Source organism: Stegodyphus dumicola, chromosome 1 (assembly GCF_044657685.1).
Source record: "Stegodyphus dumicola isolate Sdum_Otavi_A_Nest chromosome 1, ASM4465768v1".
Classification (NCBI taxonomy): Eukaryota; Metazoa; Arthropoda; class Arachnida; order Araneae; family Eresidae; genus Stegodyphus; species Stegodyphus dumicola.
In genome coordinates, this window is record NC_140768.1 from 221,877,386 (window position 1) to 222,021,564 (window position 144,179).

Consider the following 144,179-nt stretch of genomic DNA (forward strand, 5'->3'; position numbering starts at 1 on the left):
AAAGCAAAACAATTCAAGAGCTACTGGCGCTTGACACAAAATGTAAACAAACTAAGTTCTTGCAATCACCAATTGAAGTGACAATACCAACTCAAAAGTACGCTTAAGGAAAAGTGTACCGTATAAATCATAATTTTCCCTAACACACAGAATTTCACTTCCCTAAGAACTGACACCCACCAATACGAGAGGGTATACGAGTAAACACCGCGACTGTACAGCGCAAACTAAACTACTAATAAATCCTTGGCATAAGAAAATTAAAACGAGTTGCACTAATATGAACAGAAGACAATCACCACGAAGTGTTGGCTAAAGAACTATCCAGTCAAAATTCTAACCGAAACAAATCCCGACTACCATGGCTAAGGGATTTCAAGAGAGAGAAAAAAAATTTTGAACTTAAGAAGAGGAGAAAAGCGGGGACCAGCCCAGCAAAACCTCCCCCCAAAAAACCGGGCTATTGAGACTAGAAAGTTCCAAGCCAAGACAACTTGATCACAACCTCACATGCCAAAACATGTAAAATCCAAATGCAACACTCGACCAAGGATAAGCCAAGAAGATTACACAACTATACTAATTGATTACAAAATTTAGCTACAAGAATACAATTACCAGAAACAAATAATAATTTAACCAAAATTGTATACAAAACACACTATATTCTCAAAATATTTCATTTCACTTTTTCGACACAAAACCATGTGTATCTCTAGGCCTTAGATGGTAAGGTGAATCGTGTGACGAGTTCTTTACATTATCTATCAAAATTGAGTCATCCTTTGGAAGTGTGGGAAAAATAATTCTCTCTGGTACCTTCGTGAGTCTGTCCACGTGTATCGTCTGAATCCGATCAGGATTTGTAATTGAAGAGATTTTATAGTTGACTTTAGTCACTTTCTCAATAACCCTGAAAGGTCCCTGATTCTATTTAGAGAGTTTTCTAGCCATACCTGGCTGAACTACTGGAGTGTATAAATACACCAAATCTCCCACTTTTATGTCCTTATCATGAGAATTCTTTCCACGTAAATTTTCTTGCTTATCAGCAGCCTCTGTTAAATTCTGATTGACTAATTTAAAAGCCTTTTGTAATCTCAAAACCAAATCTTTAGAATAGTTGTTTGTGTCATCATAAGTTCTAAAATTGGTTTGCAATAATAAATCAATTGGTAAGCACAAATCCCTGCCATATAAAATAAAAGCTGGACATTCCTGAAGTGCACTATGACGACCAGTTCTGTGTGCCAATAAGGCAAAAGGCAGATGTCCATCCCAATCCCCCTGAGTTTGAGAAACTAAGTGGCTAAGTGAATTAATTAAAGTGTCATTTAATCTTTATACTACACCATCAGACTGTGGATGATAACTCGTAGGAGTATGTTTAGTAATCCCCAATTTCTTATAAACTTCCATTATAGCTTGAGAAATAAAATTAGTACCTTTATCTGTAACAATGTGTTGAGGTATACCATGAGTTGAAATAAATTGTTATAATTTCTCAATTATGGATATGGATGTGGTGTCCTGCAAAGGATAAGCTTCAGGCCATCGTGAAAAATAGTCAGTTACGACCAAAATATATCTGTTGCCTGCCATAGTAACTGGAAGGGGACCCACTATATCCATCGCAATTCGCTCAATGGGACGGGAAGCCATAGGCATTCTCATAAGGGGAGCCTTATGAGCAGGTCTATGACCCCTCCTCTGGATACAGGAGTGACAGGACTTAATGTAATTGTGCACCTGTTTATGCAAACCCTTCCAGAAAAAAGACTTTTGAACCCCATGAAGTGTTCTGTGATAGCCTGAGTGTGCAGCAGTAGGAGAATCATGATGCTCCTGCAAAATTCTTAATACTAGTGGTTTAGGAACAACTAGTCTATCTTGTTTCTGCCAACGTGACTTGGGGTTCTTGTATTTGCAATATAAAACATCTTCCTTTACAAAAAATATCTGAGAATTAGGTGTAGGAGACTTATTATTCTTAAGATCATTTACAATCTGTTGGTGTTGGTTGTGCATTAGCACTGAAGGCGTAATGAGTACGTTTCCTCAAGCACAGAATTAAAGAATCATAAGTCAAAAATTTTAGCTACGAAATGTTTATTTAATAAAATAGGATAATTCTGCTTAACTTAAGCATAACAATAAAGTAATAATGTTCACGGACATTAAAACACTGAAGTATTGAAAAGAATAACTCACAGAGAATCATCATCAGTCCTAAATCACCAGGCTTACCTATTTTAGGCAATAAGAAAAATAAACAGGAATATACTTTGCCATCGTACCTGAAAGAGAAGAAAGTACTACTGGATTAGACCTTTGGCCAGGTACAAGTAGCTAGGGTGAAAATCAAATATACTGCATTGCACACGAGCTTTACTTTCTCTCGCCAATATATACCTTGGCGCACGTTCGTTTCGTATGCCTTTCGAGTTTCATTATGCAAAATACCTAAATTTATGCTAACAGCTGGCAAGAAGGATCAGAAGCTTGTTCTTTTTTGAATAATTCCTACAATTCAGGAGTAATGGAAGTTTGAATTAACTGTGTAACATTTACTGCTCTAGATAAATAGTCTGCTGTTAAATTTAATCTACCTGGTTTGTGAACAATCTTCTAGAATTGTCTTGAGTGAGTTTGTGAACAATCTTCTAGAACAACACCACATTGGCGCCCGAACACTTTTTCGAACTGAAATGGCCGAAAACTGGATGGAAGCTCCTGGACAGGTCCAACAACAAGAAAAGGCGAGCCGATTGGAAGGATTTGGATACTGGTCCAGACGATGAGAGCATTAATCAAGCCAAACGTCAATTTTGACGGAAAAAATTCGGTGGCGATATTCTTAGAAGGTCTCGAAAATCATTTCCAGCTATACCCTGTGCCTGAAAGACAGAAAGTTGCCATTGCCACGTCTGCACTAAGAGGACAGGCCTCACTATGGTGGAAGAATATAGGTAAATTTTTATTAGGAGAATTCGGAGGCCAGATATATACATTTGAAAATTTCAAAAAATCGTTATTAAAGGCCTTTCCCATAGTGAAAGATCGAGCAAGGCTAGAAGCCGAACTATATAGTTTTTATCAACGGAATATAGAAGAGTTGACGGACTTTATTCTGCGAAAAATTAAGCTGACGGATATGCTGTATGGGAAGAAACCCGACGCGGAGATTATTGAAATAATCTTATTATTAATCTATCAATTATAAATCTATTAATTTGAAAGTCTTAGGAACTTATGCTCACTGAGCAAATTAAGCGGCGAGTCGCTCTAGAAATAAGAGAGCACTACTTAGACAATCGGGAAGAATTTAAAACAGCTTCCATTTTAGCAGAGAAATGCGACAAGTATGAGGCTTTGCGAAGAGATACGAGAAAGTTAGAACAGATAGTGGAGTTAAAGAAACCATTTGAGAAAGATAGAAAGCGGTATGTAAATTCCAATGGTAGTTATAATCAGAAAAGTAGTGGTCATCAAGGAATTAAATCAGAGGAGCATAGAAAAGTGGAGGCTCCTAAAAAAAGCAAGTTTTCAATGAAGCAGGTTTCGAGAAACAGCGGAAAATAAGGTATTACCAATGTGGAAAGGACGAACATATCCGACCTAACTGTCCATCGCTAGAAAAGAATAATGATAATCTGGTGAATAATCTAGGAACGGAGAGTTTAGGAAAATGTTTTGAGCCGCATTTCAAGAAAGCAGTAATTAATGGGATAGAGAGAGAATATTTAAGAAATACTGGAGCTGGAATAGATCTGTGTAATAGTACTTGGATTAATACTAGTGACTTATTAGGGGAAACTGTATGGGTGAAACAGCCTTTGGACACAGAATGTAAATGTTTACCTTGGCGAAAGTCACCATTAAAGGTGATTTTGGTGTGGTCACCACAAAGGCAGCGGTTACTCCGGTGGAGTTAAATAAAGAGTGCTATTTGTTAGGAAATAAAACTGCACAGTTGATAGAGGAAATTAGGGAACGGTCGGTTCTCTTGAATGTTGTGGAGACTCGTAGTCAGACGCATGCGCCCAGGAGTTTAGAGAGAGCGAGTGCAGAAGACATAGATTCCAGATCGGAAGAAGAGAAACAGATAGAAAGGGTCGTGAATAATGAACTTTCGGAAGAAAGGAAGTTAACCAGTAATACAGAGGAGGCCATTAAAATTCCAGTCATCAGTTTAGAAGAAAGGTCTATCCTTGCGGATGTTTTGCCAGCAGAATTCTCGGAAGTACAAGCAACTGAAACTCATGATAATGTTCAACACCAAACAAAATTTATTATATCGCATACTGAAGGAACACAAGATCTGCAGAATTCGATATTCGAAAAACCCACTTCTATCAAGACGTTTTCTTCTGAGAAATCGCTTCCAAATAGCCTTGCTGTAAAAGTGATGCTCAATTATAATGCTGAATCAAATGTATATGCTATATAGCGTGCAATGTATAAGAAGACATTACCAGCCATTGGTGAGTTTTCTTTGGGTGAACTGACAAAACATACAGTCAGGAAAAAGAAATTGGGACCTCATCTAAATGTAGTTGAAATGTATTTTGCTTTTGCTGATCAAACACCTCTGCTTCCTGGTTTCCTAACTATCCACAAGCCCTTCCTGTTCGTCTTCTGAGTGATAGATGGGGTAGAAATATGACTCTATTTCTTGTTATGAAGAGATACAGTTGCAATGTAAAAGAATATTTGAAAAGAATAGATGTTTCTAGTAACACAGCATTGCTAATGTTTACTCAGCTTTTGGAAGCTTTAGTACACTTGCTTCAAAATGATATTACGCATCGGGATTTACAGACTGACAGTATTTTATTAGATTTCCAGTATGGACCCTCCTCTCCTAGACTTGCAATAACTGACTTTGAGTGCTGTCATAAAGGTCTCTATTTGGTTTACAATTCATATGATTTTGAGAAAGGTGGAAATATAGCATTAATGGCACCAGAAGTTGTAAATGCTGAAGCGTGTCCTATCTCAGTGATTGATTATTCGAGATCAGATCTATAGACAGCAGGAACTTTAGCATATGAAATATATGGAGAAGCCAATTCTTTTTGTTCTGTAAACTCTTGTTTGAAAAATGATTTTTGTAGCGTTTTGGAATTATATTTTTGTAGATTCAAAATTGTTTGCCTCTTGTGTTTCATTTTCAAAAGGGTTAGAATTAAATGTTTTATCTTAAGTATTAGCATTTTGTAAAATTTGAGGAATGTACTTTGTATGTACACTGCTCAAAGAAAAAAAAAAAAGGGGGACAGTGCTATATCTCCCGTTCTAATGGGCCGATTGACAAAATTCAAACTGCGTTTTTCATGTCTCGAAAGCGTGACTTTAGATATATATTAGATTTATATATAGCACTATTCTAACATAGGTATTTTGACACAAAATCGGACTTTTTCTGAAATAACATACCAATTTTTTTTTTTTTTCATATTTCGATTCTACGACTCAAATTATGCTAGAATACCAAGTTTTGTAAAAATCGTAGGAGTAGTTTTTAAAATATTAGCTCTCAAAATTTAGCTCCTCAATGTTAATTGAATTTGTTAAATATTTATTAATATCTCTTTTTTTATTAAACTTTTTTGATTTTTTCTCTCACATTTCGAAATTTAGGTTCATTCCAAATAAAATTTACCTATTTTTTGTGTTTTATTTTTTAAATTTCTATGTTTAAATAATTTTTAGAAATTTTTCAGAAAATATTTTGAATTATAACCTATAAAATTTTTACCATCATCTTAAAGTAGGTGTAGTTTTAAGCATATCTGCAAAAAATTAGACTTTTTTATTCAAAATTTTCTAAGATATACACGAATTTACATATTTTAGAGTTTTGAAATTTGGCATCTTTTTTTTGAGCGATAATAACGCCAAATGTGGTCTATGGATTTTTGTTACAGTGAATTGCCACAGCTATTTTTAACCTTAAATTTCAAGTAAAATTTTACGGAGAATTAATTATATGACTTTTTCCTCTCAATAAGGCGTAATAAATATTTATTAATACTATATGAAAATCTATTTTTTAAATTATAGATGATATTATTCAAATTTTTAACAATTTTTTAAAATTTCTCTCTTTCTTCCTTTTTTTAAAAAAATAAGAGTACATTTTTCTAAGAGTAAATTTTTACCTTCGGCGTTTTATCGTCTGCTACTTTACTTCGTTTAAATCCAATTGTCTAAAACTGAGAATTTTCGTTTAATTTTTATTTGAATTTTATGACATTAACTGCATAATTTATTTCTAAACAAACTGTTGCTTTTGAAGTGGCTGAAAGAGCGGCAGATACTACCATCCATATTTTTAAAGCACAGTATATTTTATAGAAACATAAGATTTAGAATAATCATTTTTATAAAAGTCAAATTATGATATAAACATACAACCCTCTAGAGACTGAATTAATGGAAGTTCAATGGTTATGTAGAAATGATTTGGAGCTACTTAATGGCTGGATAAGTCAGCAAGTTCTGTGGACAAGTAAGAATAATTATATAAAAGGCACCCAACATTCTGGATTCAATTAACAACGAGGATACGATGTTTATTAAATGAATTTAAGAAGTTTTAAAACATAAAAAATCAACTCATTTTTTATCCTAAAATGTATTTTTGTGCGTAGCGTATTTTCATTATATCCTTAAAATTCTAATTTAGAATGTAATTGTCAAGAACTGAATCCTAATCATCAGTAATATAATAACTAATTATTACGGTTATTAATAAATCCTTCTTATAAAGTAATTGCAAATATTTCAACTTTCTGTCTAAATGCAAATGTTTTTCTATCCAAATATTTTAAATTTTATATTAATCAAGATTGCACACGATATTATTTATTTGCACTTCAATTCTTACCGTCAGTTCTAGTAGAAGTTACAAATCACTTATATTTAATTAAGGATTGGATTGGATTGGATTGGATTATTTAATTATGGCAAAGCACACGAGGGCTATCTGCCTAAAGGGAGGGATGCCTTCGTGGAGGACTTTCTAAGGTTAATTGGCTCGTATACACGTTATACATGAGGTAAACCACGAAAACGCCCATGCTGCCAGCCCGTTCGTGGGATTCGAACCTCGGACCGAACTACCAGTGTTCGCTCGGCCGCTGGTGGGCTATTAAGGAACGACCATCAAAGTTTAGAAAGAGCGTACCGTAACAGCAATTCAATTATTGGCGCCGCATCTCTCATGTTACTCCCGATTGGCAAGCTACATGATTTTTAATGAGTATTCGGGTTTTGCTAGTAACGTCACTTGGAAATAGAGCTTAACTAGTTTAAGTTTAGTTGGTTATTTGAACATAGAAATGTTCATAGAAATGTTCCCATGTTCATGGGAGCTATCTGATAAGATGCTTTCATGGAGAACCTTTCTAAAGAGAACCTAGTAAACTACGAAAACCAACCATGCAAAAGCCTGGGTTGGACTTCGCAACAAACAATTAGTATTTAACAATCTTCAAATGCTAGGCAACTGGTGAGGCTCCAATTAAATGTCCAATTTAATATTTTATTTGTAAATATTTAAAATATTGTTGTATTCTTAGACACAAAAAGCAGAATTTAAGTTTTGTTAACTCGTTAGTAAACTTCCAAGCCATAGTGCAAATGGTTACAGCCGAAAACATCGCAGACGAAAATGTCGCTGAGAAAACAACGCAAGGCGAAAACGTCGTGCTACAAAACATCGTGGGAGAAAACATCGCAAAGAGAAAACATCGCAGTTCTAAAACATCGTGGTACAAAACAACGTCGTCGAAAATAAAGCGGTTCAGAAACATCGCAGTTTAAAAACATCGTCGTTGAAAATATCGTGGTAAAAAATAAAGTATCTACAAATCATTAACATCGCAGACATGCTTTTTTCAGGCATGCTTTAATAAGTGTAAATGGATATTCCCATAATGATTTGTGAGCGCAAGATGGAAAGAAGGATAATTTTTACTTTCATATTTTTTATTAAGTAATAAATTTTTGCTGAGAAAATAAAAAGAAAATTTAAGCATAAAAAATTAATGCAACTTATAGCACTTAATAGAATTTTAAACCGACATAGTTAACTAACAAAGGCCATTAATAAATCATTTTTATAAAGTTTTTACTGGTAATATTTCATGAAAAGTATAATCTATAAGTTACATTTAATTTTCTATGCTTAAATTTCCTTCTTACGTTTTCAGCAAAAATTTCTTAGTTAATAAAATATGTGAAAGTAAAATTTATCCTTCTTTACACCTTGCGCTCACTAATCATTATGGAAATATCCATTTACAATTATTAAAACCTGAAAAAAGCATGTCTGTGATGTTATCGTCATGCGATGATTTGTAGATACTTTATTTTTTACCGCGATATTTTCGACGACGATGTTTTTAAACTGCGATGTTTTTGAACCGCTTTATTTTCTACGACGATGTTTTGTGCCACGATGTTTTAGAATTGCGATGTTTTCTCTTTGCGATGTTTTCTCCCACGATGTTTTGTAGTACGACGTTTTCACCTTGCGTTTTTTCTCCGCGACGTTTTCGTCCACGATGTTTTTGCCGCGATGTTATCGGCGGACACCAGTGCAAATGAATATTCAATTTCTTTTGCAATAATTCTATTCCCTTAATATTCTTGGAATATGAGCTAAAGAAGGAACGTTCTCGGAAGATTAAAGAAGTGTTTAAATCCAGTGATATTAGGTTTGTCTTACAAGCTCAGGATCAAAACGATTCTGCAATTGCCCGAGTAGTTGACTTGTAAATGGCTGTGAATTAAGCAGATGACTTTTAATCTTACGTTTTCAGTCAGAAAACGTATTCCAAATGTTTTGTATTGCATGACATGCATCTTTTCATTATTCAATAACCAGTCGGAGAACCACTTGTGTTCCGAAAATAAGTATGTGTCCAATCGTCAAATTTGTGTTCTTGTGATATTTTTTCTTTCCCCCAAACTAAAGTTGTATCTCAAAGGAAAGTTTTTTGACATTAAAGAGACAAAAGGATTATGACATCTACTTTTAGAGGCATGTCAAAAACAGATCTCTACAAGCCTTCTCTTCCATCACATGTTGTGCAGTCAGATAAAAGTTGAATCAGCGTAAATTCTATGATCTATTTTTGTTACACTCTGATTACTTTATAAACATACAGTGAATATATACTAAATCTTTTACTTCAGCTTAAGTAATTCGGAATTTTTGACGGAATTGTTGTCGGAACTAGGACTTAGAAGATAAGTCAAATTAAATATTTCTATAACCCAATAAATTCAAGGTCGAAGTTTTCGGAGGGAGGGGAAGTTTTTTCAGTTTTGGTCCATTATCCTAAGTATATTTTCTTCAATTCTTTATTTTGCCATAAAAGCGAAAATTTTAAGCAGGGTATTCACATAACGCATAGCTTCAAATTAAAATTTAATAATCTACAGAGAGGTTATAATTAAAGTTCCACATTGAAACGGTCATAAAACGAAAACTACTGGATCAAATGTTATCAAACTTGGTAATCGTGTAAAGGAGGTCATGGAAAGTTATTTTCCGCGGAAAAAAGGAAGTTCGAAACCTCACCACCAGAGGGAACGCTATATGCAATATTGTTAAACGGAATATGGGTCGGAATCTAACTTAACCTTTGGTTACACGGGTTTAATATGTTGTATACCCTTAAGAAACTTTGAAGTAGGCAAATTACCATTTAAAGGCGTTAAATTCGATAAAAGTCGAGTGCGCCATTCGTGTAAGTGAGAAATTGGTCCGTGAAAACCACGAATTAGCGATTAGAAAATGTGAGATCGCAAATCACTCGCACAAGTACGTACAATCTGGAAATCGTTTTCTTACAGATCGCTAATTTGTAATTTTTTAAGCCTGAATTCGGCGCTAAAACATGAAGATACTGATTCAAACGCTTTTAATCGATTTGGGCCAAAGAAATCCCTCATGTTATCTATCTAGTTCCATTGCATTCTCCTACTGCATTCGATTGCATAGCAGTCATTCCACACCGTTTAGTGTTGAATGACAGCTAGTTTTATAACTGAACCATTTTTCTCTGAAGAGCAGTCGACAGCTGGACCACTGTGATTGCAGATCACTTAGAGTCAATGTTAAAATGTTTCATGATACATGAACTGCAGTAACGTGGTATTTTAGATAATACGATTTTTATGCAGGGCTGGGCCCCACCTCACGTGTGTTGCACTGTTACTTAGGCAACATTTAACGAATGAACGTCTTATAAGCCAACACTTTCCCTCTTCCCACCAGACCTCAACATCTGTGACTTTTGGCTATGGGGTTATCTCAAAAGCACTGTTTATGGTGATAATCTAAACAATTTGCCAGAAATGAAAAATATGATACGCTGTCATGTCCGTAACATTCCTCCTGATCTGCTAAGAGCTGCTGTTGAGAATGCAGTAACAGGATTTAACTTACTTTCGGAAAATGCTGGACGCGACGTTGAACATGCTTTGTAACACGTTTCGGAAAATATTAAACACATTTGAAACAGATGCTTTCGTGTTCAGTTGAACAGTTGTCTTCATGTTTCTTCATGTTTATTGTCTTATTTCATTTAACTATATTGTATACAGCGCCATTTTTCCCCTGGTGGTGAGTTTTCTAATTCTTTTTTTTTTTCCCGCGGAAGATAAATTCCTACAACCTCCTTTACACGATCCCCAAGTGGTGATAACATTTGGTCCGGTAGTTTTCCTTTTATGACCATTTCAAATTGGAACTTTAATTATAACCACCATGTAAATTAAACTTTAAAAGTTTGACAGTTTGGTTCAAGTCCCAGCTTTAAAAATATATATATATAAATATAATCTTTTATATTAATCCTCTTAGAAAGAATGTTTTAAGAAGCTAATTTTTCTCTTGCGTTATAGATTGTATAAAAAAACATGATCTTTAATATGATTTAGATTGTTTCAGCCGATATAAGAATCGGGTCACTCGGTGGTACAGAATAAACCCTGCTGGACTGTTTTATTTCTTTGTCATTTAGCAAAAATCTTTTAGTTAAAATATTTATCCTTTGGACTTCGCTTTAAACTTTATTTATAGTAAAAATGACTAGAAAACGAAAAGCTGTCTTCAGCTGAAACGCAATTCATGTAATTGATATTTAAAAAAAAATGACAAGAATGCAAAATTTATGGAAGTCTAGCAATCGAAAAATCTTAATTTTCTTGGGTGAGCACTGTAAATAACTGTAGAAGGAAAAAAGAAAATTAGGGAGAAAAGTAAGCAAAAATTTGCAGGGAAATTTGGCTGCCAGGCATACCAAGATGTTTCAAAAAGTTAGACACTTTTGAATATACTTTCAGGATACTTCAAAGAATTTAGGTGTTCAAAGAGAAAACACTTGGACGTGTACCCCAGCAAATACCATCAACTGAGCTTGTGTTAACAGAAAAGACAAAAACGATATCATTGCAGGTTATCAGTTACCATTGTTTTAACCTGGTTTTACCTCTTCACTTTAGTGAAGAGCGACTGGTTTTAGACTGTATGGTTGTATAAATTTAAATTACGTTATAGAACATCATATCGCATCATAAAGGGAGAATCCCATGATTTTCTCAGTCGAATTATTTGAAGATCCAGGAGTTTATCCAGTGATGTATGTGGATGTCACCTAAAAATGTTTTTGTTTTCCTCCTGATGAAACAGCGGCCGAGCTGTAAATAAGTCGCTGAACACTGGTAGTTTGGTTAGAGGTTCGAATCCCGCGAACGGGCTGGCTGCATGGGCGTTTTGGTGGTTTTCCCCATGTGTAACGTGTATGCGAGCCAGTTTCCATCAGAAAGTCCTCCACGAAGGCATCCCTCCCCTTAGGGAGATAGCCCTAGTGTGCTTTGTCATAATTAAATAAACCAAAATCTCTTGATGAAACCAGTCTTTCCTTTCATCTCATACCTTCAAAATGTTTAGCCTCTAAAGACTGATAAAGGCTCTGACGAAATACTTCGTGAAGAACTTCCTAAGGGAAACCAGCTGTCATACACGGTACACATGAGAAAATCCACGAAAACGCCCATGCAACCAACCCGTTTACCGGGATTCGAACCCCGAAGTGAACTACCAGTGTTCAGCGAGTTTACCGCTCGGCCGTTTGTGTGCCGTTATGAATGGAAGGCGATAACTTTATTCAAAATGATTGTCAGAAATATCAAGATATTTCGAAAAGTTGGATGCTTTTTAATATACTTTCAGAACGCCTAAAGAAAAAGACCAAGACTAAAGTAGAATGCCTGGAGAAAAAGAGAAGAAAAAATAAATTTTTGCGTAAAATTTAGTATTGGTATTTTTTTTTTAAATTTAAAACCTTTTAATCTTAAAATATTTGATTCTTGCGATTTCAAAAATAAAATATTTGACTAAAATATGAATAACATTTTAAGAAACCAAATGTAGATAAAATTGTGTAAAGCAATGGGCACAATGATAAAACTGTTTAAAGCAGTGTATGCAAGTCATCCTAAGTTAAAATGTCGGTTATACATCTCTCTTATTTATATATATCTTTTCTGAAAGGAACATTGAAAGGCTTTACTGTATTTTTTCTTTTACTATATGCAGTTTTCAAACGCATCGTAGTCTGGGTTGCAAAGTATTCTTCCAAAAGAAACGCAATTCAAATAAATAAATTCGAATTCTGGAAAATTTATATTAATAAATATATTTAAAATACTCAGTTCGAAGGAATAAATAGAAAATTTTAAAACAATTATCTGAAGAGACAATGCAACACAAACAATTAAAATAAAAGTCTAAAAATTTAAAAATTACCTAAAATAATAACTATGACAAAAATATATATAAAGAAAACTATTCGATAAAAAATAAACGCTCCACCTTTATTTACGCAGTTCGAATAGGTAAATAGAAATTTTTAAAACAGTTATTCGAAAAAAAAAAAAAAAAAAAAAAAACATGCAACTTAAACAATTAAAATGAAATTCGAAAAAGAAAAATTACTTAAAATAATAAGTTATAATTAAAAATATAATATAAAGAATATTATTTGGAAAAAGGGAACGATGGTAACTTTTTTTTCCTCTCACGGGAAAGGAAACTAGGTTGCCATATATTAAGAAGTTCGCCAAGTGAACTATTCTTGGCGCAAACTGAAAAAAAAAGTTCGCTCCAATTTTTACAAAATTTCATATTTAGGCGTAATTTGAGTTGTAGAATCGAAATATGTAAAAAATGTGGTATGTTATTCCAGAAAAAGTCCGATTTTGTGTCAAAATACCTATGTTAGAATAGTGCTATATATAAATCTAATATATATCCCAAGTCGCGCTTTCGAGACATGAACAACGCAGTTTGAATTTTGTCAATCGGCCCATTAGAACGGAAGATATAGCACTGTCTTTTTTTTTTTTTTTTTTTTTTTTTTTTTTTTTGAGCAGTGTACATTAGGAGTAGTTTAAATCTTTTTGTAGTATTTTTGCGTTTATGTTATCTAGAAATAAGTGCAGGGTAATGTAACTGGTTCTCTATTATCACTTAAATGGTTACCACTTGTGTTGTGAAAGCAGTGAAAAGTATTTAGAATTTTTCCTTCCATAATCAAGAAAAATTCCTTTATGAGGGAAGGAGTTGTGATAAAGTCACATAAAGGAAGAAGAAACTGAAGATTAATATTGACAAGGATGTCTCGTGAGCACAAGATGAAAATTATTATTATTTAACTTCCGAAAACGTTTTCAATAGTTGTTAAAATAGTTGTTATTAAAATAATTCAATTGTTGGCAATGAAAAACACGCAGGCTCGAGAGCCACGTATTGCTCTCGCACATAAAATGTATAGAATTTGAGTTGTTAAAAGGATAAGTGTTTTCTCTTGTGGATTGTATGTAGCCATTTTTTGGAGCATTCAATAAAATTTTCATGCGGTGTTCCATCATTAGAGTTTTCATTGGAGTTCGACACCACACCGCTAAAGCATTAACACTACACCACAATCCTATAAAATTTTGAAGAAGTTCTGTTTTGTGTTAGACAAGACAGATTTTGAAATCGTTGTGAATCCATTTCCTTTATGTGTCGTGCATTGCCGATTGCTGTGTCAGAAATCAATTGTTTACACATTTTTCCTCGGTGCAATTACAGAAAAATGCAAGCGCATAAAATAATTCCATCTTCCCGTTTTAAGGCATAAACCTTTTGATTTTTAAGATATTAACCTAATTGCTTATGTTACATTATGTATACGTTATAGTTTAACAGACAATTATTATACTACTTTAATTTCATTACACAGGTGTCTTGCATTCCATAAATATGTGACTTAATTTGTTAAATGAATTTGTACAGCTGAATCTTTCCTGAATTTTTGTCTAAAGCTATAGGCTGAATGTATTTAAGCTGAACATTTTCGCATTAACTTGTTATTATTATATCTCCTCATTTGAATATGGATCATTTCAAAAAATACAAATCATATAAATAAATTGAAGTTTAAATTGTAAGAACTGATTTTGATATTCGTGACAGAAAAGAATATAGACTGTATATGAAGTAACAAAAACAGCACTTTATTCAATTACCATTGTTTTATTTACCTGAGAAATAAAATACACACATGCATTATGTATACATCATGCCATGAGTTTTATTAGCATGAAAAGCAGTATTATCACAGACTGTATGGCTTTCATCATAGTAGTTTAATAAAGAATTATGTTCAGTGCTTCGAGTATTAGCGTATGATTATAGATGCCTTACTCAGTCATCTATTCAAGAAACAGAAAAACTCTTTAAATTCTTTATTTCATACGAAATTAATATATATATGTGATGTACCAGCTTTTGTCAGAAATAAATAGATTGTTGAAGAATCATAAATGTAGTCGTAGCTTAAATTATCAGACAATAAGTTTAAAAAAAAACAGGATCCATTTATTATTGGTCAGGAGAAATAGCAGTTACAAAATATATATCTCCGGAGTAAATAAAAAAGAATTACTAATAACTTTTTGTATGAAGTTTACTGCATTGTTACATTAAAGAAAAAGCCCCGATATTCTTTTGTGAGTCCTTTTATAACCTCTGGAAAGGCGGAGCTTCCAAGAAATGACGTCATCCTCGTCAGCCAATCCAGTTCGCTTTAAAATATTTCCAGAACATTCTATAACTGTACGTGTAGAAAAGGCGGGAAAAACAACTTGACTACGGGGCTGTGAATTTAATTCCACGTACTTTCAAATAAGAGACCGTCGCCATTAAAAACGAAAAGAACATACAGTAGAAATTTAAGTGTATTCTTGACTATAGAATTTTATTATATATATATATATATATATATAATTTATTTACTTGTGTAAGAAATAAACGCTATTTCTTTATTTTTAATAAATCATATCCATATAATGAAAACTTTAATTTTATGATGTTTTGCTTAAATTTTATCGATGAAAAATGCTATTTATTAAAAATTTAATCAAAGATCCCTTGAATAGTAAATTTCTAGTTAAATGTTTTCTGCCTTGGAAACAGAAAACTTTTTTCTGTCCAATAACTGTTGAAACTATAACACGAGATAGAGTTTTTAATTCACTTTATATTTTCCTATGTGTTATATTAAGTTTATTTATTTTGTATTATTTGTAGAAATCAGGTATTTTATTAATTTTACAAATTATTTAATTTATTACGTAATTTTTTGCATTAATAGTGATGATAAATTTCTTTGACCTGCAATTTTACTACTGCATTATTTTTTTTTTCTAATCACTAAAAATATTATTTTCTTCAAGTTTATGTAATTTTTTTATAAAATATTGAGAAAAATACAAAATTATTTAGGCTTTAACAATATTTATTTCATTAATCTGCTTTGCTTGAATTTCAAATAAATGATTTCGATTTTTCTTTTAAAGCGGACTTGATCAAGAAATAAAATATTTAGGAATTAAACGGAAGAAAATAATTTTTTTAAAGATTATGAAAAAATAAATATTCTTATATATTTTATGACACATGTTTTAAGTTCAGCATCTGCCAATATCTCTGTATTTTATATCTGGAAATTGAAATTTTATGATATCATCACTGGTAGTAAAGAACTATGGTCATTAATAGTCACCGATTAAAATATGTGTCATAAAATATATAAGAAAATAAATATTCTTATATATTTTATGACACATGTTTTAAGTTCAGCATCTGCCAATATCTCTGTATGTTATATCTGTAAATTGAAATTTTATGATATCATCACTGGTAGTAAAGAACTATGGTCATTAATAGTCACCGAATCGCAATTTCTCATGAAGTCTGCCTCTTCTTAGTCTGAGATTCAGCTGAAATGAAAGCAATAAAGAAATCGAGCTACATTTTTTTCCAAGCACGGCACTGTGTTTATTAGTTGAAGAATAAAATAATGGATCTTCATTCTTATAGTGTTATATTACATCTATTTCTATTTGCATTCGAAGAAAATTCTCAGTTTTCCCCTCTTGTAAAGATCTCCAGATTTTTTTAATTTGTCTTAGAAAACACTTGTTGATTTCCGTTCATTTAAAGAACTCCTAGTACAATGCTTCTTATAGAAGAGTTAAAAAATTGGATATAATTAAAATGGATATAACTATATTTAAACTCGGAGTAATATTTTGATATGTAGAACTATCGATTGTTTTTTGCAATGGTATTAGAAATTCTTCCATTCGATGATATTCAAATATATTATTTCACAGTATTTTTGCTATTTTGTTTTAGACAGACAAAATAATACTCAATTAAAATGCCTGAAAAATTCATGCATTTGTCCTTTTCTACCATATAACCAGTAATTTACTAGTGTTTCAGTAAGGGATTCTGTACTGTTCTCCAAAAAGTCTTCTGAGATATTCTGGAAAGCTCCAATCCTTTGAACGATGCTCACCACACTGTATAGTTCTTTTAATCATGTCAGACGCTTTCTCGGCTATCATTAAAATTGGAACGTTGGTATTGCCAGATATTATTTGGGGCATAACTGAACCGTCAACGACTCGTAGTCCTTTCATGTACTTGACTCTGAAAATAGAATTGATATTACTATACATGAAACTTATTACAAGCACATACATTAATGTTTCACTAACTTTATAAATACAGGTATAAAGTGAATATTGTTTCTTTTTTTTACGGCGGAAACTAGCCAGTTTAGCCTTTCGCCACTACTAAGGCCGGAAATGGTAGTTATTTTATTAGAGGAGCTTAATAAGCGGCCACCATTACCCTCTATGAAGGGGCAGATAATTTACATCTATGACTTCTCCGAGATTCGAACGTTGGCCCTCTGTACTGCGGTAGGCTCCCATAACCACTATACCGTCTGGGCGACATAAATTGAATGTAATATATAGTTTACAGCATTATATATACACCGTGCCCGTAAACGACGCTACGTGCCCTTTATCTTCGCAACCGTTGGTCATAGACAGTAACTTCTAGTTACAAAAATACGTTAAATGCTGCAGATATTTATATTATGGTGTTTATAAATGTCTGTTATCGATTATGTACATCAACAAGGCTCAGCGTGTGTCATCCATAAACTCTACTCTCATAATGTGCCATCAGTTCTTCCATGAGAAACTTCTTATATAACTTGGTAACTTCTTTTAACCTTTGTAAACTGAGGATGATGGTTCGATAAAACCATCGAAAGTAGTCCTGAAAATATAACGCTGAGTTTTGTTGTTGGACTTTTAAATTAATATTTGTTCGGCGTGTTATTGTATCTTAATTGTAACTTCTTTTAACCTTTGTTTTGTTAACTTAACATGTTTAAAATTAATTACTGGGTGCGACTATATCCAGGCTCATTTACCCCCTTTGGTCTAGCGGATAGTCTCAGAGGCCCACTATGTCAGGATGGAGGAATGGACGGACAGCATATGCGAGGCTGCAATGAGCTTGCCATCACACCGACCTCGTAGCAAACTGGACATGAGTTCAGCCTATGCTGGGAAGCTTGTCGACAAATGGCAGAATTGCCAAGAGCTGGCAATGGCTAAAGAAAGAAAGAAGAAACTTTCTTATAAGCTTATCGTAAACTTCTTGTAACCTTTCTAAAATTATAAATAAATTGCCAGTTGGGGACTTTTGAAGGGGTTAGATAGTTAGTGTACCCCTTCAAGAGTCCTAAACTGTGGCTGTACCAGTTTTGTCTCTGACGCTGTTTTGGCACCCCATACACTTGTACCTGATCTGACCTGTTTATAAATGTCAAATATCAAGTTTGTAAAAAATACGTTATCCAACAATTTTTACTGTTCACTGGTTCCTGTAGTTATTAAAAGTTAAGGTTAAGTTATTAAAAGTTATAGTTATTAAAAGTTAAATTGGGATAAATCGCGGTAAATATTTTTCATTTAAATTTGTGTCCTTTACAGTGATTTATTAATTTCTTATATCTGGCATGGCGGAAACATTTTTATAGAAGTACGTTTTAAATTTTCAAATACTAAAAATACGTTTTTATAGCTTTAGGATTATAATCTTCATCAGATTTGAAATGCTTTTTATTTTTAATTTATAAAAATTATGTTAAGAGTTACTAGCATTTGAAGCCTGCCACTGCTAGGGCACGAATGCTCTAAGATTCTGGGCATAAGATGTTTGCTTTTTAAAAACATTTGTATTGATCAAAACGTTTCATGAGTATTTTCATATCAGTGCATATCTATTTGCATCAGAAATATTTTTCTAAACCGATATTTCTGTTTTAGTGGCATGCAGATATAAATATTTTCCTGTTCAGTTTTTGTACGATCTTAAATTTTCAAAAAACACGATCTCAGGATACAAACTTTCTGGTCAGTTTTTTTCCTAAGGGAATCAAACTTTTTGCATTTTATTTTTTAGAACTGTAAAAAATTTTTTAGAACTATAAACATTTTTAGAACTAAAACATTTTAGAACTATAAGCATAACTATTAAGACAAAAGAAAATAAAAATATAAAAATTTGATTTCGTCATTTTCATAAAAACGATTTTTTAAAAAAATTTTCAAAATGCAAAACGTGAGAATTTTTTTAAAGCAATTTGTGTCTGCAAATATATATTTTCAAACAAAAGTTTAGAAATAAACTCAGCTAAGAACTCCTATCATTACGAACACAGCAATATATTAGCATGCGCTTATCTTTGAATCAGTAGAGTAATTTACAAAAACGCACGTCATCATTAAAATTATAATCCCGTTAACCGCCTAATTTTTTAAACGGAATTTTGTCTTAACTACGATTTAAAAATAGTTTCTTTTTATGTTATAAAGGCATGACAGGGATATATTTAACTCAGAATCAATTGTTGTTAGTTTTATTATTTTCTTCATTTATTGATTTGCAGAAAATACATGAGCATCAAGAAAATGTGTACAGATCCTCCAGCGGCCCAGCAGTAAAATTATTGAACACTGCTTGTTTGACATGGGTTCAATTTCGAACGGGCTGGTTGCATGAGCGTTTTCACAGTTTTCTCTATGCGTAACGTGAATACGAGCCAGTTTCGCTGAATCCTTCACGAAGACATCCTTCCTCTTAAGCAGACAGACCTAGCGAGCTTTGACATAATCAGATGAACTAAACCAACCGGGACATGGCAGTTGCGAAGTACTTTTTATCCTATTGTACGCAACATTCTGTTGGGTGTTATGTTAAAGCAGAACCAAGGCACTACCTTCAATCGCCCTCAACTTGTAGTCCTGCCTTCATGGCATGCGCCTTGCGACTCTGCTTACTCAGACTCGGGAAGCCGATTTATGAAGGAAATTTTTGTACAATCGATTGCCGTGCCGCCTCCATTTCCTTTCGACGTTAGATCCTGCCTTATTTTAATAATTTTCATTGAAAATGGTTTTGATATAGCATTTTTCATGCCACTTCTTCTTTTCTTAGATTCGTAGCCGCCTTAACAGAACACTCTGTATAAAGAATCTAGCACTCCATTTATCTCTCTGATTCTTAGTTTCTTCTACAAACTGCGTGCATTTTCTTTGCTTCTCTTTAAAATATGGGAAAATTACAGGCATTAAAATGAATTATCAATTACACATATTCAGCGTAACACAAATACACTAAAACTACCAGAGTGAAACGAAATTCAAATAAATATTTTGCATTGCTATACATGAACTGCAAACAAATATGACCTCTCTGTTACGACGCATGCTAAAAAATACCCAAATGGCAAAATATTTAATACCCACTGCAGACAATGAGTATTAAAGTATTTTGCTTCATTTTTCATAAGCTTTGAAAATCTTGCAAGGATATGATGCTCTCAGTTGATTTAATTCACTATCAGCTAATATTTAAGTACTCTGGATTTAATTTTTTAGAATATTTTAGAAGTACAAAATATTTTATGATATAAAATTTCTGCATATCGCAGTAAAATAAAACACAAATGGCAGCAATTATTACTTGGAAATGTATCAGATAAAATTATTTCAGTACTTTTCACATAACGGAAAGATATATTTTCAACCTTATAAATTTTTACTAAAAAGGGAAGATAAATTGCTTTTTTACGGACTTTTGTTAATTAAAAATGTTGTTCTAAAACTGAAAATAATTTTACTTTCTTAAAGCAGCAATTAATTTCTGCTTGTTGAAACAACGCGCTTTTATATATAGTGGCTGACAGTAAACAAAAAGAAGCTTTATTATTTAAAATAAAGGAAGTTTCTTCCACAGATTTTAACAGCCTAAAGGGGAAGCTTTATAGGATGTTTATTCCACAGGATTCTTTATTCTATAGGATGTTTGCTACTCGAGAAACAAAACAAAACAAAAAAATCAATTAATTAATGTCAAAAATACATTTATAATAATGAAGAGTTTAGATAAATGATTTAAGTAGGAATATAAAATATGTATAACACAGGGGAAATTTATTATTTAATTAAAGAAGATTACAGATAAAATAGGGGATCGTGCTTTATTAACTTACTAACTTAAATACCTGATGCCAATTAAGTTAGATTGAGAGTAATGTACTATTTTACTCAAGACATCGTTTGAAAATTCGTATAATAGCGTATTACATGTCATAAGGAATATGGTGCTTCATCGCAATGCATAAAAAATGCCACAGAAGCAAAGTAGTATTCAATATATATACCACAACTACCTAATCATAGAATCATATGGTATCTATATACCCATATGACATATGGAATTGCCATCTGGGTCAGCAAAAATAAAAACAAATGCATCATTATTTTGGGCGATATGAAAATCACATAAAAATTTCGATAGAAAAATAAACTAATTCCCTCTCATTATATCAGCAACGATGGTACGCAGCCACTGATGCTGAATATATTACTGTTTCCATTGTTGCTGATATCAGCACTGTTGCCACTCGGAAAAGTGAGCGCGAAAATTAGCGTTTTAAGCGTTTTCAATTAATATCTCTGATTTTAGCTATTTGTTTTTGAAACAAGTGGACGTCGACCTTTTCCAGGACCCAGAAAAGAATTGTAGAAAGTTTGGTGACGATAGTTATAGTAGTGATTGAGTTATTAGCGAACAAACACACAGACTTTCTTCTTTATATGTATAGATTAAGACATAACTCTCTGATAAACAACTGAATAAAATATTTTATCTAAGAGATTTTCTAAATATTGTATTTAACATTTTCTAAAAAAAAACATTTATAAAGAGTAATCTGCATGTAAAATTAGAGTAAATCACTTCGTATAAATTTGTTTAATCTCAAACCGATCTTCTATAGTCTTATTCATTCTCTGCTTCGCTTTAAAGATGCATTAATAATAATAGAAAATATTCTTTTTTGTTGAGAAGCTTTCAGCTGAAATTTACAGGAGAACTACAACTTAACATTGTCTCTCGTTTTAATTCGTTTGAAGTTATTTTAAAGCGAAAATAAAATAAAGTACTTTGAATGAATTAAAAAAGATGTTGATATACTGATAATAACTTACCGCAGCTGAGCGTCCACGACAGTTGTGGGATCATTTGGATCTCCCATTTTTGCAGTACCCACTGGGTGGTGAAGTGAAAAAACTGTCGATCTGAGTTGACAGAAGAAATAACGATCTTCATCTCCGGCATATTGTTCACAGCCAGGATATAATGTAGAGAATGGAATGGAGCCAACTTTTCTTAATGGTTCACTCCTACATATTCGATTGCAAATTTTCATGCCTGTAGGATACATAAAAAGATGAAGCAAGAAGGGAACGGATTCATCCATTTTACATAAATGTAAAAAGTTTCACTCAAATGCTTTCAAAATTACCACTAATTTTACTATGGCAACTGAGAATTTGTTAATTCAGAATTACTAATTATTTGAAAGTTCTGATTTAATGCCATTGCAAATTTGTGCCACCATTAGATATTTATGTACCAATGAGATACATTCCACAAGAGAAGAAGAGGAAGAATGACCTTGCTTGTTTGCATTAGCTGTACATAAGTCACGTGATCTCTGAGGTCATCTGCATCGCTTTTTTACAAAAGGTATACATAAGTCACCACTCAGAATGAGGTCATCGGAATTTATCTCATTACAATTATATTTAATTTTTAATTTCCATCTTATTTTTTCGTTTAATAAATAATATAAGAATAAGATATTAAAACGATAAACAATAAAAAATAATAATAGGGCAATAAATAATAAAAGCATTACATTGCAGAGCTGAAAACAGCTTCCAAAAACAGCCTGCTACCTTGAGAAAGTTAAAAATTTCAAAAAGATTTTAAAAACATTAAAAAAATTAAAGAATATAAAATTTAGGAAGCTAAAAATGAATTACCGTCTAATTTTTGTATGCAGATTTCAATAAAGACCTGAAATAATTTTAAGCAGTTATAAAGTTTTTTCTTATTTATCATTAATTGGAACGCAAACTCTAGGTAGAATGTCAGCGAATTATCTTATATATAAGTATAAATTAACAAGCCTTGAGAAGGGTGTAAAGAACTCTTTTATTGTAGTTAAAGTGCAACAAATTCACAACTAGTGCTTACACTCTCAATCAGTACTTATAGCGAAATAACTAAAAAATAACAGTCAATTGCAGCTTTCCTCCGACCGGCAAGGCCATATATATATATATATATATATATATAAAGAGAGAGGTTAAAAACTAGGTCTCACGTTTTTATGACTTTTTATACTTTACTATATATATATATATATACTATGTGTGGGTCTGGGTAATCCCGACAGCCGAAATCCCGACTGTCCAAAACCCCGACAGGGCGGAAATCCCGACAACCCAAAGTCCCGACACGGTCGAAATCCCGACAGGGTCAAAATCCCGACAAGCCAGAATCCCGACAGGGTCAGAATCCCGAGTGTCCAGAATCCCGACAGGGTCGAAATACCAACTGTCCAAAATCCCGACAAATTAATATCTAAATACAAACACTCAATTTAGCTTAATAAAATACAAATTTTAACTATTACATATTACTAAATAAAAGTTTAAATCAAAAACTCATCAAAATTATGTCATTACTTAAAATAATTTTTAACAAATTGAAATGACCGTTAAAATTTGAAATGAAGATTTATAAAATTCTTTTTATTAAGAAAAAGAAAACATCACTTACACATGCAAACGACATACTTACAGTGACACATTGTGAGCGATAGCACGAAGATATTCCATCACAGGTCGATTATCACGATCGTCCACAACAGTCATAATTCTCCTTTCTCTGTCATCATCTACCTTCCTACGTTTTGGTTGTTGTTCTCCGCGAAGAATGCATTCAACTTGGTATTCCACATGCTCCTGTTCTTTTTGAAATCCTTCTATGATGTTATAAACGCCAACATGGACTCGTCCAATTAAGGTCTCCCATCTTCTGTGCCAATCCTCGACAGCATTTTGAGTGTGCGGAGCATTTATAGCTGCCTTTTCTAGATCACTAATGATTCTAGATGGCATCAGTTCAATATTATTTTCTTCAGCGAAATAAATTAAATCTTGGAATAATCAATTTTCTTCAGATTTGCTAGTCATCAAAGCATATACTAGTTGCAGCTGTGGAAGTAAGGGGTCATTAGGCCTTATTGGGATTTCGCCCGTGTCGGTATTTTGACCCTGTCGGGATATTGGACAATCGGGATTTCGACCCTGTCGGGATTTTGGCTTGTCGGGATTTCGACCCTGTCGGGATTTTGGCTTGTCGGGATTCCGTCTGTCGGGATTCTGGCTTGTCGGGATTTCAGCTGTCGGGATTATGTCCGGATACCACTATGTGTGTAAGAAAAATAAAGAATACTTAAAAGGTTAAATTAGCAACGTAAAACGTAAATTTCGCTTCTCAATTCTAAAAATAGTAACCTCTCTCTGCACTGCGTCATTTCGAGAAAAATCTATGTCATATGACTCTTACATAGTTCTGATTATGTAACTGGAACTAAAACTATAATAGAAAATAGTAATTTTATAACAGTATTAACTATCCAATCAAAATGCATTGAAAAGCAAAATTAACTCAGTCTGAATTAAGATTTTACCCTGAACAAAACGCACTTGCTTTCTACGCTTTGGCCTTGTACCATAGTCGTATCTCCGTCAAATAAACAAGACCTGTTCTAGGCTAAATATTTATCTTTATATACAACTATGTACTGATTACAATGTAGAAAAACTTTAAAATACATTTTCACTGCAGTAGAGCGCTCAAACTAGCGTCCGCTCTTTTCTCTTCCACATCTCAATCTCTTTCACTCCCACCTGCGACCAGGGGGAAAGTCCACTCTCGAGGCGAGAAGAGGGTTCTCTGTCCCTTATTTTAGGGCGGGTGACCAAGTATTCTCAGAGAAGGGGAACGTTACAGCCTAGCTGGACTGCAGTCTGTCTGCTCCCTCTTTCTTACTTCAAATTTATCTGAAATGTAAATTTTTTTAAATAGGCACAAATAATGTGCCAACTTGATTGTGGCCACAACATGTTTGGTGAGATAAAAAATGAAGATTTAATCTGCCTTAGCCTCCACTTTCCTATTCATTATGGATAAATACTTCTACGCCATCAAAAATTCAGCTAGTCATTATTTCTAATTTTGTTTTTATTATATATATATATATATATATGTATATATATATATACAAGTTACTTTAAAACACAATTTTAGCAATTAAACTTCCTACGGATGGGTTCCCTCTTTTTTGATACTTATACTAAATTTATTAGGAGATAATATAATCAATACTTAGTATATATATATATGCGCTGAATATTTTTGGGATGTCTGTAAGAACCTATATATACATGCGTCTCAGAATATGTCAAAGAAATTAAGATACTATATTAAAAGTACAAAAATCCAGGTTCAAAGTACCAGGACCATTTTGATATTAAAATCAAGAAATAGTTCTTTTTTACGGTAGTTTTGGAGAATTTGTGATTTCTTAGCAAAATCCCAGGCCGGTCAGAGGAGTAAATAAACTAGCAGTCAAGAATTACACAAATACTTGACTATTACTTGCGAATTTGGCTCACGAACATAACCGGAGTATATATTCAAATACAGCGGCGGATTTACGTATAGCTGCCCAAGCTATAATTTAGAGCCCCGATTTTCTTAGGACCAGCCCCAAAACGTGTACCATATCCTATATATAAAGATTGACTCATATTCCTCATACAAGGCCCATATCTTAAATAGCTTAGGATCTCGTCAAATTTAAATACGGTTCTGTTTAAATATGGGCAGCAAATAATGCAAAGCCGAGAAATTAAAATTATTAGAACTGGGAGAAAAGTAACGTGTGCGCTGAAAGGTAGAAACGCGCTCTGTCTTAGATTCTAAATTCCTCAGTTTAAGTACTCCAGCCTAATTTACCTTCTGGAGAGGAAAAGGAAGGGAGAAATAACAGTAAAGATCTAAAATATAAAATAACTGGTTAATGAAAAATAACGGCAAAACTTACACCGTTAATATAGTTACTCTAATTTAAGAATTAATTCTCTAATGATTAAGTAATGTACAATTTTATATTTAAAATAAGCTATTCAAAACTGCAGAGCCAAATGTCAAAAAAATATTTAAAGGTATATTTATGCCAATAGGAAATTTTTGCACTAATTTAATAAAAAAAACCCTAATTATTTAATACTTAGATCTGATCTCGCGCACAAGGGTTGTAACAAATATTTCCTTTAAGTGCTTTTTAAGTTTGCAAGGTAATTAAAGCCGCTTACTGAAACCAATAAACAAAAAGAAAGTTGATTCGAGCGATTTAATAACCGTTTTTATTTTAGTTGCTAGTTTTTATGATTTATTAGTAAACTTATGTCTTAGATTACTAAGTACTTAATTACCTAATACATTATATATTATTGCAGCTGTTTTGCAATTAACATTTGATCATTTCTCACTAAAATTATCTGTAATGTTTCACTTTAAATGAATCTGTTTAGTAAAGTAATATGAAATTGTTCTTTTCTACATCATTTACTAATGTTATATGAATTGATCAATAGAGGCTCTTTTGATGAACTTTCGTCGATATGAACAAAATGATTCTCAAAAATTTAAATTTGTGTAGAGTCGAAAAGAATTTCGAGCGTTCCGACAGCAAGTCAGACGTTGACACGCCCTCACCCATGTGAAGGTCTACTAGCCTTTATTATACCATGCACCCTTTTCACCACTGCTGGACTACCATTCGTCTAAAACTCGAAAAATGCATAGATATTTATTTAAATTTGGGTTACTTTTAATGTGTTTTATAAATTAAAAAAGAAAAGCAGAAAAGATGTTAATAGCTACCAAAATGTGAACTAATGTAGTTTCTTATAGTCATATAAAAAACTAAATAAATAAAAGGCTGACCTCATCCCCCCCCTGGAACTATAAAATTCCTCAGTGGTTGAGAGCCCCTGTACTAGACTGATTCTCACCCCTCAACACATACCTGGAAGACAATTCAAGGAATGTGCTATATACTAGAGTAATTATTTATTTATTTATTGTTTTTATTTGTAATTACTGTATTTAAAACTTAAAATGTATTACTTATTTGCTTTATTTTTAATTATTTATTTGATAATATGTAGAGATCTTATCTCATCATGAACATCGTTAGGAGATACACGTAGCGAACTTTGTAATAGTTTACGAACAAATTCATGGTACGTAAAGATCGTTCGTAAGATGGGAAACGTCTATATAAAGAAACAATAATCATCGAATGCAACTCAATATATATGAATCTTTGTACAATAAACAAAAGAAATTATAAGTATATGACAACGGATTTTGATTGGAAGGCTTTTTTTAATACTTAATTTGGTAAAATTAAATGAATACCTAATTATTAATATTAAATTAAATATTTTTTATATTTAATTTTGTGAACCTTACCTTCTACTACGTCTTGCATGTCTTCAGGATCATCGAAGTAATTGGGGTCGATAATTGGAGGATCATAAGGATCTGTGGATCGAAGAGTCACAGTTCCACGACTACGGGGTTGCAATAATTGTGAGAAACAAGTCAGAATAGGTTTACCAACATAAGGGCCATATACTTGCTCAAAAACCTACAACATGAAAAAAAAACTATGACGGAGGATTATTGAGTACAATATAAACTGAGATAAAAGCATGTAAAATGTATGTCATTTCAATATGTGAAATATATGCGAAAATGAAGTTATAAAAAATTGTTTTGATGTAAAACTAATACCAATCTCACAGATTTTTCTTAAATTTCAAACATCACTTTTATTTTTTGTTACTTCCTTATTAAAAAAAAAAAAAAAAAAAAAAAAAAAAAAAAAAAACTCGTTTTGTCAAAATGATGTAAATTAAAGTAATTAAAGTTTCACATAAATTACTAAAAGTAAGTTTACATATCAGCTGCAAACTTTCATGAGAATTCGTTATTTAAGAATCAGGATCAAATGAATCACCAACAAAGTGAAAAGGAATTATGTCAAATTTCAGAGCTTTCCTTTTCTTTTGGTGTTTTTCCTGCCCAAGCTTTAAAGTTTCAATAAGATTCTTATTAAATATAAGAATTTTTGCCCTTATTTATTTACCAATACATAAACATTGTTATTTAATCTAAATCTGATTTATGCTAAGATGAGCAGATCTCTTCACAAATTACGAGACTTCATATAAAGAAATTCTCAATTTACGTTTAAGCCTAGAAACCTTCCTCGCAGGGGCGTAGTTTTTCTTCTTAGCACTTAATGAATTTCCTAACAAACTTTTTCTTCATCTCTAATTTCAACAGACATAGTTAACATTTATTTATTTTATTTTTACCTATATGTACAGCAAAGTTATTAAAAAATCGAAAGCATAAATCTTTCATTACTCCCCTGTAACGAAGTAAAGGAAGTATTGCAAACGCGAAATATTTTGGTATCATACTTCAACGAAAAGATCCATTTTGACCGCTTTCGAATCCATCTCAACCATGTTTTGTATGACATCTGTGCGTACGGAGAGAATAAAGGACTTTTTTCAAAAATGGATTATAAAATTGATTTAAAATGGATTCAGGGAGTTTTTTTTCCGTCACGTATGGACAAATGTTGATAAAAATATGGAAATCAGCTTTATAATTTAATTTAATAATAGCCTCTTAATTCCCCATTTTTAATCTGGGTATTCCCTCTTTATTGTAAAAAAATTAAGAGCATTTCTTTACTCCGTCATTTCTAGACAAATCTATGCCAGAGCTTGCGTAACTCTTAACTCTGATGATGTAGATAATTGAAATCTAAAGTCTGAGAACAGAAACCTTTATTACGTAGACCAAAACTCTTTTTCTTAACAGACTGCCATATTGGATAAAAGCGCACTTCTCTTGTATCTCTGTTGCTGCCTGAACGCTGCTTCACTTCGGTGTGTTCTCTTCCTTTCGCAGTAGTGTTCGAAAATGTGAATATTCTGAAAATAGGCACGATTAGAGTGCAAGTGAACTGTAGCTATAAATTTGAATTTAAATAAAAGCGGAATTAAAACGGCCTCCATTGCCAAGTTTCTTATTCATTACAAATTCGACGGTCTAAGTATCAAGTATCTACCCCATCAGTATTTCTGAGTTTTTACGTCTTAGTGTTCCTACATCAATACTTCTAAAATTACGTTTTTATTACATACATATATGTCCGGAGTATATGTATATGTATACATGTCTGGAGAACGGGGTGGTTATACAATTGTTCCACCACCACTAATCCGACGAGCTTGGAATATTTCCTCAACGAAATCACGTACATGTGTAGCCAGAAGATACAGGTCCCCATTCTGCTGTGAAAAAAATTTGTCTGTACTTCTTGTAATTACGGTACAGAAAACAATCTCAGCATATCTAAGTAAATGTTCGATTTAGTTGATGATTGAGAGAAAAAAATTGATTAATCCCTTTGTTATATGTTAGTGCTCACCAAACGTTAGCTCTAAGCTACTTCGTCCATTTTCCCTTAGCCGTTGCGGATTTCCTGCCACTCTTCCCAAATCCTGCAGTTATGTCGATTAACTCCTCCTGCAGCATGCAATATTGCTTCGTCACTGAATACGATATTCCGAAGGAAAAAAAAAATCATCATTACTGATATGGTAAAATGTCTACAGGAAATTCTTTATGAAGGAGTCTATAATTAGGCTTGATTTGTTGATAAATCTGCAATTTAAACCCAATCACTTTCAACATGAACAACTTTATGAATAGTCAGCCTGGGAATTCCTGTTTGCAGGCTGGCGCGGCGAATGGATTTACTGAAACTGCACACAAACATATCTCGAATGGTGAAAAATCTTTTCGTCTCTGACTCTTGGTCTATCTGCACATTTTTTATCCCCAATATTGTTAAATTTAATACCTTAAATGATTTATTTAAAAATGTAGTGTCTAAATTAAGACTGTCAAATTTCTTAAAATAGGTGTCTGTAAACGAAATGGAATTGTATATTGAATGAGTTCAGGATACTCAGTGTGTTTTATTTAAAACTAAAATGTTCATATTTATATTGTTAATTTATTTTTTGTACATGTAAATAAAATGTGTTTTGCACATGTAAGTAACACGTGTTTTGTGCACATAAGTAACATGTGTTTTGTACATATAACTAACATGTGCTTTATACATGTAAGTAACATATGCTTTATTTTGTATTACAAAGTTTGTAATTCAGTATTATTTGTCGGGGTAGCTGGTAGATCTCATAGTCTGTAGAGAAGTAGTTTAAATCTGTAGTAGTTAATCTTTTTTTAGTTATTGTAAGGCAGTATGGTAGCTGTTCTGCTTTTTGCGGGCCTGTATGGTCCCTGGATTTAGTACTTAATGTCCCAATTATAGCTCTACTAAACCCTGTTAAACCCCTAACGGTGGTACCCCTAAATCAATCATACCTGCAACTTCTTTATGAAAAACATGTCCGGTCTCTCGAAATTATTTTAATAGTCTCTTAATTGGTTATTTTGTTAATGAAGGTGTATTTAAAATCGTGTCCAGAATCGCCTCTGAACTGTTTTCGGAGGTTTTGCTTTCCATAACAAAGGAACGCACATTAGTTTTCAACACATGACGCCACTTTGTCCGTAAACAAATCCCCTTTTGACATTCTCATAAAGTAGATGAATGAAATTACTCGAAATAAAGATTTTATCGGTGTGAATTACTTTAACTACTTCGTAAAATTACGTTTCAGTTTGTATTTGTTACCCGATGGACAACCTTACTTAAAATTTCTGCCTTCCCAAATAATAGAAAAATTAAAATATCATACATACTTCCGGTTTCATGCCTATAGTAAGAAGTGCTATTGCAGTTGAATATTCTGCGAAATACAGTTGGTAATTTGGAAAATCGATTTCTGGATCTGTCAAATTGTCCCTCAGAAATGCCAGATAGGAAATAACTTGCACCGATGACAACGGCCCTAACATAGAAAAAGAATTTTAATACATCTCTTTGATTGTTTTACATGAAACATGTAGTTAACATATATTATTGAATGTTATTATAATAATCAGATATTTGTTATCATTGCTGAAAGCTTTTTAAAGGGTGAAATAGTTAATAAAATAGAATAACGGAATTACTTTTATTTTTGGGCAGTTGTTGATAATATTGAACAACTGGCAACTACATAATACTGAACCATTTTGAAACAACTGTGATACTACATAATGAGAATGATATAAATACAACAACAATGAAACCACGTGACTAAGAATTAATAAAAATATATAAAGTACTCTGTAGTATGGATGGTGTTTTAAACCTATTTTAAAACGTCTAAATACCATGGAGCCATCACTATCTACAGTAATTAACAATTTACGAGGCTGTAGTTGTAAAAAAGGGAAAATGAATCTTTGTTTCTGCTGTTCAGCTTATAATAAAAAGTCTGCAAAGGTGGACAGTCGGGTTACGCAATTAAATAGTTATCAATACATTGTATAACAAATATAAATAATAATTAGTGACGAAGCGTTAAAATACATTACGTCCATTTGATAATCAAAAAAGATATTAAACTATTGTCAGACATTAAAAGCTTAAATATCTGGTTATAACCCTCACCAACATTTAAGAAATCAAAGAAAATATCGAATTACATATTTCAAACAAGCTTTTAGACTGTGTACATATTTTGTCTATCACGTGTAAATGGAATTTCTACCTTAAAGTAACGTTTGAATAATTAAAGTTGAATATGGTTTCTATTTGTTAGAAATTTGTATTCCCGCTTGTGTCTGCGCATTGCTGAAAAGGATAAGTGCAACCGTAGTTAATCCCATGGTAAAAGCCAGAGCCAGAGCTATCTATCGTACTTGTGACTATCTGGTTGGCTATCATCCTAGATATCGTCTATTTGTAACTGAAATTTGAATTAAAGTTAAATATGGTTATTTGAATTAAAGTTGAATATGGTTTCTACTTGTTGGAAATTTGTATTCCCGCTTGTGTCTGCGCATTGCTGAAAAGGATAAGTGCAACCGTAGTTAATCCCATGGTAGAAGCCAGAGCCAGAGCTATCTATCGTACTTGTGACTATCTGGTTGGCTATCATCCTGGATATCGTCTATTTGCAACTGAAACTATAATAGTCGTCGACGTAGAGTGGTGCTTCAAGGTACGAAATGCTGACACTAAAATGTAGCTGTCGAAAACAGGAACGGCAATAGAAATCCAGCAGAGAGTGAGATTCAAGTTCAAGCCAGTATTTACTATGAAATAACTCATGGAATCGTAATCAAGGGGGTCGGATATAATACTAAAATAAACACGGCAGATTTGACGTAGAAGTTTATTTTGTCCAATTATCATCTATTATCTCATCTTGCTTTTCCCATATGTCATAGATTGACATTTTTTATCTATCTTATTAAGTGTAAGGAAAGTATCATTTAAAAACTTTTTTTTATTGATTTACGTCTAGCGCTCTCTTCGGAACTCAAATTTCTACTACGTAATACCTCTCAAACCCAACAGTAGGTTAGAGAACCAGGAAGTTCACTGAAAATATAAATCTAAGCAGCAAGCAAAACATCTGTGTTTTGGTGAAAACAAGATGAGCAAACGTTCTTTTTCCATTAGATTTACTGAAATTTCAAGTAGGAGTTCTTTTTAATCAAGTAGTTAACGAAAATGAAGAATCTTAACACACAACTTGAAAAATTACATAAGAACAACTTTTAAATACAGAAAATGATTTTAATTCATTCGGAACTTTGGTAAGTCGCGAGTGGGGAATTAATCAAGTCAGAAACTTCTGAAACCAACCAAACCAAGCTTGAAACGTGGGTCCAAAAGGTTCAGAGAGCTTCAACAATCATTCTTCTTAGCGAGAAATTGTCCTTTTATACATTAAAAAGTGCAAAACTTCGTATGAAGAGTGGATAAAATTGCATAAAACTCATCAGCCAAAGACCTGAAAACTAAAGTAAGTTTTTGGGGAAAAGATGAATGTGAGCGAAACAATGCAAAGCTACTGAACGTTTTTCTTTTAAAATGTAAATAAACTTTTAGAAATGGTATCTGATATTCCGAAGGAATTCACAGCTATTCTGCTACTATATAGATTTCTGAATAATTCTGAAAATTTTAGAATCGCGATAGGATCTCCTGATGAATTCCCAGACTTAAACACGCTAAAATTTAATTATTAGAAGAGTAAAAAATGTCATCAATAATTTAAAGGGCAGGAAGATAGCGTTACTTGCTAAGCAAAAGCATGCGTTAGTTGCTAAGTACCACGGCAACGCGAAAGTAAAGTCTAAAATGTGCGAAAATTTTTATATGCCGGTTAAATTATTTTATGTTCCAGCCAGTTGATGTAAGTGAAGGGGACGTAAATTTTGTGTGCGTTTTATTTTACCCTAAGAGCGATAGCTCACCACCATAGTGAAAATATGAGAGTAAGTGATTAGTAGAGGTACTCAGTTAGTATTACTAGCAAATTGGAAATAAGTCAGTTTACTTACCTGTTCTGTTCTGAATGTATTGATCAGCGCTCACAGGATTAAGAAGTTTGACAATAACTTCAGGAATAGAAGGACTCAGCTCGAAATTCACATTCGCAGTGATGTGATCGTGTAAGTTTTTACCAACGGGTAGATCAGCTACAATAGAAATCTAAATAATAAGCATCAAGAGAAACTATCTTACTTTTTTGAATAAAATGTACATGCACATTTGAAATCGCATCAATCACTTCGATTTCAGATGAGAATAATCAATTATCAACTAAGCGGATATCATAAAATTAGCAACAACATTGCGCTTGGTGAAGATTTTATCAAAACTCTATCGATTGCAAGAGCAAATAGGTGCAGGTCACTCTTCATCAGAAGCAAAGGAGAGAAAGCCACGGTTACATTTGTACCCTATAGGAGTAAAGCTAACGGAGTAAAATTCTATTAACTTAATTTTAAAATCTCCGTTATTATTTCTGCCGACAGATGACGCTACCTTCTCGTTTGGGTATGAATGCAATCGCGGTTTGCCTTCGTTGTAGATTTCTTTGCTTCTGATGAAGAGAGACCTGTACCTGTGTGCTCGCGAAATGGATAGAGTGTTGACTAAAATCTACGTCAAACACAAGGTTGTGATGCTCATATGATACGAAAGACACCACATTATTCCGGAATTCTTTTTAATTTATCTTATACGAAGAAAGGGAACGGTAGTTCGGTCGGGGTTCGAATCCCGGCGAACGCCTCGCTGCATGGGCGTTTTTGTGGTTTTTTTCAATGGATAATGTCGACATGAGCTAATTTTCCTTAGAAAGTTCTCCACGAATGAATTCCTCCTCTCAGGCAGCTATCCCTTGAATACTTCGTCATAATTAAATAAACCCAAATCCAATCCAAGAAAAAGTTAGTAATAAAGACCCTGAAATTAGTATGCGCCTGAGCTGCAGTCTGTCTTAGTTTCAAGGGGCCACAGATCTCTCTACATTCCTCATTATTGTGTTTTTCTACGTCTCTAAGTCGAACCTCGGCCCGCTCAACATATGCTTCAGGAAAACTGCATATTCATAAATCATGAGTCATATTATCGCTATTAAATCAATAAGCAAGGAAGCAATATTCATACATATAAAATTGTAAAGCTCTTAGTATTGTTTCTAATTTTCATTTCGCTATACTATTCTAGAAACATATCAATGAATACTTCAGACGGTTCAGATGAAAGTAAATTTAGGCTGATTAACTAATTCTTTGAATTTAAGAGTGTTTGATCTAGGAACGATACCATCCTTTTTATTTCTCTGGCATTCTCTTACATTTTATGTAATTATTTTTGAACATTGACTTCATGGACTGTAGTTATTGCTAATACATACAAGTAGATAATGTTAATTTTTACTAAATTAAGTAGTTTGAGATAAATATATTTATGAAAAACCTTATAATTGAAATACACAAGTAAGCACTTTTTCCTGCTTTATATTAACGTTTGAAACAGCTAGATATTTTATTCCACACAATTGGATGCAGTTAAGGTAATAAAAGCTACTTATGTTCCCAATTTTGCAATAACAGATTTGAATTCTTATTACATTATTTTGTCTAGTTCTAACTGCCGGTTCCCCTCCTAAAAATATATGGTTAATGATTTTACATCCATTTATTTTTTTCATTTCTTTGTACAAAGTAAAGGAAGTACTGCAATCGCGAAAAAATTCGGCTATCATATTTAGAAGAAAATGTCCATTTTGACAGCTCTCGCATCCATTTGAACGATTTTTTACGCGATATCTGTACGTACAGACAGAGTAAAGGGACTTTTTTACATAGTGGAACCAAAAGTTAACTTTCAATTTTGTGCACAGATAATTTTGTCGAATTTTGTCTTCGACCGCATTACTTCTTTTTCCAAGTGCCAAGAAAAAAGTGTTTTAAATGGTATTTGGTACTTTAGGCTTTTCAGTATTTTGCAATTTTTAATGAAAATTTGAGTTTTTATGCATTTTTGCCTTGACACGAAATGCGAACTGAATTAATTTTATGAGAAATATATTTCTAAAGAAATGAGAGGAAATAAGTTTTAATGAAGGTGAGCAAAAGATATGCATAATTTAATAGGCCGTACAAGGAAGTCATGCGGTGTCCACATAAGATATATTTTTAAACGAATGATTTAAACTTCAGTTTAAATTTAATCAAAATTTAAAGACTACAATTCACCAGAAAATTTTGATTGGCTAGGAGTTTATTAAAGGTTTCAGATTCGAGTTCCGGCAAGGGCATTGCACATTTTTCACGTCTCCAGCATCGAATATACCACTGATTCTATATCTTATAATTACGATTAGAGGAATAAGTTCAGTTATATAATTAGAAACAGAACACTACTGGAACTTAAAAAAGTAATTTTCTAGAAAGTTAATCGATTACTAGATTTGTCGTTTTCATTATAATTAAGGTCGTAAGAATACAAGTATTTTTCTAATTTTTTAACAGTAAATCATGACTTAAACACATGCATTGGTGTATATAAAGAGCAGCTTAATCGGAACACTCAACTTTTTTTCTAAATTGTAAATTTCAATTTTTGTTAAGAAAATAATTGTTAAAGAAGCGCTATTCTGTATGTTAGAATTGTGTGACTGAAGGAAATGTAAACTCAAGTTTAAAATTTTGGAATAAAAATTAAGATGAATGCAATAATGGCCTATGTTACTCAACAGCTCGCTGTTTCCCTTATCACCAAACTCTCGAGAGGTCTTTTGGCTGACTGCAAATTTAGAATGCCCCATGTCGCACGGATGCTATCTGTTAACAAACATCTATGACTTCTCCGGGATTCGAACCCAGGCCCTTCGATACGGCAGTCAGCGTCGCTAACCACTAACCCGGTTGGGCCGATACTTAAAAAGCATTCAGTAAATAATGAAGTCTCAATAGAAAATTTATTCAAATTGAGGAATACCACCGGAATGAAATTTCTACTATCAAAGAACTTAACAATCAATGGGTAATTTTAAAACCTATATAGTTTCACATTAAGAAAATGAAGACTGTAGTTTTCTTTAACTGAGTGGTTTTTCTTCAATTGATCTTAATATAAATTTAAAATGCTGTTGTCATAGTATAGACACTTCTAGATATTCTCCAAAAATATCTAGACTCATTTATAAGGTCCTACTTAAGCTAGCTGGAGACTTTTAATAGCGTGTTTTTAACGTCGGTTAGTGAAATGGCTAAAACCGGAATAATCACTTTCAGAGCTGGGTGATAGGATATAAACTGCTGGCGAGGCTGCGGAAAGTTCTAATACTAAAACATTCAAAATTCTTCACTTAAATAATTAATCAATTAATTTGCGTTCTGGTGAGGACTAGGGAAAAGAAAAGTTGTAGTAAAGCTTTAAATCATAATAATTTGTTAATGAACATAAAATACTTTACACATTTAATAGGGATGCTATGCAGAAGTTCCATTGAACGTGTGAACTCCCTAATTTTAGAAATGTTTATAGATGTTGCTATAATATTTTATAAAATTATTAATAAATACATTATTTTTGTTAAACTAGATCTCGTTTTATGAATCACATTCATTCATACTGCTAGGGAAGTACAGGTAACAGGTGACAGCAGGGCCGGACACCCGGACGCCTTTCACAGACTCTAGGGAAGTACAGGGGGCCAAATTAAAACTGGTCTGGAATTATGTTTTGCTGTTTAGAATTACCTGTTAGTAAAATTCCGAAAACACATTTTCGAGCCAGGTTTATTTTGGTGACGCCGCATGTTGTTCCTTTTGGGTGAAGTGCATCGTGCTCGTGATCGCCATTGCTATAGGAACTGCGTTATAGCGTACCGGTTTTTGAATGTAACTAATTTTTATTAGCATTATTTTCTCAGTTAAAACTTTACTATTGTTATGTTTTATTACCTTAAAGTTTACCTTAGTTTGTTACCTTAAATCTCTCCAGCTCCTTTCGTGGTCCAATGCCTGATAATGTCAGGATCTGCGGAGTATTTACGGCTCCAGCGGAAAGATAACTTCTCTTCTAGCTTTCACTTCATAAGTCGTACCTTGGTAGTCAAACTGCACACCAGTGGCTCTGCGATGCTTTATAATAACCTGGAATTCAGAAACGATAAAGATTAGTTGAGAGATAAAATAACCTTCTAATTTTGTGTTGCTGAGATTCAAAACTGAACTAAGAAAAGGTATAAAATAGAATTTTGAATATTTTCGAAGTATAATATCGGAACGCTGAGAGGGAAGTCTAATCAACTTTTTAATTTGAATATATTGAACTAGGCATGATTATTAGTTGTAAGTACATATTATATATTGTTAATTAAAAAATAATATTACATGGAAAATATGAATATTTGTTACATGAGATTAATGGATGCTTGTCATATATTTTGCTATTTAATTAACTGTGAATGTTGCAATGTTTCGAGGTCTGTTACGTCATCTGACATTTAATGCCTTCGGAATTCAAAGCTTTTCTCTCTCTTTCTCTGTATATATATATATATATATATATATATATATAAACGAAAAAAAAAAGAACCTGCAAAATTAATTATGCTAAATTGAATTAATATTTAGAGTAAAACTGGGAACTGAATTACCAGATTTCTTCAATACTGAATAAAAGATTAAAGCAAAGAGATTCTCTTTCCTGCCAGCTAAAATATAACCTTTTAAAAAGCAATAAGACAGCATACAAACACAAAAGACTATATTCATAAAATCTAAATCTGTGCAGTTAATGGCCTTTGCTGATGACATTGACATCGTGGGAAGAACGAAGACGACAATAGTTGGGGCATTTTGCGTGGCTGAGTCGACAGCAAAATATATTAGTAGTTTGATCGTCAATGAAGAAAAAACTAGATCCATGACAGTTACAAACGGAAGACATAATCTGATACCGCTGAAAATAAATGAAACTTCAAATATCTGGTTGCAATTGTAAATAGTAATAATGATATAACTGTTGAAATCAAGAACATAATTAACATAGCTAACAGATGTTATCATGGTTTAGGAAACCAGTTTAAATCAAAATACTTACGCAGTAAATATAAAACACAGTTGTATAAGACTTTAGTACAAAGACCTTAGAATAAAGTGTTGTAAGGAAGTGAGTTCTGGACAATGAATAAAGCAAATGAGGATTAAGTAAAGCTATTTGAACGAGAGATTTTGAGAAGTTTTGAAGAAGTAAGAGACAATGGAGTATGGAGATGTATGTGTGTGTGTAATTACGGCAAAGCCTCGAGGGCCATCTGCCTAAGAGGAGGGATGCCTTCGTGGAAGGCTTTCTAAGGGAAACTGGCTCGTATACACATTACACATGGGGAAAACCACGAAAACGTCCATGCAGCCAGCCCGTTCGCGGGATTCGAACCTCGGACCGAACTACCAGTGTTCAGCGACTTTACCGCTCGGCCGCTGGTGGGCCCGGAGTGTGGAGAATAAGATACGATTTTGCCAAATGTAATAAAAGTTATCCTAGCCATCTTAGCTGAGAGGCTAAGATGGCTAGAATATACATACAAATGGAGATGAAAATCTAGTGAAGAAACTGAAATTCCAAATGCTAGAGGGAAAAAGACGTAGAAGGCCACTAGAGGTGTCTAGACAATGTGTAAAAGTGGTTAAAGAACGTTGGTGTCAAAACTTGAAAAGGACTGTGGCGTTGGATGGGTCACTATGGCAGAAGCTCACTGAAAGAAACAGCCTTGGCCGAACATCGTCTATAGAGTGTAAGAAGAAAGATTTGAATTAACTGCTGACTTGCAAATATGATGCATATAAAGTTTCTATTTTTATGAGTTTAAATATAAAATATTAAATTAAATATATGTGTTGAAACTGAATTTGTGTTTCAGAGAATCGGCAATTGATTTATGAAGTATTAATAATTCCTCTCATCTGTTTAGGAGTATTAGTAATATGGAATTATGTGAATAGGTTTATTATTAGTTAAGCTATCTATACTTTTTGGGAAAATGTCTATGTCTGTCTATGATTTGTTATGGCCTTGCGTTAACATATAATTATATTGTAGAAACTTTTCATAAAATTTAGATACAGCAATGAGTTGAGTGAAGCGAAATTATTGAGAAGTATTTTGATTTAATACCAAGACACTAGAGAGAAATACGTCTTAACATTTTTTATAAAAATCACATTTGACTAATTTTAGTATCAGTTAGCAAATTCAAAATTTTAGATTTCGAAATTTTCATCGGTCATAAATCAGCAATTTATGACTAATATCTGATTTACAACTAATTAAATAAACTTATTGCCTAGAGATTTATTCATTACATTATATTTCAGTAAGTAATCTATATATGTTTTAAATATATGTTTGCAAGTATGTAATATATATGTTTATATGATATATATGTAATATATATGTATGCATATACCTACTAGAAACTTAATTCTTTTTCCAATATGTTACTAGTATTAAAGAATATATCAGTATTAATCACCAAATCATGTTAAATATTTAGTAAAAAAAATTCTTATATTAAAATGAAATGCACTTTTGTAAATGGCTTTAAGTGGAAATAGGCTGTTAGAAGTAAGTACTAATATCTGTTACCTTCCTAACCATGGCGTTCGGAAGTATGTGAAGATTCGTTCTGTTTTCTGCTGGAATCAAATACGCTTTAGCTGCGCTGCACCGTTGACCAGACCGTACTGTGCCTTGTAGATCATAGAATCCTGAAAAGAAAAAATTAAGCATTCCTCTTACTTTTCAATAGCGAAAGTTCCATTACCTAAAAGGTATAACATGCTGATTTATCTTAACTATCACATAAAATATTCTCTTGTTAACGTAAGTATATCAAAGAAAAAGTTAATGGCACTGAGAAACAAAATATGAGACTTTCAGAGCATATCACGTTAGTTATTGTAGAACTGTAATGCTTTACATAACTTAAGCAAGAAGTATCTTAGAGATTAAATTTATTTAAATTAAAGATTTAAATTAATTAAAAAGCACCTTTTTATGGTTCTAAACTGCTTAGTTTGCTGAACGCTCACAGCGGCCGAGCGGTGAAGCCGTTAAACACTGGTAGTTCAGTTTGAGGTTCGAATCCCACGAACGGGCTGGCTGCATGGGCGTTTTTGTGGTTTTCCCCATGTGTAACGTGTATACAAGCCAGCTTCTCTTGAAAGGTCCTCCACGAAGTCATCCTTTTCTTAGGCAGACAGCCTTCCAGGCTTTGCCGTAATCACATAAACAGCAACAACAACAACAAACAGTTTGCTAAACAGTACAATTATAATTTGACAGACAAATTAATAAGCTTATTTCACATCAAATGACAGGTGACAGACACACCAGACGAAGGACCTTCGTCCCAGGTCCTCATTATGTGGGACCCATTCAAAGTTTGGGGTATGCCCGTCCGTGGGACCTCGTTCTCGCAGGCGCAAACTCCGCATTCCCCGCCCCGCTTTTACAAGCATTGGACAGTACATTAACGTTGCAAAATAATGACGTTGTCACCTTGCCGCCGGGCACCACTCCATTGGCAAAACCACATTGTAAAAGGTGCACTGTCCGCATTGTCAGCCCCCGCAACGAAAACTGAATGGGGTCAAACCCTCGGGAACTTAGTCGACAAAATGTACTATATAGCTCCACCACAGCCGGAGGAACAGACACGATAGTACCAGTACGGTCCCTGCCAAGCCTGAACCAACCTGAGTACAATACTCGGGCTCTAGTCCTGTGAAGTCAAATTATATACCCCCGTGGTTGAGACTGCCTAGCTACAGATCCTAGCCAGTACTTCCCAGGCGTTCGCCTGAGTCAATCCCCGGGGGAAAATGACAGGTGACAAGTGAAAGTGGGTCCGAACACCTAAGCGGCTGACATATACTCTTCGAGTTTTGGTCGGAGCCCACAATTGTCTAGGACAGGGGTCGGCGAACCGTGGCTCTTTGGCTCCTTGACTGTGACTCTGTAATAGTCACTGTGACATAGCACAAACAGGGGCGCACTTAAAAGCGAGAAAAATCTTGAAAATACAATACAAAGATCGTAAAATTCACAAGCATACAAAAATATCCGCCAATGTTATTCCTAGGAAACCTTTTTGCAACGATTTCGGCATTTTGATTATACTCATTATTATACACCAATAGTGCTGTCGGAGTAATTGTTAGATGCCAAATTTTAACTAAAGAAATGCTCTGAACTAATAAACCTTTCAAAGGAAATTTTAACTTGAATGAGAAACAAAATAACTTAAAAATGGAATTTAGTTTCAAAGTATCAAGCTTTTTAGCTTCTAGACCTTTCAAATTTAAAGATTTCCCAGTGTCTGAAATAAAAGTTTTCCCAGCAAACGGATTTAAGCAATACAAAGTGCATAGACGATGTTTGGGTTGCATGTAAATATGAAAGAAACCTCAAACTGGAAATGTCTAAAAACTAAACACCCAGATATTTTGACACGAAATATAATTTTTACGTTATTTGTTGCATCAAGTTAGAATTGCAATTGTACTGATTCTAGTAAGATTTACTCATGTATTGATAAATGGGCAATTGTGCTGATTTCAATATAATTGTACCGACAGGAATATTACTGATATCTTCGTTCGATTGTGTTTTGCGATGCGAAGCACTCGTTTTATGTGATTTATTACTCTATCCTATTGAAGAATTGCTTCTATCGCTAGTATAATTGATTATCTTCTTGTTTCACACTTCACCACCTTCAGCTACTTGTTCGAAAGTACTACATTTTCGAAAATCGGTTGGTTACATTACACTGAGTTAGCGACTCTACGCGGACAACCATCAACAGCGATATGCATTTTGCCTGAACCGAGGTTCTCCCGTCTCCAGCGATTCATCCATGAGTTGAATGAGTGTTATTACTTTTCTAAGCCAGTCAGTCAAAAGGCTTGTTGTGGAGTGGTTAATGCAAGAGATTCCCTCTGTGTTATTTAGAAACCACTTAAAAGGGGAGAAGGAATCCATAGGTGTAAACTCGCATTTCTTGTTTCATTGTGTTCCAGGATACCGTTCCCTGCTAAAAATGCCCCGTAGAAACCCATAAATTTTTTTTACGAGGAATTGGCCTACGGGTACCCATACAGCTCTGTGGGTACCCGTAGGCCAAATCCCCGTAAAAACCCACAGGCAGAAACCCGTACAGCTGTACGGGTACCGCAGGCCAAATCCCCGTAAAAACCCATAGAAAGAAACCCGTATGTTTGTACAGGTAACCGTAGGCCAAATTCCCGTAAAAACCCATGAAAAGAAACCCATACGATTGTACGGGTACCCATAGGCTGAATACCCGTAAAAACCCATAGAAAGAAACCTGCACGGCTGTATAGGTACCTGTAGGCGAAATACCCGTAAAAAACCTGTAAACAGAAACCCATACGACTGTATGGTTACGAGTAGGCCAAATCTCTGTAGAACTGTACCCATAGCCAAAAATCAAAACTTTATATGCATATCCATTGGCCAAATTTCCATTAAAAAATGGATATTCCGTAGGGTAATGCTTTGTAAAAACCAGTAAACAAAAGCATGTACACCTATACAGGCACCCATACGCCAAATCCTGTAAAAACCACTACACAAAAATCCACAGACCAATAAAGGTACCTCTTGGAAAAATCGCTGCACAAAATCCATAAACAGAACCAATAGCATTATACCATAGTGGAGTATCCATACATAGAATCGTGCATAGAACGGGTATCCATATACAGAATCCCTATAAAAAACAATACACAAAAATAGAACTGTAAATCAAATTTCCATAAAAATATAAACCAGCGGAAGTACATAATTAGCACTGATGAAATGCACAAAACTAAATTGCGGAGAAAGCATGTAAAGTAATTTTAAATAAAACTCAATGCGAATAAATAAAAATTTTAAAATATCTAGAAGTCTACGAGCCCGTCCTTCTTAATGCACGTCAATATCTATAAACATATTACAAAATATTTGTATAAATTCTCTTTACAAAATTTTAAACTACCTTTATATAATTCTGAAAATAAAATGAATAGAAAGATAATAACCAAAGTCATGATTCACAACCATCGAATGATAAATGTACATATACATATGTAAGAAAAATAAGGAATATGCAAAGATTAAATTAGCAGCGTAAAATTAATTTTCCTTCTCTATTCTAAAAACAGTAATCTTTCTGCACTGCATCATTTGGAGATTAATTCATGTCATATGACTCTTACATAATTTGATGTTGTAAAATAAACTAAAACTCAAACAGCCAATAGTAATTTTACAGCAGTATTAACTATCAAAGACGAGTAAAAATGCATCGAGAACCAAAATTAACTCGGTCTGAATTAAGATTTCACCCTTAACATAACACATTTTCTTTTTACGCTTTGTATTAGCTGGATTGCCGTCTGTCTGCTCCTTGTTTCTTACTACACATTTATCAAAAATGTTAATTTTTGGAATAGGCATAAATAATGTGCCAACTTGTTTGTGGCTTCAACATATTTGCTGAAAGAAAAGTTGAATTAAATCTACCTCGACTGCCAAATTTCTTATTCATTGTGGATTGGAGTTTCAACATCACTAAGCCGTCAAAATTCTTGCTGTTCATTACGGATTCAGCTGCTTGTATTCGACTACAGAATCTATTACATATATATATAATATCATTTCATTTGATGGTTGCGAATTATTACTTTGACTGTATATATATTATTGATTTCATTACAAATATATACATATAGTACTGTACCTCACTGCATATATTTGTATTTCAGTTCTTTAATTGGGAAATTAAACAATTGTATTTAATCACATCAGCTTGTTTAACAATTTGATACCTAATGAGAAATGTATTGCCAAAGGATGGTACTTTCTAGCATCTGCTTAAATTTTAAGTTACCTACAATGCACTAAACCAAATTAAAAAACAAAACTAGAAGAAACCCAAATTTTCAGGAAGAGAAACATTATTAACAAGCAAGCAAAAAGAATACGGGACTTGCAAATTAGAAACTTAACATAGAATTCAAATTTAGCATACTTGCTCTCCCCTTAAAGCTCACTTACCAATGATAGTAACACCCTGCAGCTTATTATGACATGCATACACTTAGATGTTTTGCGTGGAAGAAAGGATGAATCCAAGAATATAATGTAGTGAAGAAATAATAATATACAAACACTGTGTCGACCCCTTATTACAGTACTTTGAATGTTACCTGTATCTCTCAAAAGATAAATGAAACATGAAGATAACATATAATAAACTTAATAGTACCCAAAATACAATAAATTATATTGTAACAAAATGAATTTTAAAAAATTTACAAGTTTCAACAAATACCAATTCTCAACGCACAGTTCGGGAATTAAGAAAATATCTCATAGCGTATAATGTTTTATTCCGTATCTCACTTTTAGTGCTATATAATCTTCCACAGATTTTATATAAATAAAATCTATAACATAATGGGTATTTATAGTATATGTAGTTCTTGATGTAAAAAAGATCAACTTTCGTACTGTAAAAATTCCATCTATGTGAATAAGCATGAATATACTCATATACACATAATTATACTAAATAACTAATTTAATGAAACTAAATTCCTATAGAAAAATGGGGAAAGTGTAGAACCGCCCACTGCTTGACGTGTTTTTAAGAATTGCACATACTCGGTATCCATGTACACATCGACCTATTTTCACTTAACAAAACATCTCAGAATTGCACAAAAATGCCATTGTGCACTCCTTTGACTTTATTCATGTACACATTAACCTATTTTCACTTAAAAAGTCAAAAGAAAATTGACAAAAATCCAATTCCTTTTACTTTTGTACAAAGTGCCAAATAAATAAGTGGGCGATTCGGCACTTTACCCGAAAAAATACATAAAAATACCATTTACCTATATATATATTAATAATTTATTATTACACAAGGTTTTTCATATATCATCTCAAAGGAACATAAATTTAATTAAAGCGATGCATTATTGGAATAAATTTGAGTCAGTGTTTTACGTGCAAGTTATTTAGATTTCTATTGTAGAAAGAATACTTGAAATAATGTATAGAAATATTATTTTGAACCATAAAAATTCTCAATAGTAAAATTTAAAGTACTGAAAAGGTAGCTATTGTTTTTGACAGTAGATTATATAATATAAAAATACCTCATGCCGAGCATTTTCTGAAATTACAATACTAAATGAAATTGATATAGTGCAGTATTTAGCAATAATAACTTTTTGTAAACAAATGTGGCTTTATTCGCTTAATTGTAATGACAGTAATTTTCACTGCATTTGTATAAGGCTGTACAGAAGATTTATTTATGTGGGTTTTCATCCGCAGAGAGCAACCGGATTCCCTGTGGAAGTGATTCCGAAAATAATGTTTAAATATTACTCTAACTATATTTGAAAGCAATGTTATAACAGTGCCCTTATAAGACTCATGATCCGAAGAGCTTTGGTTTTAAATGTCTCGTAAAAACGTTCAATTACTTCTGCAAAATTCATACCCACGTAAAAATTACTACACCGAAGTCAATTGATTATACAGCAAAACGTTCCTAAAACAATCAACTCCACAATTCGAGATAATGCCAGTTTCCTGTAGCCTGACAAAACTATGAATGCTTTTTAAGTCCTGTTATTTAATTATTGTCCTGACAAATGTGCCATTATCAGAGGTGGTCATTTAAGAAAATAAACACTATATGAGGTTTCAACTTAATGTAATTTTTTTCAAATAAATAATTCACTTTTTATACTTCCAAGACTAGTACATTTAATATTACATAAATCTTATTCACAAATCTATTTCCATTTCAAAAGCAATTTATGAAAAACACATTTGAAATTTACTTCATCAAACTAATAATAATGAAAATTAAAGTATGCATAAAAATGATTATATGTGTTTTAACAAAATAGCACAAAATATTTAATGTAAAAATGTGGTTCTAGTCTCATACTTCTAAAGAAAAATAGATCAAAAAAAAAAAAAAAAAAAAAAAAAACAATGTAAGCTACTATGATCATCTAAATTTTCACATAATTTTAGTAGTGGAAAAAAGATTTCTTAAGCTTGTATGTCTTGTCTACCCCATTCAATAAGTAATAAACACATTAAATACTTCAATGTTTTTTTCATTAATAAAACTTACCTTTTTTGCTCGCGAAATATAATTAGTACATTTTTTAAAACATAAAAAAACATTCTTTTTGCTCGGCCACATCACATTAGTCGAAAATTTCAAAATTGAATCATGCAAGATCATTTTTAAGTAAGGTATGCTCAAATTTATTAGTACATAATATTCAAATGATAAAGCATCTACATGAACAAGCTTTAAAAAAGTATTTCTAAACTGTAATCAAAAAAATAAATTTTCCAAAATACAGTTTCAGTAAAATGCAAAAACTACATTTCTGCATCTGCACACTGAAACAAATTATCAAGCCTGAAATTATCACTTTTCAGTCTTTAAGCACATTATTTTTCAGGATAAAAGTAAAGATGGAAAATCAATTTCACGCTCAGAAACTCCATTTCACAACTAGTCAGTTATCAACAACGTTCTCTCAAACATTAGACACGATTACACGTGCATGGCTTTAGTGGTATATTCACAGTCAGTGCTGGTTTTTTTATTATTTATTACTAATTTCTAAACAGTAAGACATAGTAAAATTTGTAATACAGTAAATCCTAGTAAATAATATACTGCATTACTACAACTACGAAGAAAATAACACCACCATCACACAACAATAACTAGAGCGCCGCCATATTGCTTGTTTGGGAAACTTCTGAGAGTGCGGGTGGGAGGGGGAATTTTTTTTCTCACGTCAGCGTTAACAGGGAGAAAAGTTTTGCGATTGTGAATGAACTTGTTCGCGTTAAAGACATGTTGGTTGATATCGGTGTTTATTTGTAATATCAGAAATGTAAGTGCTTATGTGTGTTTATTCAGAGAACCAACTCGTAGCAAAAACCACCTCCCTAAGACGACCGCCTCTGAAAGAGACCAGTATTTCTGAAAACATAAGTATACTTTGGTATTGAATATTCCCTCTGTAAAGCGACCATTCACAAAGAAAATTCTGCAAGTGTGTCTGGTCGCCTTAGAGAGATTCATTCCGTAGATGCAATCTCCCTAAGACGACCACCTCTAAAAGATAAACGTATCTCTGAGAACGTGAGTATCTATTGGTATTGAGCATCACCTCTCTAAGGCGACCACTTACAAAGATGAATTTTTATTTGCGGCTGGTCGCCTTGGAGAGACCTCGTTGTGTGTGGTGTATATGATTACTGTTATTGTTTCCGAAAAAAATTTAAATCAAATAAATAAGCATATTTAGTAAAAACCCTCTCTAAAACGACCGCCTGCGTTTCCAGGTTACTCTGGTGGTCTTAAAGAGATCATATTTTTATTGTGTTAATTTTATTGTTTACAAGAAGTATATTAACGTCAGATAAAAAAATAGAACAAACCCATATAAAACAACAGAAGATTTATTATTATATTGATACCAGTAAGAAAACCAGTAAAAGTCAATATAAACCTATACAAACCAGTACAAAGTTCTGCCATTGAATTTTTGTTGTATGGGTGTCAATTGGTACCAGTAAGAAAAACCCACAGAGATCAATAGAAACCAGTAAAAGTCAATAGAGACCATCAAAAGTTCTATAGGTACCAGTAGAAAGTTTTACTGGTTTCTATGGGTCATTTTGAAACCAGTAAAAAAAACCCACAGAGACCAACAGAAACCAGTAAAAGTCAATAGAAACCTTTAAAATCTTATGGGTACCCATAAAAAGTTTTACTGGTTTCTATGGGGCATTTTTAGTAGGGTTGTTTACTTGTCTAACTGCTGTTCCTTGGTCCCCAATCATTTCGTTATTTCTGGCTCTATTTACTCCTTCTCGTAACAACGTGCATACAAAAAAGATGCAAAGAAAAACGAAAGATGAAATCCACCGTGAATTTTAAGTTGAACGGACTGAGACTTTCGCGTTTATTCGTCACTCGAATGGCCTAGAAAACTTGTCTGATAACAAAAATTAAATTTGGAGAGCACACGTCACAATTACATACGTGTCATTTAGTACTAAATATCACGTTGGTGATGCAAGGAAGACAACAGTTGAGGAACTTCAGAAGAAAAATCAAGTTCTGTATTTTATTACTTGATACAGTTTTCCAATAATGTTAATATTGCAAGTTTTGTGATTAGTTAAGAGACTGATAAAAGAAGAAAACCATGTACAGACGGTGAATACATAAAAAGTGCATCCGAAGAGCTATTTCGAGATGTTAAGAACAAAGCGGATATTCTGAAGGAATTAAAGAGTTACCATTGTCTGCTAAAACAGTGAAATATTGAACAGTCAAAATGTCTTCGAATATAACCAACCAGCAAGTCGAAGATCTTAAATTGGTTGGCAGTTGACGAATCTTGTGGCATAAATGAATATAGCACAAGTTTCACTTTTTGTATGAATTATTCCACCTACAGGTTCCAAAGAAGAATTTTTAGGATTATTGCCTCTCAAAGGTCAAACACGCGGGGAGGATACAGCAAATTCTGTAATTAAATGCATTGAAAAAGCATCATATTCAACGCGATAAAATTGTATCAGTTGCAACAAAAGGGACGAAAGGTATGACCGGCGTAAAAAACGGGTTTGTTTGCTATTTCGAAAGAAAAAAAAATCAATCAAGAGATACTTACTCATTCATTCATCAAGAAGCACTTTGTGCGTAGATATTTCCAGAAGAAATCTGAAATGAAGTCATTCTGAATTCCAGAAGAAATCATTCTGAAAAATTAGGGAATTGGTGATTATGATTATCACCTCCATTATAGCTAAAGCTCTTAATCATCGCCAGTTTAAAGAATTTTTTAGTGTAAATGCAGAGTGATTAGGTAGATCTTCTGTTACATAACAAAGTACGTTGGCTATTAAGAGGAACCGTTTTGAAAATTTTCGCGTCCTTATTAACAGAATTGAAGCATTTCTACTTGAAAAGGGTGTTTATTATCCAGAACTACCGAACGATCAGTGAATCCAAAAATTTTACTTCATGGTAGACATTAAGTCTCATCTAAATCAGCTTAATTAAAAAAAATTAGGGGAGAGGAAACGTGGTTTATTTTATGTTAGGAAAAGTTATTTCATTTGAAAACAAATTATCTATTTTTGATCAAGATTTTGAAACATAAATTTTGATTCACTTTCCAAACCTTTTGAAGCATCGCCAAGGAAACAATTCTGATATTGACATTTGCTGTTTCAAAACAACAGTTTTAAATATGAGAGAAGCTTTTCTCAGCAGGTTTCAGGAATTCGAAAACAACAAAGCCAAGTTAACCTTTGCTAAAAAAACCTCTTAATACTGCTGAAAGAGAATGAAATTTTTCTCCTTTTAATATTGACACTGGCAAGTTTGAAATCCAATTGCTTGATTTAACAAACAAAGAATTATGGAACTCGAAATCTGAATGTCTTAGGACAGATATAGAAACATTGGAGATAAACAAATGTTAGCTGAGCTCACAGCATAAGTGGTCTGCTTTGAAAGACCTGTAAAAAGGAAGATATGTTGATTTTTAACACATGAAATAGTATTCCTGACCCGTATAATCAGCTGAAAAAAACTAGAGTTTGCTGTTCTTTCCTTATTAGGGTCTTCATATTCATGCGAATAATCGTTTCGAAGCATGAACCTTATCAAAAGTAAATTTAGAAATCGTTTTATTGATAAGAAATTTGAATCATACTTAAAATTAAAACCAACATACAAACCTGAGTTGCACAAACTTTTCAAGCAGATGCAAGGCCATTGTTCACATTAGTGTCCACTGTTCATTATCAGATTAAGTTTTGGGATACCTTACAATTGTATTTTATCAATAAATAGTATCGTTATTAAGTGTAATATCAAGTTTTTATTTTATTATAGTTTAACTAAGACTTAAAAACTGAAGCATTAATTTTAGGAAGTATTGTAGAGTGAAAAAACTTGTAGTATTGAGAACTGAGAAAAGTATTTTAAGATGGTTTAGACCAGGGATGGGCAAACATTTTCGGTCGCGGGCCAAAAATCGGAAACAAAACGTTTGGCGGGCCAAGATATTTTTCTAAAATTTTAAGAACAATATACAAGTATTACAATTTAATTATGTTAATGAGATAACTGAAATTGCTATTTCATTTTTAAAAGTTACTTATATTGAGGTTCGAGGCGAGATGTACTGATTCTAAGGAACGAAGCTAAATGCGCATGTGTCAATCTACTTCTGAAATAATTCTTTCTAAGGTTTACGGTTGAAAACACTTGTTCACATAGATATATCTAAGATGAAGCAAACATAGCACTGATTTTCTGGGCGTGAGATATTAAATTCGGGAATATTTTCGATAATATACTTTCGATAATGATTTGTAAAACTCTAACTTTGGCATATTTAGAAACAGCTGCTTGAGATGACTGTTAGATTGCAACTCGATTCAAACTGCAAATCTGACCTCACTGCTTTCCAGTTTAGGTTGAAAGGCATGGTAAAAAATCCAATTCTGTTTGAATGGCATTGAAATCTTGACATCTTCGTTCGAACTTAAAATGCAGTTTTTTTTCAAGCCATCTTCATAATTCTTAAGCTTCTCTTCAATTACTGAGGGTATTGAATTTAACCTCAAACGAGACTAGCTAACTGCCCAGCAAACATATTAAGATTTAATAAGTTCTTTCTAAGAGGTCTAATTCACCTATAATTGGATTCCTATATGTCTGCTCCCCGAGAAAGAGATAACGCTTGTTGACGTCAATCTATAGCTATAACTAACAAATAACTTTACGGATTAAAACTGCTCACACTTTACGGATAAAAAGCTGTTTATGCTTGCTATTTCTGTCATTTTATGTTTTGTAGAACAAAAATAGAGAGAGTAAAAAGATCATCAGTCCTTTGAAAAAAGGAAGAAATAAATAATATTTAAACAAAATAGAAAAGAAGATGGATATATAATACATATCTCTTTTAATTTGCCTCGGACGGAAAAATTTAAATTCTCTCCGTGGGCCGGATAGAACCTTCCGGCGGGCCGGAGTTGGCCCGCGGGCCGTAGTTTGCCCATCCCTGGTTTAGACGATAAACGAAAGAAGATGCTCGAAACGAGAATGCAAGACAAGTGTTGGATGGGAGAGTTGGAAGTGGATAGACCTCAGCAAACATACGTTGGTCAGATTGAAGACGTTCCTAGTAAACGCCAGCGTAAGAGTACTCTAATTAAGCAAATAACAATATACCTATCTGTATAACTTATAAAAAATGCAGCTCTCGAAAGAGATTTCAGTCTTGAACTGTTGATAACTGGCTTTGCTGCAAATAAGTTTGCCGACCACTGGTCTAGGACAAGCAGCTCCTGGTGCTTTAAGAGCCCAACATCGGGAGTTCATTTATAGGTATTCAAACGAATATAACGCCAAACAAGGGCTGGTTGCTAAAGGAGTGGTATTTCCTGATTGTAGGACAGATGGTACGTACGTCTCAGGCATGAATATTGCAGGATGAACATATAATACAGGCACTTATACTAACAGCTAATACGTAACTAAGTGTGAAATAAAACAACGCTAGAGATAAATATTAAACACTAAAATACTAATACAAATAAACACTACGACTGGGACAAGCACTAATTATAAAAATACTATATGGATGTGATACTGTGGTCAATGTGTTGTGTATACGACAAATACTGAAGACACATGTTAGACTAAATATTAAGTACATATTAAGTACATATATAAGTACTAAATATAAGTACATTAATTATGATGCGTACTGTTGCATATAAGATACGACTCATTTAGGCATACACGACTTTATATGTTCTCTGATATTCATTCTAATAAGCCAGTTAAAAGAATAACATTTCCGGACTGTAGACAGAAGATCTACGCATAAAGCATTTCAAGCATATGTACTGTGAGGTGGGCATATAAAGGTAACATAAGAGACATCGTTAAAACGTCTAGACAAACACATGTGTGTAACACGTTAGGGTCTGAGACATACAGACCCTATGAAAAAGGCATTTCAGGCATTAGTATACATGTGGTGGATATATATTTCAACACTGTTAACATATAATACAAAACTTACACATCTAAACATACACAAATGCATTATTAAACCAGACCTTTTGGGCAATCGTTATCATCTGAACCTCTTTTAAAATGTTTTAATGATTTATTTTTGGTTTCCTCCAAAAAGTATTGCTTAACAAATAGTTTTTCTTTAAGGAGAAAGTTAGAAGTTCTTTTATTAAAAAAAAGTTTAAATACTGCTGTGTTATGTCTATTCACTTTCACTCGATGAGGATAAAGTTTTAAGGCTTTTAGTTTAATCCCATTCTTTTATTTTATCAAAAATAGCAATGCCTTTTGTGCTTATATTTATATAAAAGGAGTATTTCACTATTTTGTCTACACGAGTGTATTTTGCATTTTATTCAACATTAATGAAAATATGTTACCAATCATTTTCATACCGCGTAAGTATATAAAGAAAAATTTCACCATTTTGTCAAACACGAGTGTATTTTGCATTTTGTTCAACATTAATGAAACTATATTACTAAGTTATAATAGAAATATTTGTGAAATAAATCAAATCAACGGAAACTTAAATTCACCAGCTAGTAAAAAAGTAACTGATTGAATGAAAAACCACAAGTCAGTTATATAGAGGGCCTATGACTCAGATTAATCTGTATCTGTCAAATATAATTTTGCACTTCTGCATTTGACTCTTAAAGTGAAGTTCTTAAATAATTTTTAATATTATAAATCTATCCATTAATTTTCTTTTAAAATTAATGTTTACAGAGCCACAGAATATTGAACCAGAACTAATTTCCTTTGAATTTGAAACCAACATAAATGAATACGCAATAAATCAGTTTAAATAACAATAGATGGGTGCAATTCCTTTACATTCATGTATGAACTGGAAATGATATGATATTTTGGAACTCTACCTCATTTGAAGCATATAAAAAGCATACAAATAATACTATTGTTTTTATACTAAAAATTTCTATTGCTAACATTTTTCTAGCCTTCTTATCATGTTAAGTTACATTACCGAAATTGTTATCATCCATGTGCCTGAAACGTGCCATAATTCATAGACATGAGTTCTCAATAAACTCATATCTCGTTTTAAAGCTAAACAGCAGACTAGTGGACTCTTCTCAGTTACCTTCCACGGGATCTGGTAACTGCGCATTTCCCATAGCATTGTCATTAAGTTCTTTAAAATCTTTAATCTAAATTTCAAAAAATAAATGCAATAGTTTAAAGGACAGAGATATTTAAAAATAATAAACGCACATCTTAATAAATTATTTTTTACTTCCTTGTACGAAGTAAAAAGGAAGTATTGTAATCGCGAAAAGTTTCAGGCAACGAAAATATCCATTTTGACCGCTATCGAATGCAATTTAACGATGTTTTTGCGTGATATCTGTACGTAAAAACAGAATAAAAGACTCTTTTCCTCCAAAAAAATTATAAAACTGCTTTAAAATGAATTCTGAAGAGAATTTTTCGTGGCGTCTGTACGAACGTATGTACGTACGTATCTCGCATAACTCAAAAAAGAGTAGCCTCAGAACGTTGAAATTTTGTATATAGGACTGCTATAACATGCAGATCTGCACCTCGTATTTTGGTTGCAATCGGCCGCACCAAACGTATATAAATATATTTATATATATATATCCACTCTGTTACCCGACTCAGTGATCTCAGTTTCTTTGCCCTTATATCTTTGTAAATTGTACATTTTTTGCTTTAAAAATGATTGAATTATGTTGTTTTTATCTTACGGTTAAGGTTTTTATGCCTTTAGTAAATCTGTATGCAATATTTTTAGAATCATCAAAAATTTTAAAGTTGTTTAAGTGCCGCCAAGCCTTTTTTTTTTATGGCGGCCATTGATTGTTTACATTTGAAACAGCAGACTAGTGGATTTGTTGCTAATCTAGAGAAACAACAACAAAGCTTTTAAATCATGCTTAATCCTTTCTGGAATTTTTTCGAGGAAATAAGTTTTTAAGATTTACTTCGTAATTTTTAATATAGATATTTTGAGTTTTTATGTATTTTTGCCTTCTCGCGAAGTGAGAACTGAATTAATTGAATGAGAAATACTCAATCGTCTGTGAAAAACTATTTCTTTTTTGTTTTGTTTGCTTAATTTCTTTTATACATCTTTCTAGCTTTATTATAGTATTTGAATAGAACATGTGGCAACGATTAGATAATTCTATTCTTTAAATGATATAAATTTTGTGTATTATGAGTTATAATATGAACGAAATATAATAATGTTAAGTGAATCTAGCGCCAGTGTGTCGTTATGGTAAACAAATACTAGAGTGAATTTTAAAGAATGCATTTATTCTATTGTGGTTTATGCGCTGTCGGCGAAGTAGATTTAATTCAATCCAATAAGTTTAAATGAAATGCAAGAAAAAATGCGTAATATTTAATATTCCGTACAAGGAAGTCATGTGGTGTACACATCAGATTTTTTTAATTAGTATTTCATTGATACGATTTCTAATACATCTAATCCATATTTTTTGCGAAACTTTGTACGATCCTTTAATTTAAAAAAAGATACTTGTAACACTTTATATAACATATCTCGATGTGAATCAATCGTATGCATACCGCTTTTTATATTAAATAAGGTAAAGTTCATTTTTAAATTGGAACTAGCTTTATAAGTTGTTTGTGTTTCGAGAGACACTAACACAGATTTCTTTTCTCAAAGGTTTTTGGAAATACTATTGCATGGAAATAAAAATTGAAAATAATAATTAGAGTAAGTATTTTGGGGGGGTATATTTTGTATATCTTTTGAATTTTGATTAAGGTTACGGCATTGTGGCACCAAGGATAGTTAAATTATTTATGTTTCACGTGATTAAAAATATACAGAAGTTTACTATAAAAGGATTTAGAAGTGCACTAAAAGTATCTCCGTAATATGGTGACATTTATTGTTATACATACTAAATGCAATTTAGGGTATACAACTGATTTGATCAAACTCTTCATTTTTCCAACTTAAAGAATCGAGATTGGGCAAATAGTACGAGTAATGAATCACAATACGAGATAAAACAAATCGTTATACATGACAGCAAATTACTAAGTTTTCTAGGCCTTAAGAGAAATATTTAATCAAAGACAATTATATTTGAAATTCGGGAAAATCAGAGTAAACATGAAGCAAAATTGGAATATGAGTTCAGTGTCCGCGGGTGTACCAATGTCAGTCAAATCTGGCGTAAACTTGAGTTTACGCGCACCAATCGTATATCATGAAAAAAGGTTTGCTTACCTGTTTGCCAACCAGCATTGGGATCGACGAATTCATAACCCAATTGCTTAGCAGCTTCCAAAATTGGCTTTTTTATTTCTGATTCATACGTAGGAGAATCAACTGTTAAGGGTCCTCCAACGCCGTGGTAGCCTAACATTAAAGAAAATAAATTAACTATGGCATAAAAATATTCGAAATATACAATGCACTATAAGTGCTTAATTTCATATGAACCAATTTCTTTCAAACTTTTGACCTTTTAACATTCATTTTTTATAATGAAATTAATTAAATTATGCATTAGTTAAGAATTTCCATTGGTTATTTCTGTAAATATGTTCGTCTGAATACTATCTGGTTGCTTTCGTAAGATTTGTATCAAGGAAACTGCCTACCACATAGAGGATAACGTAATGTATAGTGTATACCTGAGCACAGAAATGGAGGGAAAAAAAAAAAAAAAAAAAAAACATTATGCAGCGAGTGCGTTCGTCAAGATTCCAATTCCGCTGAACTTTCAATTTTCCGTGGTTTTATCCGTTCGTTTACTGGTGGGATTTAAAACCCTTTCGCGACGCACTTATCATATGTGCATCTGCAGCAAACAATATCTCACGGCCGAGAGTGTCACATATAAATCGCTGTTCTATTCACTCCGCAGCCGGATACCCCATATAGCATTTAGATAGAATATTTACTAATTAGTGTTTTTTAGCCCAAAAGGGCGATAGCCTTAAGGGGCTATTAGTCTCTAAACCATATTTTGCGTCGTTCACTATAAACGGTGAATCACTTTTAAAATTGTCCCCACCAATAATATTCCCTGTATTATTTTTAAAGAAATCTGCGTGTATACATCTATATTCCTATGGCATGAGCCATCAAATTTTGAATAAGGTACTCCTCCACCCGAACATCTGCACTTGGAGGTCCTAATTTCAAATTTCGAATTTTATATTTCATATTTTATTAAACTTTAATGAATTTTTGATAAACAAACTCAACGATCTGAAATCATTAATATAATAAAAAAAAAAAAAAACACTGAAAAAAAAAAAAAAAAAAAGAAAAGAAAAGTGTATGATAGCGCTGCATCATTAATTCTAAACCTATGCTACTATGTTGCTTTAAAAATTTTTGTAATTTTTCTGCTGAATTGTATACGGCGTAAATGGGAAGTAAGTGATACTAAAGAGACAAAAAGGAATGGATTAACAGGGGTGAGTGCAAAAGCAGACTGGTAGACTGCGAGCTCAGCGAGAACGTAAAACACCTTAAATACTTTTGGGTCTGAACCTTCAAGGTTTTTGTTTTCTTTTATAAATTTTAAGGCTGTTTTACTCCAAACGGCAATTTGAAATGAAAGGACTATTAATTTCGTTTTGGCATTTTGCGTCGATTCACTACAAGCGTTGTTTCACTTTTCAAATTGTTGCCACCAAATATTATCGCCCTTTATTGTATTGTTACGGTTTTTGTATTGTTTTAGCTATTTTTAAATGGAATTATTTAAAATTGTTTTATATTACGGTGCAATGTAGCACGAGACTTATTTGAAGAGAAAGCTACGCAGGAAAAATTAAAATACAGGAGCACGCACATTTAATAAATAGATATCTGGTAACTGTACGAATTTGAACATTTAGCATAACTCGCCTGGCTCTCTTGGCAGAGCCAGAACTAAATTTTTAAATAGTTAAAAATAATTAGTACACAAAAATTGGTTTAAGGTTTGGCCTAAACATTCGAACTTTTCGACTTTATACGAACTTGGTAAAAGAACGTACCAATCACGGCAAACCAAACACGAACTGGCGTTCGTTTGGTGGTTTCACTATAAGGTATTTCTCTCGCCTTCTTAGCATGCCTTCATGGTGTAATGGTCAGCACGCTCGGCGATTATCAAGAGGTCAGAAGTTCGAATCCCGGCGAAGGTGCTGCTAATTTTTCGTGTCTCTTGCTTCAATATAACCTAATGTCTCTACAGTGGCGCCCAAACTAAAAACAAAAGGTTGTGAATGATGATTCCCCACTACCAGGATTTGGCAACTGGGTTTCCTAATCCCCAGTAGCCCTTTAAAGGGGGGGGTATATAAGCTATTTCTCCCGCCTTCTTATCATGCCTTCGTGGTGTGATGGTCAGCACGTTCGGTGCGTATCGAGAGGTCTGAGGCTCGAATTCCGGCAAGGGGATTGATCACTTTTCATGTCTCCTGCTTTGAAATAACCTAATGTCTCTACATCTCTGAATCAGTTGCACATTTATGCCTACGCAACTTTACCTGCCCTCACTGGCTTCGGTTTAAACCTTGTTATATTGAACGGACTTAATGACTTTTACGTGCTAAGTCACAAAGCTTTGTGACAATAAAGCCTTCTTAAGAACGTAGACTCGAGGACGGACTATATAAACAGAGTCTCTCGAAGACAATGTTTATCAGGTAAACGTGAGTGGGAAATGATACCCCACATCCCCTTTATTACCTGGATTTAGCTGTTGTGGCATTTAGTGTCATCACAGAGTTTCGACTGATAATGTACACCAACTAAACACCTTCTTTACAAACGGGATAAGAAAGGCTCCAGAAGCTGTGAAAGAGACATTAGAGTACAGGAGACTTATTTCACGTGGCAAAGCTGCTCAAATTTGCAGCCGTTCCACTTTCTAACCAGTTCATTCATTTGAGTCATATTAGACTGCTCTATTTTTAACAGCTCTCTTATTTTTGACGAAGTTATTATTAAGAGTTGCAAACATACTTATTATAAATTTTGCAATTAAAGATGTTTAGATTTTATTTCCCCTAATTCAAACATCGTATATGAAATTTAAATTTAGTTTTACAGAATCCTCCCCAACTGCACCCCTGAAAATGCAGTTTTGTTAAAACTTTGTACTTTATTTCAAGGAATTTTGTAACTGATGTATCAGGATCAATAGCTAAGAAAGTAAACGTCACACTCGTCATTTTGCGAACACACTGTATAGAAATTTAGATAATAATTAAGAAATATGTATATATTGTTGAAATCAAGCGATTATACAGAATATATATATATAAATATTAGTAATTTTAAAATATTCACTTTTCAAAGGTTTAACTTTACCGTTAGCTACAAATGCTGGATCCTTGTTATCCTCCATTTTCTTGAAATACGGAAGAACTTCTTCGTAACTCCATCCTTTGGCTCCCAGTGCTGCCCATAGGTCGTAATTCTTTCTATTGCCTCTGGCGTAAATGTTCGCATTTATTACAGATGACCCACCTACAGCTTTGCCAACCGGAAACACCACTTCCTTTAAATTTTTGAGCAAGAAGTAAAATAGTTAGTTGTATAAATATGTCGTACAAAAATTGCTTATGGAAAACATTTTATTGCAGGTCTATTATCAGAACTCTCCTTCATTCCTAAATAAGGTAACTAAGATTAATTTTATAAGATTAAAAATTTTATCTAGGTCAGCATTTACGCGTTAGTCATAAATTAATACGAAATTTTAATAATAAAATACTTAAAAGCATACATAAATTACATAATATTATGCATATAATATCAGATGCACAAAAACATTAAAAGCAATTTTTATCCATTGTAGTATTTTAGGTCATACAAGACTGCAAGTTAAATAATAGAGCTTTTAATAACAGCAGATCTCAAATCAAAATTGTGAAAGGAAATTTTGAATCTGATCATTATTATTGTTACTACATTGTTATACATGTAAATAATTTCAGTGAAATTACACGTAAACTTGTAATACTTCTTCTATAATGTAACATGAAAAGACACAAGACAGTGAAGCTTCGCCATAAAAATAAGGTTACAGAGGTAAGTCCATTTATCATTGAGATAAATGTTTACGTAGCGTGGCGAGATACTGCCAAGCTGGAGATAGTTTAGGCAACTGATTTCTGACGCCAGATTTGAGGAAAATTCGCCAAAGTAACCAAAATTGATCACCATTTGGTGATATATTGATCCAATTCCTGAATAATTGTAATTGGTCTGATTCCTATATGCAGCTCTAACTATATCCAGTGCTATATATAACTGTTACTCTATATGCCTTCCAGGAATTTCAAGAAAGTACTGGAAATTTCTCGGTGGACTAGGGAAAACTACATAAGACGGAAGAGCGTATCAGTTCTCAGATTTTAGCTCAGAGATCGGAGTATTGAGAGAGTTTCGCTCTTTAGATGTGCTTTACATTGCGTTATGTTTAACGTTCTTAGTAAGTAGAAGTGGAAAGTACTGATTGTGTTCTGTAATGATGAGAAGAGCTGTACGAGTACATTTGTGAAAAGTTCCAGAATGATAAAGGCGCTTTTTTTCGGGAAAATAAATTTTATCAAGCTATCATTGGTTCTGTGGTCGTTCAATCTATTACGAATCCGTGCGCACATAGCATGTAACATTATGTATGTCATTTTCATATTACCGCTTCTATTGTTTCTTGAAATTCTGTTAATATCCGAACAGGATTCACGTACTGGAAACCAAAAATTTTATTTAATCATGTATTCTTTAAATTTGAGTTGCATTTTGGCATTTAAGTGTAATTTATTTATTTATTTATTTTTTATATATTTTTCCTATAGAGTACGGAATAGCCCCCCCCCCCGCGCGCAAAAAAGTTCTGCTTCTGAACACAAAAAATCCTTTCCTGTCATTTAGATCTCTATTTGATTTAGAAATGCGATCTCATCATCACTTAAAATAATTGATCCGGGAACAGTGAACGATTCAAACTTTTGATTTTAAAAAAACAGGTTCGTTAGCAGCATTTTGATATTTTAAAAATGGAATATGTTTTAAAAAATGCCCAAATTCAACAAATTATATGCGAGGAAAAAATGGGAAAATGTATGCAACACTTAACGATGCATCAGGAGTTTTAAACGTATACTCCTATGCTGCTTTTAAAATTTTTGTAATTTTGCTGTTGAATTGTATAGGGCGTAAGTGCGAAGAAAAAGATGCTTAATAGTAAAGCTAAAAAGACAAAATAAATAAATAAATAAATAAATAAATAAAAAGTGTTGGTGTTACAGTGAGTGTAACAGCAAATTGGTAGAGTGCGAGCTCAGCGAGAGCGTAAAAAAACCTTAACAAACACTTTTGGGTGACTGTTAACACCTGAAACCTTTCAGACCTTTTTTCTTACTTAAATAATAATTATTAATAAATTTATTTAAAGTAAACACAGGGACTACTGCAGTCCTGTAATATGAATTCCATGTCTCGTAGTTGAGGTTTTGCGGAATTCGGCCAAAATCATAAAAGTTTTGCATGCTACTATACACATACTATATAGATAAGGTAAGCTAAATTCAGTTGCAGAGTTTAAAAAACGGAATCTCAGTAATGCGATTGAATATTTCTAACATTCCAATAAACTACACGCTGTCGTTTGAATTCTAACAAGTTAGTACTCATTCTTACACTATCGCATATTCAGGCAAACAGGAGTTAAAGAATCGAATAGGCTGACTCGTAACGCCATCTTTAGGCAATATCAACTATTATTTTATCAAAACATATTTGATAAAAGCATTGTTTTATGAAAGAGAAAAATTGCTGTATAAAATATAAATGAAACGAAGTAGTCTCTGCTACAAAAACTACTTTCTTTCGAAATGTAAAAAAAAAAAAAAAAAAAAAAAAGGAATATTGACATAAAAATTAACAATCAAACCTTTTAAAATATTCAGTCAGTATCTAAGGCATTACAGTAACTACCCGTCCGTCGCGATGAAAATTATTTCATAATGGATAAGGGTATTTCATACGTTTCAAATTTGTATAATTTATTAGCAGTTCAGTTTTATCTATATTATATCGTTTCATCCGCTTCAACGTCTAAATATTTATCAAGTTCTTTGGCTGCAAACACAGCTTCAACACGGCGCTTAAATAGAGAAAAGTTTTTACCGTTAAACGGCTCAACACAATACTTTGTGTTCTCATCACGTGCTGCCATTTCAAATTTCACTTAACCCTTTCAGGGGCGCAATGTTATGATTTTTTAAAAGTTATGAAAAGTAAGCATAATGACATGTAATGGTCCTATAGACAACATAAATGAGTTTAAAAAAATTTTTTTCGTCCCCCTTTATGGAATGGGGACCGGTTGCGCCTTGAAACCAGCGCCCGTCTAGAGCACTTAAGACTAAACATTTGCTTATTTATCTTTACTTTGCTGAAAAGTATCTAAACGTAACCCAAATCGCAGATTATACTAGTAAATTACTGAACAACTAATAAAGTAAGTAATATGTGCATAAACACGCATTTTTAATTATAAATAAAAAATTTAAAATAGGAAACAAAAAAGTATGAGACAAAAAGTAACTAATAATGCACTAAATTACTTGCATAAAACTATGAAATATTTTTAAAAATTATGTTTAAAACTAAGAAAATTATATGTAAAAATAAAATAAATTAAGATGCATACAATTATATTACTATAAACTAGAAGCATGAGAAAAGCGACCGCTAAGAGAAGCATAATATAAACGCAAATACGAGTGTTTTTCAGTGTGCTAAGTGTCTCTGTAAAAAATAAGAAATGTTTTCCCTCTCTCAAAAGCTCCATAAATCCTCATCTTTGAAGCCACTCAAACGAAGATATTGTGCAACTGTTTACAGCAGTCATCCGAAAGCAATAAACACAACTGCAAAAAATTTCGCGACTGCGTCATCTGATCGTTTCTTCGATGTCCCAGAGGGGCGGTGGTTTCATACTGAAACAATGAAAACATTCAAATTTAAAAGGGTTCCATTACTTTTTTTGTGAACTAAGGACATTTCATTACTCATTGATGCCTGCTTATAAAATATATTGTGGAAAAATTAAAATTTTTTGGGTTTTTTGCTTCTATAATGCGTCAAAAAGAGTAGGGTACAAAAGAAGCTATTTTTGAATGATTCGTATCAATTAATGGATGCCCAGAAATGTTTGCTGCTGTCATCTGTTATCAGCTTTAAGAAGTAATTTAATTTTACCAGGGGTTTTGAGAAAGAAAAAAAAAAATTTTTTTTCTAAATTAAAAAAAAATGTTGAAAATGCGGTTTCAAGGCGAAACCACCGTCCCTGAAAAGGTTAACGCGCGATTCCGTTCCAAACAAATAAGTTCCACAAAACAAATATAAATGCTCCGCTCTAGCGTGTTCAATATCAGAATCACGCTCTGCTGTTCTGCTGTAAAGATTTAAAAAAGGTGAATCAGAGGCCGATGATAATTAAGTAGAGGCTTTGTTAAATGATGGAATTTCACGCACATGGAACAGCACGTTTCTACATATCAAACCATGACCAAAGAACTACTGTACTGTTGCCAAATCAACCTAAGCAAAAGTATAAAACAGTTACGTTAAAATACATGACATTACATCAGAAACCTGGGAAACCGGGGATTATTCTCAACAATTTTAAAGTTTCGACAAATCTTAATTTGCCTTTCATAGCCCTCTTTTCAGTTCTCAACCTGAAAAACAGAAATGTAATAAATTTAGAAAGTTTATGGTGAAAATGTACACTGCGAAAAAAAAGGGGGTGTGGGGACAGTTCTGTATCTCCCGTCTGTATATCTGTATTCTACTGTACCGAGTGATGAAAATCAACTTGCGTGTTTCATCTCTCGAAAGCGCGACTTAGGATATGTATATAGCATTGATTTATATATAGCATTGTTCTACCAATTAGATGTTTTGACACAAAATCGGACTTTTTCAGAAATAACATAACAATTTTTATGTTATTTCTGAAAAAGTCCATATTTCCATTCTACGACTCAAATTACGCTAAACTACAAAGTTTTGTAAAAATCGCACGAGTAGTTTTTAAAAAAATAGTTCTCAAACTTTTAGCTCCTCCATGTTAATTGAGTTTGGCATATATTTATTAAGTTCTCTTTTTTTATTAAACTTATTTGATTCTTCCTTTCACATTTCGAAAATCAGGTTCATTCCAAATAAAATTCACCCATTTTTTTATGATTTATTTTTTAAATTTGTACTTTAAATAATACTTATGAAATTTTGTAAAACAATTTTGAATTACAATCTATAAAATTTTTACCATCATCTTAAAGTAGACGTATCTAAGCATACATGCAAAAAATTACAGTTTTTTTATTCAAAATTCCCGAAGATATACGTGAATTTATATATTGGCGCGTTTTGAAATTTGGCATATTTGTTGAAAGCGATAAAGAATCAAATGTGGTTTACACACATTGCTAAAATTATTAGAAGGTAAGAACAATGTGACTTTTATTCCGCTCATGCACAATGTAAAATGGTAGCCCTTTTTCCGCTCCGGCATAATGGAAGGAAAGGAAAATTTGTTGTCATATATTAAGAAGTTCGCCAAGTGAATTTTTTTTGGTGCAAACTGAAAAAAATCGCGCCAAGATAAATTTTCGAATTTCTCCGTAAATTTTGAAACAAATTTTACAAAATTTAATATCTGGACATAATTTGAGTCGTAGAATCGGAATATGAAAAAAAAAAAAAAATGGGGTACATTATTTCCGAAAGAGTCCTATTTTGTGTCAAAATACCTATGTTAGAATAATGCTATGTGTAAATATAATATATATCCTAAGTCGCGTTTTCGAGACATGAAAAACGCAATTTGAATTTTGTCAATCGGCTCAGCAGAACGAGAGATATAAAACTGTCCCCCCCTTTTTTTGCGCAGTGTACTTTCTAAAAGGGACAGAAATTGTAATGAGCAAATGTGCAATAATACATAGTTTATACTATATTAAATATTATATTACCAGTGGCAGCTCGTAATAAGCACTGTGGAACTGCAGCACCCCCTATTTCCACTTATTATTATGTTTAATATTTAAAATAGTGTGCCCTTTAGTCTTTAAATTTTTTTTCTTTATACTTTTACAATACATAATCCTTAAGTGGTTTTCCCTATGTGTAACGTGTATACGAGCCAGTCTCCCTTAAAAAGTCCTCCACGATGGCATTCCTCCCTTAAGGCAGATAGCCCTCGAGTGCTTTGCCGTAATCTAATAAACCAAACAAACCATAATCCTTAAGCTTAATGTCAGTAGCCAATCCCCACTTTGTGAAAAAGGTACGAAAGTCTTTGTTTAGAACTGCGCGCTTCACAGTTCCGTTTGGCGGTTCTGCGCATGCGCACACAGAAAACAACACGAGAGCCGCGTAGAGAAGAAAGTATGGAGGTAGGAAAGGGAGGAGGGGCCATTCCATGGAGGTAGGAAGTAAGAAGGAGTCGCCCTAAACAAGTTTCTCCGTACCCTGCTCTGAAGCACCGGCGATCCCTACGTGGTGACCAAAACATTGGGTCATTTACCATTGAGTTCTATGGGATTTGACGCGTTCGGGTGTAAATATTTTGTAATTACGTCGCAAATATACACATAAATGTATATATTTTCTTTTTCTACAACACTTCAGAGTCCTAAGTATGTGAAAACAACATATTTTTAAACAACATTTCATTCTGAACGGAATTAAATGCTATACTTTTCACAGGACAGTTTTCTCAGAATGGTTTAATTTGAATGAAATATTTTCACAAGTTTTCGTTAATTACATTAGAAAAAAAAATTAAGGTAATTCGATTTTATTCGGTTAAGGTACAAAAATTAAGATCAAAGTTTATTGTACTATTAATATTAAAATTATGCATTATTTCTTTTCTATTTATAGAGCTTCTTCCTAAAATACTTTCTTAAATATGACATGATTTTTTGGCTTCTTTTAAATCGAAAAATATAAGTCAATTTATAATTAATGCTCTATTCGGTTCATTTTAAATTAGAGAATTATTAGGAAAATAGTATTTGACTTTCTCTGAACATTTCTGAAAGGGAATAAAATAAGGTTTTTTTTTTTTTTTTTTTTTTTTTTTTTTTTTTTTTAAAGTATTATTTAAAACTTGTAACTGAGTTATTATAAAATTTAAAGGGAATAATTCTTTTAATTATACTTATCAGATTTTTTTTTACCCTTCATTTCAACAATACATATTCCAAAACTCTTTATTACGTTCTTAAGTGCGCATCTCATAGCATTTGCTTTACAGTACCTTTTAACAGATTGCTTTCCAATACGAACAATTCTTGCTTAAATAGTTTTATAACGTATTTGTCAACAGGATTTCAATTTATGTTTACAATTCAATATTAAGGTTATTATATATTTAGATAACATTTATAATCATTATAAATTAGATACATTTAATCATTAGATTTCTTCACAGTACTAAAACAGTTGTTTATAAGTGAATAAATTCTTCATTTCAAATACATTTATAAATAATTTAATGAATATTTAAGTATTTTGTCAAAGGCAGATACATGCTTTTTGCAAGCACATGCATAAATACCCATACATATTTCCTATTTATCATTTCCGGCATGTGCAAATCTTTAATTTCTGTGCATTCACTATATTTTTCGTGTAAAGTAATTTACACTAATTTAGCATACACCCGAAAGTTTTACATAAAAATATATATGAATATAATTTGAATGAAAATTATAAGTATTATTTTTAATACCCACTCAAAGGTCAGTTTTTCTTCAAAATTCCCCCACGATGGCATCTCTCTCTTTAGGCAGATAGCCCTTGCATGCGTTACTCTATTTAATAAAAACTTAATCTGACCTATGTGCCTAATTACAAATATTTTAACATACATAATTTTATATTTACATTTAGCCATCAAGTTTCAAACTTTTCAAATCTTCTAGAAAATAAATTTTGGCAGATCTCTTTTAGCAATTTTCTTAAAATCTATATTTTTGTAGTGCAACAGCTTAGAATTTTATAAAACAAATTCATAATCAAAATCACTGTTGTTAGTTATCGAAAAACAACCAAGATGTGATTTTTGCGTAAATGTCAGTAAACTATACAAATTGCTATTATCCATCCCACTATGAATGTTTCTTTCATGCGAGAGTGTCCCTTTTTCGATTTCTATGGAACTGTCGCGTGTCGAAATACTATCAGAATTTTGTCAAGCGAGCTTCTGAATGTAAACAAAAAACACCCCGCCTGGTGACCCAAGCTTCAAAGCAGTGCTTCACTTCTAGCGCGGAATGGCCCCTCCTCCCTTTCCTACCTCCGTGGGCCATTCCATGGAGGTAGGAAAGGTAGTAAGTGTTTTCAACAAGTTAGTCTTGACTCTTTTATTATGTTTTGAATTTTTTTAATTAATTTTGAAATGAATGCATGAAAAATTTTACATACCCGGTTGACGAGACCGTTTCCTGTATACTTTTGAGGTGCTGTGCGGTAATTCCAAGCTACATCGGAAGTCCAAAAGCCTACAGCTATCCCTGGTACTTCTGTTAGATAAGGTGGTGCCTTTCCAGCTTCTAGTAAGAGTACATTGACGCAAGGGATTTCAGACAAGCGGCTGGCTAAGACTGAGCCTGCAGATCCAGCTACAACTGCAAAGCAAAAGATGGTCATGTCCCCCAAAATTCTGCTTATTTCAATGATAAAATTATATTAAATAGAAATATCTATCGACACAGAAATATAATCTATTTTAAATAGTTTATTATAAGTATTGAATTGATATAAATCCAAACTGTAGCTGAAAGAAAAGGGTGAAAACCAATGCCAATAAAATTCCTATCATCCGAACTTTCGATTTTTTTGACATTCCATTTTATTTGAAAATTATACGGAAACATAACTCTGGTGTTGCTGTTCTTGTGACTTATGTAACTTGTCTGACAGTAACATCAAAACAAGCCTACGAAATTCTTCGTGGCAAGGACTGCAACACTTTGCATGTCGTTAGCAAAAGCCTTGAGCACCATGCAGGTAACAGCATGATTTTGCTCAGTTCCACCTCCAGTTTTAAAGGAGACCACCCCGGGAGGACGATTTCAACTGTCTCTCACTCCTATTTCCCTACCACCACCCTCTTGAGAAGATTTTCGGCTCGCTGCATATTTAGAGTGCACCATGCCGTATAGACAGTATGAATTTACAAACATGCATGCCTTCTCCGGAATTAGAATCCAGTCCCTTCGGTACGGCAGTCAGAGTTGTTAACCAATGTCCCGGTTGAGAGGCACATAACTCTTGTGAAGAGCATTGAAAACTTTTGAAAAATTTGCGAAGTTTCAATTTCCTTGGAAGTATAACTAGAAGAGATTCGAGCTGAACCTAAGCGACTTATCGGTATCCCCATTAACAATATAGACAATGGTTGTAAAAGACCCTTTTATTAAAACTCAGGTAATTTAACAGAAGGCACTTCTTGTGCTTACAAATCAGTTAGCATTTACGGCGTAACTCAAAAGATAATGAATTCAAACTGAAGTAAGTTAACCAAAGGCTACACAGAAACAATACAGACAGGAGTTACAAGAATAATGCAGCACCGCAGACAGACAGCTTATCGAAGCATTTCAATTAATAACGTGACTTTTAGCGGGCGGATCACGCTCTGGGTCAAATGTCTTAAAACCTTAATTTAAATACTATCTCTTTTATTTGAATATGCGAGAGCTAGAATTAGCATTTTGGCAGGAAAACGGAAAGCGAGAATGGCGGTAAAGGTATTGAACATAAAACAACTGGTTAGAAAAATAAATAAATCCTTACAAATTAAAATAAAAATTATCAAGACATAAGATGGATATTTAAGGTGAGAAACTTCCATTTCATTTCACTGAAGAACTAAAAACAAAGTCATTACAAGAAACAAGCTACAAGATTCAAAATTTAAACACTTACCAATTACGTAATCATATTCTTCTTTGAAAGTTGCTACTGTTTTAGGTGTGTGTCTTTGTCCGGCGAGAGATAGAAGCAACATGGAGAGAAAGGTTGAGTTAGCAAGTGGAGTAGGATATGCTTGCTCTGCAGCTATGTCCATTATATCCTGTTAAAAGTAAGAAAGCTGTAACATTTGATTTAAGTTTTACTAGCAGCTTGCTCTTAATTCTGATTTCTTTCCTTAAGCCTTGTTTCATCCCATACTCGCTCAGTCGAAAGGTCCATATCAATGTTGTATAATCATTAGTTTTTTTTTTTTTTTTTTTTAAGCAAGAGATGTGAAAAATGTGCAATGTCCTCTCCGGTACTCGAATTTTACTAATTTTACCAATTACACCACGAAATCATGCTGAAAGGAGCGAGAAAATACCTTATGTACCCTCGCTTTTAAAGAGCGACTGGAAATTAGGGGATCGAAACGCCAAATCCTGGGGATGGTGAATTATCGTCCACCAACGTTTAGTTCGGGCGCCACTAGTAGAGTCATTAAATTTTCTTATGCTGGAGATGTGAAAAGTATGCAATGCCCTCGCCGGAACTCGAACGCTGGACCTATCTAATACGCGTCGAGTGTGCTTCCAATAACATCACGAAGGCATTCGGAAAGGAGAGAAAGAAAATGCCTTATAATGTTAAGGATAAAACTAACAAGAAATCGTATTCTAAATAGAGTTCTAGCATCTCGTGCTGCTGCTCCCACAAAGATTCGTTCATCCGAATAGAAGATTGCCGTTGAGTACGTTTGGGAAGTTTGAGCATTAGGTGGTCGCTAAACACTATTAGTTCGACCTAGGTTGGAATCTCGGGGAAAGGTGTTCTTGCATTGGAATTTGCTTTATTTTCCCCATGGATACAAGACAGTTTTCCTTAAAACATCTTCCAAGAAGTCTTTCTTGCCCTGTAGGCAGAGCCCTCGAGCTGCTTTGTCTTAATAAAGTAATCTAACGTAGCCTTGTTAATTGTGTTTTCCTGGCGATACAGGTAATGTTGTAAATTCGTGCAGACTTACTGAAACTGTTAACCAGCCAAAAGAACAGAGAGTCGCTGTTAGCCAGAAGTTGAATGAATTGCTTTGTATTATTTTCGGTTGTAATTACCCACAAATTGTGAGGAATAAAGTTTTATGTTAACCTCTACCTTTTTAGTAATAAAACTGTGTCTATATTAAGCATTCAGAGAGGAGATAACTTACCAATAATTTAACTTCTAAAATTCAACCATTAAAAAAGTAGTTCCGCTAAACAGCTAGATGCCTCAAGATAATATAAGTCAGTGAAATATATATGTATTTCAATTGATATACTTAGTTATTATTTTAAGTTGAATATCATTTCCACCCATTAATGTTTCACATTTACATCAGCAATTTCTGTTAACAAAAATTTAAATGAATTAAATGCTGAGAATAAAATATACCTGTAAGGTATAATAATGGTATAACTTAACAGAATATATTATTATTTTTCAGTTAGATTAAAACCAAAGATAGTCAGTTTTTCCTGAATGATTTTTCTATCAAATCAACTTTCTGTGAACTATGAGTTGCCATAATTTAGAACACTGTAGCAGAAACCGTAATTTAATATATTCAGCTTTGCACTAAATCTGTTCTTTACATTATTGGCATACGAGAAAAAGAATGTTCAAAATGACGTACATTTTGTTTTAAAAGAAGCACATTCAGCAATTCATCACTACAGTTTTCTTCAGCTGCAACTGAAGAAGTCCATTGTATTTAAATCCTTGAAAGCACTTCTGATAAAAGAAAGTCTACATCACTTATCGACATTTTTACACACTCAAATTTTATCTGTATAGCCATTCTTTCGCATTAATGATATATACTGCATAGTAGAAAAGTGAATGCAATCAAAGGATCCGTTTGCGGACTAAGAGGTGAATCATTCATAAATTTGGACATTATCAGGATGGTGACAGCAAAGGATGTGTCTGATCAGGTTATGGCCAAATCATGCAGAAATGATGGGAAGTGGCTATGTTGTTTTATAGTAAAGTAGTAATGTGCAAATCATCGAAATAGACATTGTGGTTTAAAGCCTAATTACGGTCCAGACTCTATCATTTACCTACTGAATCTGATAGTTCTTTTCTAAACATCAATATATGATTAATTAACAAGATCAGAACCTTTTTTAATCAGCCGAAGTATCAAAAGTTCTTCCTATTCAATCCTCTGAAATCAGTTAAAGTTTTGATAAGTGAAATTTATACAAAAATGAAAAGTCAAAATGCACACAATATTAAGAAAAATACCGATGAAGTGCAGAAATATCATAAATTTTCTTCTTTATATCAAATACAAACTTTTACAAATACTTTAAATAAATTTGTTGGTTGATTCCAGTGGAATTCCGCATGACAGAACTCTTAACTTTTAAAATAAAATTTTTTAATTCTAACAGATTTGAATAGTTAAGAGATTTTTTTTCAGTTGGAGCAGAAATTAATTAAGAATTAATAGAAAAAGTAAGAGTTTAATTTACTGACGAACATAAAAATTTAAAATTTCATTAATTATTAATCTTAAACTTGTGAGGATTTATCGATTTATTTTTGAATAATAGTTAATTTTGAATTAAAGTACTTTTCTGTCGCTTTCCGTTTTACCTACGCGTTTCATGCCAGAAGATAAATGAGATAGCGGGCGTTTATTTAGATTTAGGGAGAAAGAAGTGAAGCGAAGGTTTCCCAAGTTGATTTTAAAGCGTTTTCTGCCTACTTGAGGCCACGTTGTTATCACGGCTAAATAGCGATTTGTTTCTGTGGCGCTGAGTGCTTCTAGCCATTATGCTGTTCTCGCCGGTCTTGTACAAACCAGAGCCTTCCTGCGCGTTACTTTATCCCGTCAGCCGTTAGGCTAATCTAACTAGATTTGCTTCAATATTACTTGTTTAAATTAAGTCAGAGGTGCTGGCTTATGTAAGCCAAACTGGGGCCGTCTGTTGTGTGCTTAAATAAGGGTCTTATACACCTTCTTCTGACTTTGTCTGTTTACAGGTTAAGACTAGGTTATTCCTCTACAGTCTTTCTGGAGCTCCCGATTTTATGCTACCAAAGAGCGTGAGACTCTATAAACTGACTGTTGATTTAAAAACTTGTTTATAATTTTCGCATGTTAAATTCATTTTAGAGAAAAATATTAATTTTATAAACATTATTTTTGCAAAACCGGTGCTATGGCAAGAATATTTGTCCACCAACAATCACAGTTCCGATGAAATTTTTCTCTGACTGTGCAGATAGTGGAAAGAACATCAGGATACCTTTCGTACGTATGATCACTATATTACTCCGTTTATATAATAGATGTTATTAATGCCATTGATGCCTTTACGTAGCGAAACATAATTTAAGCTATTCATGTATACCTTCGGATATGTTTCACTTAATATCCGGCAGGCTTTGAAAATATGCATGTTATTGTTGAAAATACTAATATATACTATGTTTATACAACCAAAAATATTTAGATTTTAAACAATGCTGCCTGAGATATATGAAAAAGTTGAGGGTGTAGTAATAGTTTTATATTAATTAAATGTAATGGGATATTTTTTCTTTCATGTTTCTTTAAATTTAAGATACTAAAAGCGCAGTAATATTCTTTAAAAATTAATGATAAGAATATATAGACTTCCTGTAACTTACCCACTGAGAATTGTAGTCTTTCAGTTGTGTAACAGTATCCCGCTAGCTTTTGTGAACACTTGAAGTGTCTTCCCGAGAGGTGAATTACAAGAATGTGCGGACTGTCCATTTATCCCGTTAACCCTGTTTGGACTTCGCTATCTTCCGTAGGGCCGCTGACAACTAAGTTAACTTTGTATTTACCGGCTGTTATATCATCATAGTAGTTTAGTGTTAAAGTAGTGTAGTTTATACTTTTGTCTCGTGCTCTAGTATCCATTATGACCCCATATACATGAGTTAAAATTAAGTGATTGGTAATTATTGCTATCATCTGAAGAACACAGATACCCCACAACAAATTCAATCTTGACGAACATAAATTATCTCATTGTTTCTGATCTTTAAATGCTATGCCATGTTGCATACTCGATTTAGAAACTTATAACAAATGTGAGAAAGAGCAGAATAACTGTATGCCCAGATAATTGCTAAATGTAATTCAGTCTTACAGACTTCTTTCTATAACACTGGCTTTTGCATTTCTGTAGGTACATATATTGCAACTAATCAAGTAATTTTTAAAGAGTATTTTGATTCACTATACATTCTACGATTGCGGTTGATATGAAACAATGTAAAAAGAAATTTTAGAAAAAAAATGCTTTGTTAAATTAAATATTTCCCTGCTAAAACCGTAGCATTATTCATACCATTAATGCTCACAGCATTCTACACTCAGACGCGTCATTTAAATTCTTTGAATTAAAAAAACTCGAATTCTTCTGAAAACTGGATAAATTTAAGTGTCTGTAGCAGAAAACCTTTAATACCAAAACAACTGTAGTGTTTTTTATAATGTAAATTTGTTTTGGAAAATATTTTCGTTTTCAGACTCTAGTTTTGGCATAAATTACGAAGAATTTTAAAATAAAATAATAAAGAAACCTGATAATGAAAGCAAAAGAAAAGAACATTTTCCAATTGTTTATCTTTCTTACATACATGTGATTTAAAAACATCATTTTATTTCTATCCTAATTCTAGGAATCAGACTATTGAAACTACTTCAGTCACTCATTTTAAGCAGTATAAACTAATATTTTTAACTTTTTCATCGAAGGTATTCACAGGAACGTTAATTAAACGTTCTCGCAGATAGCTAACACTTAACAGCGTTGCCATTCGGCAAAACATTAAGAACTTTTATTTATCGTTTGAATTTAATCAATTTAACTACTCAATAAACTGAACAATTAAAAACAGTAAAAGCATTTCTTAATAGTCTAAATTTTATTGTATTTTTTAACAATATATCTAACTTATGTAACTTGAATTAACTTAAAATATATCAATATAACTATTACAACATGTTTCTAACATATACTGTATACCTAGTAATAGAATTGTAAGGCTTTTTGCATTTCAAATTTCAGCAGAGATTTAACTTAATGAAATCTTAATATAACATTTTTATTGATAAATTTCCATAGTTTCGAAAATAACATGATTACACGCTCAAATAATTAAACTTCTAAATCACTATAATTATTGCATATTGCGACTCTAAATCATTGAGATTACATGATTACATTGTGATACGTATTCTAAATCATAGTGATTACATGATTACATAAACGCATAATGCTCAAAATAATGAGATTAAATAATCATTACTTCGAAAAAAACATATTTGAAAATTTGAATCTCAGAAAGTTCTATCGAGCAATTATTTTCTTAAAATAATCCTTGTACTTTTATCTCAAAAATATGCTTTTTTTACTAGTATAGAAACTGAAGAAAGAAAGAGATAAGTGCTACATAATAGTTAAAAACAACCAAAAATGACATAAAAAATGCACAATGAAAATAAAAACAAAATAAAACAAAATAAAAATATTTGCAGTTTCTTGCTTTTGGCATTGAGGCAACGATATATTTGAAAGTGCAAGGATTAAGACAATGAAAATTTTTCATTGTTAATATTAGAATAAAAATACATTTCAGTCTTTTTTCATGAAAAGAGCTGATGCTAAAAAGATAACAAAGTAAAATTTTATAAAAGATGGTGTGACGAACTTTATAATCAATCTCAGAATTGTAATTATATCTTTAATATGAAATATGTTTAATAGAGTTATTTCCACTTACCTTTGGTTTAGGATATGTTTCTTATTAGATGATATTAGTTACAGTGCGAAATACTTAAAAATGGAATGAAAGAATCTTTCAGAATAGAAACTTCGAGAAAATTATTAAAGATGTTTCCTGTTATCTTAATAATATCCTCCAAGAACAGATACTAAAACAACACGATCATCGATATACGGATATACTATATAACAAATAAAAATAAAATCAACTGTTTCTGGCATTTTTGTCGAACATTATGATACAAAATGTTGAGGTTAGTGGGTTATAAATTCGTAACCCATAGCTCTGCTTATATAGCACTAATTTTTTTTTTTTGCATGACTGCTTTATTTTCGACGCAAGATAATGTGGTCTAATCTTTAAGCAATTCTTTTCTTGATTAAAATGTGGCCTTCTAATTGTGTCTAAAGACATAATCCTTTTCGCAATGTCTCTAGAAACAAGGTTAATACACTTTGAATACTAGTGTAGCAATTATTTATTAAGAAATAAATGAAGTTGAAATTAAAAGAAATTCCTCTATCTTCAGAAGTTACGAAAGTCATTTTACAGTAGCTTAATTTTTCGTCTTAAGTTAAAATTGGGTTTGCCTAAACAATGACATCAATGCTAGAGTACTTCAGTTTTATGAAATCTAAATTCATATGATATAGTTAACTCTAAAATGTTATCAAAGTTTATACATTTATGTGAGATGTTTCGCTATTTCAGAAATTTTGTACTGAAAGTGTGGCAATTTAGAAATGTTAAAATAAAATAATAAATGAAAATATCGGATCTACATTATGTAATCTGTTAAGTCCAGATTACAGTCCAACACATCAAAAAGTTCCCCACTGAAGTTTCAAAAAAGTATTTAAAAAAGTATTTAAAAAATTAAAGTACATAAAATACATAAAATTAAGAAAAAGTTGCAATCTAAACTTGGTTTGAAGATTTTAATTTAACGCCTGAAAAAGATTTTAAGTTAAGCAGTTAAGAAAAACATTATATTTTAAGAACTTATAAATGAATGTCATAAAAACTTATATTTGAAATGAGCTGTTCGAAGTGAGTGTGCTAAATGTCACGAAAAAGAATTTGCTTGATCTTACCATATTTCATCGTAAATCAGAGTCACAAAAAGATGTACTAAATATTCGGAAAGCCAAAAACTGACATAATCAAATAACATCATTTGGTAAAGAAAGGCTTACATATTCAAGCTATAGCTGTGCATGTTTTTAATTAGAAACTAGGCATACGTGGTAATCCTTGAAATACATTTCATAGCTGTATTTTATTTCAGCATAACCTTGATTCACAAAGTGTAGTCCGTTCCTGAAGATGAGTGGTTCTCAACCTCTTTTACTCAATGCTCTTTCATCATTGCTAGAATTTTACCCTCTCCCTCCTTCTCAAAAGTCCAAAAATACAGATATATATTCATTTAGATTTAGATAATTTTTAATGTGTTAAAAATTAAGCAACAAAAATTATAAAAACTGGAGTTAAATACCAAAATTTGTATAACGTTAGTTTTTTTTTAGTCCAAAGGGGACTGAAGAACTGCACTGAAGAACTATTAATTTCGTTTTGGCATTTTGCGTTGGAAACTATAAACGGCGAATCACTTTTCAAATTAGTGCCACGAAATATTATCGCCCTTATTATATTTAAAGAAATTTAATAATTAAGAATCGGATAAAACAACGGTACCTAGAGCCATCAAAATTTGAATAACGTAATCTTCCATAGAATATGGACAATGTAAAAACCCTAATTTCAATTATAAATTTGTTTTATTATCGATTTCATATTTTGTAACACTTCAACGAATTTTTTATTAAAAAACTAAACGATTTCAAAGCGAGCAATGGCAACACAGTACGAAAAGAAAAAATATTTTTATCTCCAGCGCGCGAGACTGTTTATCGGAAATTCTGAAGATAATCACATTTAAAAATTATTTTGCGATATTGCTGTTAAATTGAATTTTATGGTTTGAGTACGTATAACGTGATATTAAATAAAGGTAACCTACAAAACGTTAAAAAAAAAAAAAAAAAAAACACCCCTGTGGACGTAATTTAAAATCTGAAAACCTTTCAGATGTTTTTTAAATTTTTTAAATTTCTTCTTCTTTTTTAATTTTATTCTTTCTTTCTTTCTTTATTTTTTTGTGTGTAAACTAAAACTAAGCTAAATACTCAAAAGCGAAATAAAAGGTTGACCGCATCATCCCCCCACCGCCCCCAAGGTTGAGTACTTCTGCTGAAGACAGTTCCTTATCCGGACTATTCGCAAAACAGAAACACGTTTCCCCATTATTTCTCATATTCTAAATGCCTCCTGAGAAAAGAATGTTTTGCATGTAAGTTCATACTGAAAAACTGATGGAATTCATTAAATCTAACACGTACACAATATTAGCATATACATAGTATATTTATCAATAGTAATTTAAAAAAGTAGGAAAATTTGAATTAAATTTGACCATATCCGTATGAAGGAATGCTGACGAGTAAGCAGAAAGCTGTGAAGAAGTCAGTAGTGGAAAATGCCGTCGTCTCAAAAGAGAAATTCTATTCTGTAGAAATATCAGACAATTGCAATCTTTTACGGTACTTTTTAATAAGCCCAAAAGGAACGATAGTCTCAAATGAGATTTTAGTCTCGAAATGGCATTTTGCTTTAAATAACTATAATCGACGTATCACTTTTGAAATTGTTGCCACCAAATGCTATCGCCCTGTATTATATTTAAAGAAATTAAATAATGAAAAATCTGCATGAATGTATGCATATTTCTTGCACTGTGAAAAAACAAAGGTACCTAAAGCCATCCAATTTGATAGTTTAATTTTATTATCGATTTCAAATTTTGTAAAACTTAAAACGAGGAAGTAAAGTGGAAGTAAAAGGGAATTTTTATAACTTCCGTCACTTATGTTTGTAACATTAGCTATAGTTTGCACTTCTGTAGATTTCTTTAAATAAAAACATATATCCTAAAGCAACTTTTAGTTGCATTTTGAGTTACTACTCTTTTCCATGCCTCCTCCACTAATATACGGATGCATCTGGCAAATATTCCGACTTAACGTCCTTCAAATGCTTTGTGTTTTCATTTTCGTGTATTACTTCTCTTTAGATAACTTTTATTAAGATATTTAAACTTTTTAAGATATTTAAAATTTAGGTTATGACAGTATTAAAAAAAATTACTTACCATAACCTGTTATAAATGCTGAATTACAAAAGTTGTGTTTATGAAACGAAAGTCTAACTTAATTCCTTACAGTCATTGTTTTGAAAGCGGCGGAGATGCTGTTGCGTGCTTACGGGTTCATAATATATTGAATGCACACATGTCCGACGATTTATGTTGATAAAATTTATTTTTATCAAAGGAAACACTTCAATCTTTCAGGAATTTTCCACAGAAATCCTCGTACAGATATTCACAGTAGCACACAGCACAATCAATAGTTACATTTCAAACTAGTAAGAACGTTAAACACAAATGCAAAGCGCATCTAAAGAGAAAGCTAACTCAGATATCTCAGTTCACTCTAAACTAACAACTCGCAACAACAATAACTAAGCAAACGAGAGTAGATTCTCTCTCTTCGGCCTTAAATAGTTTTTAATCGGCCGCCGAGATATTTGTAATACTTTCTACTTCTCAAAATTACTAGAAAGCAATACGAGGGTGGAATTACGGTTATAGCTAACATAGTGGTCGATTACATTTATTCAATTTCACCACATATTACTGTCATACAAGGACCGGACCCAAATATCACCAAATAGTCTCCAAATCTGGCGACTTTTTGCGACAAAATAAGTGGCCAAAACTGTCGTCAGCTTGGCGATACCTCGCCAAATGACTCAGATACCCATTTACTCGATGTTAAATGCACTTGACCCTGTATTTTTACTTATTCGGCATAGCTTTTCTTTAGAATTTTCATTTGACATTACGCAGCAAAATACAACCATTTCACATATAATTGCACTAAAGTTATCTCTCTTTGTACAATTTTCGTAACAATGCATTTAATAAAATGGCGGTTTTTATATTTTTTACGATGTATTTCATTTATATTAGTTACGATGCTCGTTTTGAAATCGTTTAGTTTTTTAATCAAAAATTCGTTAAAGTTTTACAAAATATGAAATCGATAATAAAACAAATTTCAAATTAGGGCCTCCACATGCCCATATTCTATGGAAGATTTGTTTTATCACAGTGCGAGAAACATACATACATTTATGCTGATTCTTCATTATTTAATTTCTTTAAATATAATACAGGGCTCTAATATTTAGTGGAAACAATTTGAAATTTGATTCGCCTTTTGTAGTTTTCAACCCAAAATGCCAAAACGAAATGAATAGTCCTTCAGGGCAAATTTTCCTTTGGATTTAAAAAAAAAAAAAAAAAAAAAGTCATGTTATGAAAGCAATTAACATGACCTTTTTCTTTCATCAGTGACATTGACATTGCAGAGCATTTCGAAGGATAGATTCTTGTTAACCGGAAGGTAAATATGGATCACGTATTTTGAAGGCTAGTGTCCTATCTAAGCAGGTGATTAATCATGAATGTCACATTTGTTCCAAAAGCATAAAAGAGGCTTCGATCAATTGCTAGCAGCGAGTCATATGCAACATTTTGTTCCTTCATTGTGGCTCACATGGTAACGAACAATAATTTTTAAAACATCATTCCAACTTGTAGCAGAAATCATGTTACGATACGCGCTTTTGACTATGGTTATTTTATGTTTTAAATTCAGTTATTTTTATCTTAATTATAAATAATGTTAAACTGTGTACTGTTTCTGTCACAAACAAAGACTTCAATAGGTACAGGTACAATTAAAAGTATGGGGCACGTCAGCGGTGTAGCATAGGATGACGAGATTTGTAAAAGCTCATAAAGAAAAGTTTGAGCTTCGCCGTGAAGACGAGCATCCGAGCTTTCCAAAGGATCTAGATTGGTTTGGTTTGGTTTATTAAGATTACGGCAAAGCACACTAGGGCTATCTGCCTAAGGGGAGGGATGCCTTCGTGGAGGACTTTTTAAGGGAAACTGGCTCGTATAAACGTTACACATGGGAAAAACCACGAAAACGCCCATGCAGCCAGCCCGTTCGCGGGATTAGACTTTACCTGTTATGGTAAACTCTGCAAAAAAAGGGTGGGGAAAAGTTCTGTATTTTCCATTCTACTGGGCCGATTGACGAAATAGTTATATAGTTATTAGATTTATAGTATTATAGCTTTATCCTAACATAGGCATTTTGAAACAAAATCGGACTTTTCTGAAATGCATACAGATTTGTTTTTACATATTTCGATTTTACAACTCTATTATGTCTAAATATAAAATTTTGTAAAATTTACTGTATATTTTACCAAAAAATTTAAAAATTTATTTTGGTGCACCTTTTTTAGTTTGCGTAAAAATAACTAATTTAAATAATTTGTAAATTTAAAAAAAAATATAAAAATTTGTAAAGTTTAGTGTAAATTTTACCGAGAAACTTAAAAAATAAGTTTGCGTAAATATAAATAATAAAAATAGCTAAATTCTTACTTTATGGTAACCTATTTTCCTTCCCCCTTCCACCGTACACGACACTAAAAAAAGGAGCACAGTCCATTCTTTCAAATAATTTTAAAAAAGGTGCCTAAACCACATTTGGCATTATTATCGCTTATAACAAATATGCCAAATTTCAAAACGCGTCAATATATAAATTACGTATATCTTGGGAAATTGTGAATAAGAAATCTGATGTGTACACCACATGACTTCCTTGTATGGAATATTAAATTATATGCATTTTCCTGCATTTCATTTAAACTTATTCAATTGAATTAAATCTACTTCGTCGATAACGCATAAACCACAATAGAATAAATGCGCTCTTAAAAATTCACTATATTTATTTACCATAGCGATACTCTGGTACTAGGTTCTATTAATAGCGTTACATTTCATTCATTTTATAACTCAGAATACAAAAAAAATTATATCATCTGAAGAATTATCAAATCGTTGCCACATGTTCTATTCAAATACTATAATAAATCTAAAACGATGTATAAAAGAAATTTAAAAAAAATAAAAGATAAACAATTTTCCACAGAAGATTCAGCGCTGCTTACCTAATGCTCATGCGCTACTCGTAAACATTTTTCTCTGTCCGAAACAGACTGGCAACAGTATTTTCTGCTAATATGAAACCCTTTTTTCCTCGAATTTCATTAGAGATGTATTTCTCATTCAATTGATTCAGTTCTCACTTCTCGGCAAGGCAAAAATAATAAAAACAAACATTTACAATTAAAATTACAGTTTCTACGCAAAAACAGGTAATTCGGCTAGCGGGCAAGAAGACAGATTTTTCAGTGCATAAAACTCAAAGTTTACTTTTGGTTTCACTCAGCAAAAAACACTGTACTGTAAAAAAAAAAAAAAAAAAAAAACCCTCGAAGTTTACAGGCAAAAGTCTTGTATAGTTACAGAAATGTGAGCAATTACGAAGGAAATATCTGTAACGAACACAGAACCGAAGCAAAGTGTAAACTCTACAGGAATGCTTCAAGTTTTGCTTTAATTTTGTCCGTAGCGTGTGATCACGTGGCTTAAAACAGCTGAGAGAGAAGAACCAATCAGGAAGAAGGTGAAATAAGGGGTTTAGCGGGAGAGTTGAATGATAGTCGCCATGTCTGCCATTTTTTTTTTCCTTTTTTTTTTTTTTTTTCTTTTTTTTTTTTGCTATGGTGTCATACTGTCGAGGTAAGTTCGAAATTAGTGTTTGACCTGTATTTTATTCAATTTATGTAATGTATTTGCTATATTCTTTACACTATCTATAATTAAATTATTTTAATGTTTAGCTTATAATTCTAGTAAGCCTAAATAAGCCTGTGTTGAATGATTGTTAGATAGAGTTAAAATCACAGAGCTTGTGTTCCATTTAGTAAAATAACAGCAACTTTTATTCGTTACATCTGCAGGTGTATGCAGTTAAACTGCTCATATATCGAAACAGAAACAAATTTGTTAATATGTTAGTTCAAAACAAGTAAATTTAATATTAATGTTCTATCTATAGTCTAATAATTTCTCATGTTAAATATTTATGTATGTTTTAAAACATATCGCGTTAGAGATGTCTATGAGAGTAACATTTAAAATAATAAATCCGCAATCAATTTTTGAGACATCAAAGATAGGAAATACCCAAACTGACTAGTTAATTATGAGGATGAATACATGCAACATCATTGCTCATGTGCTTGTTAATTGTGTAAGTTTTGAAGTTCATGCATTATGTTGATGTTCATTGATAACTGTATTGGCCTTATACATGCATTTCAAAATTTTGCATATTTTACGAGTGAGCTAAGTATTAAATGCTGTTACGTATAAATTCGTATTATGTGGAAAAGTAGTTTTTGATCTAACACTTTCTAAGAATTTTTTAATGTTGATCATCAAGCTTAAAGCATACGGCTGAAATTACCAGTAATTACCATAATTTAATTAATTTTCCTGTTTGAGCGTTTCTCAAACGTTTTTCGAATAGAGATTATGTGAATTATCATAATTTGTGAACCACCTTGCTGCTGTTCCTTCAAAAGCAATTTTTTAGCATATATTACTACTAGTACACTTATATTTTTAATATATAATTAAAATCCGCTATATTTTATAATTAAGTCCATTGGAGAAAAGTTATATTTTTAATATTTCAAGGTTATTAATGCGAAGGATGAGTTGTAATTCTTGCATGGCTGTTCTATTATTTGGATATATGATGGTAAGAAGTACCACAGTTATAATGCTTTAAATCCATCTGTTATTGCTAAGACTGAGTGGGAAGTCTGTTGTAGGTAGGGTAACCAATAATAAATTTCATAAAATGTCTATCTTACGAGAAAAGGTGATAGAGATGATTGTCATGAAATTTTTAAACTCTGAGATTTTTCAGCTAAATTTTGTCTTCTTTGGAAACTTGGAGGACCACGAGGGCAAGCTGTAGGATCCACAGATTGAGAAATGCTGCCTTAATTTCATTTATTAATGCTGCATTAATACATTTCAATTTCTAGAGAAATTTATCTTAAAAAAATCTGATCATTATTAAAACTACTTCACAGATTTATTTTATATTACAAATAAATATAGTAAATATCTAATAAACCTCAAATTATTTTCTGAAAAATGAATTATTTTAATTTGTACTGCTTTTGCTTCAAAAATGGATGATACATGCAATCTATGATTTTATGAAAAGACCAATATGAATCTTGTTTGAAGTTTAATTATTTATAATTTTGAAAAAGATTTAAATCATTTGGAATATGTGCAAGTGTAATTATTGTGAATGGATTCTGATTTGAAATGTCACATAACAAATTTAGAATTTAGAGGACTGCGCCTTCAAAACTATGATTAATTAAACATAAAGACAATAATAATCTATAAATTTTACTTATTTTTTATTTTATTTATTTTTCTTTTGGATAGTTTTCAAATAAAAATAAATCTATTTTTGTTTCCATATTCTGGGTATTGGAATAAATTATTTTTTTCCTAGTGTTCACTGATATGTATGCAAAAGAATTTTGTGCGAAATTAAACCAATTTTTGTTTGTCACATTCATTTTCACAGTGTGAACAATTTTCAAGATCTACAATAGAAGATTCATCAATTACCCAGCATACGGATAAGTCTTCTCCCCCCTTTTTTTTGTTAAAATGTGTTGGCAAGTAATTAATTATGTAATGAGATATTAAAACTTCAAAATAGTATGATTTTAAAAAAATTATCATGTCATTTCTGTACAAAGAAAGGTAAGTATTTACAAAATCATGCTAGTTTTTAAAGGAAGGAAACAATGGATAATTTGAAAACATCTTGTTTTTCAAACAATATGTTTTGTATGGCATGCAATGTAAAAACTGACTTTTATTAATTTCTTTCCTTTTACATCAAAGAACTAGAACTGTATATTTTAAATTCAATATCTGTTATTAAGTTTTAGTTTATGAACATAAATTAGTTTTACTCGTATTACAGTTTTTATAAATATCAACATTTTCTATACCTTTTTCTTATTTAATTTATAAAAACGTTAAAATATAATAAAATCAAAATAAGTATATATCTATTTTTCAAGTTGGGTAAGGAGGAGAGGTTGATCTAGCAAAGATAAAAAGGTTGAGAACCACTAATATATGGTATTAAAAGTATTTTCATTTCTGCATTAAACTGCTGAAACCAAATAGATCTTTTATATTATCTTTAATAGTTGTTTGTCAACTAAATCTAATCTAGCAATATGTAGTTATGTATAACGAAATTCATTATTGGGAATTATATTGAGTGTTAATTATAGATCTACACGCTAGCTGTATATGTTAGGAGTGAAATACATTGCAATAGCCAATATTTTCATCTATTTTCAGAATACGATATTTTTTTAAATAAAATATATGATTATGGAATATTACACTGAAATGAAACCTGTATGTTACACTAAAAGGCTTCATCGAATGCTTGTAAAATAATGAGCAAATACTAAGTTAATAATATCTTGTGTGAACGAATATTATCGTCCAGAATTTTTTATTCCATAAAAATCTAATTAAAAATATAATTTTGTTGAATGAAGATTTAAGTATTCTTACCGAAGATTTAAAAAGTGGTTTTAAATTATGATAATAAAAACATTAGTCTGAAGTGTTTAATAAATAAATAGAATATTTTGAGAACAACTAAATTATCCACAGGAATTTTGAAATAATCATCGTAATTATGACATCAGTTAAGGAAGAAAATTAGAGTCATTTTGATTATAGTGCTAAATTAGTTCCATTATGTTTGTAAATTAATAGTAAGATAGAAAATTAAAATTTTAAGGAACCATTATGCATTTGCAATTTCTCATTAAAATTATTAGTTTATTACTACTGTCATATCAATTAATTATGCTTGAATTCTTTATCTTCAGTTTTTACATTCTTAAGTCTACTTTTCTTAATTTTCTAGGCATAGCAGAAAAAATTGTAATTATAGGATCAAGGTATTTCCAAATATATTTTTTTCCTTCTAATAAAGGGCGAGTGCAACAAGAATTATTAGCCGAAAAGGAGCTGTTAGTCTCGAAATGAGATTTTGCGTCGGTTCACTATAAACGGCGAATAACTTTTCAGATTGTTGCCACCAAATAATGTCATCCTCAGTTATTTTTGAAGAAATTAAATAATGAAGAATCTGCATGTATGCATGTGTGTTCCTCACAGTGTGTAAAAGCGACGGTACCTAGAACCATCAAATTTGAATAATGCATCCCAACATCTGCACTTTGAAATCCTAATTTCAAATTTCGAAATTTATATTTCTCATTTCATAAAACTTTAATGAGTTTTTCATTAATAAACTCAACGATCTGAAAGCGAGCAGTGGCAACGCTGTATAAAATAAAATAATTTTATCTCCAACTCGCGAGTCTGTCTAACGGAAATTCTAAAGATATGCTGTTTTTAAATATTTTGTGATTTTTCTGTTGAATTGAATTTTATGAGGAGTAAATGCAAGGAACGTGGTATTTAATAGATAGAGTTAAACACATAATTCGTTAATAATAAAAAAATTGAACTAAATATGATATTAATTTAAAACTGCTTGAAACATTTCTTTCTGTTTTAAAAGCAGTAAATTCATTTCAGTTTAGAAACAAGAACACAATTTTTGTTTCTTACTTTTAGGCTAAGGTGACCATATTTTTCAGTTTGAAATTCGGGACACTTTATGTAGATTTTTAAATAACTGTTTTAAAGATAAATTAATTTATTATTTTTGTTATTTTGATGAAGGTGGTATGTAGGTTAGAGCGATTTCAATTGATTTCAGCGTTCCTCCTCCTGACGAAGTGGCATTGAGGTTGACTTAATTCCTCTTATACTGTGCTCTTTCTTCTTTAAAGTTCATTGATTTTTTTGAAATGGGGTATTGCTTGTTTGAAGAGTTTTGGTTTTAACATTTATTAAATTCTTTATTGCATTTATAGGATTATTTTAAGTATAGGATTACTTAAGAATTTCAATTTTTGGTTTTTGTGAAAAATTGGTTCTAAATTTCTTACTTTATGTCTTTACTTATATGTAATTTTAAAATAATAATTATGTAATAATTTTAAAAATAATTTTAAAACAATAATTAAGAAGTAGTTATAATAATTTTAAAATAATTAAACAAATTTTCAAATAATAGTTTTAAAACTTAAAAAATTAAAAAAAAATAATAATTATAATAATTTAAAAAATAATTTTGTATGCATAAATATATAAAGTATATACCTATATAAATCAAAATAAATAATTTTTGTTTTATTTTTTAATAGTGATATGTAGTATTTTTAATAAGAATAAATTAAAGCATGGTATTCATTGTTAAACAAAGTAATAAATTTGCAAACCTTTTAGAATTATTTTAATGAAGTAGCCTCATGTCTCTCTGAAGTATGACTGTATCTTAGAACATCTTTTTCTTTTTGATCTTCTTAAAATGCGTGCAGCTTTCATCAACATTTATTTTGGTGAATAGCACACGAATCAAACTGTCCAAACACTTTTCATAATGCTAAATACTCGCTCAGTTGCAGCATTAGTGCCAGGAAGACAAAAAATCTCTGGCGATTTAAAAAAAAAAAAATCAATACAGATTTTGGTTCTTATTAACATCTTCAGTTGTTTCCATCCACCTCTGAACAGGGCATATCTTATTTTTTGACCATTCCAATATTTTTTCTTCCGTAATATATGGTTTAAAGCAAACATATTCCTCATATATATCAATTTCCAATAATTTATGACTTGGTATCATTTTATTAGTTAACAGAATGGCTGTTCCAACTTGACTCCAAGAAAGGATTTTATTTAATATGATTTAGCGTGTAAAATTTCCGTGAATGGATCTTGCCGTTATGTCTTATCGTTTCAATCTCCTGAAATAACCTTTCATGTCCATTTCTCCAAATTTGTAAAAGCAGTCTGATAAAATCAAACAATAGCTTCTCGAAATTAAATAACTTCGTATCGTGATATACCTTCATTCTCTTCAAGTTTTTCTAGAGTTTTTAAAAATTTATTGAAATAAAGTTATCTTCTGTCTTGCCAATACTGAAGCTTTCTGAGCATCTGCTGAAGCAATTACATCAAAAACAGAAGCAGATTGTTTTTCAACTGTTATGATAATTTTATGAAATATTGAAGCCTGTGTGTTAATAAAATGTAGCCAATCTTCTGCCACTGGATTTTCAAAGAATTTTGAAATAAGGCTGGGACACTTTTCGTGAGATTAAAAATAAGCCTTCACTGGTTGGCCCTCACTCAAAACTTGAAGGTTTCGAATACTCTTTTAAATGGCGGGAAATAATGCTTACCATCTTGTTGGTGAATACCTTAGTATCACTGAAAAATCAGATTCTACGAAGCTGCAGAAATTTTGCAATGTTTCTACTTTAATAGTATAATATTTAAAATATATCTTAGAAATAATCATTTCTATATCAACTGGAAAATATCATCTTATGTTCTTATAGGGTTATGGATAATATGCGTTGAACACACTCCAATTCCTACTCCAATTAAACCATGGTTAAGGTTTCGTTTCAGTTTAATCAAAACATTATTTTTTCCACGTCTATCAACTCCTCCAAAGTTAGAAATCGTATTATCGGCACAAAGATCAACAATATTTTCTTTAAAATTATTTTCTTCACGACAGGTAGTTAAATAGTTGCTGACAGTATCATATGTTTCACCAGGGAAAGATTTAAATTCTAAAAGTTTTGCTCTAACGCCATAAACTAGTCTAGTTAAGATTGAAACAAATGTTACATTTCCCCAAATCATTGTGCAAAGCTCTTAATGTATTGCTTTGGCCTTGGTTCGCGTAGGCTTAAATGCAACTTGAAGCAGCTTGTACGTACAGTCCATAGACCTAAAGTTATGGTTGTGAGAAATGTATGCAAAAGTACCTTCTACTGCAGCTAATTCTTCTTTCTTATAACTCATTTTTTCCTCTTTGAATATATGATAAGGTAGATGCAGCAGCAAAGTTTGATATTTTATGTTTATTACTATTTATATATGAAATTAATATCTGTGCATCCATCATGGCTTATTGAACATTTTGAAGAACATGTTTACAGCAAAGTATTCGCTTCGGAATAGCTTCTAATTTTTTTCAACAAACCGGTATTTCTTCTGTAGGTCTTCGTTAAATGTACACTTTCTTTTTTTGAACCCATTACTAAAAATCAATGGTAAAAATAAATAATAAATTAAATTTAACTGTAGTAAAATATATCCTTAGCACGTATGTAATACGCCGTTGATAAATAAAAAAATATATGTCTTTGCTAGACGGAAAGCGTCATTACACGTCATCGCTTCGGCAGATTTTTTTAGAAAATTTTAAACCTGATGCAAAATCAAAATGACGGGGGAATAAATATTTTACGAACGGGACAAAAGAAAGCTGATTTTAGTTGCATATATCTACAATAAAATTTCAGCAAATAATAAAATAATTATTTTTAGATGCCGTGTAATAATGTGTAAGAGGATGATACTAACGTATGTAACGCACCATTGAACACTTATGCAATGGTATGTATTATAAATTCAAATCCCAATCGAATTAATATATGAATTAAAATTGTAGGGCTGACTGTAAGTGAAAGTCTGAACTGCAATTGTGAGCAAAAATATGTTGGCGGGTTAGGAGAGAAATACTGGAATCAGAAATAGAACTCCCCACTACAACATGAATCTCCTGTTTATGCGATACCAGTATGGCGCGCATCGCTTAACTTAAGCTTGTGTTCTCAATTTGCAATCTACGCTGTTTAAATAAATATATGCATTTAAACTTTTACTCTCTCACACTACTATTTTTCGGGGCAATTTGGGTCAAATGCTATAAATTCGGAACCAAAGAACTAGTTATAAAAAATCAGGACAGGAATTGGACAGGACATTTCACTTAATAAAACTTTGTACTTTATTTTTAAATAAAATCTTGGAAAGACCAAACTTGAGATATTATACATGCTATGTATATATTACCCATGATAAAAGACAAAGAGTCCCCAACCATCGTCAGCGTCCTATAATCAGCAATGATTCCATCAACAAACAATTTCATGGAATCAAAATTTAAATAATCAGAAAACACGGCATTATGCAAGGCATTTAAACTGCAACTGTATAAAAATAACACAAAAACAGCGAACAAAATACACTGAAATATTCAAAGTTAGGTTGTAGATAAATTATGTTTTTGAGAGCAGCAACCGTAAATAACCAACTACTTCATTTGAAACACGGAGCTTGCAATTTTCAAATTGCGCATCTTGCCACTTTCACCACGAGAAAGCCCAAAAAGGAATGCGATTATTAATTACATTATCCTTCTTTTAAAATATGATTAAAGACAGCCACAAAACAGAAATCCTGGTGATGACAATTATTGTTTACCGCATTTAGTCCGGGCGCCAAGTTACACATATTTAGAATTTTCGAAACTGCAAAAGTTATAAGGTATTTCTCCTACCTTCTAAGCATGCCTTCGTGGTGTATTAGTCAGCACGCTCGGCATTCGGCGCGTATTCGAGAGGTTTGTGCTTTGAGTCCCGGCTAGGGCATTGCTCATTTTTCATCTCTCCTGTTTCGACGCAACCTCGGACTAAAAGATATTCTTTAATGAAAGAATTACTTTTTAATGATGAAAAAAACTACTCAATAAACTATTAAATAATTACCTCTATAAAATTGCTAAAATGTTAAAAGACCCTTACAAATGCCAATACCAATGTGTAATTTCCAAAATATAATTACCAATATATAGTACAATTACTGATATATTACGTATGGTGTGTGGTGTATGGTGTATTGAGAATAGGGCAAAGCACACAAGGGCTATCTGCCTAAGGGGAGGGATGCCTTTCGTGGAGGACTTTCTAAGGGAAACTGGCTCGTATACACGTTACACATGGGGAAAACCACGAAAACGCCCATGCAGCCAGCCCGTTCGCGGGAATCGAACCTCGGACCGAACTACCAGTGTTCAGCGATTTTACCGCTCGGCCGCTGGTGGGCCCTGATATATTACGAGGCACATTCAGTTGCAAATACATTATACAGTGTATTGTACCGGAACACAGTACAAACGCACTGCCATAGACATGGAGCATTGTAATTTTCTATATTCTTTTTACAGTTATAAATGGACTATCCCTCATATTCATTTACAGTATTCCCTTAATGAACTGGTTATGCTAAGATTGCTTGCCTATGTTAAAAGTATTTATCTGCACACCAGTCAAAAAAGTTTTTGAGCCTGGTGGTTGCATATTTATTATATTGGAGCTCTTGTACTACATGGGATTATTATTATCACTTGGCTGAGTCTCTGATCCTTAAGTAAAATTGCAGCTAAATGCAAAGTGGTCCGGGATGCCTTCACCAGATTCACAAGATGTATTATCTCTAATAGTAAAACGGTAGAGATAAGAGGGAAAGGGGCCGTGGCCTGTCAAAAAGTGAGTTCTATAGCAAGGCGGAATATGTCTGTCTTAGAAGACCTTAGGAATGTACTTATAATCTCTTCGTCCTGTGGTGCTTCTATTCCATTTGTCTTGACACTTAGTCATAAGTTTGTTCCTTGAGAAAAGGGAGAGCCGGTAATTCTGGGATTCTTATAGAACATGTCGCTTCTTTGGCAATATTGTCAGCCATTTCATTGCCATATATGCCAGCATGTACGGGGATCCAGTATAGATGAGACCTATTGTCTGAATGGAATGCTTGTAGCAGCAGATGTATAATATTATTCACTAATGGACTGAGTAAAGCAGCCCCTGTTATTGTAGTTAAACTTGAAGCTGAGTCTGTATAGATGTGATTAGATGCCAGAGGCACTTTAGACAGATAAAGTAGTATCGAATTACAGAAATGGCATCTTATCGATTTTACATCGAGTATCCAGTGTACAGTCACTACACTGACTACAAATAAGTATTTGGACACCTGTGATAGAAAAGAAAAACTAACTTTATTCAAAATCAATAGTTGGTAGAGCCACCACGAGAGGTATTTACAGCGTGGACCTTCCGGGGCAAACTTTCCACAAGTCTTTGTACGACAGCTAGTGGTATTTTCTTCCACTCGGCTTGGAGAAGACATAGAAGTTCCTTCACCGATTTTGCAAGGGTATTGCACCCCTGAATTCGGCGATGCAACTCGTCCCAGAGGTTCTCGATAGGGTTCAGGTCTGTACTCTGGGCAGGCCAGTCCATTCGATGAACTCCATTGGCACCATACCAAGCCTTGGTTAACGTTGAAACATGAACACTGGCATTGTCGTCCTGAAAGTAACAGGGGTCCAACCCGTAAAACTACCACAAAGTAGGAAGCACATTGTCATCCAAATTAAAGCAGTAGGCATCGGAGTTGAGCTTACCATGAATGGCGACCAAGGGTCCTAGCCCATACCAGGAGAAACACCCCCAGACCATAATTCCACCTTCGCCGAACTTGACTATTGGCACAATGCATTCTGGCAGGAGACGTTCTCCAGGTAGACGCCAGACCCAGACCCTGCCATCCGAACGGTAAAGGGTGAACCTTGATTCTTCACTCCAAAGAACCCGTTTCCTCCGATCTACGGTACAATTTCGATGTGCTTTGCAGCACATTAACCGAGCAGCCCGGTTGGACTTTGTGATCAAAGGCTTATGGGCAGCAGCACGACCATGAAAACCAAGCAGATGTGCTTCCTTATGGATGGTATTCATTGAAACAATACTCCCGGATGCCTTTTGAAACTCCTAGCGGATGAGGGCTATCGGTTGGGTGCGGTTCTTCCGAATTTCTCTGAACAGCACTCGTCGGTCTCTATCCCCCAGTTTCGTTGGTCTGCCGACTCGGGGCACATTCCGACAATCACTCCTCACCTTCCACTTCTTAATCACATAGGCCGCTGTCGATATTGGTACTTCAGATCGCTAGATATGTCCCTTAAGGATCGGCCACATTTGTGATACCCGATAATTATACCTTTCTCGAAATCAGAGAGCTCCGAACTGCGAGGCATCTTGCATGCGATTAAAGCCGATGCTGTTTCCTACACGATATATACCGGCGGAGTCCGTGGCGTACCTTGGGACCGCAGATATCGTCATTTGCATAGGTGTCCAAATACTTATTGGTAGTCAGTGTATAATAAAAGTAAGGGCAGGCAGATTTGTTAAATTATGCCGCATGGTCATCGGTTTCACTATATGCAGACTTCGACAGAAAAAATATGCGGTTTCTATTCCAGAACTAATCTTTCTTGGAAGTTCTTTAAGAGACATGAAACAATTTTAAGGAAATATTAACTCTTTCGTATCGACAGAGGCCTAAATATTTTCCTGTCAAACATTTGAAACGCCCGTATATACGAATTTGTGTTGGAATGGACTTCTTTTCTCCATGCCAAGTAGAATGTTACAGCATTAAAAATTACATACTTAAGTGAAACAATTACTTCTTTCTTGGAGATCTTTGTGCCGTTTCGTCCATTGTGTGCAGTTTCCTTTCTGGACAGGATTGCAACGCCGAGTATCAATAGCTAAATGTTGACCTAAACAAAAGAGAAGGAAGGTGAATTCAAATAAGAGAAGGTTTTTTAGTCTCATCGCAAGAATGACTGGCATGCCATTTAACAACTCCCGAAGCCACCGAGCCCTGCACTAACGTGATAGAGAAGAAAGCACCAAGTAGAATCCGGAGAAGGCGTTTGGTACCGATGTATGAATGCACAGGCGCTTTGGTCGATTTCGCTGTGAAAGAGTTAACTAAGATCTTGAAGTAATCTAATTTTGATTAATATTAAATAACGTAGTCTTGAAACAATTTTGTTAGATAATGTTCTCTCGGTACAGGATAAAATTATTATTATTATTTAATATGTATGCGTATGATATTTAACATTCAAATTTAATTTTTCTATTGCTGAGTAGCAAACTAGGTGAAAAGCTTAGGGCAGTTTTTAAAAATTATTTTTTCTACGAATAAATCTGATTGATTTAAATAAACATGCATTTTAATCATGAGTTGTTTAATTAGAAATATTCAATATTTACAAGAAATGACATCAGCTGGACCCTTTAAAATCATTATATAATTTTATATTTTTTTATGAAAGTTTTTAGACAGTTTGCCGTTCGAGTGTTTAGTTTTCAAGGAAATAATATGGAGAATATATCGAAAAATGTGTGGCAGCTCCTTATTCTTTATCGGGAATTCTAAAGATGTTCCGTTTCTAAATATTTTATCATTCCATTCTTGAATTTTATGTGGCGCGATGCTTAATAATAAAAATTAAAAGAAAAAAAAAAGGTAAAAGATGTATTAGCAGAAGTTAGTCTAAGAACAGAATGGTAATCTGCGATGCTCAGCTTAAACATAGAAAACCTTAAGAAACCTATGGTGCGTCGTTAAAATTTGAATTCTTTTATATATCTTCCCCCTTTTCTTCTCCTAAGAAAGTTTGTGATAACTCTCGAAAGGAAAAAAAAAGTGTTTAAAGAAAATAACAAATGAAAATGCTGGTAATAAATGCTTGCTACAACAAATTCAAAGTTCTTAATATAGCTCTGCGCTCTTTTCTTCAAGTTAAGCAGAAAAAACACGTGCATTTAAGAGCAGTTTATAACAATTATTTTTAAACATAGTATCTAAAATAGCTTTCGATCACCAAATCACATATTTTACACTTTTTAATCAAAGTTTGTTCAGTTTGGTTTTCCTCAAAGACTTATTCTTCTGAAATGTCAAGAACTTATTACCCATGTCTGAGTTTCAAGTCTTACAAAAATGGGATTCTATTTTAAGAAATTTCGCCTTCACAACCAGAAATGAGCAAACAAACAGTGATATATTACCTACTACGTACACATTTACTGAGAAGCTAAATCAACAACGTAGGATCAATATAATTATAAAGTTCTCGTGGCTGGTTAGGTATTGCTTCCATTGATGATTAGGAAAATGTCTCTTTTCTGATAATGTAGAATGTAGACTACAGTCGAGTATTATTTATCTTTGCTAAATATTATAACTGGAGGCTTTCGGTTTACGTCGTCAATATTCACAGACTATTGAAAAATTATTACGTTCTATTTTTATACTATTTAATATTTCCATCACTTTTATAACATGAATTAACTATGATAAACTTATAGTTCTTCATAATTGATTCAAGAAAATGTTTTTAACTGTCATATTTCATGACTGACAGATAGCGCTGCATGCCGTTCGACGGAACTGTTTAGTGAAAAACACGCAGACCAGGCCGCCATGATAAAAAAATGCAGCAAAAGTTGTACTATAATGATTAAAGTAATTTTTTCTTTTTCTTTTAAAGATTAAAGAACTTTTTACTTTTCGTTAGCGAGACAAATTTCCTGTAAATATTCATGATCTTCGTCCAGTTTCATAGTGTGTAAAAATAGCTGATAATCTTCAAATGTTTAAGGAATGGTAACTGTAGCACATTTTTTTGGAAAAACTGACGGTAGGCTTCTCTTTTAGTTTAAAGAGCAGCTGGTGTTTAATGCGTAGGATTACTAACGGAAGTCTGAGAATGTTATAGAACAAATGAAACAAACAAAATATTTTACATACACACACACACGTGCATTTTATTTTATTTTTTATTTGTTACATTTATTCATTCAAAACGATCTTATGTAAAATTGGCAATGATATGAGAAATAAGATGCATAATTTAAAAAGTCTGCAGTAATATTCTTAGTAAATGTTAAGTCTATAAATCAATTGTAAAATGTACTTGGATAGTTATTTGACACCATATTTACATTAAAATGATGTTAATAAAATCAAATGCCTTTTGATTTCGTTTGACGTTTACATTGAAATCTTCCTCTATGATAATAGGACTATATATGTATCTACAGTAAAATCTCCATTGATCAATAAAGTAGTCTCAAAATATTTTATCAATTCAGTAAACAAAGGCATCTTCAGATCTTCCAAATTAACAGTTGGATGAATATAAACCCATGCTCGAATAAATCTTGACTGTCCATTAACAATTACATCAACCGTACAAATATCGTCTGCTTCTAAATCCTGTATTCTCTTACGCTGCTTAACAGTAAATTCTGCTGCACTCGTCAAATTTCTATAAATCGCCACACCACTAGCTTGGCGAAATAAGATGAAATACAGCAAACACCACCCGAACACGTTGTTTAATAGACGACTTTTCCACTCCCAGGCGGTTGTTCATGCGCGCGGAGCTTTGAGTCACTAAACCTTCGTTATTTTTGACGCGTAACTATGCATATATCCTTTGTCCAGTTTTTAAATTTTCTTTTGTGTTTGCTAATAGGCCTTTTTCATCTATCTAATGGTGTATTTATATTGATTGTAATATTTGTAGTTTCGTAGATATAAGCATTAGCGTATACCTAATAGCGTCTTAATCTTTGCTTTCACATCAGATCATTATAAATGAACGTAATCCTATGTTAAAAAATTAATATCATTGCATTAAACAGGTGTAAACAATTTTCAATTTTTTCAGACTTCTTCAAGTTTAATACATTATAATAAGCAACTGTATACGAGCAAGGCGTGCTACATTATTCGAAGTAGAATGTATTAAAACCAAACGTCTCCGCCCTGCTATACTTCTGAACAAACAAAGACTTTGTTTGTTTTAGAACTAAAACATACTTTATTTTTGAATATGATCTTCTTGTACTTCGTCACATTTTCATATTGTTTAGTGAGCAACTCTGTGACCTGAAAAAATAATCCTCAAAAATGCTCTATATCTGTAGCTTTCACGCCATTGTCATCAATAAATCTCTTTCCGAGAAAATCAGGTCACAGTTGGAAGAATACATGATAATCATTTAAGTAAGATGTCTAGGCCATATATACAGATATGGAGAGGAAAGCCCAGTGGAGAAATTCACATTCCAAAAGCTAGAGGGAAAGAGAAGGAGGGGAAGGCTACGGACGAGGTGACTAGACAATGTTGGAAAAGTGGTTTAAAGAACGTTGGTGGCAATAGGTGTAGTACAGTGGCGAAGGATTGGTCGAGATGGCGAAAGCTGACTGAGACAACCGTGGCTGGAAATTGCTGTAGAACTTAAGAAAAAGATAATAATCTTTTGGAGATAAATCTGGGCTGGTCAGGCACCTTAAAATCACATTCTTGTCTGAAACAACTTCTGAAAGTACTGCATGTGAAACTGTTGTCTAAAATCTGGTCGCGAGCAATATTTTCAGATGTCAGTCAGTGGCGTAGTGAGGAGGGGGGCAAGGGGGTGTATGATGCCCCGGGCGACGATCTCAGAGGGGCGCCAAATAGTCTCCAAACAAGATTTTCATCTATAACTGTGTTTTTCTCAGGGAAGGGGGGCGCCAAAAAGGTATTTTGCCCCGGGCGCCAGTTATGCTCGGTACTCCACTGATGTCAGTACCAACAATGGTTGACGTTAACAAAAATCATCTTCTACGTATTCTCGGGCCTTGCGAAATCGTTTTATGCAATCCAACAAGAAGCAGAGGATGATCACCATACACATGATCAAAATGTTGTTTTATTTCTTTGGAGTTAAGTGCTTAAAAACTTCAGTCAAACCTACAGCTTTAAACATAACTTGTGTGTACAATCAAAACTCTGTCATTTGCGGGAATTAAATAACAGAAAATTTAATTTACAATTTAAAACGGTTTCGTTACAGGAGATTATACAAATTTGTATAATTTAGTACTGTCTCAGAATTTTAATGGCTAAATTGAACTTCCGCTAGCAAAATGGATAATGCCGGAATAGTAACTTAATAAAGCTGCTCGAGAAGACCTAAAAATGTGAGGATCGCTGCCAAAAGCTCTTTCGAAACTTTCAAAACTTTTGCTATAAATAATTGTAACTCATCTTCATTCTGCTGAAAATGAGAAGTAACTGTACAGATCCAAATAGTAATAGATTAATTAAAATACCTAAAATACAAAATGAAGAGTGGATATTAAAATACATACCTGACTATAAATGATAAATCAGTTTAGAGAAATGTTTCTAATGCACTTAGTAAAAGAAAAGTTGTTATCAATGAAACGTTTTCAAACAGGAGACCTCGTCCAGGGTTACTTATCGAAATTGATGCTCTAGTAATCAGTGTCAGGTTTCAAGTATTAGGCATGCAGCTAATTCATATAAAAAATTTTGCATAAATAAAAATGAAAAATATTTCAGTCCAATGAAAATCTTTTTGTAGGACTTTTAGGATCTCAAAGAATTGCACATAAATATTGTTAAAATAGTTTTCAAATTTGAAAACTTTTAAATTGTTTATGTGAAAATGTTTTCCTCACCCAAAAGGTAACAAAATTATAAATTAAAGACCACATGTAACAATACATGTAACCACAAAGAAATATCACTGAGGGACATTAAATGAAACAAATATAAGATTAAAAACTATTCTAATTTATTATTTAACGTACTCCTCAAGGAAAATAATGAAAATTACTTTTAGGCACTTGAAAATCTCTGAATATCCCAAACCCCGAAATTAAAATATCTGTTAGATTTCTTGTACGGAATTTGCTTTTGTTTTTTAGCCCAAAGGGCCCAGATTAATTTCGCTTTGGCATTTTGCTTTGATTCACATTCTGCGTTGATTCACTTTTCAAATTGTTGCCACCAAATATTACAGCCCTGCACTATTTAAAGAAATTAAATAATGATGAATCTGAATAAATGTATGTAAGTTTCTCGCACTGTGATAAAGCAACGGTACCTAGAGCCAGCAAATTTTGAATAACGCAATCCTCTATCGATTATGGGCATCTGGAAGCCTTAATTTTGAATTTGTTTTATCTATTTCATAATTTGAAAGACGTTAAAGAATTTATTAACAAACTCAACGGTTTCAAAGAGAGGAACAGCAACACTGTACGGGGGGGGCGGGGGAAAAATACACATTTTTTTATCTCCAGCGTGCGAGACTGTGTGTCAGAAATTCTAAAGATATGCTCATTTTAAAATTATTTTTCGATACTGGCATTGAATTGAATTTTATGGTTTAATTGCAAAAAACATGATATTTAATAATTAAAGGTAATAAAGAAAACGTTAAAAAAACGCCCCTTTGGCCGTAATGTAAAATCTGAAAGCCTCCTCAAATGTAATATTAATATTAAGAAGAGTTCTCGAGGAAATTTTCTAGAAAATTGTTCTTTCTACAACTAAAACTACATTTCATTCAATTTATAATACATGTTCTCATTATTGTAAACATTAATGACAGAATATGAATATCCTGATCGTTCTGGATTAAAAGCAAACCCGTCTTTGAACGATTAAATAAGCCGTTTTGACAGTTTTAAAAAATGGTAGTGATATTATTACGGTACGAAACAGATCTCCAACTTTAAACCAAATTTTAGTTTCGCTTTTGTTCAATCGCTTTGGTACCTTAAGTACGGAGCTAGTACTCAACTGTCCTGCGGTTGGACCGCCCAGGAAATGAATTCTGCATTTTGAACAGCATTCTTTCGGCAGAAATCGCTACTACGGCAAACGTTTGACACATGCATGAATTCACACATGGTAATTCATCCATGCCCACATAGTCATTTCAAGCTTACCACTTATTTGTAAAGTGATTTATATTTTTAGTCTGTAATAGGACAGCCAGCCCAGAAGCGTATTTTCTGAACTTGTCCGTTCAATGGATAAACATAGTCATTACAAACTGCAAATGTATCATTAGTTAGAAACTTGTAGCATATAGCAATACTAGACAGATTATATTTCAAACAGAACGGTTCAGCTTATGAGAGTAGATCACTGATGGCGAACCTATGACACGCGTGCCACAGTAGGCACGCAGAGTATGATCAGCCGGTACGCGACTAAAATATTACATTCTTAATCAATAATCACAATAAAATGATACTATGTAATTTAAATGTTTTAGTGTGTTCTTGAACGTTTCGCTTACTTACTTAGCATAATGCCACTTACTTAGCATAAGGGCATAGGGCTTAACCTTAGATATAAAATTTTCATATACCGCCATAGAAATGATACACATATTTATTAACCCAATTTATGACGTTTCAACTGTTTGGGCCAACCGTATTACATGGCAAAGAATACGTCAAAGTTGAAGCAGCTAATGTTTGCTAAACTAATTCAAATATATTGAAGACTGCCGGTGAGTTTTAATACTTTTATTGTTATATAGATTCCAGGTTTCGGATCTAAGCATTTTGAGTTAAATTATGAATAATTCTAATTTAATGTCTTAAACAGAATGGCACGCGGCTCCAAACAGGTTCGCCACCACTGGAGTAGATTGTCAAACGACTACATAGCAGGGATTCTCAACCAGTGATACACGTACCACTGGTGGTACGAATGAGAAAAATAGGTGGTACGCAAAGAAGCAGAGTATTTTTAACTATTAAATTCAAAAATTAAGACCCCAACATTCTGATTGAGTTTTTTTTCTAACACTCGCAAATTTATGTGCTCTGAGCTTTGTTTAAGAGTGGTGGTGGTAGAAGTACTTTGTAGTGGTGGTACTAAAGGTTTTTAATTTTTGTATAGATGGTACGCGTTAGTCAAAAGGTTGAGATCCGCTGCACTAGAAAGCAACTGCAAAATTTGCAGGATGTCGGTCAGAATGGAAAAAGCTGTGTTTTCCCTCCATGTTTCCCGATTTGATGGCTGATAGTGGTGCCATCTCTATATTTGTTCAGAAAGTAGTAATTCTATATATTAAATCCAATTGTTATTCAAATTAGAATGAAGGAAAAAATATACTGAGTCGCATATAAAATCAGCCAATTTTTACTGCAATTCTCTAGCCTGATTTTTTACAAGCATGTAGTTATTTCAATCGCGAAATATGCTTCAGTATTTATTGAATACTTTTTAAATGGGAAATTAGCTTTTGGGATAGTTACGTATTTATTATATACAGATCTTATAATGTACACTAATGAAAATTCAGGTTATTGGGGATCATATATTCATTTAAATGTAATATTTTCAAATTCAACTGACTATATAGAAAATAAATAAATTAATTTAGATATCATTCAAACATTTTCAAAAGACTGAATAGAAATGGGATTTGAAATTTGCATTCGAATTTACATGATTTGTTAGTATTAGAAAAGCGGCAAAATTGAAACAAAAAAGGAAGAAACTTTCCAGTTTATATAGCTAACGTAATCTCTTTCTAAATTTTGCTATTCTCTTTTACTCACAAAATTAGTAAAACAAAACAAAAACAAGCAAACAAATAAACACAAATCCACGCCTTGTCCTACACGTATTCATTCTCATACAGGACAAACATTTATATACAAATGCAAAAAGTTAAAAAAAATCGGAAGAAGTCTAAAAAATCTAAAAGCTAACTAAATTCAAGGCAAAATAAAAAATAAATTCTGACTTCAGAATTAATGAACCAATTTTAATTCAAAATTAAAAAAAAAAAAAAATATTCTAACAGCTCTCAAATTTTATATTACGCCCAAAGGGACATTTTTTAACTTTTTGTGTGTTACTTATTATATATCATGTTCTTCGTACTTGAACCATAAAATTCAATTCAACAGCAATATCACAAAATTTTAAAGGAACATATCTTTAGAATTTCCGATACATAGTCTCGTGTACTGGAGATAAAAATGCTTTTTTTTCGTACAGTGTTGCCATTGCTCGCTTTGAAATCCTTGAGTTTGTTAATCAAAAATTCATTAAATTGTGACAAATATAAAATCGATAATAAAAGAAATTCCAATTTTTTCAAATCTTGTGCTGCCATCTACACTTAGTAATATGAAATTATTCATTTGGGTTTGAATAGGATGACGGAATTAAAATAACACACAATAACTAGAATACCATACAAATAACTGCAATTTATTTGTATGGTATTCATGCCCTCCAGAACACTGAAAACCACTGATGCAGGGAAAATAATTAGGAACACTGAATTAAGTATAACTGTATTTAAAAAAAGTTCTGGGTAAAGTATAAATAGTGTTTAGTATTTGGCCAAACTTTCATTAAAAATAAAGGGAACAGCAATAACAAAAAATTTTGGATTACATTTTGTTATTATCAATAATAAATATCGCTGTTCTTTATTATAAAGAATGGGAAAAAAACCCTCACTGTTTCTTATTGCAGAATAAATGTGAATGAGTTAAATGAGTAATCGTATTATAAAATAAATCGGTATAAAAAAAAAAAAAAAAAAAGAAAGAAAGAAAGAAATCACTTAGAACAAACTTAAAATTCTAGGAATTCCGTTGAAAAGCTGATTAAAATTGCTAAACATAGCAGAAGGCATTGCTGATATAATTTTTACAGAAGATAAATTGGTGCTCGGGTTTAGGATTAGGCTTTGTTACAGCCTAAGGTTTTACTGGACGGGATAAATTATATGAGAAGGTAATACAGCAAGTGCACCTTTTACAATGGCGGTCTGCTTTAACATCATATTTCTTACAAGTGTACGTTGATAAAAATACCATTATTTTCTTCCCTTTTAATAAACATGTTTTTGACTGTTGGATTGACTTCGATTATTTCTTAACTTTTTCGCATCAGTAGAGACCGAAATCTGTTCCTGTCAAACATTTGAAATGCCAGTGAAAATGAATTCCTGTTGGAATGTATTCCCTTTCCTCCTTGCCAACAAGAATGTTACGACGTTAAGAGTGACTTACTTAAGTGAAATGATTACTTCTCTCTTGGGAATCTTTGTGCGGTTTCCGCTTAAGACAAGATTGCAACTGCTAGCATCAATATCTAAATGGTAAGGCTAAACAGACTGCATTCAAATAAGAGAGCTATTTTAGTAGTTTCAAAGAATGACTATTATATCATTTTGAAGAATTCTCAAAACCAATGAACCTTGCATTAGCGTAATGGAGGAAAGCAAGAGTTAGAAAATGGACGCAAGTGTTCGCGCGTCCTGCTTTTGTCTGAGTGCACGGGTGCTTCGGACGACTTCGATGTGAAAGGGTTAAAATGTTAAAAAATCTAATGCAAACTTTTAATACATTTAAGGTTACTAAACATAAAAAGCGTTATGAAAACGTGCATTACTGTGAAAACTTCTTATTTCTATTATTTTAAACCTTTATTTTAGATGTTAAGATGTGTTACATTTTGGGAGAGGTTAAAATAATGTCAGAAAAGTTTAATAAGCTGTTCTCGAAATTTTAATCATAACTACCATTCTTCCGCAAGGAATTCATAAGGACATAAAGTCCTTATGAAGTCTAAAGTATTGTCTTTGTTACTGTAAGAGAATCCATAGCGTTAATTTTTAATAAAGCATTAAATTTATACTAATGCAAAGTCATTGTTAATAATAATTAATATAAAAATGAGAAAACGAGAATAAAAATTAAAACTGAAGAAATGTTAGTGGTGCCATCTATTGAGAAAATATAGAATAAAATATTTAAAGCCGTTTTTTCATTTGCAAGATGAAGTACAGGATTCTGTTGACTATTGTGATTTAATTTAAAAATATACTGATATATTTAATAAATTAAACTAAGAATTTCTAATTTCATATATCAAATTAATAATCAATTTTATTGAGTATAAAATATTAAAAAGATGCCAAGCATGTTACAAAATTAAATTAAATGGTTCGTAGTTTCCTTATGGCTAGTTTCCATTGCTTGCGTTTTAAGCATAATATAAAGTGATTCAGTTAATTTTTAAATCCGAAATTTTCATAATAATATGAATGTTGATTATTAAGACAAGTTAACTGTCTGAACATAAAACTTGTATTAATCTCTTCTGTGCACAGAAATGATGCAATTGATAAAGGTTTGTTTCAGACACTAGAGAACTAACTATATGTCTAAGGAAAAGGATGCCTTCTCGGAGGAATTTGTATGGGAAATTGCTTGTATACACGTTATGTCTGGGGAAAACTACGAAAAGGCCCATGCAGCTAGCCCGTTCGCCTGGAACGTTCGCATGGGCCCAGGTTGCATAGCTGCATGGGCCCAGGCAGGACCCAGGTTGGAATTACCGGAGTTCAGCGATTTTACCATTCGGCGACTGGCGAGCCTGCAATTGATAAATTCAACGCATTGCCTTGATTTAAGATATGCTGAATCATTATATCATAAATTATATTCAGTGCGGAAAAAGAAATCCTCTCCATTCTTTTATAAATATAAAAACTGTAATTCTTAAATTGCTAGCTAACTTTAAATTGTAATATGAAAGTTAAAAGCATAAGTACCGAATGTTTAGTTTAAAAGTGAATAGTTCGTAGGAATATTGAGGGTACATGCTCATGAGACATAACTTTCCTACAGCATATGTTAAAAATGATGTACGCTTAGTTTAGTGCATTTACCTACAAGTTTAACCATGATTCTAACAGTATTATATAACTCTCACGTACTTGAAATTTGGCTCGCAACAATGATGTTCATTTTTTTAACTTTTAATTTTTTTTAACTCAAAGTATTGATAAATACTATTTATAAACACGATTTGTTTTATGCACCCCTATAACAAAAGTCTCGACTGGAAAAATAACCGAAGATCTAGGTAGTAATAATACTGAAGTATCTTTGTGGTGGAATCGGTTGGTTATATAATATTTTGATCCAACACTTTATGTATTTAAAACTGATATTCATTCTGCTGAAAGATGGCAATGAATTCATAAAATTAGGCAAAACAACAAACTTCTGTTTGCCTTAAATTTTAATCAAGATTAAATCTATTTAGAGGGCTATAATTGCAGGTCTCTCATAATCAAAAAAAAAAAAAAAAATCTGCAAAGAAGGGAGCTGTATTTATATCAGAAGCAAAAGATTAAAATAATAGCAAATAGTAAAATAAAAGCTAAAGTATAATAACAAATTTTAGTACAAATACAGCTCCCTTCTTTGAAGAATTTCTTTTCTGCTGATGATGAGGGACCTCAGCTTTGGCCCTCGAAATCGATAAAGTTTGATTGAAATTCATCACTCTGATGTTATATACCAGGCAATAATTTTTGTCAAGGAGATTTATGTGAACAGATACAAGTTTTAAGAGTTTCGTTTTCAGTAATTTTGTAATTTAGATTATAGATTTCGATTGAACCATGCTCATCTATAAAGAATTCCTGATCTAAAATAGAAATGTCGTCAAGTATGAATTCTCATAAAACAATTCTCAGTCGACACATATAACAGAGTTCATCGCCATCTTCTGACAAAATACTCATTAGCCCCTTTGTGTTTCTGAAGAGTTTGTGCTCGTTTCTACCAAAGTAGACTGTCAAATTCTTATATGTAACGCAAATACAATAATGTTACGGATTTTGTATTTAGGTAGCTATTTTTTAGTAGAATTGTAATTATAATTGTTTTATTTCCCTTGCAATGCAGTGCGTGACAAGTTTTAATAGAAAGCTATCCCGAAAAAGTAAAAATACAAGGGCACGCGCATTTATTATATAGATATCTCGTAACTTATATTTAAACTGAATAAATGTACTTGAATTTTTAAAGACTCTGTAGTCCGTGATAGTCAATATTTATTCTAATTATTTATATTATTTCTAATTTTTTTAAACGGTGATGTACTTTCATAACATACTGATATTTTTCTACTTACTTTTTTCTACATTCAAAAATGGGGAAGTGTTAAAGCACACTAATAAAACAATTATAACTCTTTATTATGATGCGTGTAATGCCATTAATATGTATGGAGATGCACATTACATGGTATTAGAAAATATTTTCATTTACAATATTTGATTATTTTATTAATAATGAAAACGTCAATAATTTTTTTTAAAATTTTATACAGTTATAAAGAACAAAAATTGGTTACAAAATGCATGAGCTAGGTATGTTATTAAAAGAATAAAATACAATAATAAATAATTCAAATTAAGTGCATTGCATTTGAATCTGTCAGTTACATAAGCAAAGTATTATTTTAATTTGAAAAATTTATAATCTATGGCAATATCTTCGATAACAGGCAGCCTACCAGAGGAAGCGACCCCCTCTTTGAAATTTTACTCTCCTGTAATTTGCCACGAAGTATGCGCCTTAAAGCATGCGCAAACAAGTGTATTCTTATTACTAAAATGTCACTTTTTCCCCTTTTATGGAAAAGAAAGTTTTCTCAGTACAACAATGTACGTTTACATCAGCATTTTGTGTTTAAAAGAAATCCAAGTTTTTATTTTTATTTATTAGTCCAAAGGGATTTGAATCCCGAAGGACTATTAGTTTCGTTTTGGCATTTTGCGTCGGACTCATAAATGTCGGTTCACTTTTCAAACTGTTGCCACAAAATGTTAGAGTCCTGCATTATATTTGAAGAAATTAAATAATGAAAAATCTGCATAAATGTATGTATATTTCTCGTATTGTGATAAAACAACGGTACATAGAGTCATCGAATTTTGAATAACGTAATCCTCCAACGAATATGAGCATGTGGAAGACCAAATTTGAAATTTGAAATTTGGTTTATGATCGATTTCCTATTTTTTAAAACTTTGACGAATTTTTGATTAACAAACTCAAGGATTTCAAAGCGAGCAATGGCAACGTTGTGCAGAAAAAACATTTTTATCTCCAGCGCGTGAGTCTCTGTATCGGAAATTCTAAAGATATGCTCGTTTTAAAACTATTTTGCGATATTGCTGTTGCACTGGATCTTATGGTTTAAGTGCGAAGAACATGATATTTAATAAAGAAAGGTAACACACAAAATGTTAAAAAACGCCCCTTTGGACGTAATTTAAAATCTGAAACATTTCAGATTTTTTTTTTATTTTTTTTTTTTTTATTTTTTCAAATTACGTCCTTTTCGGCTAAAAACTTATGAAGTATTACAATAATTTACAAAAATAGTCGAAGGGATTTCTCTCGAAAAAAAACTGACAAAAATCAGAAGCTAGTTAATATTTTCAAGTGACAGTTTTAAGATTTTCCGTTAGCTGTCAATATTAATGGTCTGCTGAATATTAACAGTACTTTATATGTTTCTATAATTTTCCATAAAAAGACATAAAAAAACTTCACTGCCATTTGGTAATATTTTAAAATATACATGTGCTTACATAACATTTGACAGACGAAGTGCTCAACTCAAGTATGCTTCTTTTTTCTCAAAGTTCTTCGATCTTGGTAATATTTTTTCGCCCACTAATTCTTTAAAAAAAAAAAAAAAAAAAATTGGATGGGTGTTGATGCACAAACTTCAGGTAACTTGTCCTTGATGGTGAGAGTGAGAAAAAGTAAATAACCTTTCACTTTCGCCCACTGAGAGGATGACTTTAAAAGCAATTGCAGAGGCCATTGGTCTCAGCCATGTACGAGCTTACGTACTTTACAAAACACCTTCTCGTATTGAATTTTATCACATACTTCTGAGAAAACATTGGAATAAATGGGTGGGTAGACAGTTTATAGCATATTTATGCAGCTATGGAAAGGGAAAGAAAAAGTTGTTAACTAATTTTGTTATAATTTATTTTTTGCTTTGGTGGTATGTTTTTGAATTTCATCTAAGAATCATGGTAGGGTATGTTTTTCATTAAACAGCTCCGAGGCTTTGGATTTTACACCCACACACTGCATTATGAAGAGCAGCTGTTTTTATTTAATATTAATTTTAGTATTTATTTGATTTAGTAATTTTCATACTAAAGACAGTTGGGATGTAAACAAATAAAACTGGTCTCTAAGCTAACTTATGAAGATTATATTTATTATAACTGAAAATTTTATTCATTGAAGCTGAAATTGTAATTAATCGTTTAATCAAGTTTACGTTGTTGCATTATTCAAATTTCGATTTACCTGGTGGGAATAATAATAATTATATTTATGATAAATGTAATGGATGCATTTAAGTGGAGCAGTCGATATTCGTAAATAAATAGTGCCTCTTATTCAACTTATTTTGCTAAAGGTGAAATTGGATTATGTTATTTGAATACGGCAAAGCGCAATAGGAGTAATGCCTTTGTGGAGGAATTTTTAAGGGAAACTGGCTCACATTCTCATTACGTATGGTGGAAACCACGAAAAACAACTATGCAGCCAGCCCGTTCACTGAACCCAAAATAAGCTTATTTTCAATGTAAAAGTTATAAATTACCGTAATATAATTTTTAAACTGTAGGTTGCACATGTAAAATTGGTAAGTTGTTTTTCAGAAGCAGTGGCGTAACTAGAGCGGCGGGCGGCATTTTTCATGAGAAACATACTATTACAGAGGTTAGTCAAATTGATTTCTAGAATAGAAAGAAGCTTGAGATTTATTGGCTGAGTTTAATACGTTTAAGATTTGAGATATATTTGTCAGGAAATAAAGTTATTCACGAAGAAATTAAAAACAGAAAAATGGCAAGTCAAGAGATTATTCACGTCATTCATAAATAACATAAATACAATGTTACCTTACTTACTTTACGTATAAGGTAAACAACGAAAAGATTGTTTTATTCTTTTGCTATTATTCAGCTGTTTTATTCTTTTGTGATTCGATCCCAGGTCAAATTATCAGCATTTAGCCATTTTATCCACTCGGTCACTGGTGATATGAAGAATCATGAGATATCGTATAAAACTGAATTGAGGAGATAATTGTTCTTACACTAGACAGTATTCAAAGAAATTACAAAAACATTTCAATTAGCTTCATGCTTTTGCTATTCCAACCTTATTTCACTTACATTTCAATGAAAAATATGGATGCCAATTAAAGAATGAAAACAGTGATATAAATATGGTAGAATTCTTCATTGAGACAGAAATATTTCTGAGACTGATTTCTCTTACTGCCTGGGTGGTGGTGTGGTGTATTTAATTATGGCAAAGCACACTAGGGCTATCTGCCTAAGGGGAGGGATGCCTTCGTGGAGGACTTTCTAAGCCAAATTGGCTCTTATACACGTTACACATGGGGAAAACCACGAAAACACCCATGCAGCCAGCCTGTTCGCGGGATTCGAACCTCAGACTGAACTACTAGTGTTCAGCGACTTTACCGCTCGGCCGCTGGTGGGCCCTTACTGCCTGGGAAGGCGAAATAAAGATGTGAAAGGACAATTGTTGGTAAAATAAATATCTAGAATACCATCGATGATTTTTTTTTTTGAACAGGAAAATAAGTTATAGGGTTTCAACACGCCTTCGTGTTGTAACTGGAAGCAAGCTCGACAGGTATTCAGGATGTCTGGAGTTCGAATCCCGGCAAGGGCAATGCAGATTTTTCATGTCTTCTGCTTGAAAAAAAAAAAAAAAAACTACAAAGAATTAGACCGGAAACTCTGCAAAGAACTAGAGCTGAAACTACAGCTTTATTTCAAAAATAAACACAAAGTTTTTATTGCTTTCGCCATATTTTGACATTTATTCATTTTGAACGTATTGACAGTGGCTGGGAAAACTCTGTCAGAAATGCCTCTGTTAAGAAAGAAGAAAATATTTTAAAGGGGGGGGGGAGTCTTATATTGGTGCTAACGTGGTACTTTTTTTTCCCCATCTCCTTGTTATTGATAGCACGAAGTCTGAAGAATGTTTTGCTGCGAGTATTTCGCTTTAGCTGTATTCCATTCGGACATGCATATCTGCTTTTATCCTCATAACATGGCCAGTTTCAATGCTCGGCCGATGGCATTGCTCAGAATAAGTGCCCTTGGAAACACTTCAAACCTGACAGGCAACATTCCACCCACCTCCTCAACCACCCACCCTTCTACGACGATTGCCCTCTCTGCATCCAGATGAGGATTAAGAACGCAGCATCACGCGTGATTTCTGTGGTTGATTGCTTCACCTGCGGCATTTCTTTGAAAACTTAGAGGTTAACAAACATTTTATGGAAGATGATATATCTTCAATCCTGTAAAAAACAGCTTTTGTTTGTTATTTTTTAAAAGAAGGATTTTTTATAGAAGATGACATGCCGTCATACTATAAAAATTCCCCCCCCCTTCTTTTACATTTTCTCAAGCATCGAATTTTTATATGATAGCAATGCATATTCTGCCTGTCTTTTGATTACCAATAAACTGCTGAATTTAGAAAAAACATATCTAACGTGGACACCACATAACTTCTTTGTACGGTCTATTAAATTATACACAATTTTTCCAGCAATTCATTTAAACTTATTTCCTCCAATTTCATCAGAGATATATTTCTCATTCAATTATTCAGTTCTCATTTAGTGGCGGGGCAAAAATACACAAAATCTCAAAACATCTTCATTAAAAATTGTAAAATACGGAAAAAATCTAAAACATCAAATACAGTTTAGAACAGTTAACGAGAAACAATTTTTGCTATTAAAATTGGAATTTCTAGGCCAAAACGAGCCATTCGGCCAAAGGCAGGAAAGGAACTTTTCGGTGCACAAACATTTAAAGCTAACTTATAGTCCCACTGGGCAAAAGGCCATCTGATTTAATTCACTATACTACTAAGAGATTCAAATGCAAACAAACAGCCACCACTTTAGGCCTAGTGACACTAAACTTTTGAATTGATAATAATTCTAAAACTATTGCATGCAGATTAACTAAAGCATAAAAACCTTAACCGGAACATAAGAACAACGTTATTCAATCACTTTTTAAGCAAAATATGCACGATTTAACAATATATAAGAATAAAAGAACTGAACTCACGTAACCGGTTAACAAGTTGGGAATAGGCATATATATATGTTTGGTGTAGCCGATTACAACGAAAAAGGGAGGTGCACCACTAGATGTTATAGCATTTTCATATAAAAATTTCAACGTTCCACGTCTACTCGTTTTTTGAATCATATGAGATACTGTTAGTTTGGTACATTTATCTTTACCATGTTGGCAACACCAAGTTTCTCCTCTGCGTGCGATCTGTGGATGCCGTTGTAATGTTGTGCACCTGTTGTTAAGTTTCAATAAAAAATGTGAAGATACGTTTCTTATTTTTCGACTTGCTTCTTCATATGATATCGATTTATTTAACATGGTAGCAGTTCTCGTGGTTTGTGAATATGAATGAAGAATTTAGTAGTTATAATTTGTTTTAAAAGTTACCGGTACTAGCGTAAAATTGGCATGTACAAGAAGCAGTGATATCGGCATACCGCTATTTGATGGCTCCGACTATTTTAATTGGAAAGTGCGTATGATGAAATTTCTTCAATTTAAAAAATGTAAAGCGATAAGCTAAGCGATAAGCAACGGAGGACGTGGGCACTGTCCCTTTACCAAAAGGTTAATCGGTATAGCACCACGTCCACCTATATCTAGAGCCTAAAGAGGAATCACAAGACGCCACGCACAAGGCGCCCAAACCCAGAGCCAAATTCAACCCGGGGGCAGTCCAACAGACCAAATGCCCACGAAAGACAGTCGCAACAACCGCCCAGGCCCCACATTTATTAAATAAAATAACAAAAGCATGCGGGGCCAAAAAGGGCGAGTTTTGAAAATAAGCAAAAATTTTACAAAGGTGTAATACACACAAATATAGAATATACATAAGCTAAAGTAGATGTGCTTCAGCGAAAAGTCAGTGAAAACGATGACGTGGAAAAATGGGACGAAAAGGATATACAAGCTACAAATTACATTTACGGCGCCATAACAAAAAAGCAATTGGAATATATTCACGAGTGTGAGACTGCATTTGATATAATTACGAAATTTGATGCAATGTATTTAAAAACTTCAACATCTCTACAAATTGTTTGTCGAAATAACTCAGAATGTGTGAAACTGAAAAATTATCCTGATGTAAATATATTTTTCGATGATTTTGAGAAGTATGTGAACGAGCTGAAACATGCCGGCGCCACCGTGACAGAACAAGAAAAATTGAACAATATGCTAAGAGCATTACTTTCAAATTACAGTCACATTAGTGACTTAATAGATGTATTACCAGAGAAGGACAGAACAGTCGATTACCTAAAGAGCAAAATCAATTCAAAATTACTTGAAGAGAAAAATGATTATGAAGATTGTGCACCAGCAGAAAAATCAAATGCGTTCAAAATTGAAACAATCAAATCGGGTCCACAAAGGAATGTCTGTTATAATTGTGGAAAACCTGGTCACATTGAAAGGAACTGTTGGCATGTCCATCAAAGGAACTATCGTGGTAATGGCTCCACTAATTATCGTGGTCGAAGTTCTTCAAACAATCGAGGACGTAGTCGTGCTTTTAGTGAACATCGTGAACGTGGAACATAATCTAACCATAGAATAAACAGTCATCAAGGCAATAGTTTTCACACCAGTGTTATCGAAAGTAACATGAAAAGTTCCAGTGCAAATACTGTGACGAATAAAAATGAAACCAATTAGTTACTGGACAGCGGATGCACAGACCACATTATAAACAGTGATGAATATTTCAAAGAGCAAGTCACTTTGAAGGATCCTATTCAAGTGAAAGTCTGTGACGGAAGGATTTTGAAAGCTACAAAGGTTGGCAATATAATAGTTTCTTTTACTGTATATAACTCTGAATCTGGCGTAACAATGAAGAATGTATTTTATGTAAAAGAAATGAAAGCAAATTTATTAAGTTATTCGAAGATTACTGAAAATCATAAAATAGTTTCAAAAGAAAAGTTCTCTAAAATATATGATGTCAATTGTTCATTAGTAGCAACAGAAAAGAAAGAAGAAAGATTATATAAAGTAAAGAGTTATGTTAAAAATAGTAAAATATTTGCAAATTTGACCAACAGTAAGTTAACTTTAAAAGAAAAATTGCACCGTTCATTTGGACATGTAAATTTTAAATATCTGGATATTATGTGCAAAGATCAGCTATTAGAAGGAATCCCTAAAGAAATAGAAACCGAATATATGAAGTGTGCCATATGTATTGAAAATAAAATGCACAATTTACCATTCAAGAATAATAGAAGAAAAGTAGAAGATATTCTGGAGATTATACATACAGATGTAAATGGACCTCACAGAACAAGTGGATGTAATGGTGAGAAGTACTTTGTGAGTTTTACTGATGATTATAGCAAGTTGGCAAAAATTTATTGTATCAAATCTAAGGATCAAGTCTCTGATTGCTTAATTGAATATGTAAATGAAATTCAAAATTTAACAGGGAAGACTATCAAAGAACTAAGATGTGATAATGGTAGTGAATATATGAATAGCAAGATATACAAATTTGCAAGAGAAAAAGGTTTCAAGATAAAGTTATGCCCACCATATGTACACGAATTAAATGGTACTGCTGAGCGTTACAACAGAACTATAATGGATATGGCAAGATGTCTTTTAGCCGAAGCAAAAGTTGACAGACGTTACTGGCCTGAAGTAATTAAAGCTGCTGCTTATTTGAAAAACAGGACATTAACAAATACTGTTGTAAAGAAAACACCATATGAAATATTTTTCAATAGGAAACCATCTGCTAATGAATTGAAATTATACGGAAGTAGAGTGTATGTAAGAATACCAAAAGAAAAGAGAAAGTGGGATAAAAAGGCTGAATTTGGAATTTGACTTGGGTATACAGAAGTTCGATATAGAGTTTTGATGAATAACAGAATAATAGTTGCCAGGCATGTTGACATTATTGAAGAAGACATAATGTGTGTAGGTTGTGATGATGAAGATAAAAATGATGATACAAATAAGAATGAACCTCAAGAAGTGTCATGTGAATCGAGTAATAATAACTCCAAGGACAGTGTGATAAATGAAGATGAAACAAAAATTGGAATGAGACCAAAGAGGCAAATCAAATCACCAGTTCGATTTCATGAAGAATTCGGGTACTACTGTGTTAGTGCAAATTTTTGTGATGCTACAGTTCCAGGTAACTTTGAGGAGGCGACAACATGCAGTGAGGCTGGACATTGGAAAGAGGCAATGGACAGTGAAATGAACAGTCTTGTTAAAAATAACACTTAGACACTAGTGACTAAACCAGAGGATAAAGCAATTCTAGGAAGTGGGTATTTAAAAGAAAACCAGGTAATATTTTTAAAGCTAGATTAGTGGTTCGAGGTTTCCAGTAAAAAGATAGTATTGAGGATACTTACTCCCCTGTCATTAAGATGCAAACCTTAAAATTGTTACTTTCATGTTCTTGTCAGTATAATTTAAATATTCATCAAATGGATGTTGAGACTGCCTTTTTAAATGGTTATGTTGTGTCTGAGGTTTATGTTAAACAACCACAAGTCTATAATGATAATTCGAATAGAGTGTATAAATTAAAGAAAGCACTATATGGGTTGAAAGAATGCCCTCGTGCTTGGTATGAGTGTTTTAACGAGTATATTGAGAGTCTAGGATTTCGTAGAAGTAAATATGATTATTGTCTTTATGTAAAATCTGAAAAGGATGTATTTGTATATATTCTTTTATTTGTTGATGATTTGTTGATATGTTGCAAAGATACTCAGGTAATTAATGATATTAAGGAACAACTACATAATAAATTTAAAATCAAGGATTTAAATAAAGTAAAAAGCTACATTGGAATTGATATTGAATATAATAATGAGAAAAGTAATATCTTAAGACTGAGTCAGGAAAATTATATTGAATCTTTAGCTAAACTGTATGGTATTGAAAATTCAAATCTTTATGATACACCAATGGAGAATAATCATAAACTAAGTCAATCTAATTTAAATCAAAATGTCAAATATAGAAATCTAATAGGAGCACTCTTTTATAATAGTCATGGTACTAGACCAGACATATCTTTCAGCGTAAATTATTTAAGTAGATTTCAAAATTGTTATGATGAGACACATTTCAAATATGCTTTGAGAGTTTTAAAGTATATGTACTTAACATCTAAAATTAACCTATAGTAAAAATCTTAAAACTGATGTTATGAATTGTTATATTGATGCTGATTGGGCAGGTGATATTGTTGACAGAAAGTCAACTACTGGGTTTGTTATTGAATTATTTAGTAATTCAATTTACTGGAAATCCAAAAAGCAAAATTGTGTGACAAAATCTTCCACTTTTGCCAAATATATTGCTCTATTTGAGGCTGTGACAGAAATTAATTTCTTAAAAAAATGTTGTGAATGATGTTTTTGCTGATATAACTCCCCCCCATTAAAATTTATGAAGATAATTCAGGAGCTTTGGCCATTGCTAATTATGGGAACTTCACTAAAAATTCAAAACACATAGAAGTTCAATATCATTATGTTTACGAAAATGTTCAAAATGGAGTAATTGAAATTGTAAAGATTGATTCAGAATCAAATATTGCAGATATCTTTACAAAGTCTTTAGGAAAGATTAAATTTATGAAATTCAGAGAAGGTTTGAAATTGAAATAAATTTTGTATACTGTTTATTTAAGTGATGTTTATTTAAACATTTTTGCTTGAAATGAAATAGATTTTGGTAATATCCTTATGTAAACTAAATTGTGTTTAACTTTAACATTTAAGTTAATGAAAGAAACCTTTTTTAAAAATAATTTGTGTTAAGTGTTGAATGTTATTGCTTATATCTATGCTTAATTGTAAATGGTAAAGATGAAAAGGTTGCTTATATCTATGTTTATTTGTAATTAGTAAATATAAATGTAAGGAGGCGTGTTAGTTTGGTACATTTATCTTTACCATGTTGTCAACACCAAGTTTCCTCTCTGCGTGCGAGATATGTATGCCGTTGTAATGTTGTGCACGTGTTGTTAAGTTTCAATAAAAATTGTGAAAAGATACGTTTCTTAATTTTCGACTTGCTTCTTCATATGATATCGATTTATTTAACAGATACATACATTGGCACATAAGTACAGATGCTACAAAAAAATCTTTTCCGAATCCATTTAACAGACCGTTTTGGTAAAAAGATCCTTTATTCTGTTCGCACGTGCAATGTCAGGGAAAAAATCGTTCAGTTGGTTTCGAAATCAGTTAAAATCGATATTTACGTTGAAATATGATACCCGAAATTTTTTGCGGTTACAAAAACTCCGTTATCTTGTACAAGGAAGTAAAAATGAGAAACTGGTGGTCTGTTTGATAGAACGATAACTGAAAGATATTTCATAAAACTTTCGGTTTTATCACAGGCTAAGATTTCCGATATAGTTTAACTTCTTATATTTTATTCGTTCGTTCTATAAGGGCCTTTATTTGAGCGACATATTTCCGCTGACTACGTAAGATACATAGCACAGCATGAAGACGTGTGATCGGTAAGCAACAACCAGTACTTATGTGTTTTGACCACTTATAGCACTGGTCAACCACCAAGATGAAAAATATTATTTTACAAAAATAAAATATTTTTAGAAAGAATACAGCTGATGCAAGAGTTAAAATTCTTTGCAGACGTCTATTTTAAAAGTAGCCCCTGAAGGAAACGGTTTTAAAATAAATGTTTGATTTCAACATAGTAACGTTTCAATCAAAACTAAATTTCCTAAACGAGGTTTTATTTAATTTAAGGTATAAGCCGCCCAGACGGTATAGTGGTTAGGGGAGCCTGACTGCGATACCCGGGTTCGAATCCCGAAGAAGGCATGAATGTAAAATCGTCTATTCCTTCATAGCAGGTAACGGTGGCCGCCTATTAGGTGCCTCCACAATAAAATGGTCACCGTTTCTGGCCTTAGTAGTGGCCAGTGCCGTTATAGGTAAGTGCCCGACATGAAAATTTATCAGATCATTAATTTACCTGAATTGACTAATATCTTTTTTATTTCCTTATATTTTGGCTTATATTTATTTATTTTTTGGCTGTTCACTTATTTAATTATTTTATTCCTTCTCATTTTATTTATCCATTTACGTTCACCATTTCTAATGATTTTTCACAAAGCGCTAGTACGTCTAATTTTAGAAGTTAAACCTTGCTTGCAATTTGTATATATTTAGTAAGATAACTGATTTTCTTTCTTTTTTTAAAAATTAAAGGATGTCGAGAGACGAAGATAGTTGCTTTTTTATATATATGTCATTACTTTCATTAATATATATCCTATTGATAATTATTAATAAAACATTTGGTAATTCAGAAAGATCTCCAAACAAAATCTGACATATTTCAAGAAAGAGTATTTTACTAAAAATGAGGAACAAAGGAAAAAGAACTTGCAATCACGAAGCAAAAATAGAAAGCTGATTGAAATAAAAGAAAGCACCACATAACTAAATTTTACCTTTAGTGATATTTCTTATTGCATTTACCTAAGTAAGTGCTATATCATTCTTCGAGAATATGAAAGGCAATGAAAGAGGTAATGCAATAGTTTTACTGTCCATTGCAAAAATATATATGCTCTCCAATGCATCGGATACAAGAATGTTATTAGGAGATTTCTGCTTCTACTCTTAAAAAAGGTACTTCAAATAATGAAACTGGTTATGCTTGTAGATTAATTCCACGCTCTTACTCAGACTTTTATGAATTTTGTAATTGTTGTATTCTTTTTTTTTTCTTTTTGTATAATGTAACAGGAAAATCTAGAAATGGATGCTCTGAAAGTAAGAATACAGGGACAAATCGTCCTTTAACACTGCATTGAGTAAATGTCTATCTCGCTAAATTGGCGATAAATTGCCAAAAGTCACCAAACATGGCGACCATTTGGAGACATTTTGGTCAGGTCCCTCTACAACTATGACGAGCAGTGTAATTCAATAACTGCAATTGACCCATATGCATATATATCCATAACCATATCCGGCCCTCATATGCCTTCCAGTAATTTGGAGAGGTACCAGAGATTTCTTGGCGACCGGGAAAAAATTATATAAGACCGAGAAAAGCATCAGTTTTTCAGTAACTGTTAGTTCAGAGCTGAATTCTGAGTGAGATATCCGTGAGAGCTTCGACTTTAAATGTGCTTTGCATCGCGTCAGATTAGTTTACAAGAACACATGGCTTTAACTTCTGGGAAATCAAAAGATTAATTCCTACTGAATATTTATATCTTTGGACAATTGGTATATATATACACCTTTTCAATTCATTTCTCTTATCTAATAAGATCGAAAAATTCGTCTTCCTCGATACAGGGTAGCTATTTCTTTGTTCTGTACTATATTAAATATCTATATATTCGTCATTCTGCATCATTATCTTTCCATTATCTTAACAAAAAGTGCATGAGCTCATTCATTTCATAAAATAATTAATTTATATCTTTCAATTATTAGTTTGATACATATTTCATATACGTTAATGTTAGACGGACTGTTTCTCTGAGATTCGAAACCGAACCCTCTGGTATGGCAGTCAGAATCACTAACTACTATGCCCGATGGGCGGCTTTTAAAGATTTTATATGATAAATGAATAAAATAGTGGTTTAAATCGCAAAAAAGTTTTACCGCTTTCCCAGTTGTGATTAATAATGCTTCTGTCTAAGTTCAGACAACTTTTTTCTTAACTAACCTCCACCCGTCGTTTCGGTTTCATGGAGAAATCTTACTGGCTTAAGTGATCTTGCTTAAATCAGGTTATTTAATGAATTAAGATTTGCATTACAAGCAACTAATAAACTGAAAATAAATTAATCTATCGTTACCATGTTTATGCGTTGAGTAATACGCAATGATTTTTTAATATATGAAATTTTATCTACCGATTTTAAGTTATTTTTTACTTATGAAAGGAAGATTTGCATTAAAACGCTACTGGTATTGAATCAAAAAATGCACAGAAAAATCTTTAAAACGCATATCACTATGATAAAGAAATTCTTTCTGAAGAGACTGACTGCTAGAGGTAAATGTAGATGTTCAGATAAAGCGTTTATAGGCCTTTATTTTCTTAAAATTTAGTTCTAGCTATGCACTTCGAAATATAAAGCTTTTCAAAATGAAATAAATATTTTTATGGGAAGACAGGGGATTATGGAGTTTTGAAATGGAGGGCGAGGGAGTAATTTAATTTTAATGCACCTTTTCTTCATTAGAGAAAATGGTTCAATTAGTTTATTGTTCATTATTATATATATTCATTTAATTTATTAAAAATTTATAAAATGGCACTTCATATTTACTTCAGATTTTTTGTATTGCATTAATAATTAATAAGTTAATAATTTATGGTTTCATGAAATCAACTACGAAGTTAATAGCATGCATTATTTATCAGCGTATTTAGCGAAAAAAAAGCAACTTACATCCGAGAGCTTAAATTTTCTTAAGTCATGTCGAATTTTGTTCTTTGATAGGCAATGTAAATTAATGGGAGTTGTTACTTTTGTTTTAAAATATCTCCTCAAATTTTTTTGAGAATCAAGTGCAATACATTTTTTCCAATATTAAATTAATTATTAATGATAACAAAGTTAACGTTATAAATTTCACATAAAATTATTTGTGCTGTAAAAGTCATCTATTATAAATGTTATATATATGCATATGGGTCAATGCATATGAGTAAACATTTCTGTCTGTTAGGATAATTAAATTCTGTTAGGATAATTAAATTCTGTTAGGATAATTAAATTCTGTTAGGATAATTAAATTATTTACTTCCTTCAAGCATCATTTATTAAATTAATTTTATTTTTCTGTTACAAACAGAACAGATTATTCTTAAATATATGCAACCTTTTAAAAGTTCATAACAAATAAACTTTCCAGCGAATACTAAATTTTATTTGACGGACACAGAGATAAACTCAACAATCTTTTTCTTAGCTATTTCACCAATGCCAGTGTTTTGACTTTTGCGGCTACGGCAGACATTTACGCTACTCTGGCATCACTGACTTACATGCTGTAAAACTGGCTGATGCCTGAATCTAAATGAAATCAGCTGATTATTTCTGTTAAAAAGTCACCTGTCGAGATAACTATGACAAAGAAAATTATCGAAACATTCGGGAGACTATCCGAATAAAAACTTGCCACAAAGATGTATTTTATGCATAGGACGAGGAAATGACGTGTTAAAGCGAAGGTAACCATGGCATCCGGATTTAATATCACATGACCTTTTTCATGGGGAGATTTTTCAATGATATTGTTTTTTGGCTTCAATCCGTTCTAGTCTTTAAGATCTTCCTAACCGTAACTCCAATGCTGTCGAAGTTGACACTCTGGCATATGTGAGATGAAACGCGTAATTGCACAAATGTCTGCTGTATCAACAAAAATGCTTTTACTAAGTACCTGTGAGAAATGAAAAAAATAGTAATATAATAAATAAAAATTAAAATTTGATACGAGTTGCGTAATTTATTTGTTATGAATTAAAAAAATGTTTTAGAAATTATGAATAACTCTGAAATACAAACTTAAACAAGCATCCAGTTAATTAATTATGTTAAGTATATCCTATTTAAAAACTAATCTGTGTTAGAACACGTAATACACAGAAAGAAAATTTTAGATAAAAAGCAAATTTCATTAGCAAATTTTGTGATCAATTTTCAAAGCTGTGCATTAAAGTGTGCGCAAAGAAATTTAAAGAACAAACTTATTATTATTTTCCTAATATAAATAAGTTCCGAATATAATTCTTGCGCCTCAGTTTTTTTATTCTAGGAAATTTCTATTTTCTCGATTAAAACTGCGACTTTAATTTTATTTATAAATGGCGCTAAATTTGTTGAATGACATAAATAAATGTACGGAAATTTTAATTGTTCCTTTTGCTTTAGGTAATTGTTATTGATTTGGTTTTTCGTTTTATTTTTCAAAAATCTGTATTAGGCTGCGTTCCTTTAAACGTTTGTTTAAATATCTCAGTATTTCTGAGCGTCAAGCCGAGGGAAATTTTTCAGATTACCTTCATTTTTCTGTTACAATAGATCTTTTTCTGTTTGGAACCAATTAAAAATTCAGTTAGAGCAGATATTTCTTTTTTAAGGTAATTAACTAGTGATACTGAAATTATAGTTATAAATTTATGCGATTAAATAAAAAATTATATTTTTCCCGCAAAAATCAAGCATGAATAATTTTTAGTGCTACTAATTTATTACATGAAAATTAGTAATACTGATTTTAGATGCAGAAGGATGCTTAAAGTATATAAAATAGATGTTAAAAAATATAATAATAATAATAATAATGACAATACAATGATAATGATGACAATACAATGATAATGATGACATTAAATATTTCGCATCGTTGCAATCTAATAACTCAAACAGTTTATCAACGCGGTTTGAAAAACGTTTAAAAAATATATAAAAAATTTCAACTAATTCTAAGCTAAGCAGTTCCATTAAGACTGTAATTATAAGGATCAATCCTACCAAAGATTATCAGGTCTTATTTAAAATGAAGCGTTTAAAATGGCTAACGAAACGATAGAAACAATTTGCGATGCTATTACACTCCTCTTTAAAATTCAGCAACAAAGGCAAAACAGCACAGAAAGAAATCAAAAACTATTTAATAGATATGGGTGAAATTGATCCAAGAGGTTGTTGTGGCATTATTAGACTACATAGTAAACTATAAAAAAACATACAAAAACGCATACATTACGGCCAAATGGGTTGGAAGAATATGCAATGGACACATCATCCCCCGCTATTAACGGTTAGGTGATAACAAGGGGCAAGCTGGCAAATAGCGTCGTTGATCGCTTGTTGAGGCAGTTGCGTCCATTCCTGTAGTAATGCATATCGCGCTCCTACCCATAGAGCTGTAATGTACTAGAGAGAGAAACGGCAACCCTGAAGGGGAACAGGAATGCGAACCACGTGACGTTTGGAACATTTCCCACATCTTATTTCCCGCGAATCTTCCTTACCATTACAGTTCTATGGAGAATTTGTGAGAAGCAAGTGTTTTGCGTGTAAGCGCATTGTTTCGGATTTCAAAAATGATACTTTCGTGCTCCGCATATGGATGTAATTCCAGATATGTGAAAGATGGAGGAGTAACATTTCACAACTGAGCTTTTTCTAATGTTTTAAAACCTAATTTTATAAAATATAGAGGTTTTTTTATCCACTCTACTTGCCTTTTTCTAATAAAAAATATTTTTTTTTTATTATTTTTTTTTTCTAATTTTCTAATTTTTTATAATATATGCATACTTGAAATAACATTAAAACATTTTAAAGTATCTTAATATATATGTATGTTTCTAATAACTGTTTTCTGAAAAAAAAATGTTAAAATTTTAGTAATACAATATAATTTTAATTAGTCTAGTATTCTGCTTTGGCGACATTTTTTATACGCCAACAGACTGCTTTGAATACGTTTGTTTATATATTCTTTGTATGCGTTTGCTCATGCGGACATGTGCGAAGTAGTAATGTATGTATTTAATACTTGGTAATGTTGATGTAACACTGTGTAAGAACTGCATAAAATTATGTCTTTTTGGGGGGATATGAATGACTTTATTTTATCCCTTTTTCTTGCATCCAAATATAACAAATTTGTTTACCTTCAATCTCGTATTTTCTTTCTTATATCATGTTTCTGGCATTTATTCAAATATTAAGAATTTGTTAAGTATTAAGAAAATAGCAATTATATAGCAGTTAAATTTCAAAACTTTAATAGTTTTAAGTTTCTTTTTAAAAATAATGAACATTATTTAAATTTTACCTTCTAAAATTATTTAAAATAAGTATGACTACATTGTGCAACGTGCATAATATATATATATATATATATATATATATATATATATTTGCTAGTAAAAGGAAGTCTTAATTTACCACCTTTTTGTTTCACAATTTAATTATTTACCACTCTCTCTCTTCCTTTTAACTTATATCTGCTATATTGACATTCATTTTTAGTTCACTTTATTTAATATCTTTCTCACTTTGATTTGCCTACTCTGTAGTTCTCTGTAATACACCGTATTAAATTTCCTTTTCGTATTAATATTAAATTTCCTTTTTGTAGTATTTTCTGTTTTCACTCATTCTTTTTATGTTATCTATTTTTTTATTTTTTATTCTGTCCTAAGTACTAAAAACCTTCTTTTTTATTTATTTATTTTACTTATTTATTTTTTAGTTTGCTGTTAGTATATTATTTATTATTTAGTTTGTTCTCTCCAGTTTTTTTTTTTATTTTATTTAAAATTTTGTAGACGCCGATGGACATATTGCAAAATATTATTCTACAGCATGAAAATTATTTAAATTTTAAAAATTAAAATTTAAAATAAAGTTAAATTTTAAAATAGAGTGTCCAATTTTAGGGAAATTATTAATTTTGGCTGGTGTTTATCGATCTAACCTCTTCTGCAAATTCAACGGCAGCCTCTGCGAAATGACGTCTTTCCAAGTTCGCATTTCGAACTGAGAGAAAAGAGAGGAAAAAATCGCCAGCCATGGCGATAGTACGCCAAAGTCTGGATTCAGTTCCATTTCATGCCCAAACTCCTGCAGCTCATTCCTGTGCCACTTTTTCACCCGGTTTTGAATGGCGATGCTCCGTCTAGTATATAACAGGTCTATGCTCCTACCTCCATGGGTGGCACACTGCGACCTGTTATTGGTCCTCCCTACATGTCCCACACATACCCTATGGGATTCAGGTCCGGTGATCTCGCATTGCCACGGCAGATGCGAAATGGTTCACACACCAGATAACTCCCCAATACTCGAATTCTACACAAGCGGGCGTCATCGGTCATAAATATCGCGTCTATACTCAATGAGCAATAAAAGGACACACAAGATGGTTTTTACATTCGAACCTTTTCGTTCAGTGTTCGTTGCTTATTTTGTTGAGTATAAGATACATTAATTTCACGGGCATTTATTTAATGTATAAAAGACTTATTTACTATACAAAGGCAGAATGTATCTAGTTGAGCGCTTATTTCATTGGATCGCTTATGCACGAGACTTGCAACAAATGTTTCCTTTGAGTACAAATACTTTATTTTTTAAAATGATGTGAAATCTACGATCTAAAAACAATAAACATCCAAAACAAGTTTACTTCGCTGGGTATAAAGCTTAAATATACACATAATATTCCTTAATATATAATTTAGATTGTAAATTTCTAGCTTCAGAAATTGTTTTCTGAAATACTGTCAGCGGCATTGATAGTCGAGTGGTGAATATCTTAAATAAAATGACGTAAACTTTCTTAGGATGCCTGCAAAAATTTGTGTGTACATTTTACTGAAACTTTTGATGCTTTGATTTTTGATACTTTTAGTCCCTTCCGACTCGTACGAAGTATATCCCACGCGATACTACGGAGCCATCATTATTACCGTCTGCAAGCAGTAATCTTGAAAATAATCTATTGTAGAGCGTGAGACCTTCAAGTTGTTAGTTAGAAGCTCGATAGAGGTAGTTGCTTCTATAGTTGCTAGTAGTTGGCCGTTACATCACAAGGAAACACAGTTTTTATTCCATCCATCACCCATCAATGAAGCTGTTTCTCGAACAGAGTTTCCACAGTCCGTTAATTGTTGCATATAATATAGAAATGGTGGCTTACATATATCAACTTACTTTTATATGTACTCTATATCGATTGAATGCAATTTTCGCAATGAAGTCTACTTTTTACTCGAGGCGAAAATAGTACGCTGTGTGCAAAACGGTTACAAGCTCAAGTTTAACGATACCAACATTTATCGAATAAGCTAAAAAAATACTAGGATAAATATGTAGAAAAACTTAAAATGAAAATCTGAAAGAGTTCAGATTTTAATGATCGTACAAAAGGATTTGTTAAGGTTTTTTACGCTCTCGCTGAGCTCGTAGTCTACCAGTCTGCCGTTGCACTCACTTCTGTTAGTTTTATTATTAAGCATCATTTTATTCTCATTTATTTCATATTCAACTAAATAGCAAAATTACAAAAATTGAAAAGCAGCATAGTAGCATATGTTTGGAACTCTCGATGCCGTGCTAAGTGTTGGCATACATTTTTCTATTTTTTCAGTCTTTTTTTAGTTCATTATATCAATATTCAATTTTCTTAGTAAAATGACCTTCAAAAATTGATTTGGGTATTTTTAATATTAATGTTTTGTGTGCTAACTTTATTTATTAAATATAGAGTTCCCTCACATAAACTTGAATTCAACAGCAAAATCATAAAATACTTAAAAGCATATGTGTAGAATTTCCGACAGACAGTCTCGCGTGATGGTTTATTCCGTACAGTGTTGCCATTGCTCGCTTTGAAATAGTTGAATTTGTTAATTGAAAATTCCTTAAAGATTTACAAAATATGAAATATATAATAAAACAGATTAAAAATTTGGGCTTTCAGGTGCCCAAGTTCGGTTGGAGGATTACGTTATTCAAAATTTGATGACTCCAGCTATTGTTGTTTTTTCACGATACGAGAAACATACATGCATTCATGCAGATTACTTTTTAAAATGTAACACGGGGAAATTTGAAAAGGGATTCATCGTCTACAGAGGTCGACGAAAAATCCCATTTCGAAAAACCAACATCCCTCTCACTTTTATGCTAATAATACCCAGAACATTTAACATTAAAATGCTTAAAATATGTTCATTTTTAGTTCTTTGAATTTGGGTTTTGATGATCAATAAATAGCTTTCTTTCCATTAATTTATATTATGGCAGTTAACGAGTTATTTCTTCAGATTTTTATATGCTGTGGTGGGAAGAAAAAAGTATTCTCTGCTGACACTTATAAGAAGTATTTGCAATACGCATGTTTACACAAACAAGAATAAAAGGTTTGCTTTTTATTTCACACAAAATGCTTTTGAAAACAACATAGCCGTTTACATTTATTTAAACACTTTTGTTTAATTTCTTTTATAACGCGAACGACCTTATTAAACAAAACCATTAGGTTTTCTTATGCTTGAACGCATTAAAAAGAGAATATAAAAGTAGGAGATTTAATTTATTTTTGATTTTTAGTAAATTAAATTGTGATATCGCGAAAATAGGATCATGGTTCCAAATCCAAATACCATTGAAATGCAATCCTAAATACTAATTCTCACTTCTTAAATATGAATATAGTTAAGGTTAAAGGACTCAGAAAAATGTAAGCCTATATATATGACACCAAAAGATACACAAAATGACATTACTAACTCATTCGCTGCTAACTAAAGTAAATCAACTCAAATCCAGTCTAGTTAAATTGTCTTTTCATCGTTAACAGGCTGCGAATCATCTTTTTAATTTTGAATTTAGTAAGTTTCAATACCATTAAGCAAGTTTCTCAATTTTAATCTTACTTTTTCTTCATAATAATAAAGAGATATTCTTTTCATAATAAAATGACGAATCTCAAGATCTACCTGCTTGATATTTCATATGTAAATGCTTTAGTCTAGAACATTTAAATAATTATAAATTCAAGGCCAGTGCTCTAATAGTGTTTGTCACAGAGCACGGGAACTGTGCGTTCAGGGTATACAACTGGAAAGTAAAGTGTGACACTGGAATAAAATTCCAAGCAAAATTGGAAGGAACGTCTGGACATTGTTTCGAGGGTCTCTCACTTCTCTTACCCTACCAATCTCTAAAGAGGCTAGACATTGTAGAGAGGGTTTACACATTATTAGAATAATGCAGGGGGAGCTTAATTAATGCTTAAAATATAAAGAGTAATTTTTTTAAATGCTCGATCGATTTGATAGCCTTTTTTCTGGACTATACGTCTGTAGCATGATTTCCACGATAGGAGAGGTTTTCATAAAATATCCAGGTATACTGATTTCCATTCCTCTTTCATTGCTTTTCAGAATCTAACAATCGTAGTGGGTTTGCGCTTAAAGAACTCTTTTCAATACACCAAAGTCACAATAGTCCGTAGATCAAACATCAGAAAATTTCGCAGGAATGCGTTGAAAATGCATATGTGCAATAACTGTAACAGTCTTCATTTTATCAAAGAATGCAGTAGTAATTTCGAAACAAGACTTATTGCTCTGTCCTGATGAAGTATGATTATTTGACAGTCATTGGAATAAAGAAATGGAATTTCTTCTGTAAATATCAGATGCTTCTCTTGATAGTATGTTGAGTTGATTTTAACATTTTCTTCTCACTCTTCTTATTTTTAATTTCCCGCTGTAAGAGAATCCTGCGATAATCATTAACCCCTTACTGAAACTTTCTTTGTTTTGTCGGAGAAAGATATGTACACTTATTTCTTTTCGTTTTTGATACAAAATAGATTTTTTTTTACAATTATTTAGGTAAACCCATGCTTTATCAAGGGTCACGATGCATTTCCATTTATCTAATGAGTTTTCATTCATTTTCATAAAGGATTCTGCAAATTGTTCTGCTCTGAGACACATCTCTCAGCAAAATCTGCCGAACATTGTAATTTTTAGGTTTTTTTTTTAAGCTGTAAATCTTAATTTATTATTTTATTTACTGTTTCAGCCGATGTATTTTAACAGTTTGCAATTGATTTCTGCATCGGCTGAATTTCTGTTGTTACCAAAAAGTTCGATAGTAGAACGATTAGAAATAGTACGTACCTTTATCAGATATTCGTTTTATGAAGTCTTTTTTTTTTTTTTTTTTTTTTTTTTCCATCTAGAAGTAACGATTGACGTTTTTTCCCTTTCCATTTAATAATATTGCTTATTTTGCAATTAGACATTTTAATACCTATCATTTCAGATGTTTCGAATCACGGAATAGGAATACCTTTCTTCGGCAAGAGCAAAAACATGCTCTTTAAACCACAGCTTATTTACATGCGGCACTTTGAAAGACTAATTAATTGAAAAGTTGGAAACAAAACTTTTCTTTTAATTAAACAGAAATTTCAAATAATAAGCTATTGCCAGAAACGTTTATTTCAGAACATTTACTTAAAACAAAATCTTTATCGAATTCTTTGTAAACATCTGTAAACATCCTGCATTTCAAGCGTGCTCATGCCGAAAATACTCTACATATATGTACAATAAACAATGCCTGCTTTTGGATTCGATGCCAGGCGCAGAGCTATGACAGATTTTCTACCGCCGCATCAACAAGTTGTTCGATTGCTAATGTTCGTCACTTGATACAGTGCACTGATGCACATCTCCGAGTGTGGATAATACGTCGAAATCACATTGAGTAATCGGCTTTATCAGTGTTAGAAAAGACACTGAAAAACATCAGTTTCTCCATCCCTCTTTAATAAATCTTTTATCCAAATAAACGGCTGCATTTGTTTGAGATCATAAAATTTCCTTTCTAATATTTATGTACAATGAGCATACCATTTTTCATTATGTTTGAATGGTCTCCTTTCAGTCCATCTTTTATTATTATCATTAATGCGGCTATGAAAAATAACATAATTTTGAAATTACACCAAGTTTTCCCATTTTAGTCTTACTGAGGCCGGAGCGCCCCACTAACACAGTGGCTATGTAAGGATCTTGAGTTTTACTAACGTTTATTTTATTTTAAATCTTTACTATCACTTCTTATTTTCTACTTCCGGCCAGAATTAAAAGCTTTAACTTATTTATGCAAATTTGTCTTGCGAACGCCAAGTACTTAAGTTGTGGCTTTTTGCCAAGCAAGAGAGAGGAAGGAGCTATTAGAAGCAGGCCGTTTGCCATAGTAGTTTTACTCGGTTGCTGGTTGCCTTCAAGGCCAGAGGTTTAATCCTCTTGATAATTTTAAACGTATCGTAGTGTTAGCAGTTCTCTGTACTACATACGGCTTTTTGCTAATATACGGCCAATCTTGGAGTAGGCACTTGTTTGATTAATCCAAAGTTAGTTTAGTTAGAGTTTAGTTAATATTTTTATATTCCTACGTTCAGACCACAAGTGGTTGGTCTCTGTATTCCGAAGTCCGGAAATCATTGTAAAGAGAGAAAAATAAAGGGTTTCGTATACCCTTCCTGTGTGTATTGTCTACTTCCCAAATTTATTGAACATAGCTTTAGTAAGCTCCCTGTTCCGAGTCAGGACAGTTAAATGTTCCCTAAGCAAGTAAGGAGGAACACAGAAGCTGATACTGGCGCCCGACGAAGAAGAATAACCATGGCCGAGTTTCAAGAAGAATCTGTGCTGCCTGCAGAAGCGGCTCAGAATCCAGAAATGCCAGCTGCCGCATGCATGGTTACATCGTCCAGACCATGCGCGCATCGATGAAACCAGAAGCAACATTTAATGGAAAATCACCGGTACCCAGTTTTTTGGAAAAATTGGATGACCACTTCATTCTGTATCCAGTGCATGAGTTCCAGAAAGTCACCTTAGCTACCAGCGCTTTGAGGGGCCAAGCGCTTAATTGATTCAAATGTATAGGCAGAAGCCTCTTGGGTCAAGCGGGAAGTCCCACCTATACTTACGAAAATTTCAAGACTGCCTTAGTAAAAGCCTTCCCTGTCGTAAGAGATCGTGCAAGATGAGAAACGGAACTCTTCAGCATATATCAGCAACGAATCGAAAATCTTTCCACCTTTATTTTAAGAAAAATTCACGTCTTCAAACTCTTGTATGGAAACCGTCCGGATCCTGAGATAATTCAAGTGATTTTGCCGAGGTTACTCCCCTAAGTACAAGACTTTATTGAATTAAGGAATCCGACTACACTGGAAAAGTTATTTGAGCTAGCAATCTAGCTTCAAAGTAGAAGAACGGCGGACATTGAAAGAAGACGCCAGTATGAACAACGAAGCCAATTTGGTGCGCCAAGACCACAGCAAAGTCAAGAACACGGCTACGGAAGCAAAGCGAATCAGTGGGCATGGAAGCCCGAGTATCCAAAAGCAACCGGCGAACGTCGACAGTTCAATAGTAAGCCAGAAAAAAAGTCTGAAGGCCAGTGGGAAAAGAAGGAAGGCATGGAAAAGAAGAAACAAGATTTAAACTAAAACGGATTTCTGCTGACGGGAGGGTGCGGAAATCCGAAGGCCAAGAAAACCCCTCTTCCTTCAAGTTAAATACAGTGATGGTGAAAAATTTGACTCTTCCAAAGATTGAAGTGTTGGTGAATAACATCCCAGCCACCGCATTCCTGGATACAGGCGCGCAATGTTCCTGTGTGGCAGAAGATTTTTTTTGGAAGTATTTCCATAAATACCGCATATATAATTCCGATAATACGACAGTGTTAGCTGCGCAGGGGAATGATGCAAGTGCATAGGTAAATTACCGTTATACGTTCGTATCAAGGACGAGCAAGTAAAGATTATGTTTTTTTATCGTAAAGAATTTGCAAGCACATATCATCTTAGGGATAGACTTTCTTTCAGAGGCAGAAGCAACGCTGGATTTTAACGAAGCGTCCCTTAAGCTGACTATGAAACCAGTTCGAGAAGAAAAAACAGAACCACTAATGTTAATTATTGACCACCTGCCTAAGGAAGAGCAACAAAAAATTCGACAAGTGGTAAGTGAATTTGCTTCGTTATTTCGTGATATTCCAGGATTTACTCAAGTTACTAACCATAATATCGACACCGGAGATTCACTGCCAGTTCGCCACAAACCATACCTATATGATAAGAATAAAGAAAAAGTTATAGAGTGGCACATTAGAGATATGTTACGTAGAAGATCATAACGCCCATCTCAAGTAGTTATTCTTGCCCGGTTGTGTTATGTAAGAAAAACAATGACTATCCGGTAAAACATCCAAAAATGTGGCATTTTGCAATTGAGTATCGTAAATTAAACTCCATGACTAAATATCCGGTATATCCGCTACCTATTATCGAAGAAATTCTAAGGAACATAACTTCTACCAAATACATGACTACTTTAGACTTAACGATTGGTTATTTTCAAATTGGGGTTAGACCGGAAGATGTGCCTAAGACTGCTTTTATAACGAAGTCTGGCACTTATGCATTCCTGCGTATGCCGTTTGGCCTTTCAAGGGCTCCGGCAACATTTCAGCGATGTATGGACATTGTGCTAAGGCCTGTTCTTGGAAAATCCACATTTATCTATTTAGACGATATCATTATTACTAGTGATAATCTGGACCAACATGTACAGGATTTAAGACAGATGCTTTCATTATTAAACGAGGCCGGTCTAAAATTTAATGTTGAAAAGTGCAAATTTGCAGCCCCTGAATTAAAATACTTAGGTTACAAAATATCTCAGAAAGGAATCGAGACAGACGAATCAAAAATAATCGCTGTGCAAAAGTATCCGCCGCCAAATACGGCGAAGAAGCTCTCTTCTTTTCTAGGACTTTGTTCATATTATAGGTCCTTTATAAAAGATTTTGCAGCTATTGCTGAACCATTGTTAAAATTAAAAAGGAAAAAGGCAAGATTCTCGTGGACGGCCGAAGCCAATAGTGCTTTCGAAAAATTAAAGCAAGCATTAACCAAGCCCCTGTTTTGAAATTTCCTGAAAATGATGAGAATTTAGAAATTTCAGCGGATGCTTCGGATTATGCGGTAGGAGCTGTACTTTCGCAAAATCAGCAGCCCGTGGCATGTTTTAGTCGAACTTTAAATCAAACACAAAGAAATTATTCCGCGACTGAGAGAGAGGCACTTGCAGTTCTGTTAGCAGTGCAAAAGTTCCGAGTCTATTTTGGAAGGGCGCCAATTACAGTGTATTCTGATCATGCGGCGGTAACTAGATTGTACTCAGGGCAAAACGTATCCCCAAGGTTAATAAGATGGGCACTCAAGTTACAAGAGTATAATCTGGTAATCAAGCACACCCCCGGAAAGGAAAATATCGTAGCAGATGCCCTATCCAGAATAAAAATAGATGAAGAAGGTAATACTGTAAAGGTGGCAATGCTCACAGCACGTACGATAAATTCCCGAGAAACTGTAATAACCGAACTGGGTAAGGAACCTGAATTTAAAAACATTTATGAGTATTTAAGGGATGCTGAAAATTTTAGCCACCAAGATATTGTGGCGATAAGAAATAGGGCGGCCCATTACGAACTAATAGATGGTCTATTATTCTATACAAAAACTACGAATTCCAACAACGAATTTCGACCTGTTATCCCAGCTAGTCTTAGATTAAATATTCTGCAAGAGCTCCATGACAGCCCTTTAGCTTCTCATGCTGGTATTCGAAAAACTATCCAACTCGTACGCGAAGCAGTTTATTTTCCTGAACTGCAAAAGTTAACAAGGGCGTATGTCCAGTCCTGCCCAACATGTCAAGCAGTTAATTATATTAATTTCCGCCCGGCCGGGTTTCTAAATAGCATTAAATCCGAATTTCCAAATGAAATAATTGGCATCGATTTATTGGGCCCTTTCCCAAAAAGTCAGTTAAATAAAAGTCGGTATCTCCTTGTTATGGTTGATCATTTTAGTAAGTGGACTGAAATTGTTCCCTTAAAACAAGCCTCCGAGAAATTAGTTACTGATTCTATTTTAAATAAATATATTTTAAAATACGGGGCGCCCCTAAAAGTTATATCGGATAATGGTCGTTAATTTGTAAGTAATATATTTGAAGACATGTGCCAAAAACTGGGCATACGTCATTTAAAAATGTTCCCGTATAGGCCGCAATCAAATATAGAGGAACGGGTCAATAGAAATATAGTGAAAATTATCCGTAGTTATGTTAAAAATTTTCATAAAAGCTGGGATATCTATGTCAATGAATTTGCTTTCGCCCTTAGGACCGCAAAACATGATACAACGGGCAAAACTCCTGCTGAGTTATTTTTAGGCAGAAAGATTGTAACGCCGTTAGATAAATTATTTTATGTTCAACAAAGAGCCCCAGAATTTAAAATGGGCGATAGAAAAAATTAATTAAAGAAGCAAAAAAGAACACTGAAGTAGCACAGAGAAAACAGAAACTTTATTATGATATGAAACGACGGGGAGTAACTTGTAAAATAGGAGACGAAGTGTTAAAAATTAAGCATTCACTTTCTTCAGAACCAGAAGATAAAACTGCCAATTTTTTCCACGATTTGAAGCACCATATGTCATAGAAAAAAATAACTCAGGCTGTAGTGGTGTTAAAAGCCAGGAATGGTGAAACATGCTCCGCAAACATTGACCAAATAAAACCATTCTATAATCGTAATAAAATGAAAATATTTAAAGATCTTTTGCAGGATCCGGCACGGCAGGCACTGCAGGCACAAGCTCCAGAGGTGGAATAACGACAATCATAAGGGGAAGCCATTAGGAGGCAGGAGCAATTGAAAAGAAAGTTTCCCCGTTGGAAAATTGAAGGTAACAAGAAAAGGAAGCCGTTCCACCGACCAGAAAAGAGAGAGCACGACCACCCCTAGAATGAAGAAGGGAGAAGTACGACGAATGCAAAGAGAGCCAGGAGAAAAGATGGCAACTATAACCTGGCTCTAAAACGGAAGATCTACCCATCGGACAGGAGTCTACGCAGCAAATGTCGAAGAATTGATGAAGGAACACCAGCTGTGGAGGCAAAGAAACACGGAAAATTTGAACAGCCAGCAACGAGATCCAAGCAGGAACGAGAGAGAGTTGTCCCGGTTCCGCCAAGACCAGCTGCCATCAAACGGCCAAGACACCACAGGCAGAGGCTAAAAAGAAGATCTTCAAGGGTGATTAAACTGGAAGGAAAAGAAAGCTCATGGAGGAAGGAACTGAAGGGTGAACCCGCACAAGAAGGAAGATAAACCAAACCGTAATCTGCGCTGCCTTCCAGGACTGGGCAGAAAAAAGGATGTCCGAATATCACAAAGATAAGTAAAACTTTATGTTACTTTGAAACCTTAAGTTAATCTTTCATTCTTACTGCAAGTGGCAGAATTCAAGACGTTTCACCTCATGTGAGGTCTACCTTTATCGCCAAAAAGGCGAGAAATGAGTTGTTACCTATTTTGGTATTATTTTTTCAATTACTCGCGAGTAAAACTAAAATTAATGTATAATAGGAATGTGTAAATACTTGAATATTGTAAAAGTTATTGTATAAAATTTTATTTAAAAGATTCTGGCAAGAAAGCAGTTTTAGTCTGAAAGACTTTTGAAATGTTGTATTTCAATGTAGAAGAATTGGCACTTGCTTGGAAAAGAATAGAAGTTAACAATGTACTACTAATGAATGTTTTAAAATGCGTAAAATTAACGGCATGTTAACATGTTGTTATATACAGTGTGAACTGTTATTTTAAGCGTTAAGAAATACTGTCATATGTTAAAACTGAAAGTAATGCCAAAAAATTTTAACTTATTCGTGTGACTGTAAAAAGAGCAAATTATTGTGAATATGTGTTAAAGGTTGAATGAATGTAGTTAGGCTCTCTGACGCTACACTTCAGAGTTAGCCACTTTCAGAATAGTACCTCAGGGTTTAGAGATAAATATAAGGTGTGTTATGAGGTCTTGTTATGTTGTATTTTAACACGTTAGTGTTTTGATTGCAGGCGGTAGTGTTGAACACTTGTACAAAAACACGTTCGTGTTTGGTGTTTACCTTTACAACACATGTCAGAGAGCATGGGGAGATAATTAAATAACGTCATGAATGAAATAAGAATGTTAAATATATGTATTCATATTACTTGCCATTTAATTGTGTAACATTTCATTAAACTACTTTTCCTTCCATATCTCTGGAAGGAACCAGATTTCAACTAAGAACTCCTGTTTAGATGCAGTACAGATGAAAAGTAATGTCCACGGAGTTGATAATGTAAAAAACGATTTTTTTTTTTAAATTTCTAGTTTCTAGTGAGAAATGTTTGTAAAAGATTGGCCCCGCGTTAGATTCTAGAGCTAAAAGTTTTCAACAAGGTCGTTTTAGACCTCAGTTTCAAACTAATTAACTCTGGCGGGAAGTATGTAAGGATCTTAAGTTTTACTAACGTTTATTTTATTTTAAATCTTTACTATCACTTCTTATTTTCTACTTCCGGCCAGAATTAAAAGCTTTAACGTATTTATGAAAATTTGTCTTGCAAACGCCAAGTACTTAAGTTGTGGCTTTTTGCCAAGCAAGAGAGAGGAAGGAGCTATTAGAAGCAGGTCGCTTGCCATAGTAGTTTTACTCGGTTGCTGGTTGCCTCCAAGGCCAGAGGTTTAATCCTCTTGATAATTTTAAACGTATCGTAGTGTTAGCAGTTCTCTGTACTACATACGGCTTTTTGCTAATATACGGCCAATCTTGGAGTAGGCACTTGTTTGATTAATCCAAAGTTAGTTTAGTGAGAGTTTAGTTAATATTTTTATATTCCTACGTTCAGACCACAAGTGGTTGGTCTCTGTATTCCGAAGTCCGGAAATCATTGTAAAGAGAGAAAAATAAAGGGTTTCGTATACCCTTCCTGTGTGTATTGTCTACTTCCCAAATTTATTGAACATAGCTTTAGTAAGCTCCCTGTTCCGAGTCAGGACAGTTAAATGTTCCCTAAGCAAGTAAGGAGGAACACAGAACCTGATAACTAAACAGAGTTTTCTAATCTTTTATTATTCTTATTTTAAGTAGCGTAATTACAAGTCACTGCTCTATGAGAAATCCTTCACTAAAGCATATCGTCTAAAACAAACAACTCTCGTGTGCTTTTCGACACTAAAGTAATCAGTTAAAAAAGCTAAATATTTCATTTTGAATGCTAAGAATTGCAAGTTAATCAATTATTTTTTATCAGTAAAGTAAGTATATCAATCAGCTTTATGCAGAAAAACGAATATGTGGTTTAACAACAGTCTATCGTTAAAGATTTAGGAAATTTGCGTATGCACGTTTATATATAGTTAATCTTAAAATAAGTTCTGATTAATCCTTAATTGATGCTGGTCTAAATCTTAATTTCAATAGAGGAATTATTCACCTTTTAAGAACATTCATATTTGATTATTTCTTTGATTTAGATTTTTGATACATTTAAACATGTAGAGTCATTAGGTATTTTTGAAGCAGAAAGACATGAAAAGCGTGCAATGCGCTAGCCGGGACTCGAACCACGGACCTCTTGAATACGCGCTGAGTGTGCTAACCATTACACCACGAAGGCAAGCTGAAAGGAAGAAGAAAATACCTTTTATATTCCCCGTTTTAAAGGGCGACTGTGGATTAGCGGACCCAATCGCCAAATACTGGGGTGAAGAATCATCATCCATCACCTTTTAGCTCGAGCGCTCTATAGAGTTATTAGGTTAATTTGAAGCAGAAAGACGTGAAAAATGTGCAGTGTTCTCGCCGGGAACCATGGACCTAGTGAATACGCGCCGAGTGTGCTAACCGTTACACCACGAAGGCATGCTGAAAGGAGGGAGAAAATGCCTTATAGACTGATATCCGTAAACTGCCGTTAGCCACGCAAGCAAATTACTAGAATTGGATTGTTTGGATTGGATTTCTAAAATATAGAAGATTTAATACTGTTAAACACAATTTAAGGATAATTAAAACTAATATTTATATATTTACTCCCTTATTTTTATATTCATGCATTCACAAATGTACTCATTTAGTTCCATCTATGAATCATACTTTCATAAATTTACTCACTTGTTAATTATTTACTCACTTATGAATGAGAAATTATCTGATAGCATAACGTAACATAATGCAACAATAAGGAAAACAGAAACACTAATGTAGAGATTTTTGTAGGACCAGTAATTGGGAAGGTAGCACTGTCATATCGTAGACAGCAGCAGTTCATGAGTTGCTAAAGAATTTAAATTTCTCTTTATTACACCTTACGTTTAATTTATACGAATTTAAAAGAGATGAATGCTGAAACCGATATGCATCATATTAGAAACATGTTTTATTAATTACGACTGGAGTATAAATATTTGTGTGTAAAGATCTTAGAATAACAGAATAACAGCAACGTTCTTAATTATAATAAATCAACAAGGTTGAATTCGAGGTTTATACAGTACTTCAATCATTGATCATATTACTGCTAAAAATAGAAAACTGTTATCAAAATTAATATTGTTTCCAAATGACTCACTTTTATGAACTGATAAAAATATATTATTATAAATAAATTGACTGATAAATTTTACGCTGCATCGATTAAGAAATTTTTTTTATTCAACTGAGGCTCAAATATTTCCGCGTAACAAAAGTATCATGTACTTGTGGTATTAAGAAATCTCAGCTGTCATTGAATCGACGATTAAGAAACAGCATAAATTCAATAAGTAAGGATATATGAATTAAAAAGTAAAACTTTTTCATGCTCTGTTTAATGTACCTTCCTCAAATGAAGACCCCGCTATGATCCGTCATTAAAGTAATCATAAACAATTTGTTTCACTTATTTGTTACTGATACGACTGAATAACGTTTATCGGGGTCTTTATCGTGACAACAAATTAGTTCCTCAAGCATAAACCTGAATTTCCTTATTGTTTGATTTCAAGAAAGCATTTATTGCAAAAATTAGAAGGATACAGAAAAAATCAATTTGTAAGTATTTCTTAATTATACATCGTTTTGATTATAAGTTTTTCCTTTGTTATTCTGGCAAAGCAATGAAGTTGTAATTGAAATAATATATTTCCTGATTTAGAACAAAACAACACGCAAACTGTGTTGCTTGTAATATAGGCTTTGGTGTCTATAGAGTTCGTTGGTCCCAGGAAAAACAAGTATGTTTCCTGTTTTAGCAAAATTCCTCTATACTTCTTTCCAAATTCTACGCATTTAATTTAAAATTTGTATTATGCGTTTTCCTAATTTTGTTTTCATATATTACTCTTAAATTGTGGTAGTTTTACTTTTCCTGTGCACTTTCCTGCCAATTTAGAAATATTAAAAAGTTTATTTATTTTTATAATATTTACTTATTCTTTATTTATATTACACCCATGCTCAAAAAACAAACAATAAAAGCCAAATAAATAGGTACGAATGTAAAAAGGGAAATTAAAGCATACAATTTACATATGAAGTAGAGGTTGCATCTCCGAATGCAAATAGGCAACCAAAATTACTACAAAACGCAATCCCGCAATCACACCACAACGCCTTAAATGGGGCATGCCGGACCTATGCGTCAGTTCTCAAGCAGCGATAGTTCTGTGTAATTCAAGATAGCCAAAGCAGACAGCATGAGCCAAAGACGCCGTTTCAATGAAATGCGTTGAAGGGCTGTTGTGACTTTGCAGGCTGGTATAGTACAATCCGCTATTGCGAGACAGCTAATGTTCCATCATAGTGTCATCAGTAGGCTTTGGAATCGTTGCCAAAGGGATCAAAACCCCTGTAGAAGATGGAAGTCTGGGATGTTGGAGGATTACCACAACGACAGATGATCGCATCCTGTTGCCATGTGCAAGACACTGTACTAGATCAGTAACAGTACGACAGGTGACAGGTGACGGAGGACGGGGACGCCTGGCGTATAACATAGGTAAACAGGCATATGTCCCACGTCCTCCACTATCTCGAAGAAGCAACTCGCTGGAGCCCCGTAAGGCTGCACCGGGAGTTTACATGGCCATACAGGGGCTAGATGCCAAGTAGTTTTTACATAGGACGTTGTTAATAGCACAAAGTAACTTAAAAAGAATATAAAGGATAGCATTAAAACACTAAAACACTCCTATAAGCTGAAACACATAGATATACAAAATTAAAAGTAAAAGCATAGAAACACACTCGTAATTACGTAACATAAAGACATAAAAACACACACGAGAATGCATATCATGACACATAGAATACATATGGAAACACGTAGATCACATAAATGCACATATGAGACATAGTAAGGTGTGCGTAAAGCAGAAGCGCTGGGCGGAAATATGCTCAGTTCCCATAATACATAATGAACATACTTTCATTAGGGGCTTCTGTTGCATGATTTACATATTTCGTTGCATACACTACATTCGTGCATTGTACGGATATTATATATTTCGATTTACGATAACACATCATTCCATTGGGTGCCCAGTGCTTTACACAGATAAACATGCCAGTAACATTATTTCTGCACGTTGCTGGCTATTGAAAGCAGATGTTTACATGAGGCTCGAAATTGAATGTGGCGCTTACAGAACGTGTACATACTGCGAATACCTAATCGTTGAGTACATTGTCTGCAGTACCATGCTATTTTGGCTCGCAAATGTCTTGCCCTAGGGCGTTGATTTGCTGTACAACTGCGCAGATACTCCTTATAGCTGGCGGGTGTTTGATTATGAAACGATAGTAAAGTGTGGTCTATCATTCGTTGGATGTGGTAGGTGGTGGTTTGTTGTTAGTCCGCAGTCAAATAGGTAGTGCTCGGGAGAACCTAGCATGCCACAGACACAATTGTCAGATGTTGAGATGCCATGACGCATAAAATAAGATGGAAATGGGCCATGACCCGTTATGTACTGTGTCAGTGGGGCTATTGTTATAAGACGTTCCGTGTCTACCTTTGGTAGGAAGTTATACGTCCTTCTCCCTGTGTTCCCGCCACTATTCCATTCTTCTTGCCACTTTTCTTTATAGATATTACACAGAGTATTCTTGAGGTGTGAGACGGGGGTAGGGGCTCTTATAGTTTGAGCGTGGATGTTGTTGGCAGCCTCATTAGCTAGTCGGTCTGCGACGTCATTCCCTTCGTTGTCGGAGTGTCCTTTCACCCATACGATGTTAAAGCGGGCTTGATGATTATTGCGTAAACGTTTCTGTAAATCTATGATGATGGGTGAAGTGTGGTGATGATCCCTGAGTGCGTGTAGCACTGACATGCTGTCCGTGAAGAAAGTACAGTACGACAGCTGGCGTCACATCTCTCTGCTGCTGCAGGACGGCCCATAGCCTGCCAAGACGTGTCGCGTCGAATGCATAAAGGCGGATTGTATGCCCGATGACCTGTAGTTTGCATTCCTTGTCCTCATGCCATGCCAGAGTTGTTGACACATCGCAGCTGGACACCACAGCAGTGGCGCCATGTACTCTTTACGAATGAGTCTCGATTTAACTTTAACGCTTCCCGAAGGGCAGTGATATTGCGAGAACCAGGGACACATTATCGGGCGCCAAACTTTGTCAAAACAGACCATTACAGAGGAAGAATCTTACTTATCTGGGCTGGGGTAGCAACGAACGGATACACCAACCTCTAAGTGATACCTAGTGATCACGTGGAAATTATGCACCATCTTGTGCGTCATTTCATCGCTCCAGTGGGTACCTACGCGATATTTATGGACCATAGCACCCGCCCTCATAGAGCTTGAATGGTGAGGATTTACCTGGAAAGGGAACCCCTTCCACATCTAGCGTGGCTTGCTAGATCACAGGACGTGAAACCCACAGAGAGTGTGTGGGAAACGTTGAGAAGATGGATAGCAAGTCACAGTGTTCCGCCAGGCGCTCTTCAGAAGCTCCGACATACATTACTACAGGAATTGATGCTACTGCCACAACAAATTGTCAACGACAATATTGCCAGCTAGCCGTTGCCAAGCATGCATTTCAGCTAGAGGATATCACCTGATGTTGTATTTCACATTCTTCCGACCCATTAGGTCTTTTGGAATGTGATAATCATAATATATGTATTTTTTCTGTCTTTGCTTTGTTGTTTGCTATGTGGTCTAGTAATTGCACATTAGCCTCTTGGATAAACTTCACGCAAATAAATTAAACAACTTTTGTTTCATTTCGTGTTTTGCTTATTCTTTTAGCAGCAGTGTGTTTTAGTATTTCCAATATTGTAACAGCACTTTTTCTGAGAATTGAGTTGATTTTCAAGAAGGTCTGTTTGTGGGTTCTTTGTAAAATAGCATGACCGTTGGTAGCTAATGAAAGCAAAAGCAAAATATTATCGTCTAAAAGTATGTTACACTTATTAATTTAATTTACAGTTTATTAATTTAATAGGCTTCAAAAACATATATCCAGTTCTGAAGTATTACGAATTTTATTCTTAAACTAATATTTCCATCTTTTTAGTATTATTTCGAAAAAGGAACCGTAATGACACTATGAAAATGGGCTCTAGAGAAACATGGCCCAAAACGCTGGGAAAAAAAGAAAGATATTCACTTAGTTTCAGTCCTTGTGAGTCTTGACGTTAAAAATGTTAATCTAGATGTTACAAAAGAAAACTCATGTAGCGATCAAAAGCTTTTTGATCGTCATATTTCGTTACTCTGCAAGATAATTATCATCTATACGCACTAGCTAGTGCAGGCATTACGTGAGACATAGGAACCTTAAAAGAACTTCTGTGTTGCCTTGCAAATAGGCAGTTTTGAAAATGCTCTAGTTTGAAGTGGAATTAGGTCATTAATTTATCTTTCAAATTATCGTTGTAATTGCTTAATAAAGTGAATGATTTAAAAGAGCAATAAAATTACTTCACAATAAGATACGAGTTTATTTTAACCTAACTAACTTTAACAATAATAATTCGATACTTAACTGACATAATGACAGATACAAATAATAATTTTTATGAGCATCTGTACCTTTACTACAAGTAATAAAAGATGTTTCGAAAACCATGTATTATGCACTTCATTACAGAATAATGTAACATAACCTAACTACAGCCTAAAAATTTGATTTTTAAAAAGCAAATATTTTTCCTCCTGTCTATTAAGTAAACTGATTTATTTACATCATATATTACATTTTTATGAGGCCTTGCTTACGGTGAATTGTGTAGCGCTTCCTACTGCAGAGATGAAAAACTTAAAAAGGTTAGTCATAACCTTAATTATACGATTAGTCATAACCTTAAAAAAGGTATTATAAAATGAATGCTGTTGGAATTGGTTAACATTTAGATATCGGTCAGATGACAAACACAACTTATTTTAAATAAATGATTTTTCTTTGAATTAAAATAAGTGTATATTGGTGTAGCTTATATAAAAAATTGTATGATGTTTTAAATTTTGTCACATCGTTTTTGGGATGTCCCGTAAGTTAAGGACTTGAGATGAACACAGCTGTTACTGTTTGAGAGACGAAAACATTGAATGGAAGAAATTCCGTTCTGGATACGAAATAGTGAAACGAGACGATTGCACAGTTATTTCCATGGTTACCACAATTTGTGCGTGCAACATAGATAGCAGCTAGTTCTTGCGAAAACGTCCTTCATGAGAATATCCTTCTGAAAACAAGCAGATACGCACGCTTAGTTATATCCAAGTAATTTCCAATTAATTCTGCTTAATTTGTTTCGCTCTGCACTGAGGCAGCTACTAACCAGCAGAAATAACACTGAACATCAAGATGAAGATAATTATCATATTTACAATGTGACGAAACTTTTGTCAAATGAGGGCGTTTGTAGGCAAGAAGGATGGAAGGCTGTCTATAGAATTTTTCAGAGACTTTTTTCGAGGAGTGAGGGTGTAATTAAGAAACTTTCAACTCAGGTGGGGTATTTTCCATTTGTTTTCGCTAGACTTTAAATTAAGTTCAAAGATGTAACCTGTAATGTGATATTTGCTTAAAAATGATCTGTCAAAGAATTAAATGGGATGCTTAATAGGTAAGACTGAGAATAAAACAGAGACAAATAGTATTACGAATATGAGTATATATGTAAATAATTTTAATGACGTTATATTTAAAATTGTTGCATTTTTGTATAATGTAAGATGAAATGCTTGAAAAAGACGATGCTCTGCAGGAAAAACAAATTACAGGGGGCAAGTCTATTTAACGTTGAGTAAAAGGTTACCTCGCTTAATTAGCGAGATATCATTAAGCTAACAACGGTTTTGGTAACTAGTTTTGTTTCAAAATTTGGCGAGAAATCTCCAGAAGTCGCCAAACTTGGCGACGATTTGCCGACATTTTGGTCCGGTCCTGTAATATCTGTAAATTGGTTTTGCGATATAATAAATGTAATCAATCTATATCTGTAACTGTAGTTGCATCCGGCCTTCATATACCTTCCAATAATTTCGAGAACTGGAAGGTACTAGAGATTTCTAGGTAGTCAGGGGAAAACTGAACCGGATGTAAGACCGGAGAGGACATTAATTTCTCAGCAGTTGTTTAATTCAGCGCTGAATACAGAGTATAGATATAGTTCTGTGTAAGCTTTGCCGGCTGTGCATTACACTGTGTTTAACGTTATTAGTAGTTTGAAATGTAACTACTGATTATGTTCTTATACTGAGAGGAGCTCTATGTGTACTTTTGTGAAAAGTTACAGAATTGCATAATGTCTTAAGATGAATTTTTGGCTAAATAAATATTATCAAGTCTTCAGTTCATTACGAACCTGAATGCACGCAAGAATACGTCACAGAAGAAGAAAGAAATTAAACAGAAGAATGAAAGAGAGCATTTAAAAATAAACAAAATTACACACTTCTCTGAATTTTCTCAGTAATTTTGTGTAGTAGTCACTTAATATGAAAAATTATTATATCTTAAGTTTCTTGGGGTATATAGACTGGAAACATCGTTTAGAATTCAAATCTTACATTTCTATATATAGATAACAAAATAGTTCACGTTACCTTTCAGTTTTTCTTTTAATCACAAAATTGTTGCTACAATATATGTCCGTCTAAACGTTACTAGAATTAACTTGACCTTCGTTAGAAAGTTATAAATCAATTAAAGTTAGCTTAGATTATATTATGGGAAACAAAATTATAAAATCATATTATGGAACTTTATAAACCGTAATAACTTAATCCATTGTTTGAAATGGAACTTTTAAGATGTAAGTTAATATTTTTGTATACTTTGACTAACTATGGGTCCATTAGTATTTTCGCAATCTCCTTGGCGCAATGTGATGATGATTTAAAGAAGAAGAAGTATGGTAATTTCAAATCGCAGAAAATTATTTATTTGATATCATACATGTTATTAGGTACATATTTTCATTTTAGTTCGATAATTATCCCAGAAAACAATTTATAAAACTACTTACAAATATGGCTACATTTCTTCTTTGTTCTTCATAATTAATCCAGTCTACCGCAGTCTTACCGGCTATTTCTAACTCTTCCGAGCAAAATTTAACACTCATTAATTTTTTACTCCAGCAGTATATTTATCTGTCGTAGTAAATGTCGTATGAACATTCTCGAACCAATTATTGCTTGGAATGGCGACTTCTTCGTTACGCCATTGTATTTCCAAAAAGGTTGTTTTCCGGAATACATAATTATCACATGCGAATCTGAATAGCCTTTGTGACAATATATTATATTCCTACAAAAATTCACAGAACATTCTTCGTTTGCTGGCAGGTCCCACAAGCGCATATTTCAAAATTAAGCTGAAGACCAAAAATATCGAAATACAACCAAAACAGCATTTACGAAAATGGCGACGTTGCTTATTCAAACTTACAGTTATCTATATGGTCACCTGAAAAATTTATATGCACACGGTTGCCACAATTTTGCGACTTTTTCCAAGGTGGTAGCCATGAGATCAAAGTACCTAATTATATTTGGTTGGAGCTATGGTTCATTGCTTTTGGTTCTATGAGACACAATTAACGCATAACATTATAATAATAAATTAAAGATTGTATTAATTACTTTAATTTCTAGTTTAATTGAACAATTTTGCAACTTCTATTATAAGTGTCTGTTTTAGTTTAAGACAGCATTTACGAAAATGGCGACGTTGCTTATTCAAACTTACAGTTATCTATATGGTCACCTGAAGAATTTATATGCACATGGTTGCCACAATTTTGCGACTTTTTCCAAGGTGGTTGCCATGAGATCAAAGTACCTAATTATATTTGGTTGGAGCTATGGTTAATTGCTTTTGGTTCTATGAGACACAATTAACGCATAACATTATAATAATAAATTAAAGATTGTATTAATTACTTTAATTTCTAGTTTAATTGAACAATTTTGCAACTTCTATTATAAGTGTCTGTTTTAGTTTAAGACAGCATTTACGAAAATGGCGACGTTGCTTATTCAAACTTACAGTTATCTATATGGTCACCTGAAGAATTTATATGCGCACGGTTGCCACAATTTTGCGACTTTTTCCAAGGTGGTTGCCATGAGATCAAAGTACCTAATTATATTTGGTTTGAGCTATGGTTAATTGCTTTTGGTTCTATGAGACACAATTAACGCATAACATTATAATAATAAATTAAAGATTGTATTAATTACTTTAATTTCTAGTTTAATTGAACAATTTTGCAACTTCTATTATAAGTGTCTGTTTTAGTTAAGATTAGTTATTGCTTGGAATATTACAAGCGCATATTTCAAAATTAAGCTGAAGACCAAAAATATCGAAATACAACCAAAACAGCATTTACGAAAATGGCGACGTTGCTTCTTCAAACTTACAGTTATCTATATGGTCACCTGAAGAATTTATATGCGCATGGTTGCCACAATTTTGCGACTTTTTCGAAGGTGGTTGCCATGAGATCAAAGTACCTAATTATATTTGGTTTGAGCTATGGTTAGTTGCTTTTGGTTCTATGAGACACAATTAACGCATAACATTATAATAATAAATTAAAGATTGTATTAATTACTTTAATTTCTAGTTTAATTGAACAATTTTGCAACTTCTATTATAAGTTTCTGTTTTAGTTAAGATTAGTTATTGCTTGGAATATTACAAGCGCATATCTCAAAATTAAGCTGAAGACTAAAAATATCGATATACAACCAAAACAGCATTTACGAAAATGGCGACGTTGCTTATT

General features: G+C 32.8%; 1 protein-coding gene across 1 annotated transcript; it reads right to left on the bottom strand.

Moving 5' to 3' along the window:
- Positions 1–14,582: 14,582 nt before the first annotated feature.
- Positions 14,583–120,295, bottom strand: LOC118184845 (glucose dehydrogenase [FAD, quinone]-like). Its single transcript, XM_085825985.1, is given in 13 exon segments — positions 14,583–17,068; positions 21,997–22,219; positions 27,410–27,587; positions 30,797–30,945; positions 33,497–33,647; positions 37,443–37,525; positions 37,528–37,609; positions 40,107–40,228; positions 55,970–56,101; positions 59,060–59,249; positions 67,205–67,407; positions 68,711–68,858; positions 120,164–120,295. Coding segments are annotated over 12 exon segments (1,869 nt in total). The 5' UTR covers positions 68,853–68,858; positions 120,164–120,295; the 3' UTR covers positions 14,583–16,854.
- Between the last annotated feature and the right edge of the window lie 23,884 nt (positions 120,296–144,179).